At 43.8% G+C, this 144,179-nt stretch overlaps 3 protein-coding genes across 4 annotated transcripts; 1 reads left to right on the plus strand and 2 right to left on the minus strand.

Moving 5' to 3' along the window:
- Positions 1-3,114: 3,114 nt before the first annotated feature.
- On the minus strand, positions 3,115-3,913 carry CEBPA (CCAAT enhancer binding protein alpha). The gene is given in 2 exon segments (XM_015812075.2): positions 3,115-3,405; positions 3,407-3,913. Coding segments are annotated over 2 exon segments (798 nt in total).
- Positions 3,914-9,323: 5,410 nt separating this feature from the next.
- Positions 9,324-15,767, plus strand: CEBPG (CCAAT enhancer binding protein gamma). Of its 2 annotated transcripts, none has more exons than XM_015812083.1 (2): positions 9,324-9,389; positions 14,656-15,767. In XM_015812083.1, exon 2 carries the CDS (start codon positions 14,758-14,760, stop codon positions 15,208-15,210), a length of 453 nt encoding a protein of 150 aa, XP_015667569.1. In that variant the 5' UTR covers positions 9,324-9,389; positions 14,656-14,757; the 3' UTR covers positions 15,211-15,767. The 2 variants fall into 2 exon arrangements, with proteins under 2 accessions (XP_015667569.1, XP_015667570.1); XM_015812084.1 differs by lacking the exon at positions 9,324-9,389 and adding an exon at positions 12,234-12,325.
- Positions 15,768-19,153: 3,386 nt separating this feature from the next.
- Positions 19,154-91,244, minus strand: PEPD (peptidase D). The gene is made up of 15 exons (XM_015812085.1): positions 91,205-91,244; positions 87,727-87,910; positions 84,170-84,297; positions 78,489-78,552; positions 75,786-75,833; positions 74,850-74,911; positions 70,724-70,768; positions 67,550-67,625; positions 66,082-66,128; positions 39,989-40,057; positions 36,046-36,123; positions 28,901-29,049; positions 24,151-24,335; positions 23,504-23,695; positions 19,154-19,632 (listed from the first exon to the last, which is right to left on the minus strand). The coding sequence occupies exons 1-15, from the start codon at positions 91,219-91,221 to the stop codon at positions 19,492-19,494; spliced, it is 1,485 nt and encodes a 494-aa protein (XP_015667571.1). The 5' UTR covers positions 91,222-91,244; the 3' UTR covers positions 19,154-19,491.
- Positions 91,245-144,179: the final 52,935 nt, after the last annotated feature.

Genomic DNA, 144,179 nt, shown 5'->3' on the forward strand with positions numbered 1-144,179 from the left:
CACCCAAGGCTGCCTGCCTGAAATGGGAGTTTCCCGTCACTTAAAGGATTCCGGTGGGGGGGGGGCATGATAGCTGCTTTCCAGTGGTTGAGGGGCTGCCACAGAAAAGAGGGATCAACGTTTTCTCCAAAACACCCGAGGACAGGACACGAAGTAACGGATGGAAGCTCATTAAAGAGAACTCCAACCTAGGAGAAATTTTCTGACGGTGAGAACAATTAATCAATGGAACAACTTGCTTCCTGGAGTTGTGGATGCTCCATCCCTGGAGGTTTTCAAAAATAGGCTGGACGACCATTTGACCAAGATGCAATAAGGTCCCCTGCCCTGAGCAGGGGGTTGGACTAGAAGAGCTCTGTGGTCCCTCCCAGCCCATGATTCTATGTTCTAAAGGAGCAGCTCTTGTGAAGTGTATTGTGTGAATGGGCAACTTTTGGGGGGATGCAGAGGGTCAAGGAACTTGCGATGATGCACACTGGGCAGGGCTGCATGGATGTCTTGAAAACCTGGCAGCGTCTCAACCTGATATGTCTCTCTTGCACACACAAAAATTCAGGACTCGCTTCCTCAGCTTAAGGATGAAGGGACGACATCCACACCCGCGCTAAGCTTGGCTAAGAAGGTATTTTGTGGCTGCTACGTTATGCAATTACTGCACAGTCCACTGGCTTTGTGGTTCAGTACGTTGTATGAACCCAGCCAATGGGCCAATGCTTGAATCAGGATAGCTCTCTTGTACCTGTAATTAGGTTCGTATGTTGTGTGAACCAGACAAGGGGGTCAATTCCCACTTTCGTTCATCCCTGTTTGAATGGAGTTGTTGAATTTATTAGTGCTGTACAGCAACGTTTCTCAATCTCAGCAACTTTCAGGAGTGTGGGCTTCAGCTCCCAGAATTCCAAGGAAACTTGCTGGCTGGGGAATTCTAAGAATTGAAGTCCGAGCATCTTAAAAGTTGTTGAGGTTGAGAACAACCCCTGCAGAGCGTGTTAAAACGAAGTCACCAGCCTGGAAAAGGAAGCTTCACCTTGGACCCAGCCTTGCTCCCACTTTTATGGGGTGGGGGAGATGATCAGGAAATCTTAGCTTTGATACAGGAGAGGAAAGAAAGTAGAACCAAGTCAGCAAACATACAAAGCTTTAGCTGAAAAGCTGGAATGTGATTCTGGGAGAACACCAGGAAGGGAAGGACCCTGGATAAGCACAACAGCATAAAGAAGAGCAGAGTAGAGACAGGCCTAGATCCAATTTCTCATTCTACAGAAAGCAAAATGCACGGACCTCAGCAGGGAACATGCCAAAAAGTGTAGCATTAAATATAATGTGCAGTTTTTTAAAAGGTTTAAAAATTTGAAAAGACACAGAAGTTACAAGGGCAATGTTGTTTTCCAAAAATCCACCTGGAAAGGTCTTTTCCCCTCTCTTTTTGTGCCTCAAGCACAGCAATTTGTTGACTTCATCAGAAGCAAATTAAAATGTTTATCAAATCAAAATTGGGTCCTAAGCAGCAATTCAGCTGTTCTCTCTTCCGCACAGACACTTACAACCTCAAACTACTTATTTTATACATGCATCGGTATATGTACTCCTAAGCCAGCTTTCAAAGCAGAAAGCTAACTTAAGCTTATGAACTTTAAACAGCCACACTTGGCAAAACACAGAAAACAACTAGAGAAGAATAAGCAAAGCAAAGAGCAGTTAATACAATTTAAAATAAATTACAGAAGCCTACCAAAAATTGACTTTTGAACAGTAAAACTTAGCAAAAGGTCCCTTCGATGCTCTCTTGGGAGGGCCAGACTGGCACCCTCTGAAACAGTTAACAATGGGACACCTGTGAAGCCTCAATCCCAGGTCACGGAGGAAGAGATCCACACCCACATATCTTCCAAAATACAAGGCAGGACAAGGCAGTTTGCATAAGCGAACTAGCTATCCTATAAAACCCCTTTCTCAGCAACCAGTCCACAAATGCACATAAAACTTTATCCAGAACAAGTAAGGATAAATGTGAACACCCTGAATAATATAAACTGACTTCGCGGACCAGCTAAGTCCTACGGGGTTTACTTTAGGTTTAGACTGCAACAGAAGGCATTTGGGATTGCACATAAGCTCCTGCAAAACTTTAGGCTCACAGGGGAATCTGCAAACGACAGACAGGAAAAGAAAGGTTTATGACAGAATGTTTGCATTTTATTTCGGGATTTTAAACCAGAATTTCTAAAAACGGTCTTGCATCTTTGTTTAATCCCCCAAAATATACCTTACAAAGAGAGAGTTCTTACGAAGAGGGAGGCAATGTTGGCATCTGGTACAGTGAATATTAAAAAAATTGGCACTTAGGTGAAGATGTCCATCCGTTGCAGGAGCAACTTGAAAGTGCTGACTGGGAGGTGGAGTCCAAGACAGTGGCCAGGAACTGGGACCACCGAAAAGGAGCTCAGCATTCTCCCCAAAATGTGTGTGTGTGTGTGTGTGTGTGTGTGTGTGTGCACACACCTGCAAATGCACATGCGTGAAGCCCTTCAAGGGCCCATCCTACGCAGGTTAAGCTCAGTTCAAAGTTCTGCACCTGATTCCAAGCCAAGTCTCCAAAGTACAAAAAGAGGAAAAGGTGGCCAAGTTTTTCCCGTGGCTGGAGAGAGTCCTGGGGCACCATCAGCCCCCCCCCCCCGGCTGCTGAGATGGCAAGGCTCCGAGCAATAAAATACAAATAAAAATCACCGCCACGACGGCAACGAGGCGAGACGCCTTTCACAGTACAGGCCGGGCGGGCGGCGGAAGAGGAGGACCCGGCCGAAATCCCGAGCGGAGAAGCGGAGGGTTCAGTCCGGGCCGGCCGGCCCCCGGCTCTCCCTCCCGGCCAGGCTTCAAGGTCGCAGCCGCGCCGGGCTCCGCGCTTCCCGCGGCCCCAAACCTTCTGTCCGCGGCTGCCCGGAGGAGGAGGCGGCGGCGGAGCTCGGCGGGGAAGCCAGGCGGGGTGCCCGAAGAGCGGCGGCCGCTCCCGACGGCTGGGCCCCGGCGGGGTTGGCGGGGAGCCGGCCCTCCGCCCCGCGACGCCCGAGGGAGCGGGCAGGGCCGGGCAGGGCAGGCTCGGGCCCCTCCGGCCGCTCAGGGGCAGCTGCCCATGGCCTTGACCAGCGAGCTCTCGGGCAGCTGGCGGAAGATGCCGCGGAGGGTCTCCAGCTCGCGGCTCAGCTGCTCGACGCGCTTGCGGAGCCGCTCGTTGTCGTTGCTCAGCTCCAGCACCTTCTGCTGCGTCTCGGCGTTGCGCTGCTTGGCCTTGTCGCGGCTCTTGCGCACCGCGATGTTGTTGCGCTCGCGCCGCACCCGGTACTCGCTGCTGCCCTTGTCCAGCGCCTTCTTGCCCTTGCCCGACGGGGCGGCGGCGGCGGCGGGCGTCCCNCGGCGGCGGCGGCGGGTAGAGCGCGGCCAGGGCGGCCGCCTCCTCGTCCTCGTGCGGCTCCTGCTTGATGAGCAGCGGGCGCAGGCCGGGCAGCGGCGGGGGACCCGGGCCCAGCCGCTCCTCGGCGTAGCAGTAGAGCGCGCCCCCGCCCGGCGGGAACCCGCCGCCCGGCATGCCGGCCCCGGCGCACTCCAGCCCGGCCTTGGCGGCGGCGCGCTCCTGCTGCTGCTTGCTGTGCTGGAAGAGGTCGGCCAGGAACTCGTCGTTGAAGGCGCCCGGGTCGATGTAGGCGCTCAGGTCGATGGACGTCTCGTGCTCGCAGATCTCCGGCAGCTCCGCGGCGGCCAGGTAGCCGAAGGGGCCGGCCGGCGGGGGGAGGCCGAGCGCGGCGGAGGGCAGGTGCGCGGCGGCCACCGGCGGGCGCTGCTGCTGCGGCGGGTGCGCCTGGAGGGCGCTGAGCATCGGGGGGCGCGCGTCCGCCTCGTAGAAGTTGCCCGGCTCCATCGAATCGCTAAAGCGGGCCGCCGCGCATGGTCGGAGGCCGGCGGGGTCCGGGGGCGGCGGCGGCGGCGGCACTCGACGTCGGGCCGGGCGGCTCAGCTGGCTCTGGGCTGCCGGAGTCGGGCCGGGCCGGCTATTTATACCCGCCGGCCGAGCAGCGCCCCCTGGCGGCCGCTCCTCCCCGGCCCCGACGGTGCCTCCCCGCCCCACCTCCGGCGCCGCCTCCGGCCCGGCTGCCTGGACGGGCCCGTTGACAGCGCCGCGCGGGAGGGGCCGTCCCTGCCCGGCTTGCAGAGGCGCCGAGAAACGCCCCCCCGGCCCCGCGTGCAGTCCGTGGCTCGCCTCTCCGCCCAGATCTCCCTCCCCCCCCCCGCGCGCCGCTCGCCCCGACGGAGCCCCCCGGCCCGCCCTCCGAAAGCCCGGCGCCGCCACCGCGCCAAGACGGGGAAGGAGCGGCCCCCGCGGCTTCCGGACGGGACCCTCGGGGGGTGGTTCTCAAGCGGGCCTCGTCGAAGCTTCCTCTGCCGACCCCCAGCAGGGCCCTCCCCCCCTCCGTCCCCCCCAAGCGCTCCTGGGGCCAAGAGCCGGGCGGGGGCGGGGCGGGGGCGGGGCGGGGGGGCTGTTGGCACGGTCTGCCTTTCCCAGCGCCTTGGCGAGGGGCCAAAAGCACCTTTTCCCCTCCTGAACGCCCGGGCAGATCAGGGCCGTCCAAAAGGCTCAGACACCTGGAAGAAAGAGAAGGAGCCTGGCAAAGGGCTCCCGGAGGCCAAGGAACCTTTGAGCGGAGCCCGAGGGAGGCGCATGACTAGGCAGCCTTTAAAATATTCCCTCCTCCCCCCCCATTTCATTGCAAACTACAGGGAGTCCTCGACTTACCACAACAAGTGAGCCCAATGTTTCCCTTGCTAAGCGAGATAGTTGTTCAGTGAGCTTTGCCCTATTTTACGACCTTTCTTGCCGCGGTTGTTAGGCGAATCACTGCAGTTCTGTTGTTAAGTGAATCTGGCTTCCCCATTGACTTGCTTCTCAGAGGGTCGCGAAAGGGGATCACGTGCCCCGGGGAAACGCTGCAACCGTCATATGTATGAGTCAGTTGCCAAGCATCTGAATCTTGATCCCGTGACCATGGAGATGCTGGGATGGTCGCAAGTGTGACAAATGGTCATCAGCACTTTTTTCAGCAATGTTGTAACTTCAAATGGTCACTAAACGAACTTTTGTAAGTCGGGGACTACCTGTATCTTCATGGCCAACATCATCAGCAGCAAAGTAAATGTATAGAGTTAAAAACCACACAAAGATTAACAGGTGATCGGCTATTGAATAAATATATAAATCCCCAAGTATAATATAATCACCATTGTATAATTCCCAGATGATAATTTCCAGCTTTTAGTTATGACTAGTCCAATCCCACGAAGATGTTTCTCACAAATAGATCGCACGGTGTTCCATCGCCCTTCCGTCAAGGAGATGCACACCCCAGCTGGATTTTTTCTGGCCACCTGCACGTTGTGGGCTTCTGGACCAGCCGCCCTCAGTTGTCCAGGGCTGCCTGCGGAAGTGTCTCTTGTGGCTTCGCCCTCCCTTCCCGTTAGACTGGCAAGCTGGGAACTCAGAGAGCCAAGACACCGGTGCCGCTTCTGTATGGCATTTGTACCCCAAGTGTTTTTGGGAAACAGAAAGAGTGCCCTCTGTCAGTTGACGAGAAAACTCTCACATAAGAGCAAATATACTCTCTGGAGGCATTCAGTTCATCAGCAGCTGGAACAGAAAGTCTAACAGTGAAGTGAAAAAAGTTTGAGGTGGACATTTTTGATCGCTGGACATTTGTGGGCTGGACCTTGTCGCGTGCATTGAAAAACTTCCACACTGAATTTCAGACAATCTTAGGGGGCTTCAAAATCACGAGAAATGATAGCACCACTCCATACTGCACTGGTGAGGCTACACTTGGAATATTGCATACAGTCCTCGTCGCCACGATACAAAAAAGATGTTGAGACCCCAGAAAGAATGCAGAGAAGAGCAACAAAAATCAATCAGAACAGAGCTGGAAGGGACCTTGGAGGTCTTCTAATCCATCCCCCTGCTCCACCAGTTCAATATCTTCGTTGTTGAAGGTGGTATTTAGATTTCAGTAGTTCTTAGAGAATCGGAATGACAGGAGGTGTAACTACTTGTCCCGTGCAAACTGGGGTGGAAAGAAGCATCCCAAGGGAGGAGGCTATAGTGGTGGTGGACAAACTTATGAAAACAAATTGGTTAAGGCTTCCTCTTAAGCTCTTAAAATTATATATTTGCCACTGACTATGAAATGTTGCCTATTCCTGTGCCTTGTATGGTTTCTAAAAAAATAAAAAAGGAAAAATTTTGAATGATAAAAGCATTCTGAAAAGAAGCTTTTTGTATTGTTGAAAGGTTAAAACTACCTGCAGAATCTCAACCCTGGCATTTGGACTGTTTTCAAAGATCAGCCGTGAGAGCTTTTATCAGAAGCATCGGCTGCTCTTCTTACCGTTCCTATGGGATCTTTACTGATAACACCACTCAGCATGATTTTGTTCTGTCAAAAGTATAGATAACTATATAGGTCCAAAGTCACAACTGAACAGTATCTTTACGGTGGCCAAGCAAATGTCATAAAACCGGCTATTAAGCTTTTCAAAGACTTTGTCAGACTAGAAGCTGGGGGGAGAAGAAATTGAACAAGTACTTAAAAAATGGCTACATGTTATGGCTCTAAGGTTGCACCCTGGACCTCAGGTGGAGGCTACAGGTTTAATGAGGGTGCTACATCATTGGCAGCTGATTCACGTTTATGACGGTCGCAGTGTCCTGGGGTCACGTGATCCCCTTTTGCGACTTTCTGACAAGCAAAGTCAATGAGGAAGCCATATTCACTAACTTATCAACTGCTGTGGTTCCCTTAACAACTGTAGCAAGAAAGGTCATAAAATGGGGAAAAACTCAATGTCTTGCTTAGCAACAGAAATTTTGTTCAGTTGTGGTCATAGGTCGAGGACTACCTATAAAGACTTTTGTCAGACTTCAATAACGATATATTCCAGGCAGCGAGAAAATCAGCTTTTTATTTTTCTTCTGAAGAGAGAACGATTTTTCTTGTCAGCAGCATAGCAAATTGTGCCACTGTTTGCTTCACCAATAACATGATGGTTAGACAGAATTAAGAAACCAATTCTTATAAGGATCTCTATCTCCTTTTAACCTAGGTTTTAGACTTCAGATTAAATAAAAGGTAATTATTGTAATTGCAATAATAAATTCAGTAGAGAAACTAGACAACCAGTGGCTGTCTACAGTCACTTCAGTGGAGGACACAATAATGAATGTAAGTTATAGGAAAGCACATTTTCCCTGAAGATTAGAGAAAACTTCCTAACCGATCCAGTTATTCAACAGAGCAGCCAAGGGCCGAGTGGTATCACTTTTGCTGGATGCCTTCAAACAGGACTTGTTTATGTTAGAGTTGACTTAGTCACCCTGGTGGCAGATCTTAATGTTTGATGGTATTAAAAGTATCGTCTCAGGATGCAAGCTGTTCCGAGTAAAGCTGCTTTTTGCAATTGACTGATGGTGAATTTGTCAATGCCAATGTTCAAGGTGCTCCAGTTGTTTTGGGATTGCACCAAGGCACCTATTATTTCTGATTCTACCTTTGCTTTCTTTTTCCAGTTGTTCTATTTCTATTTTCTACTATGGTTCATCATACAGTCAGTCAGATGCTCAGACTGGGTTTGGCATTTTTGTCTGCCTAGAGTCCTTCCCAACGAGATGGGAAAGACAGATGTGGATTTTTTGATGGTATCACAGATATTGCCACAGGATGTAAGCTGTTCCAAATAAAGTTGCCTTTCCCATTGCTTGATAGTGAATTTGTCAGTGCTGATGATGTTCAAATGGGGCTCCAGATGTTTTGGGATTGCACCCAAACATGCATCACTATTGGTACTACTTTTGCTTTCCTTTGCCACAATCATTCTATTTCTAGGTCTTTGTATTTTGTGATTTTCCCCAGTTTTTTACTTATATTCTGCTGTCCAGACTTTTTTTTTCTTACTAACAATTGTCTCCCTGTCCTGTCTGGAGTATTACGTGGCAGGTGCTAGCCTGTTTGAATTCTAAAATCCCTGAACTTCTTCATTTCCTATTACTTTTTTTGTTTTGTGGTCCCACTAGTTTCTGCCTGCAGGCAAATGATAATTCTTGCAAATTCCAATACATTGTTGTTACTTCTTTGTCATAGTGTTATTTGTGCTAAGTTTGTACATTCTTCTTGCAGCAGCTAACTAGGTGGTCCACTGTTTCTTCAGCTTCTTTGCAGAGATGCCATTGCTATCTGTTGTAGTCTTCTGAATTCTGGTTTTGTATGCATTTTGTTCTTAAGGCTTGGTCTCGTGCAGCCATAATTAGTCCCTCTGTCTTTTTCTCCAATTTTTCTGCTCTTAGCCACTGCCTGGTCTTGTTATCTGTTTTGTTTGCTTTTTTTTTTTACATACTAACCTTACTATGTCTCTTTTCTATTCTTCCTTTGGTCTTTCTTGTAGGCCAGTTTGGTCTCTCCAGTATTCAGTAAGCCTTCCTGGTATTCGGTGCATATTTATTAACTGTTCTCCTTCAGTATTCTTCCAATGTCCCCTTTTCTTCTTCCGCTATCTGATGTAGTTGCAACATTCACTGCCCACTTGCTTTCCTTGGTAGGTAGACTCTGTCAACATTGCTGCGTGGCTGAAGGGCATGATTTGTTGTAATTATTTTCCTGGTCTTCCTATCCAAGGCTTTTCGTTCTTCTTGAGTCTAGTTCACTATTCCAGGGGGGTTAATTGCCTTGATGGTATTTCTACCACTGAATTTGGACTTTTAAGGTTTTCTTCATTTCTGATGTACTGTATTCTACCACCCTTCTTGATTTAATATTGTCAGCTTGGAGGATATCCAAGTATTTGAAGTGAGTGTTTTCATCCAGACTCTTGAGGTCACTTCCACAGGCCAGCTTGATTCCTTTCCTTTTCGCTATGGAGGCCTGTGGGAACCCAGTCTTGGTATGTTGCGTAAATTGGGCCATCACGTGACGACTGTATGGTCATAGGTATGACATGCGCGAACACAGATTCGGGGTTTGCTGACTCGCGTTACGCGGGTTGTGTAAACGCACCTCAGACAGCCCCCCCCCCGCTCGCCTCAGGAAGCACAAAGGACGCCCCGCCCCCCCCTCGCTCAGTCATCCCGCCTAATTCTGCGATTGGCGGTAAGGGAGGCGCATTCTTGGGCAGCTGATCTGCAATTGGGCCAGCCGCCTGCCAGTTGCAAGCGGGCAGGGAGATTGCATCAGCCCTGAGGTAATCCGGCTCGCGATTGGCTGTCGGACATTTCGCAACCTCTCGCTCCCGCCTCTCCGGAGAAAGGACGGCGGCGGCAAGCCGAGTCTGGTGGGGCTCGCGCCTTCCTCCCGGGCCAGGTAGGTGGCTCGCCGCGTCCTCTCCGCCGCTGGCAAAGGCTTCGGCGGGCGTCCGGCGGCACCCGGCCGAAGGATTTCGGGGGCGAGAACCCGGGCTGGGCCTACCCGTCCGTTCCCCCGCGCGTGGGAAGCCGGCCTAGGGCTCTGAGGCCAACTCCCCCTCCGGACCAATTGCCGCTGAGGTCCGGCTCCCCTCGGACTCCGCCTCCCCCCCCCGCGGCCTCCTCGCGCGCTCCCCTTTGGTGGGCGGCGGGGCTGTTGCCACGGCCGCGCCCCCTCCCCCCCTCGGCCGGAGGGGTCCCGGCGCGTCCCGACAGGTAGGGAAGCGCGAGTGCGCATGCGCGTGCGCCTGGCGGGATGATGCAACCTGGGAGCAACGCGGCCGGTCCCTGCCGGGATGAAGTCATGCTTGGCGGGCGGGGAAAGTCCCGGCCGGCGTCGCGGCCTCCCTGCGCCGGAAAGGGTGGGGGGGCTTTCTGCCTGCATCAGGCGGGCCTGGCCTGGAATCCCCGCCTCGGTTCCTCCGGGCCGGTCGTCGGAGGAGGTTTGGAGCGCGGCGTTGGTTAGATTTGGGGCTTGGAAGGGAAACGGTTCAGGAAGCGGTCCTTAAGGCTGGCCGCTTCCAGCGGGGAAAAAAGGGAAGAGCGTTCAGGATAGACCGCTGTGCTGCTAAGTTTACACACCACTGGCAGAGTTTGTAAGGTGTGGATCATTTCGTAAGTAAACATGAGTGATCAGCAGGGTTTTTTTTCTTTCTTTTTTTTGTGCCTGCAATACGCTCGTTGGAGGTTTTCAAGAATAGATTGGATAAACATTTCTCCAGGATGCAATAAGGACTTGGGCAAAGAGTTGGATTAAAAGACCTCCAAGATCCCTTCCGGCTCTACATTTCCATGCTTCAAATCAAATGTTGGGAGTCGTAAAATAACACAATCACTAAACCGTGGTAACAAAGGCAGTAATAAAACCGGCCCGTTCAAACGTTTACATATCATAGAAGGTTGGACTGATAATTCAGGTGCACACACAGTTTGAGATGTCAGGGAAGGGTGGGTCCCGTGCCTGTGCCTTGTTTGTAATTGGTGTCTGTGTGTAAATAGCCAGAGTTTCTTAGCTCTTCTGCATTTCACCCAGGGCTGCACTGACTTTGCTGGTTACTGAAGCATAGCAAAACTGAAAGAACCGTCAAAGGATCTGCGAGGAAGAGTAGTTCAACTTTGTAAATCAGGAGCAAGGAGATAAAAATATATCCAAATATTTGAAAATGCCAATAAGTACTGTTCAAATGCTGATCAGAAAGTGGAAAAGTAGGGTTCTATTAATACCAGGTCCTAGTCAGGTAGACAAGAAGGATGTCAGACACAATTGCCAGGAAAATGGTTTGGGATGCTAAGAAAAATCAAGCACATTCAGCATATTAGCATAAAGTTCAGGAGGAAAATTTGCATTCATCGGCCTTGGACCTGGGGGGCACTTGGGCTTTCCAACATGGTCAGAAACAAAAGGCCAAGTTGGTCCTTGGGTGGCTGCAATAGAACAAAGTGAAGGTTCTGGAGTGGCCATCACAATCTTCTGACTTCAGCATCACTGAGCCACTTTGGGAGATCTTACATCTGCAGGCCATGCCAGACAGCCAAAGAATCTATAGGACACGGAGGCTTTTTGCCAAGAAGTAGGGAAACTTTTTATCATGTGAGGGGAAAAAAGCCTTAGTCACCACTGTCATGAAAGATTGCAAGCCATCATTGATGCTAGAAGGGGCAATGCATAGTATTAAAAGCTAAGAGCATGGAAACCTTTAAATAGGATTATTTTATTTCCTTTATTGCGCTTTATCTGATTGCTCATGTTTATGTCTAAACTCTTACAAATTCTGCAAGGGATATGTATGTTAAGGAGTATAACTATATTGATGACTACTGAAGAAGTTCTAAAGAACTTCAGTGCTGTGGCTTGTATTGGAAATACCAGCAGTCAAAGTATTCAGAGTAAAGACACATTGGAATTTAAGCTGCTGCCTGTGTATTGCAATTCCTCAGTTTAAGCTTTGTGGTATGAACAGATTGTCTCAAAAAGCAGTAGCATGTGTTCCAAGAGACAGCTTCTATCTGGGATATTGTAATTTGGATTTCTGCACTAAAAAGATTAGCCTTAATGCCCTTTCCAACGGAAGCATTCTGGAAGCATTCTGTCTTAACATGTCTTACAGTAACTCAGGATGGTTACAATATTATGGTTTGTAAAATATTGCAAGCTCAGATGCTAAGCAAGGTCAGGCCTGCCCAGCGTTTGAATGGGAGGCCATGGGAATCCCGAGGTGGTAGACTAGACTGAGAAGTCAGCATCCCAGAAGGAAGGCAGTGATAACAAACCACTTCTGTGCTGTTGCCAAGGAAATGTGCTCATGAAGTCCCAGGAGTTGAGTTCAATTTGGAAACTTATTTTAAATGTTTTAATAGATTTTGGGAAAAAAATTCCAATTACCCTTTTAGATCTTAAGATCTAACCAATACTTTCAGAAACCGTTGTGGCAGACTGTGATGCAGTGTTTTAAATCTATTCCCTATGATTAAGTATTACCTGTTTTTCATTGTGTAATTTTAAAATTAGTAATTTAAAAAAACCTAGGGGAAGGGTATTGGTGTCACTGATTATAATGAAGGCTGTTGCCTTGTATATTCTCAGGGGTCAGACTATTCTCCAGGTAGTGGTCCTCAGCTGGAAATATGTGCAGACACAATAGCTACCTCTTTACCATAATAAGGTCTTTGCCATGTAAGGCAAAGATGGAAATGTAACCCCAATATTTTCTTACAATTTCCTCAGATTGTGCTGATGAAATTTAATAGCAAATCATAGAGATAAGATTTCCCACCTTTTTTCAGTGAAGGACAGAAAGGTGAAGTCTGTAAGCTGTTTGATAAGCTTCAAATGAGGTAAAAAACAAACTTTTTAAAATTAACTGCACAAATTGATGGCAACATTGCATCATCCTAAACCTTTTAATATGTTTTTAGGAGCTGAAAGGGAAATGATCTCATGTAGGATAAGACTTTGGGGGTATGATGTATCTTTGGATATTCGTGTGTTTTTGTGCTGTACGTTGTTTCTTTCAACAGGAAACAATGCAGATAGCTTTTATCACTGCTTGCTTTGTGTTTGGTAGGAACAGGAGGATAGCCTTGCATGTGGATTTCCATATGGACTTGGGGCACAACTCCCCAACTTCAGAACATTCCATTCCCTCACTAAAATATGTCATTCTAGGGACAATTTGGCAGTTTTAAGAAGTAAATCCTCCAAGCCAGAAGCAGTTTGGGGTATCTTACATATAGTGCTTGTCCCAAATCTGTTTGGGAAACATTGCATTTTAGTTTTGTTAAGTTGGCAAAGCTGATAGACACTGAATTAAAAGCTTCCCTACTTCTTGGCAAAAAGCCTCCGTGTCCTATAGATTCTTTGACTGTCTGGCACGGCCTGCAGGTGTAAGATCTCCCAAAGTGGCTCAATGATGCTGAAGTCAGAAGATTGTGATGGCCACTCCAGAACCTTCACTTTGTTCTATTGCAGCCACCCAAGGACCAACTTGGCCTTTTGTTTCTGACCACCCTCCAAGGGGTGTGTGTGCAAAATTCTTCACATTCAAATTTTAGATGGCCAAATAGCCTTGTTCTTGCTCCCCCCCCCCCCCGCCACACTGGTTCCAACAATACATTCCAGTTGGAAAGAATTTGGTAAAGATCTTCAAAATAGAGCAGAAGTTAAACAGTAAGCACAGTTGCCAAGGGAAGGTTGTGAAATTGGAAACAGTTCAGGCCCTGGCTAGACGTTTATCCACTAGGGATCCCTTTGTGATAGCTGAAAGCATCCTGCCCGGCACGTTGCTGAGAGGGAAGCAGGAATGCGATCAAGCAGCTAACACGACTGCTTGTAACTAGAGCATTTACATATTTCCTGGATATAAAATTGCAGTTTTCAATAGGAAAATCATATTCACTGTATAGCTGTCAAAATATAATGCCACTGAAAAAATGTAAGCAACCTAAGATAGAATGCAGAAAAAATGCTTTGCATATGGTTTTTGAATCTGCTTGCCTCTTGTGTGCATTCATAGACAAATATCACACTCAATACCAATTTGTTCACTTCAGAAACCTTGTTGTGAGTAAAGATGACCCTCTGAAGCTCTGTTGCTAACAGCTTATGTAATTCAAGCCAGATCTTAACATTTCTGAAGTTTGTCCATTTGGAGGGGATACAGTCTTTTTTTGAGCAATAGTGCAATAACAGTATTGGGACTTTTGATTGTGCATAATATTTTAAAAATGAATTCCAAACGGCATTGGCATAGGGGAGATAGATGAGATCTAAGAGCAGCATTCCTGGGCCCCTGCCGTATCTCTGTTTTAGTGTGGCACTCATTCCACTTGCATCCCATTTTGTAAGAAGGAAGAACCTGACAGAATAGGATTAAAAGCTTGTGTAATCTTTTTTTATGGTGTGGCAAATAAACATTGAATGTAATCTAGATCTGGAGGATCTGAGATGCCCCATCTCACAGAGGATCTAAAAACCTATTTCTAACTCACATTATCATTCTTATATCCAACAACTTTAATTATATCCAGTTTTTGTATAACATTTAGAAGCTAAGTAGTTTCTATCAAGAACAGAGAAAATTGGAATAATGCTTAAACAAAAGAAAACACTCAGGCCGAAAACTTGTTTGAATTGCCATAATTTTGCTAACCGTTAGAAGCAACAGAGCATGAAAATTTTCACCCGACATTTCATTTGCTGTGCTGCCATCTAATCCTGTGCAGTCAGTATTAACATAAAGCTTTGCCTTTAAATCTAAAGGTAGTAGCCTAGCATGAGTGGTAATAATTTTGTATTGGAATGGATGTTGGTATTTGTCTTATGTTGGTATTCAACCCATGATTGAGTCACAGTTTAAGCTAATGTTGATTTCACCAATATCACACGTATACTAACATAATGAATGGTAGGCCCTCATTTGGGCAAAATGTTCATCTTATATCTGACAGCATATAATTTAAGATATGGTTGGTACAACTGTGAATGAATTACAATCCAAATATGGTGGCTGGGAAATGTAAACAATATACCTGCTGCAAGAAACACCTGTGACATTTGCCTGGATAGGCATCCACTGTAGACGTTGATGAAAAACCATATTGAGGGGATGTCACTTTATACATTTTGAGAAAAAGAAAAACAAAACTGTATCTTTCTCTCTTTCTAGATTTAGCGTGAGAGTCTGTGGAAAGCCGCTCCAGGCATATCTTGAAATTCCAGAACTTCTTTTCTCATCCATCACGCTGGGTCTACAGAAGAGCTTGTCCAAATGAGCAAGACATCACAACAGAACTCAGCTGCAGAAACCAATGGAGTAAGTGTCATCTATACCCCAGCGCACACAAGTGGGTTGCAACAAGTTCCTCAGCTGGTACCTGTGAGTCCCGGAGGTGGGGGCAAAGCTACCCCTCCTAGTAAGCAGGGCAAAAAGAATTCCATTGTTGACAGAAGCAGTGATGAATACCGCCAGCGCAGGGAACGGAATAACATGGCAGTGAAAAAGAGCCGCTTGAAAAGTAAGCAGAAAGCCCAGGATACCCTCCAGAGGGTAAACCAGCTAAAAGAAGAAAATGAACGCTTGGAGGCCAAAATCAAGCTCCTTACGAAGGAGCTGAGTGTACTGAAAGATTTGTTTCTTGAGCACGCTCACAACTTCACAGACAGTGTGCAACCTCTGGGCACAGAAAACTCTGCAACACATTCAGATGGATCTGGACAGTAGATAAACTGCGAACTTTCCTCTACCCCTTGGATAATAGAATGGAAACGAATCTGCTTTAAACTTTGTATCATCTATCATTTTTGACATCGTTTTTCAGTAGACTTATCACTCTGTTTGATGCCAGGAAATTGAACATTTATGTTAAGTATTTGTTTTAACTTGTTAATGTATTTTCTTGTCGGTTTTTTTTTAATAAATGAAAGAAATAGGGAAACATCCTCAAATTACTGTCACTAAAATTAGGACTGCATCATTTATTAACATTTAAATCTTTTCTGGGCATGATGATTGGGCAATATATTTTTTTTTCAAAATATAAACTGTTTTAAGGTAAGAATTTACAGACATTCTTCTCAGTCTCCAGTTTATCTTGCCCAGGAAGAGATTCTGCAAGGCAAGCATGGATCAAAGAAAGTGTGAAGAATCCTCAGATATTCATGTGCAAATTTACATGCTTCAAATTATCTTTATAAAACGGTTGAAAGCCTTAAATTAGTTGTTCGGTTGACAGCTTTTTTTTTCAGCAGGGTAACAAATAAATATCCACATACTGATAATCGGTTGAAGAGTTGATTAAATAAGCTTTAAAAATTTTCCTTTTCCACTTATTTTTGGTAATGCATGACTTATTTAGGTTGGGATTTTCAAGTATGTAGCCCAAGTATTTGCTGTGTACAACTCCTGTAGTTGAGGTTTGCTCAGTAGCGGTGCCTAACAAATGGTTTAGTTAAGGGACAGGCAGGAAGGCTGGCTAACACACGAGGGTTGTGGTCTTGTTCAAGCCCTGCCTTGTCTGTGGTCTGAAAATGGGTCTGTTCTAGGCGGGAGCAACTTCCACCTTCACCCCTGCGGCCAAAAGGAATTGGGCAACAGTAGTGACTGTCTACAAATAGCTGCACTGTGTCTGCACAGGAATTTTGTTTCTTTGGGGGGGGGGCCAGAGGATTTTCCCAGCTACTGCTGCTGCTTCTCTAGCAATCTCTAAGTGAGTTGCCTAGAGTGTGGATGTAAACTGGTGCCTGCATGCAGGTTCAAGACTCTCACTGGATGGATTCATGCAGCGTCAATCAAGCTTGTTAGTTGACCATGCTACTGTAGCAGGGTTCCCACCAAGGCATAAATGAGCCTAACTCTATGGCTCTGTGTTTGGGTGTGTTTGTGATCTCTTGCTCCGAGATCCATTCTGCTTCAGGGTCACACGTTCAAAGCTCGCAACGGTTTGGGGACAGACACCATTCAAAATAATTGAGAGCTAGTTTGGCTTAATGGTGAAGCACCAGGCTCAGGAGGGTGTGAATTCCAGTCCCGCCTTAGACAGGAAAGGCAGCTTGGGTGACTTTGGGCCAGTCACTCTCATTCCGTCCTGGCATGAAAGTCCAGCTCAGTTAACAGGGTTGTTGTGAGGAAAAGAGGAGGAGGGAGGAGTATTAGGTATGCTCGCTGCTTTGTTTATAAAAATGATAAAAGGCAGGATGAAAAAAAAAAGGTAGTTAAGAGTCACCTAGAGTTGCTCTCGATAGTGAGATGGGTGGCATATAAATTTAATAAAACGAATGAATAAATAAATAAATAAAAGCCACAACAGAAGAACCACATCATGCCCTTCTCCCATCTTCAGCAAGGTCTTAATTTTGTAACAGTCCATGGCAGAACTGCTTTGCTTTTGAGATTCAAGTAAGAAGAAGATTCCTGACCAGAAGGAACTCCTTGTTTGAGAAGGGAAAACAATATATTAAAACCTTGTTATTTATTACCCAGGTTCAAATTTAATTCCACAGTGAACCAAAAATACACAATCATATTTCCAACAGAGTCCATAAAATTACATCTTTTGCTTTGTGGCAATCCTGTGGCCACAAACATCAGGCTTTTTGACACTTCAAATGCTGGTGGTTTATATATATATATATTATTTTAGTAGAACAAAACATATTTAATAGCAGGGAAGTTCATGAAACGTTAATTTATTTTCTTTCACAATCTCTCCATTCATAGTATGTTTGCATAGGACTGGACTAGTGAAAATGACTTTTATACCTCCTCTTTTTTGAAGTTATTGTGTTTGTACATGTATTTAGAAAAACTCGATTGTGGTAGAAAATATTAATAAAAAGCCTTATGACAATATGCTGACCTACATTTCTGTAAAGCTAATATTTTGTATTTGAAGCCTAATAGTTTCAGGCTAACAAGCTGCAGTTCCAATAATACTGAATTTGGAGAGATAGGAAGGGGAATGGAGTTTTGTGGTTAGAAGATCACCCTTGAGAGGTATAAAAATATACCTGAGTACATTATACAAGAACCATTGCACGCAGAATGGTTTAAAAAACCTACAGAATCCCTCTTTCATCCAATAAACTTCACGTTTTATATATAAAATTTCTTACTATAGAAGTCATTTGTATTTGTAGACCAAATGTGACATTTAAAAATGTAAAAATACAGGTAAGAGATTATTTTGCAATCCATATCCATTTGTGTGACCTGCTTCCATAATTTCCTTAAAAGTCAGTCATACCAAGTTTTCAAATACTTTTTCAATTTTTTTTTTTAAATGCTTGCAACATACTTGTTCCATTTTATTTGAAGCTTCAGTTGGGGTGGGATATCTACTTTCTTCTTTCATGCCAGGAGAAAAGTTCATCTAATTTGGGGATCCCAACTTAGCTCGTCTGCTCCCCTTCTGCAGTTCTGGCTTTCATTTAACTCTAAATGTATTTATGTGCTTGGTTTTTCATATTAACCATTCTTATTGCATTCTTAGCATCACTTTTAAGATTTATCCCTGATAAACATTTGTCTATTACATCATAGAAGCGAAAAAGCTATTTATATCTTTCCACCCTTTACAAATCTATTGCAACACAGTTGCTAAGCACGCTCACATTCTATTTGGTTCTTTTAATTAGTATTTTAATTCCTTGGCATTTTATTTTCCTACTCAAGTGTTCTGTAAATATTTTTGAAAATCTGGTACATACTTAAGTTGTTTGTGATTTATTCTCGTATCATTTTCTAGTTCTACAGGTTCCACACTTTCTTATCTCTCTGCTTTTTAAAGGGCCATTCTTCAGATTTTTGTTTGCAGGCTTCTCATTTAAAAGGTATAACAAAAGGGAATTCTGTTAAAGCATATAAGGCATTGAAACTGTTTTGAAGTAAAACATTACAGGAAGTCCTTGACTTATGAAATCCCTTAACCGTAGGTCAAAATTATGATGGGCCCAAAATGGGCACCTTAGGGCCCATTAAGCACTTCTGACCCGCCAGCCCTGCGGTCATGTGACCACATTTTGGGCGCTTGGTAACCAGTTCACCTTTGCAACCAGTTGCAGTGCCCTGTGGCCACAATTGGCAATATTTTTTTGCTAGTTTCCAGCCCCCCCAAAAAAACTATTCACAGAGCCGTGGAGATTCACTTACCAACCTCGTAAAAAAAATGTCTGGTGCCGTGACTTAGGACTATAATGGTTTATGACTGGAAATCTGGTCATAGGTCAAGGACTACCATACTATCCAAGCATATATGCAAATTGCAAACTATTAGGCAAAATGAATATGAATTTCAAGTGAGGTTTTGCCTCTCCGTTGCCAAGGATAGCTGGGCAGAACGTGAAGCTGAGGTTTCCACCCCTAATCGGGCGTGTTTTCTGAAGGAAATAAATGTTGGGAGTTGCACGCTTGAGAGGAACCCAACAGAGCCACTAGGCTGAGGGCAGCCCTTGTCTGGGAGTTGAGTGGCAAGACGTTGCCTGCTTCTCTTTCTCCTGGGCTCAAGGGAAGGGGGAGACTGGGGGGGGGTTGTGGGAAACTGGGCCAAAGCAGACAGGAGGGGCCTCTTTTCCACCTCTCACCTTTAAGGCGACTGAGACATAGTCAGACCTTTCAAAACCTGAACACTGAAAAGAGGACCTTGGAAAAAGATACGGAAGGCCAAAGTGATCTTCAAAGCAACGCTTTTTATTCATTTATTTCATTGGCAGAGCTTGTGCCCTTTATTGGCTATTAAGAAAAGGAGAAGATTCTATTGCACTGATTCTTGTATCTGCTTAATGGCAGCTGCACCCGTCACTCAGGGCCAAACTTGCAAAGAGCCAAGAGGGAGAATCAAGTCAAGCATAATCAGATTTGGTCGTTTGTGCCACCACCTTTCCCCCCGTATCTTTTCCCATAGAAAAAAAATTAAGTTTGATTTTGAAGGCTTATTCCCTTTACAAGTGGGCTTTTCTTGAGGCAGGCTGCAAGAAGCACCAAAGAGCAAGTGGGGAGTTGGCACACCTAGCTAGAGGCTGAAGCAAAAGATTTGGTGCTGCCCTGAGCCTCGGACAGGAAGGCTTCAACTTCCTCAACCGTACGAGGGACACAAGTCAGCAATTCCATTCCCCTGGCTGTCACCACCACGTCGTCCTCAATCCGTACCTGGGAAAAGGCAGACACACTCGATCAGAGGTAGTGACAGAGCAAAACGACGTGGCTCCATTTCAACCTGGCTCAGTTTAAGCCTTGGCAACTGTTTACTGAGATCAAAATAATTCTGTTGCTTATGTTTCCTCCCCGCCTCCTAGTGGAATGATATACTTCCACAAAGAAACAGCAGGAGATTTTCTCTAGATCAGAGGTCCCCAACCCCCGGTCCGTGGACCGGTATCGGGCTGTGGCATGCCAGCAACCAGTCCACACAAACAAGCAAAGCCCCATCCATGGGATGCAGGCAGCACATAAAACCACGCACCCCCTCCAGTCCGTGGAAAAACCTCTCTCCACGGAACCGGTAATCCCTGGTGCCCAAAAGGCTGGGGGCCTCTGCTCTAGGTTAAAAGAGAAAACCTGGGTTCTCAATACCCTTCGTTTTAGGGGGGGTGGAGACAGTTCTTTGCCACCAGTACAAGCACTCCTCAACTTACAACACATAGCGGCCATTCAAAGTTACAACGCCACTGAAAAAAGCAACGTACGACTGTTTTTTCACTCTTACAACCCTTGCAGCATTTCCACAATCACTTGATCAAAATTCAGACACTGGGCAACTGACTCACATTTATGACAGTCGCTGTGTCCCGGGGTCATGTGATCACCTTCTGACAAGCAAAGTCAGTGGGAAAACCAGATTCAGTTAACAACTTTGTTACTACGTTAACAACTGCAGTGGTTCAGTTACCGACTGTGGCAAGAAAGGTTTGTAAAATGGAGCCAAACTCACTTAGAAGTGTCTCACTTAGCAACAGAAATTTTGGGCTCAGCTGTGGTCGTAATGAGAGCAGGGATGAAAATAGCCGACCTGCACACTGGGTCTTCACGCACCCGTCGCTTTGGGGTCCTGCTCAGATAAGAGGAGCCACGTGTGGCACATTTGCATGAACCAGATTCCTGCCCAGCTCAAAGCAAGTAGTGCTACGTTGTTCTTTTATGAAGAAGCCCTGTTCCATTCTTAGACTGTATCACGTGCCTGTTGATCACTATTTTGTTACCCCCAAATTAATCTGATTACGCAGGGTTAGAGATACAAGGTATAAATATAACCAACAAAAATTATGTGCTGAGCACTGAAAATATGCTGCCTGCATAAAATGTTACCAGCTCCAGTTAGATCAACCGCCTCAAATAAAGATCCAGCCTAAGTACAACTTGGGGGGGGGGGGGTCACAACATTATCTGCTTGCTAAGCTCTATTCACCCCTTTGCATTTTAAAAAGGAGGCATTGCACGGGATGCCTTGTAGCTGATACTGTTACTAAGATCTTTGAGACCTTTCCTATTCTCAATGGGTGTGAATGAAAAGGCCACACCGTTCTGCCCCCAGTCTCCGGGCTCGGTCCTAATCTCTCCTGGTTAAATATGCCGACTCAGTCATTATCCCTTATCTTATCAGAAATGTGCTAGTAAGTCTCTAAGCTGCAATAAAAGCAATTTTATCCAAGTGTCAAAGCCAAAGGAACACAAACCCTGGTAATTCCCACTATACAGTGCCTCTAATTGTTTCTGACCTCCTAGCATTTTGATCTAAAAATAATGCTAGTTTAACATTTGTCCTGCTTGCAAAATAACCCATTTATTCAAACAAAGCCAGTCATTGAGTCTTATTAAAGTGCTCAGTGAGCTGACTGTCAAATTATCTTCATTATTTAAGATTAATTTAAGTGTTATTATGGACCAGAATTAAATAAACTTGGCAGAATGTGTTCAGCAGGCTGCTGACAGCTGTTCAGGCTAAATCTACAAGTTCTCTCTCTTCACTGCCCAGGAAACACAGCGGCTCTGCTTTTACCGACAAAAAGAAGCCGTCTACCTGGACAAAACGTCGGTCTCCACTTTCTCCCTTTATAGAACTCAAAAGGAGCCACTAGTAATACTTGCATTTCTACATTTCTCCCAACAATCAACCTGTAATTGTCAGGATTTTGGATCAGCTCCTTGAAAATCTTCGCAGAGTGCTACACAATGTCATCTCAACCACGTACTGTGGAGAGTTTGCGCAGCTTCTTGGGCAGGAGATACACAAATGCAAACCATCTCGAGCTTAATGCCGCTTTTCCTTTCTATGGGACCACATATCACAGCATTCCTGGCCAGCAAGGCCTTTGGCAGACCTGCAGAAGTTGGCGTCGGGTGAAGCCAACTGCACAACCGCACACTCAGATGGGTACCAAGCCGCCCTCTCAATCCCCCACTTGGTTACTGAAGAAGATTCCGATTCCAAATTACTTTTTGGGGAATGGCTTGAGAAAAGCCCTTTAAATGAATGTTCACCACACTGAGGGTGGACAACCGTTTGGGATGGTCTGAGGACCCCTACACCGGTCAGTGGGTTGGACCAGTGTCCTCTAAGGTCCATTTTAACCTATGATTCTATGAAGTTTCTGACTAGAAATCTGTCAGCATTCTTATTTTTCTCTTTAGAGAACCAATCTGGTGGCTATTGCTGCCTTGCGTTCTAAAAGAGATCAATTCTCCAGCCATTGCTTGAAGAAGGTGTTTGGAAGAGATCTGCCCCAGATACAGGGGGGCTTCAGAAGGACCACCTGTGGAGGCTGCCCCAGGACAGCTGTCTACTTGGGCAGCCTTCAGGGAGTTCCCTGCTCCTTGCTAAGAGGAGAGGAAATAAGATCAAGGCAGGGGCCGCTATGCTCCGGGCTGGTTGATGCAGCAAAATGTGCTGGAGCACGTAAGTAGCCCTGCAAGCGGGGAGCCCTCGGTCACACACACATTGTCAGCCCCAGAATCCTGCTTGGCTCAAACCCGCTGATAAAGAACCAGCCCCGAGCAGAGATAACCTTTCCAACCTAGGGAGAGAATTCAGCAGCAGAAGGTAAAGTCCCACCTGGCTTGATAAGACTGTATGCTCTGCACACACAGCTTTTGAGCCGTGGAGGTGAAGCCAAGACAGGATGACTCAGAGAACTGGCACGGAGGGATCCCGTCCTTGTGTAAAGCCTCCCAACCAGAGAGCCCGAATGCCACACTTTGACACAGTGATACTCCGGTGGAGATTTCTGACCAGGGGAACATTCAGTGAGCATTGCAGCAGCAGATCACACTTCCTCCCCTGACATTCTGTTCCCAGACAGCCCAGAGGCTGCATGCCTTCTGCCCCTTCTGGATAGTGTCTGGGATCCAATTGTAGGGCGATTCCACAAACTTGCCAATGTCTGCAAGGCTGGCCAGAGGCAGCTGCGAGAGCTCCGGGAGGAGAGGTTTCAAAGTAGTGGGGGAAACCCTGGCTTGTTCTTCTGCCCTCAGCTGGCCCTTTATGGCCTCCCCCACCTGATGTTTTCCAGCTCACTAGCAATGCTGCTGCCCTGATGCCTTCCTTGTTTGACTTTGCTCCTTCCCCCCCCCCCAACAGCTGACTGAAGACCCTGGAGTTGCACAAATGAATCAAAGATGCTGCTGTTACTTTTGGAACAAGAACCGGAGTTCTAAGCCCAGAGTTTCCCAAAATGGATCCACCATGTCCAGCTGCTACAAACGACTTCCATATTGCACTGATGTTGCTTAGGAGGCTGGCTGATGAAAAGAAAATGTTCCCTAAAGGCAGAGCATTTAAAAGTCACTTCCTAGAACTGCAAAGAGGCCAAGCTTTGTACTCACAAGTTCCAAATTTAAACTCCAGTCAGGCACGAACCCTCTGGGTATTTTTAGGCTGTTCCTTGTCTCGTCCCACCTAAACCTGTCTACTCCACAAGACTGTTGTGCACTTACATGGCATTCTGCATGCACTGTGTTTTGAAACACTTGCGCATCGATCCCACACTTTCCCAGTCCACCTTTGTGCCCTAACAAAGTTACTCACCCCACCGAAATTTCGGAAACGTGCCAGGACTTCATTGTTGATGAAACAGGCCTGAGCTGGATTAGCCAAGGCCTGGTCCAAGACATGGTCAATGAAATAGATGCCAGGCTCCACGGTCAGCACCATGCCTTCGAGAAGGGAGCGGGCGGTTCTCAAACTCCGGAGACCCGGCAAGTCAATGCGATCGACTCCCTGGGAAAGGAACGGGTGCATACATTCAGTGAGGAGCTTGTGGTATGTTTCAGCCCTGCACCCACAGAGGTCATGGAATAACATGGAAGTGCAGAAGGAAGGCCAGGGTAGCTGAAAGGACTAATGGATCGGGCCAGGGTGTTCCTTATTGCTCTGATTAAGCCTTCCAGATAAGCTATGTGCTCAAACGTTCCTGGGAGGAATACTGATCTATGTGGGTCCCCTGAAATATGCTAGAGGTTATGATGCCTGAATGGTTCCGATCCAGTCTGGTCTATGAAAGTCCTTTTGTGGTTTCATGGTTTGCCTGCAGCTCCCCCCACAAGGCCATTTGTTAGCAGACATAACCTAGAAGGTGCACGGGGGTGGCTCAACACACCTAATGAGTAGGCAAAATGCTTCAGCAATAAATCTGTATTGGGTTGGCTGCACAATGTGGAGAGTTCAGAACTGACCTCTGGGTAGCCGCCTACATCGTGAACGTCAATTCCAAGAAAGTGTCCCAGCCCGTGAGGCATAAATACGGCACCCAGATGGACCTTCACCATGTCATCGACACTGCCGTGGAGAATGCCAATTTTCTTAAGTTCTTCCAGATGGACTCGGTCTGCCAGACGGTGCATTTCAGGCCAGGCCACCCCTTAGGGGGGGAAAAAAGTCCCATTATTTAAGTGTTCTTATAAATAGACATTTTCTTACTGTGGATGTCCATTTTCTGAGTCCCCCCAGAGAGAATTCTCCACCCCACAATGGAGGGTCCGCCTGGAGATAGCAGGCAGGGCCCCATCTTGAATGCCTTGTCCCGGGAACGGAGCCGTTCGCTTGCCTTTCAAACTGAAGTTACTGAAAAGACACGGAGGTTTGCAAATTCGCTCTAACACAGTTGTGTCTGTGTTTTATCAGCAGAAGCTTCCTTAGAGTAAAGCAAACTCTGAAGGACTTTGAATACTGTATCAGCTTCCCATAATACTGTATCTTAGCTTCGGGGAAGGATTCCAGTTGAGGAGGAATGTGTGGGACCAGCAGGGGAATGTTGCCACTCCTTGGAATCCCCCAATATTAACGGTCTCAACACTTTCAGCAGGTCAGGAAACCAGCTTCAGTGAGGTCCAGAGAATGCTATTAAAATCACTGCCTTTCATTTTCTGCTTCACTTTAGGTGCTAAAGAAGGAGAGAAGCCTCAGAAAAGGATAAAGAATTGCTTCTGGCCACTTGGACCCCGAAAGCATTTACAGAATACAGAATAACAGAGTTGGGAGGGAGCTTAGAGGTCTTCTAGTCCAACCCCCTGCTCGGACATTTCTCCCTTTGCTTTGCATAGTGAACCTTGCAGAAGAACTATTCAAAAGCAAATCTACACTCAGACAAGCAATGGTGGAAAACTGATGATGTGATGGACAATTCTTTGACAAATTCCTGTGAGCCAATCGGCCACCAGGTTGGGGGTTTATGCGAGAAGGCCCACCTTAATTGCTTTCCTCTACCCACCGTGGTAATTTTCCAGGCTACGGGAGCTGCAGTAGTGTCCAAATGGGAAGGAAGATACTTCTTCTCTCAGTAGACACCATCCAAGGTGAGTCCCTGCTCACTACTTCTAGGAGGAAGCCTCCAGGAGACTCAAGGGATTGTATCTCAGTTCCCCCCTCCCCATGAAATTAATATCAATGGGAGAAGTAGGACCACTACTCTGGCTGAGTTTGCAAAGCAAAATCATGATTTCCACTTCCAGCCAGCAACTCATATCCATTATTAGACAGAATCCCGAGAATTGAGACATCCCCAGGAGTGCCAATAAACTATTATTTCAGACATCTGGGTGACCTGCAGCACATTGCTCTTTCCTCTTGGACACACTGGGGTTTCACTTGCACACCCAGGGCCTTGGACACATTTCGTCTTTTTCCATTGGATGAATCCTCCCCAGAGTCTGGTTGCTGAACCGAGACAAGGAGCCAAGAAGTGAGCTGTGCCTGGTTCAGGTTGGTGCAGAATCACCAACAGCAGTCAGCAATTTCTCAGCCATGGAGCTCCTGCACCTTTTCAACTTGCTTTGTGCCCCCTCAGTGAAGGAGGCAGCTTCTGGAGGTGGGGGAAGCTCCACCACCCCCACTTAAAAAAAGAATATACTGAAAGCTGAGGAGGCAGTGAAGCATTCTCCCATCGCTGGGCATCCACAGAAATTGAGCCGTGCCAGGAACAAGAGAGGCAGGCCTTGCACATCTATTACACGGGGGCATCTCGCCCAGCTAAGAACAACTCAAGGTGGTTTGCAAATCAGAGGAACCCGGGTGGTGCTAACAGCTCAGATGCCAAGGCCTGCATGGGCATAGCAACAGGCTGAAGAGACGCCATGCGTGCACCGTGCTCTGTGGGGGTCACGGCCAGAGCCAGAACCAGCCTCATGTGCAGCTGCCACATGACAAATCCTGGCGTGGCTCTCTTTGAGCAGATGGCCTTGGTGGGGCTCCGGGCACCCTTGTGGGAAGGTTTGTTGGAGTTTATAGACTGAAACTGGAGGAGTGAAGGGCTAATGTTTTTATTTAGGTGCTACATCAATGTGCTAAGGAGATGGCAGACTACCGACTGCTGGTCTGCAGGAGCACAAGAAAACAAGCCGAACCAGGGCTGGGAGTCCTCAGTGGGCCAAGAACCGTGGCGGTTGTGGTTCATCAAGTCAATTCTGGCTCCTGGTGACTGCAGGGACAAGACTCTATGAATTTGGGGGCAACATTTTCAGAAGTGGCTTTCTAGTTCTAGACTTGGCCCCAAACCCCCCAGCTGGCTTTATGCCCCTGGCTGAGCTGGACGTCCTGGTCTCTTAGCATCTCATTCAGCACCGTAACTACGAGTAGAGAGATTCTGGTTGGGGGCAGGGGAGGGGGGTGTTACTTGTATTGTTTATGATTCATTTTCCGCCATTCGCATCACCAGATTATATCAATACACTTGACCTGTTTCCCAATCAACTCTTCCATGCAACATTAGTAAACTTTCTCTACTAATAGCCCATGCAAGGTCTTACACATTCGCTAAAAGAGTTGTAAGCCCATCTTTTGGATAACTCTAGGTGTCCAAGATCAAAATCAGAAAGCATAATAAAACATATGAACATCAGCAATAATAATAAAAACAATAAGGAAGTCTCATTAAATAACGCCGTATACATAATGGCACCCATAAAGGTTTTATCGCTCTGGGAGACCAAGGTGAACAGATAAACTTTTAGGGCAAGAGCAGGTAAGCCTTGGGGTCACGTGGGACCTTTCTGGTACCCTCTGGGCACCCCTCCCTCCAAACCACAATCGCTGAAAACTGCCCACAAAGTTCTCACCAATTTGAGGTAGACATGAAAAACAAGGGCGCTGTAGGCTGTAAAGAGAACCGCCTCAAGATGATTCCCGAACCCAGAAAAAATCCTGGCCCTGCCCAGGTACGGGCATCATCCAGGCCACCCTGCATGGCTGAGCCAATCCTAGCTGCTCTGCTCTTTCAATGCATGGGAATTGTAGTCCAAGCTGCTACCCTGGCACGGTGGGCTTTAGCAGCTGGAGCAAAGCTGCTGCTGCTGCTGCTGCTGCTCCTCAGGGTTAGTTCTAAGGAGAGGATTGTTTTCTGGATGAAGGAAGGAAACCATATTTCAAGGAATAAAACCTCAGCGATAAATATCCTTTCTTAACAGTCTTGTAAGAAAATTGCACTGTCCCCCCTAGTCCTTCTTTTCTGTAGACTGGCCATACCCAGTTCCTGCAACCGTTTTACAATTATAATACTGCCTCTTCTCTGCAACTGCCAATGTGTTGGACAACAAAAGCCATCATGAACTATTTGGGCTGTGGAAGATGGCAACGGTGGTCCAAGAATTGCAGAAAGTGCCACGGTGAGGGAATTCACCATATAGAGATCCCACAAAAGGTAATGTGTGTTCGTTTATGGCATATCTCTCTCTCTCTCTCTCTCTCTCTCTCTCTCTCTCTCTCTCTCTCTCTCTCTCTCTCTCTCTCTCCCTCCCTCCCTCCCTCCCTCCCTCCCTCCCTCCCTCTCTCATCATACACACCCTTGATTTATTGATAGGGTTATTTATAGATCCATCTCCTCCACTCCCTGCCCCATCAAATCCTGGGCAATTAACCTTGGCCCCCTCGACTCTTGTTCAAAGCTGGCCAACAGTCAGCCAGGTTTGCACAGCCTAACTGGGCTACCTTTGGACTTTGCACCCTGTTGCTCGAGACATCTTTACTCCGCAAAATCTGCTGATGGGGCGTCTGCTTCTCAATTCCCTGCCGAGAGAGACGCAGGGCAGGGCAGGGCAGAGAACCAATGGGCGGCCTCCTTGCTGGAGCCAGAAACAGACTCCGTCTTGTTCCATTGGTGAGCTTTGGTGGCTCAGCATCTGCAGGAGCAGAGGTCCAGACCTGGCATGTTGCCAATGGCCTCTCTCTTTCTCGGTCACTTCACACATGTGGAGTCTTGGAGAAACTGAAACAAACCCTGCTCCCTGCATTAATGTTAGCTGCATTAATAAAACAAATAAAAGTGTGTGAACAAATTAGCAGAGAAATCCCAACGTTAAGAGGCTCAGTCGCAAACACAGCAGATTCCCCCAAATGTTAAAGACGGCGCTGGCATCACTCCTGCGTTCTTCCATCCAACACTTTCAAAAGTCTGCTCTGCCTCAGCTTCCCTCCAGCACCTGCCACCTTGTTCCCATACACAAGAAGAAATAAAAAGGAAGCAGAGACACTCCTTGAGGCCAAGAGTGCGATCCTGACCGGCTCAAGGTTGACTCAACCTTCCATCTTTTTTAGGTCGGTAAAATGAGGAGCCAGATTGTTGGGGGCAAGAGGCTGATTCTGTAAACCACTTCGATAGAGCTGCAAAGCACTGGAACCTTTTCTGGTATCAAGAAAGCAGAGCTGTTGTCTACTAGAGATCGTTGGCTGTCGCAGAAAGAATTGGATGAGAGGCAAAAAGCTATCAAAAGAGGTACGAGAAAAGAGGGCATTTGAGGCAGGACGACCACAGTGGGGCAACTGAAGTTCTTCCATCTTGATTTTTTTTATTACACCCTTGGACCCCCTGAGCTGAGAGACGGGTCAAGAATAGGCAGTGCCAGCCCCAGTCGGAGGGCACTGGGAAGGAGGGCTGGCATACTCCTCCTCTCCCCACATTTATGTTAGCAGATTTTTGTTGTTGTTGTGTCTTACCTGGCTTGAGGCTGCTGAACACTGCCCGGGATGACTTGTACACGGCCTCGTAGATAGCCTTCTGGTCAGGAGTGAATTTTCCGTTTGCTGGAAAGGTGCAGGTGATGTCTGAACCGTAGCAATAATACTCTCCCCCCATGTCAAAGAGGCTGCAGAAAAGGAAAAAAGAAAAAAAAACTGTGTGGGTCTGAATTTGAACTGCAGCATTATTACGAAGTTGTCTGTGCAGTGAGGCTGATTATAGATGTCATCAGAACAGACTCCATTGCGAAGATAAAGCTGGAAGAGTTGCCATTTCTCCTCCTTGAACAAATGAATGTCAGGATGGTCCTTTCCCAAGGCCATCTCGACATTCCTTCACAGCTGGAAAATCAATTAAATATGTGTGACAGGCGGCTGTTTCCTCCTTCAATCATTCAAAGATGGAGAACCTCCAACAGTCTGTATGTAGAGGTGTCACTGGCTGCGTTTTCACAACACATTTGGCCTGGTTACTGAATTAATCCGTTTTTTCTGGATATGGACCACACCTAGAGTTATAAAATATTCAATCAGGTTGGTTTACATAATATACTAATCTACTGTTTTGTGAATGCTATGCCTTTAATCTAGTTAAGAATGTTGCCAGTTGTCTATTCCTCTTCTCCATACTTTTAATAGCACAATTAGGAAATAAAACGTTACTTAGCAATAGAATTGCTGCAAAATTTAACTTAAGTCTTCCAAATCCAAGTTTTATCTCCAGCCTGATTAAGGAAATGAAAAACTGGTTCTCTGATCTGGTCACCTGGAGGCCATTTCACTTTGCCACCTGAATTTGGCCTGCAAGCTAAACATAACCCAAATAACCATCAAAAGCTCACTGTATTGTGTGAACCCAACATAAAGTATCTGTTGGTTCTATTCAACTCAGCCTGAAATACTGCTCTACTGATTCGGTTAGAAAATCAGTGGCGCCACTCAGGGGGCTGTTTCCATTGGTATTCAGGTGGGGGGGCTCGATCTGTTATCTTCAATGCCACAGGGCTGCCACCGCTGCAAATTCCAACTGGAATGGCAACCTGCCCATGAATTATGGCCATTTCAAGGCCAGCAGGAAAGGGCTGGTGGACGCCTTGGGCTCAGGCTGAATATTTCAGCAGCCAAGAGTGATCTGCATGCATCTGACCCCCACCACGGTTTGGTTACTTCCCACTTGCATTTATGCCCTGTGCACATGTGTGTGCGATGTGGAACGCCGGCTTATGAAACTCCCGCAGCCCTTCATCTGTCAGCCTTAGGTGACGGAGGAGATGCCACGAGGGTCTGCTGGTTATGCAAGCAACGTGGGCGTCCTGAGAGAATCCTCTGGGTAGCCAATGGAGAGTGATGCAAAAAATGAGATCTCTGTTGAAATGCTGCGTGATCAGAAAAGGCCGGAGGGAGCCAACCGGGGCCACTGTATCAACGGCTTTCATTCGTTCCAGGGACTTTCAGGAGCTGGCCTGGGAGTGGCAGCCAGTTTGGCCAATCTCTGCCCTGGACATCTGTGCTGGAGTCCCGGCACCCGGCTAGAACATTTTGCTCCCAGTGCACTGATCAAACAATTGGAGATTAAACTCCCAGGGCAAAAGTCATTCTTTTGATGATTGCTTTTTACTGTAAATAGCACCATGCCTACCCCATGTATGCAAAAGGTCATCGCTTCCATTTCTGCCATGAATGGGAGACACAGCACACAAAGCGTTGAATTCCATTCCTAGAACACCGAACGAGTTGTCTTTGGCACGGGACCAAGCTATGATGTGCTGTGGCTTAAGCAGGCCAGCTTCCAGAGGCAAAGGTGCTTGCCGGGCTCCTGAAACCAGAGCCTCTTTCCTCTGCCTTTGAGAGCAGGACCCAGACATCTGGTCCCCGGGGAAGGTGGGCTGCACAAGCCAACCTCTGGCCAACAGAGAGAGCAAGTCTGGATTTGCGAGACGATCTCAGACTACATCCAAGTTCTCCCTCCCCTCAGCTCCAGTGGCATTTGCTCCTAAACTGGAAGCTCCTTGCAAAATCCTTTGGGCTCAGCCCTATAAAGTCATCCAGTGTGGGATGTAAGCCCAAGTACGGGAACGGAGGAGGGGGAGGAGGCTGGCGCTGGAGTTTTTTTACGAGTCATTGCTTTGCCCATTCCGCCATTCAGTTAGACCAGAGGTATAGGGAAGGATGGCCCATTGATGTCTTGTGGATTTCAACTCCCAGAATTCCTGAGCCAACATGGCTGGCTCCGGAATTCTGGGAGTTGGAGTCCATAAGTCATAAAAGGCCATCTGTTCCCCACCCTTAAGGTAGATCATGCTGAGTTGCATCTATGTTGGCTGGAAGCAATACATTCATGTTCTCAACATATATATCAATGGGCTACCATGGAAACATGGGGGGGGGGAGAGGTAGTTTTTAAGAGGAAAAAAACCTCTTGTAATGCTCCCCAAATGGAGCATTTGGGGGTCTAACAGTAAAACGTAGAGGGTAGAGCCAGTTCTGTAATTGTTCTGTAAGGATAAAATTGCAAAGGGATGTGGGGAAAACTTGAATTCCACAGTGCAAATCCAAAGCTGGGGCTGCAGTTTCCCTGGGCACCCGGAACAGGGAGAAGATTTGTCATTTGACAAAGGGTGCCATGAAAGTGGGGTGTTGGGGGGGGGAAGAAGCCCAGTGAGGATTCCTGAGAAGTGTTCCCTCAGCTTAGGAAATCATTCTAGAGAGCAATGGATTTTTCCTTGAATTTAAACTTCCCAGATGAGAGGAAGTTGCAGGGTTTACTCCAAAACAACAACACCCTTTTTAATTTTTTTCCCAAAAGAAGAAAGAGAAGAATGTACTTAAAGCATCTATTACTAAGTAGTTGAAAAACAGAGTAAGAGTTTGGGCCTTGACATTATTGTAGGGGGTGGGGGGGGAGTTGCTTTGAAAGGAAAGCAGGGCACTTTTTAAAAGGAAAGGGAGTTATTTAAAACTCTCCACAAGATGGCAGAGGACACTAGGAAAGCACCTCAAACTTTTCTTAGCTACATCCAGAAATTATCCATTTTGCCCAGAGATGGAGACGGCATGCTGTTGGGTACAAAATGCCAGGGAGCCTCAGTCGAAGCCCTGCCTCTCTCTGTTTGTCACAGGGCTCTTCACACTTGGCCCAAGACAGAGACATTTACGTTTCTTAGCCATACCTGAATCTGATGAGTTGGCGTATGGACAAAAAGGAAATGTAATAATAATTTGATGATGATGATGATGGTGGAAGGGACCTTGGAGGTCATCTAGTCCAACCCCCTGCTCAGGCAGGAAACCCTATACCATTTCGGACAAATGGCTGTCCAGTCTCTTCTTAAAAACCTCCAGTGTTGGAGCATTCACCGCTTCTGGAGGCAGGTTGTTCCACTGGTTAATTGTTCTAACTGTCAGGAAGTTTCTCCTTAGTTCTAGATTGCTTCTCTCCTTGATTAGTTTCCACCCGTTGCTTCTTGTCCTGCCTTCAGGCGCTTTGGAAAATAGCTTGACTCCCTCTTCTTTGGGGCAGCCCCTGAGATACTGGAAGACTGCTATCATGTCCCCCCTCGTCCTTCTCTTCATTCAGTTTTCATTTTCCAAGGCAACAGTGCCCTCGTCCGGAGAAATAAATCATAGCACGGGACTACTCCAGGGCCACCTTGTGTGCAACGTGAGAATAAAGAAGGTGTGTGTGTGTGTGTGTGTGTGTGTGTGTGTGTATTGTTTCCAGAGATTTTTGGAGCTTCTTTGACAAAGGGAAAAAAAGCTGCATTGTTTTAATGAAAACATTTTGGAGTTTATAACTGGCCAATAAATTTCAACTGCAGAGGGATATCCTGTTTAGCCTTCAGCAGCAGCCTGCCTGCCGCTGAAGCATCCTCAGCCACAAATCCCCGATGCTCGTGGCACGCTACCCTTGCGAGGGAGAACGCGGAGAAGCAGAGCAGGATTCCCATCTGCCTTCTGAGGCTGCCATCCTGATCTCTGCCAGCCCAGCAGGAGGGAGGCACAGGCCTCCGATTCCTCTCTGCGTAGGCTGAGCCGTTGCCACGCGGGGTGCCTGCCATGGAGGGAACTGGCCCAAGGGGGAACTGGGGAGGCTCAACGCAGAACGATGGAAGGAAGCCCTCTTCTTGGATTAATGGGGCAAGTGTGTCGAGAGGTGTGCAGGTAACACCCAGCGTGTCCTTGTTTCAGGTACGCTGCACTCCTGGTGACTGGCAGGTCAGGAAGCCCTTAAGGATGCTGGTCCGCTTAGATCTGCAGCCCGGCTTCCCTGCTGCCATTAATACTTGAGTTTACAGTTAATAAATAGATCAAAACAGGTAACAGCAGGGGAGGAAAAATGCTCCTTTCTGGAGACAATGCCCTCTTCCTCTTCAAACCCCCAAGCAAAGGTGAGGGCGAGTGTGCCGTAGTCTACAGTATCGTGGATTAAATGCCACTTCATAACTGATAACCACTCTTGAGATGTGCAGGACCTGCTGAGAACCCCATACATTTCATCCCATAATACTATTAATGAGTAATACTGCTAATAAAAAGCTGCTGAGCGCCAAGACCTGAGGAGGCAAGGAACAATTCTTTAAAAGCCAAGCCTAAATAACATGGGGACGTGTTTTCCAAGCAACTCCGTACCCAGCAACATCAATATTCTGCGACAAAAGGAAACGCTTTTTGAACAACAGCAGCAAAAGATTATCGGCTTCAGGCCAGGAAACCTACCAAACCTAGCTAACACAATGTTGAATTTTCTCCTGGACGCATTGATCAAAAGCAAACAAAGGACAGGACTGCACAAAAAGGCAGGCTGTGCGTCTAAAAGGAGTCCCTCGTGTGCACTTCCAAAATGTGCTGCATTTCATCTCCCTCCATATTTCCAACAGCTCCGTGCAGAAGCAATCTTTTTATCCTGGGATTGGAGGAATCATTTGCTCCCTCTGGAGCACAGGAGGAGCTCTGTTGATTCATTTGGAAAGATTCAAACAAAGAACCGTCATCAACCCCAACCAACTAGCGTGAAATGCCCCAGTGTCAGACCTGCCATCCCACTGCACCGGGCCTGCTCACCTAGATAGATGCCAGGCTGTCAGGAGCAACGGGGAGAGGGAGCTGTGGGGTGATATGAAGGGGGGGGGTAGAGGAAAGGAAAGCAAAGGTCTTTGTGCCGTCCAAAGTCACCTAACGGAGTGCAACAGCCTGAGGCCCTGGGGACTGTTAGCAAAATAAGTAGTCTGAATAAGATTGGACACTTACTGATAACCATGGGGGGGGGATGGGACCCAGAAGGGAATGTTTACTGTGTGCTTTGGGCACAAAACACCAGATATCAGCTTTAGTAAAATATACTTTTGGTAGCCATGAGTCTGAGAGTCTTGCAAATAGCAGAGCCTCAGTTCTCTCTGGTATTGCAGAAAGTCTCCCTGAAAGAATCCAGCATTGGTGAGCCCTGGAAACGTGTCCTGGGAATTAAGTGGGAATCCATTTTGGTTCTAATTGTTTCATTTCAACTATTCTAGAATATAGAATATAGATCAGAGCTGGAAGGGACCTTGGAGGTCTTCTAGCAATCCCCTGCACAAGCAGGAGACCCTAAACCACTTCAGACAAGTGGCTGTCCAGTCTCTTCTTCAAAGCCTCCAGTGATGGAGCACCTGCATCTTCTGAAGGCAAAACTGTTCCTCTGGTTAATTGTTAATTTAATTTCATTCCTGCCCATCCCCAACCCTGCCCCCCTCCGTCTTTATGGACAATCACAGCCTGAATGCCGAGACTGAGAGAGAATTCGATTTGAGAGACTCCTCCAGCCAAATCAGAGCACAAGAGACACCAGCTATTCTCTTTTGTTAAAGTGGGGTGGGGAGAGCAGTGGAACAGGGAAGCCATGGGCTCTACAATTCGTATTTCGAAAGTGACAAGCTTTTGCTTTTGCAACTGAAAAAAACCACATCTCTTCCAGCGACCTAAGAAGTTTGATATTCATGAACAGAACAAGGAGAGCTGCAACAAAAGCGCACGGTGACACATGTTTGCGTTCCCCTGTTTGCTTTGGGAACCCCCTTCCCTAAACAGGCAACCCTGACACTGGTGGGAGGACTCTGTGACCCCAGCCGGTAGGCCAGAGGAGTGGAAATTGATGCGCAAGAGCAGAAAACATAGAATTAACCTTTCCTTTTTTGGCAGCAGGCCCTGCGTGCCCCCAATTTCTGTTCGGGAGCCAGTGGTTTGGCAAGTAGAAGAAGAGAGGGAAAGAGCCCCCTGTAGCAATTCTTCACAGAAGCAAGTTACAGCCAGACTTGCACACGGGAACGTTCACTAGGCAGGCTGGAAAATGAGCGCACATTTATTTCACGGGAGAAAAGTCCGACCTCAGCTGAGAATGACCGCAGCAGGCAGGCAAAAAAGCAGAGGGATCAGAAGCAACTTCCTCCGACTTCCTGTCGGCTTCCCCAGTGACTTCGCTTGTGGGAAGCTGGCAGGGAGGGGGTCGAGGGCAACTAGCCACGGCCAACTCGCCATGGCCATCACACCACAGCCAACTTACTGCGGTCAACTCGCCGCTGGACAAGAGTTACACTAATCTCGAAGAAATCGTCCAATAAAGAAAAGATGCCAAAGGAGGGACAAAATAAAATGTGAATGACAACAATTAACATTATTTTTAAAATTATTCTAAATAATTGAATTGTTGAGTTGTCCCACAGCGAGTTGTCCCATTCCGGGCAGGGAGTGTGGGAAATCAGGTTCACGTGGCCATGGCTGACTGTGGTGGCTCCACAGTCTGAAGAGCCTTCAAATTTCAATCCCATAAGAGATCCTGAATTTTGGACGCATTCTTTAAGTACGCCCATTTGAGGTCTCTGGATTCAAAAATGGCTGCAAAAATACACTTGGTCACGTACAGGCCTAATAGCTGCAAAAACATTAAGAACTGAACAAGATTTTCTGCAGGAAGACCAGGGAAGGAAGACGGTTGATAAATTAGAGAATATAAACTAAAAATTATGAAGAGTTAAAATCTATACAGCTCATTGAATAGCTTTGGTGTTGTTGCTGCTGCCACACTTGCATTCCTTGTAAGATTTTCTTCTAAATATGGATTGAAAGGTTAGGACAAAAGGCCTTTCACTCACCAGAGATCTCCATCTTCAATGGTTTTATCATTTGGAGCCCCAGCGTGGCCGTAGTGCAAAATGGAACTGTTATCTCCACTGAAAGAACAATACACATTATCAATGTGATGTGCATGACCAATGCAGAATGAAAAGGCTATTACACACTAAAATTCTGTACAAAATATTACATATTGCAAAAAAGCAAACATACAGTTTATGCCTTTTTCTAGTGCTTGGTGAAATTATTAGCCCTGAATAGTATAATTAAGGGCCACGTTTTCCAGATTGCTTTGATTCTGGACAGAGAGGTTCTAAAACAAAGGGCTTACAGAAAAGTGGTTAAGGAGGTTTTGCAAATTACTAGTTTACAGCCTGCAAATTAACTTTCCAAGGAAAGTGGGAGAACTTGTGGGCTCCATAAGAGAAGCTCCAAAGGTTTAATTGCTCCCCAAGATCCACATTTCCTGAACAAACAAGCAAAACATCTCTGCCATTGTTTTGCTCATGCATTTTTCATCCAGGATCCACTGAGAAATATTATTTTGCTGCTTTGACTAGTTGGCTTAAAAATATCATTTAGACTGTCTCCCTAAAGCAAACATATGTGAGGCTGTCTGCAAGCACACTGTAAATGCCAACGCAATTTAGCACAGCAGCCCCCAACCTTTTGGGCACCAGGGACCGGTTCCATGGAGAAAGGTTTTCCCACGGACCAGAGGGGCTGTCATTTTACGTGCTGCCTGCATCCTGTGGATGGGGCTTCGCTTGTTTGTGTGGACCAGTTGCTGGCATGCTGGGGGTTGGATTTAGCAGACAAGGAGTATTATAGGGGTATGCTAATGAAGAAAAAAAGGCCCATCAATTTTAGAGAGGTCATAAACTTTGGAGAATCTGAGCTACGCAACCTGGCATAAGATAAATTCCCATTACAGAGCTAGAATGATCAAAATGTTTAGAAAATAATTCGATACATTAATATGCCAATAAAGTATGAGAGTCTGTGAGGTGGAGAATTTGGAAGTCAGCTGCAGGATCAATCAGAATAGAACTGGAAAGGACCTTGGAGGTCTTCTGGTCCAACCCCTTGCTCAAGCAGGAGACCATAAACCATTTCAGATAGGTGGTTGTCCAGTCTTTTCTTAAAAACCTCCAGTGATGGAGCACCCACAACCTCTGAAGGCCAACTGTTTCATTGATTAATTGTCCTCATAGTTAGAAAAATTATCCTTAATTCCAGGTTGCTTCTCTCCTTGATTTGTTTCCATCCATTCTTTCTTGTCCAGCTTTCTAGTGGTTTGGAAATAAGTTGACCCCCCTCTTCTTTGTGGCAGCCCCTCAAATAATCCTGGAAGACTGCTATCATGTCCCTCCTAGTCCTTCTTTTCTCTAGACTGACCATACCCAAATCCTGCAGCCGTTCTTCATATGTTTTAGTCTCCAGGCCTTTAATCGTCTTAGTTGCTCTTCTTTGCACTTTTTCCAAGGTATCAATATCTTTTTTGTAATGTGGTGATCAAAACTGGATGCAGTTTTTCAGGTGTGGCCTTACTAAGGCTTTATAAAGCGGTAGAAATGATTTTGACTCTATGCCTCTGTTTATACAACCAAGATTTGTATTAGCTCACAAGAGGATTTTTCTTTCCTAAGGAGCATCTACTGTCCACAAGTATAACACAATTCTTTCATTAATATGCCCGATTTGATCTTCTGAATATTGTGGCCTTTTGATTCACAACACCCTTCTATTTATCCACATTTTTAATTTGCAATGAGCCAACACGCTCAAAATTCTGAGCGAGTTGGAGTTATTAAAGAATGAGAGATCGCGCTCCTTGCTTGGTAGCAGGACCTTTTGCAAATTAAAGCATGGCGGGAGGAGGAAATTGAGAAGGAAAAACCCTCCTTCGTGAAACAGTGAGAAATGGAGGCTTTGCCATTTACCTGGGAGACGCATGAAATTTTTAAAAGGGGAGTCTGAACAAAACCATATTTAGCCTGACTCGTAAGGTAGCACAAGCAAGGTTAAAGTGAAAAGAAAATGTATTTCACCAAGCGTCTTTGAAATAGGAAGGGAAAGCAATGTACTTAAAAAAAAAAATCCACCTGGATCAGATTTAATTCACGAATAAGAGAGGATCCCGAGTGCCTAAAATATTCCTGTCATGAAACTTCCTAACCTCCTCCAACGGTCTCTTGACCTTCAAATGGGTTGGACTTCCTTTCCCTGGTTTGCCAGCCTGTGTCAAATGCCCGGTTGGGAAAGGGTGAGTAAGTGAGGGAAGATTTAAACTGGACTCCAAAGTCCATCCAAAGCTGCCTCTCTCCAGACTCATCCACGAGGCAGCCATACCTGAGCATCCATCCGATCTCTTCTAAAGCCTTTGTCGGAGGGGCTGCTATAGCCACCACGGGATCTTGCATCAGGAGCCTGGGGTCTGAGGGGCTGCGGTGTACAATATCGTACTCACAGTAGTATTCTGGCTAGTGCCACCACGGCTCTTTCCAAATCCCATGATGGCTTCAATATCATTTTTTTAATTGATAGGATAAATCAAAGGCTCTTCTTAATTCCATCTGTGCTGGTGGACTTTTGCAACCACCAATTGAGACAGCCATTTCTATTCCATCAAACGGCACACCAGTGCTGAAATAACGGAGGGTAAAGGTTTGGGGCGCCTCCGCCTTCCAGCCTCTCTCTTCCACCCCACTGAGCGGGTCCTTCGGGTGGCAGGGCCAATCCTCAGCAAACAAGGGCTTTTTGCTGCCCCATCTTCACACTGTTGCAGCAACCCCGCCAGGAGAGTTGGGGGTACAATTCTCCAATTCTTTTAACGCGTTGGGGGAGAGGTAGGCGAGGGAAAGCTGAGTGCAGAGGAGCCCTAGGGAAGCCTGTTGCTGCCCCAGGAGCTCGGGGGAGGGAGGGCAGGTGGGCACACTCTTCCCTCTCTCTGCTTCCCCCTGGAAAGAAGGGCAAGGGAAACGGCTTCTCCTCCCTCCCTCCCTTGGCAGCTGTTTCCAGAAGGAGCTTGGAAGCGCCTCGGGTAGGAAGCCAAGCTGTTTCCCATCATTTGAGGGAAAGTGCAGCTTCTGGCCTGGCCAATCCAGTGCAGGCAGGCCAAGCAAGCCCGCCCACTTCCCATTTGCACGAACAGGATGTTTTATACAGAATTCGGCTAATCAATTAACCCCAGATTAAATATGCATGAAAGGATTTCAGCACTTGATGGCTACTCAGCCATCTCTGCACTTCCCCTAATTTTGCCAGCGTGACTTCTTGTATTTTTAATGAAGACTCTTTAAGTCCCATTTCCTTCTTGCTGGAAATATTGATCAGCGCGATGTTATTTTTATTGTGCCAACTTAGCAGCTTTATGACGGCACAAGTTAGTTCGGCTCAGCCCTCTGCCGGGAACCACGGCAACAATTAAAAAGGGGCCCCACAGAAGCTGCTCAGTGGATTGATAGCCTTCTGTTGTGCCGTACGGCAGGTTACGGCTGAATCCCCCCCCCCCACATATTTTAGAAAAATAATCCCCCTTCCCCAAAGAACAGCTAATTATGCTTTCCAGATTGAACATACCAGAGGAAAAACTCCAGTTAGAGCTGCGCAGGCAAGTGGAACCATCCCCTCTTCTCCCCCCCCCCCACCCTCGGCGGTCTGCAAAACTGGAAAGTTTGGGGAACTCCGCCTTACAATCAAGAGTGTCAGCAGCTCTCGAATATGCAAGCCACCCTCCCAACTCTCTGCATGGCTGTGCCAGATTCAGCCACTCCAAGGCCTTCCATTTTTATGGGCCTCACTCGATAAACGTTCCCTTGTTTTCGTTTTTCACTGAAGTATTCGATCTAGGCATGCTAAATAACCTGCACTTAATTTAAAAGCCTCCCTATTGCTATGTACAAGCTCCGTATTAATCCCACTCTTTGGGAAATCAATGTTCCCTCCCCCCCAATTCTTTACCTGCCACAGATGCAGGTGTAGGAAGTGTGCCGCATGCCTCCTTGCTTGTAGCAGTAGTGCTCGAACAGGCTGAAAACCAAGAAAGCAGAGAATTAATTGTTTGTCCAGAATAGGATGGAGAAATTCAAAAATCTAAAACTGAGCCACTAAAAACGACAGAAGATTTTAAATTAATTCCGCCTCTGTAATCAACCACAAACTGATTACTTGGCTGATACCATTACAAATGCAAGAGCTTTATTGGATCCCAAAGCCAATATTCTAAAGCAAACAAATATATGCTTCCCCTCCTGGAAATCACACCAATTAGTGCTTTCCTTTAATGCATCAATAGAGAATGGGAGGACAGTGAGATACATGTCATGTTGCAGTAATTGTCAGACCTGGCCTAGCTTGGTCTGGTCTCTTAGGAAAGAAACAGTCTGGACTCCTTTTGTAGGGAAAACGTTACTTTTACTAAAAGCCAAGTGGCAGATCTAAGAGTTTGCACGCAAAGATTCCTAGTTTTTCCGTTCCATCCCCGTTATCTCCCCATCGTCACATTTGAAGATGTTTTGATGACTGTCCCGGCATTCGGTGGACTAGATGGCGAGCGGTCGCATCCCATTCCCAGGTCCGCGGCCTTGGGATGTCTCGGGACTGCACCCAGATCATGTTCAGTTTTCCCCTCATCTTCCCACAGCTCCCTTCCCCCAAGGCTTATTGCAGACTGGCATCTAGCAAAGCATCTGTGAGCGAAGGAGGGCAGCCCTGGCAATAATCCCCGCTCAGCAGCTACCAATACTCCTGAAATACAATGTTTAGGGTGTCCTTCCAGCAAGGTCTACAGCTGTGGTGGTTAGGGAAAGATGGGAACTATAGTCCAATATACCTGGAGGGCACCCTGTTGGGGATGGTGTTCCATTTCCTAGGTCAAGGGTAGGCAACCTCGGCTCTTTTATGACTCATGGACTTCAACTCCCAGAATTCCTGAGTCAGTCATGCTGACTCAGGAATTCTTGCAGTTGAAGTCCATGAGTCATAAAAGAGCTGAGGTTGCCTACTCCTGACCTAGGTTCTAACAACATTTTGACTTATGCTCTGGCACCCTATTAGTGCAAGTTCTAATGCTCCTTCCTCTTGCCGAGTGGTCCAAACGGAAGACCATTCAAGAGACAGTCAAGTCCATGTGCCCCTTCAGATGCAGCAAGAATTCCTTGATCATTCTTCCTGACATAAATGCTTCTCTTCCTAAATCTTCAGGACTTTCTTTACCAGAGCTAGACAGAGAAGATAGCGTGGGCCAAACAGGCCACAAAGGGTTCAAATTCTCAAAACAGAGCTTCTGTCTTCCCTTAAGGTTTTAAAACAAGGAAAAGCACGGAAAAGCATCCTTACGCTTTGAAAAGCTGGCTAGAAAGATAATTGTGGGGCTGGGGGTGAGGAAGTGAAGAGGGTTTGAAGAGGGACTTCAGGGGAGGTTGGCGTCCACATCCCCCTCCGTTTCGGGTAGGGTTCCAAAACTTGGAGGAACTCATTGACCAGAAGAGAAAGTACAAGTAGTCCTTGACTTACGACAGTTCGTTTAGTGATCGTTCAAAGTTACAACAGCACTGAGAAAGTGACTTATGACCGTTTTCCACACTTACAACCCTTGCAGCATCCCTGTGGTCATGTGATCAAAATTCAGATGCTCGGCAACTGATTCATATTTACGACGGTCGCAGTGTCCCGGGAGGGTCACATGATCCCCCTTTTGCGACCTTCCAATAAGCAAAGTCAATGGAGAAGCCAGATCCACTCAACAACCGTGTTACTAACTTAACACCTGCAGTGATTTGTTTAACAACTGTGGCAAGAAAAGTCGTAAAATGGAGCAAGGCCACTTAACAAATGTCTCACTTAGCAACAGAAATATGGGGCTCAATTGCGGTCGTAGGGCGAGGACTGCCTGCATAAGGGAAACATATTAGCCTGCCTTCCACGATTTTTCCTTCGATCCAACCTTAATCTCGGCTGGCGCCAGAGACGTCCTGCAGGGGGAGCTCTTCCGCCTTCAGAGACGCTCGGGCGTTCCATCCGACAAGGACAGATGGATCCCAACTACAATTAATATAGGATTAACTGCTTTAAGAGTCAAGCACATATTAGAGCTCCTTTCCATCTTTGTGAAATATGCTCTAATAACAATTCAATTCCCTTTAATATGGAAAGGATTGTGGGGGGACCTCATTTATTGTAATATTAAAATCGTTTCATTAACACAGGAGTGGCAATGGAACCCATTCAGCTTTTTCGCAGATATTTGCTACTGTCCTTCGGCAGCAGCTAGGAAAGCTATTGGGAGTTTACGATGCCAAGCCTGCTGCACATAACACTAGATATAGCCAACCCTTTCCAGTCCTGAGATAGAAAAACATGGTGTGGGGGTTACAGAATTAATAATAACAATAATAAAGTTGGAAGGGACCTTGGAGGTCATCTAGTCCAACCCCCTGCTCAGGCAGGAAACCCTACTCTATCCATGGCAGGATGAAGGCCTTTTCCACGTGTTTCCAACCCTGCGGTCCTGAGCTTTCTTTTGCCAATTGGACCTGCAATACTTACTGAAGTCGTCGCTCCATCGCAAATGTTGTGAATTGGTGCAAATGGCACAAATCACCACAATGCATCCTTCTGCATCTAATGGACATTTGTCAATAACGGACTCACAATGAATCTGTTGCAATGAATCTTCATTTCCCATTTGAGCTTGCAAACGAGATAGTTTGTCAATCCTACCTTCCTCCCACAATAGTTAGCACTGTTCCCAAAAGAGGAGAAGAGGAGGAAAGAAGATGCCAGGCTGCTGTTCCCTGCCTTAAAACACATTTAGGAGATCAGTGATATTATATCTCTGCAGGCCAAATGTTGGGGAATTATCCCTGAACATATATATACATCCAGCCTATTACAAATTAAACCATTTTCTTTCTTTTCTAAGACTCGCACAGCTGCAGTGATAGATGCTAACAAAGCTTAATTAGGAAATCGGCAGATGCCCTCCAAAAAAAAAACCCTATAAAAGGCAGCTCATGGTTCATAAATTAAAAGGAAAATAAAACACATCCAACAACATCCATCACTGGTGATTTACAGGGAAGAAAAACAACAGATCGTTTCAGGTTAAAGAGCAGAGAGAGCTGGCTAAACCATAATTGGCATTTTAATTGTATACCAGAGAATTACAAATCTTTTGGCTGATCTTAGCTGCAAATAAAGTCCCATCAGATAACATATAGTTGATCTGGTGAAGCCTGCTTCTGGTTCCCTTCAGGTATATTGCATTGCGGGTTCCACCACCATGAGCCAATATGGGAAGAGTGCATTTTCTGTGCATCACCCGGTTAGCAAAGCAAGTGGGATAATTGCTTTTTAAAAAAGTGTTTATAAATATTTTTTTTCTGCAGAAACACTTACGATTTTCTGGCCATATTTAATGAGCAATTAAAACAAAATAAGGAATGGGATAAAAACAGAACAAAATTTTAAAACTCCTAACGTATCATAAAACAAGCCAAAATATGAACAGTTTTGATTGCTATTCTAATTTTTCAGGGAGGAAGGAACCTATCTTTCCTACTCTGGAGAGTATCCAACCAGTAGATGTGGGATGGAGAAGAAAAGATCCTAGCATTTAAGAATCAATCGGTGTGTTTCTCAATCTTATCTACTTTAAGATGTGAGAATTTCCATTCCTCTTGCTGGCTGGGGATTTCTGAGATTTGAAGTCCACACATCTCCACATTGCCAAGTTTGAGAAACACAGGAGTAAATTAATGATGGGTATCTGAACTTGCAAGAAAAAAATGGTGGTGCTGGTGGTGGGGAATCCCTCCAATCTAAATGAACAATGGTGCATCAAGAGGCAAAATGAATAACTCAGAGCAGGTTTATCAGAGGTGAACCCACAGTTTTTCTGTAGTCGGGAGCCATTCTTTCAACAGATGAGGGGACGTAAACTGGACGGTACTGACCAGGGGAAAGATGGCTTCAAGCAGCCTGTTTGGGACCAAAGGTCACACCTGGCCTTTGCTGCAAGGTTGTCCTCCCCCAAAGGACAGGACTGATTCAAAGTCACATTAAATCACACTTTGATAGCAACATTTGGGAAGTTCCAGGGGCCAAAGCCAAGTCTTTCTGGGGGGTCCACATATGACCTTGTAAGACTCCTGGAGGGTGTTGGAATTAATCAAGAATTAATTAATTAATCAACTGGTTAAGGGAACTTCAGCAGCCTTCTTGGATGTTCAAGCAAGTGTCCTCAAGAGCAGCTCTGCCTCTCCCCTCCGCCTCTGAAAGGTTCTCTCCTGGGTTTCCTCTTGTAGGTATTGGCAGTGACAAAAAACTCAGAGGATTAGCACGGCATCACAATTTCACGCTCAATTTAATACTGAATAAAAGAGAGCCGGCACCCAGTCTGAAGACCCATTATTCTCCTGATTATATTAAAATTCCGGATCTCAAACAGCACTTTTTTTGTTTATGACTATTTATTAACATCTAATTAATGAGGGCTAAATCCTTCAGTGACACAATGATTAAGTGGTATTTTAAGTAATCCTCCTTTTTAATTATGATTCTGTCAGAAGGGAGCCCAGCTTTCAAGGCATGAATAGGAGACATTTACAAGCACCCAATCTTTAAATATGCATTCACGTAAAACCAATAATTTTTTTTTTTTTAAAAAAATCAAAAATGTAATTATACTTTAATGGCTAGCACACATTAAAAGGCTTTAATGCGTGTATACCAGTACACACTTTTTATAAATTATTACTGAGTTGTGGGACGAAAGTTAAATTAAGGCCCTGCTACACACCCACTCAAAAGTCAAGTCACCCTTGAGAGGAGCTGAGGACGGCAGTGTGGTGGCTGCCAGGGCCCTATGCTGGGATGCTTCCCAACCTTCCCAACCTTTCCTACACCCCTGGTCTTCTTGCAAGGATCCCCATAAAAATGTCATTTTACCTAGCTACCTGGTTTTGGCCTGGGTTACTTAGGGGTTGATACCTAACACACACAAAGACGCATGCTCCTTCTTCCTTTTGGGGGGGGGGGCATTTTCAGGTCTTCCTGCCTGCAGAGAAAATTCGCTACATAATATCTAACATCAAGGAATAAAATGGAGCCAAAGCAGGCCATGTCGTGCCATGTAGGGCCTTCCTGGGAAGTTCCAGGGGTGGACCTTCAACGATGCCTCATTCGCCAGCTTCCTAGACTTGTTTCCTAGACCAGCCTGAAATGTTTTCCCTGTAATTTTTTTTCTTTTATAGAACCAAAAGCAGGAAATGGCGTGTTCATAGAATCATATGGCCAGATGGGACTTTGGAGGTCTTCTAGTCTAACCCTCTGCCCAAGGCAGGAGTCCTTCTATCATTCCGGACAAATCATTGTCCAATCTTTTCTTGAAAAGCTCCAGCGATGAAGCACCCACAATTCTGGGAGGGAAGCTATTCCACTGATTAATCACTCTGTCAGGAAATTCACAGTGATCACAATAAGCACAATATACCACCTACTTTATGAAATGATAAGCAATGACTCTCCAGTCGTTCATCAACATCCCTTCTCAGTTCTATCTGAAGATGTCAAAAATTCCTTTTCTCTTACAAATCAGTCCATGGTCCACCATTTTCTAAGAGTACTGATAATTTCCTGGCTTAGAGTAACCCATAGAATATTGAAATAGACAAAGACTGCGTGTCTAACCAATTTTATTATGCTGTAAGCTTTTCTGAGCAGAAGCTTCCTTCATTTCCAGAACTTCATTTCTTTAGCACCTTCTTCCATTTCAGCTCCCCAGTCATTTTTTCTCTACCTCTACCTTAAATGGTCACAAACATCATGGGAGGTCTGCTTGGGTTTATTAAAATACAGTAATTTAAAATTTAAATGGTTCCTTGGGCTATATATTCTCCAGTTTAGAAATAGCTATTCTCCACTGTGTGCAGGCTAGGCTATTAGAAAATATCTTTAAGATCTTTTTAGTATCCATCTGTAAATATACATATATGCCAAAAGGTATATGTGTGTTCATCTGGATGAGTCGCCCTCAGGAAATTGTTAAAATTATAGGATAGACTGCAAAGTTTAAAAATAGGAAAAGGAAACAGCAATGCGCTTCCATATTATTGTTGCCAAGAAAAGTGTTCACGTATAATAATAAGCAGGAAGTCTTTACCATGAGAGAAAATGTGAAAACCCAGACAGTTGAGGTGGATCACCTCCTGGAGATTATGGGAAAGGATCAGCCCACAACAAATATGTAATTCAAAATTAGTTTGCAGAATCCAGAGGATATAACGCTAATTCATTAGCAGGATATCCTGGAGAAATACCAGCTATGTGGTCACTAAGAATCACCATCATCTCAATGGCACATAATCAGATCAGAAGCATCTGCCTGAAAGAAGATCCTTGAGCTTTTGAAATGATGAAAGTGTGATCTAGTTATGCAGGAACAGAAACGGGTCTCTTGGCCTGAGAGGATCATGCAATCAAGAGTGATCCAAGAGGCATTCCTTTTTAAGGTTCCCTCAGCCGTTAGGAATCCTGAAGGTTCTTGAAAAAAGGTATAGGACAGGGGTATAAGCAAAAGGTTGTTCCTCAACCATGGCAACAAGATCTGTGGACTTCAATTCCCAGAATTCCCACAATTCATGCCGACTGGGGAATTCTGGGAGCTGAAGTCCACAGATCTTAAAGTTGCCGAGGTTGAGAAATATTGCTTTAGACTGTTCTTCACTTCTGAATATTATTAATGTTAGAATGAGTGACAGACGTATTTAGTTTCCAAAACAGAAGTTTTCCTAATCAGAACAATAACCAGAATGGATGACTTTGAGATTCTTTCCTTCCATCCCCTGAGTAATAAAGTTCATTTTAACCTTGATGAGAAAAGTAACTAATTTATGAAGTAATTTAGGTAATAACTATACATTAATTTTATATCTCCTTTTCTGCTGGATGGACCTCTTGAAATTATGTAAAGTTACACAATAGGCTGCTAGGGATTTCCAGTGAATAATGCGCTGTATTTAAAATCTTTCAGTCAAATTAATAATACGCAGAGCTACGCGGTGTGTAATTGCTTCTAATATATTCAGATTTAGAAGTCAGCATTAATAGACTGTATAGATGATATTTTTCCTTTAGGAAATTATGCTGGTTTAATTTCACATTCCAACTATAAATTTCCAGCCAGAATGGCCTCTCAGCTATCTGTGGGTCACAATCAGAAATCAACGTTTCATGAGCAAAGTCTTCATAATAATTTTATAATGTCATTCTTCACAGAAGGAAGACACCTGGGCTACTGAAATTATGAGGGCAGAAAGAATTAAGCAGGAACAGAAAAAAGTCTCTTGGACTGATGGAGTCACACAATCAAGGTGAATCCGAGACATCTTGTGGCAGGGGCTGAAGGACGAGATGCCATCTGCCTGGAGGATGATAGAAAGAAACTTCTAGAAGTGGAACAATACTCTCTTGGTCAATAACTTGCTAAGGAGAGCTCTCTCCACATAGGTGTCTATTCCCCCCCCCTTTGCAAGAAGACTTGGACTTACTTCACTTCACTTAATTTAAAAGCTGATTTGAAGAGACAAAGGTTCAGATTCAATCCTACAATTTGCAATTAGCACAAATTTCCTGGGACTGCCATATTTTCCCAAGCGCAGAGGCACGTGCGGTTGATACGTCAGGAAGCACAGTCTACAACTCATGTCTTCACTTATTTGAGAATTTCCTTTTATTTATTTTGTTACTCTACCATCCTTCCTTTCTTCAAGACTGGGAAACCAATGCCAACATTAATATTTTCTAAAGAATCCCGATTGAAGTTCTCGATTTGGATTTCCTAGTCCTTCCCACCTTCCTGTCTTCCTTTCTCCGTAGGAACAAAACCTTGAAGACGTGATGAGACTCAATGGAGGCGTCTCAGATTTAACCACTCGCTTTTACATTCTTCACCTGGGGCTCCGCTGCACATCATTTATTGGAAGGAGGAAAAACATAAAAGACAAATTGCCAATTGTCTCAGATTTCACAGACGTTCAATTGTTCCCCTTTTACATCAAAAGTCAGGGAGCTCCAGTGTATTCAGGCACCATCAAACATATGGCAAACGGCAACTTACATCTGGTGAACAGATGGAAAGAGGGCACTCCAATCAGAACACATTCCAGGGGAGCATCCACAGGCCGCTTACGAAGCCATTCATCGGGGAGGACAATCACTAGAGAACCTTGATACAACTAGCCCAAATATCAGGAGGCTGGAATCAGAGTGACGCCAGAGTACAAACTTACTACTTAACAGGTGCAGAATTTACCTCATCCTGCAGTAAATTCCTATTAAAATAAAGAACTCCAGTGCTCCATGGTGGCGCAGTGGTGAGAATGCAGCATTGCAGGCTAATTCTGCCCACTGCCAGCTCAAGGTTGGCTCAAGGTTGACTCGGCCTTCCATCCTTCCGAGGTCAGTAAAAGGCGGACCCAAATTGTTGGGGGGCAGGCGACAGACTTAAGAGAGGGCGGTAAAAACACTGTGAAGTCAGGGGTCTTCAAACTTGGCTCTTTTATGACTTGTGGGCTTCAACTCCCAGAATTCCTCAGCCAGGCACGCGTGCCTGGCTGAGGAATTCTGGGAGTTGAAGTCAAGTTATAAAAGGGCCAAGTTTGAAGACCCCTGGTCTAAGTGCTATTGCTATTGCTCCCCTCTTTACCATCATCAAGATTATTGCAAAGATGTGATGGGAAGAACTAGACTCTGTTCCATTTTTCCATTAGGTTATATGTATTGTTTACTGGGAGTTTTCATACATAATCAAATATTATGGAATATTTTGATTAAAAAAACTCCACAAGAAAATTCAAGGAAATGTGATGAGTAACCAAGTGAGATCCAATATCAGTCCAGAAGGTATGAATACAGTCAGTTGAGATCAGGATTTACAAGCCAGCTTTGCTCCAGAAGTTGCTGAGCTGTAAAAAGCCCCTGAAATTCTGCATCCACAACAGCTATATTGGCACAGCACCAGGGTGGATCATAATTGATGATTTTAGGTGTTTTTTTTACTTAAATTGGATTTTTTTTATTTTTATCAAATTTATTTTAATAAAATGCTTTTGGAGTAAAAATCTATCTAAATATAGTTTTTCTATTTAAGATACATTAATAATTTAGTTTCTTCAGCATGAAATGGAGCTTAGTTATGTAGCATGAGGCTGTATGTTCTGCAATATTTACATTTTTGGTAAATTCATTTAATGAATCCAAGCTCTGCAAGCTGAGATAACATGCAGTGCGTTGATGCATTCACACAATTTCACAGTAACCATGAGATAAATCATAAAACAAAGTTCAGGAATATTCATTTATCCCATTGTTTTTGCAAACCTATATACACTACAAACGGTATGATTGTTTGAAGAGAAATCCATCTGTACCAGGCTCTAAGTGTTTTAGTTAAACAAAAGAATTTGAGTAGTTCTCCAACTGTGTGTGGTTAACCTATTAACCTAAAATCGGTTCTGATATCGCTGTTTTACTAACCTGGCAGCTTGTTATTCTAAATAGGAAACCTTCATTTGGTTTGCAAATAATAATATTGGAGATTCTAACCACCAGCAAGAATGAGTCCTTACGTTTAAAGAGCACCTGTCATTTCAGATCCATCTTGGCAGTGCCTGTTAGCGGGCATCCACTCACCTGCTGCCCGCCATGTCCCTCACCTTGTTGTACCACTGTCGCATCACCAGCCACCCCATTACAGGGAGTGGGACTGTCGGTGAGTCAAGAGGAGGAGTGGCTGCGGGACAGAGATGACAGCTGCTCTTTAAAAATTATGATTTAAATCGACTTGATTTAAATCAAGCCTTTTTACTAATGATTTAAATCATGATTTAAATTGTGCTTTAAATCGACTTGATTTAAATCAAGTCCACCCTACACAGCACACACTAACTTCTAGTTACTTTCCTGCGCCATCCACTCGACAAGCTTACAATACCTAACTCAGTGTGACACGGTGGCCATAATTACACTGAGCATGCAAATTCTGGGCCATTTATCTACTCCGATGCACTGAACCAGGAAACCAGCCCCGCACAGACCTGTTCTTCTACAATTCATCTTTGTAAAAGCAAACACTACTATTATGGGCATTTTAGCTTCCTGAGACAGTTTGATAAACTTGATAAATTGTGGTTATTAAACGTGTTGCCAAATGCTGCCTTCTACAGCACGATTAGTTCTCTGCACGGCATTTCCCATGCTGAGACATTCCGCGATTGCAGACCTGGCAAGATGGAGCCGGAATCGGCATGGCTGCGGCACAGCACCATTATGAGCCATCTTTTGCAATGCATTTGACAAAGCGTCAGAAGAGATACTGGTACTTTGCAATATGATCCTTCATTTGCTTCATGCCATATGGGGAAAGAAGTGAGCAAGTCTGTTCTTCTGGTGTGAACAGAGAAAATTCTTCAGAAATCTCCCCAGAATGTATATGGGTCAATATAGAAGAGAGAAAAAGTGACATTGCCATAGGTGTATATTATAGGCCACCCAACCAAGAAGAAATAGATAAACTCTTTGCCAACCAGTTAACAAATGTATGTAGGAAGCATACCACAGTAGTAATGGGAGACTTCAACTATCCAGATATCAACTGGGAGACAAACTCTGCAGTGAGCGGGACATCAAACAGATTCCTAACCAACCTAGCCGACAACTTTGTCATCCAAAAGCTGGAGGAGGGAACTAGACACAAAGCTATACTGGACCTAATCCTTACTAATTGAGAAGAAGTGATAGAGGGAGTTGAAGTTGCTGGAACCCTGGGTGAAAGTGACCACGTCATACTGGAATTTAATATAATGCAAACACTAGCAACAGAAAACAACCCAACCAGGGTCTTGAACTTCAAAAGAGCTGACTTTCTCTCTGCAGAGTCAGACCCAAGATTGCAGAGTCAGAAGCTGAACCAGGGAACCCACAACTATTAAGCAGCTCACAGGCCGTGGAGTTTTTTCACAGTCCTTGAAAAATAGGCATATGAAATGAAAGCAGGACGAAATGTCATCTTCTAGAGGATCCTAACAATGGTGACTGGAAGAAAACACCTGGAGGAAAACCAACCAAATTCAAAATTCTGATAAGAAGTATCAGTACAACTCAGAAAACTAGCAAACTTCTGCATTGTGTAACAATTCTCATTCTACATTTTTTTCCAAACTGGAAACATTTCTGATACATTTTATTTACAACTGAAGACGCACAGTTGGAAAGCCAATTTCTACTTCTGGGATGTAATTGATAAAAAGGATAAATCTTTGAGCAACTTGGCTTTTAAAATGTTTGAATTCTCTAACAAAGTCTCTTAACAAAAGGAACACCGAAGCACCAAACATTAACAAGAACTTGCTATTTGTAAATCTATCACAATTCTGAAAATGCAAAGAAAGGGCTTAAGAAGATTTCCAACTTATTTCCATATAAGTTCCATGTGTAGTCCTAATTGCTAAAGATGCATTTCCACAGTTTCACTTATTGCTCAAGTGAGCGTAACACAATTAACCTTTCCATAGAGACAAGCAGAAGAATTCCAGTCCAGAGCTGGCTCAGAGGAATTTAATAAATCAGAGTCCCATTGACATAACCAAACAATTAAAGGCTTAAAATTTAATTAATCTTTTATTTCTTTTCATAACTGTTAAAGTAACAGAGAACTGTAGAGGTTTAGGATAACCAGTAGAAACTGAGAAAAATATGTTTTTAAGGAGATATCCTTGGTTCCTTCTCCATGGACCTCATATGCCATCTTTTTGTACATTAGATGAAACTTGTTTGAATTCTAAAGAATTAAAGGCAACAATGCCTTTAATCATTGAAGAATAATTTGGTATGATTGTCAGGTTTTATATTTGCTTATTGTTTGCATTTAATCTCTTTTGATTTCTCCTTTTGTATGCCACCCATAGTCACAACTATGAGACTTCATACATCTTTTAAATAAATAATGATGAACACTCATATTAACGTGCATATGTAATAGACCCATATTTACGTCTGTCAACTTAGAAAATCCACCTATTTATATTACATGTTATTATTTCATCAGACTAGTACACTTGGTGTTCAGGAAAAAAAAGTCTCATAATTACGATTTTAAAATAAGCATAACATCAACTCTGTTTTAGGTAAACAGTAATTATTGTATTTGCCAATTAAGTTTTCTGTGCTCAAGCTCAAGCAGTAATTTGTTTAAAATAAATTACAGAAACGGGTTCAAGAAATCAGACATTTAGAAGAGGGGTAAACAGTAAGAATAAATTAGCTTACTTCCTAACTGTCTATGGAGATTCTCAGCCATCCAGGTCCTGGCTGTCCCAAAGGTGCTTTTTCACGAGGCAACTGGACTTTTTTTTTCTCTCTTTGAAGACATTTTGTTTCTCTGAGAGATGAAGGAGCTTCTTGGATAAGAAGCGAAACGTCTTCAAGGAGAAAAAAGAAAGTCCAGTTGCTTTGTGAAAAAGCGCCTTTGGGTTCTTAATTTTTTTGCATTTTGAACTGTGCCAGTTAGGGCCACAGCCTGGGGGTTGGGGACCCCTGCCTTAAGTGATCCTAACTAAACCAAGACTTATTTACCAAAGGTAATGATGAGGGTTTGTAAACTTTTATTTATGGTCAATGACCAACACAGAGATGAGGGCTTATAAGTGGACTGGCTCTGTCCTGATATCCGTTTAGAGCGCGGCAATGGTTTCTGCATTGGCTACACAGAAAATGCAGCAATGGAAAAGGGATTCCTTGATTAGGTCTAGCTTAAGACTTACAAGAAAGACTTCTCTGAGCATAAGTCATGGCAAAATCCAGTCTAAAGCAAATTTCCTTTTGCTTTCAGTCAGTTGGACAAAGTCATAAGACCGCTATGACCTTTCTGGCTAGATACATTATATAGGTAGATATAGATCTGTCCAATGACTAAAGCCAAAAGACCAAGACTGCTGCTTACAAAACAGTCAATAGAAAGAGTCCCTGAAAAGGAGTGATTAGAATAATCAGAAAATCTCTGGTAACCATAGGAGCTACAGAGACAGATGTACCAATGCAACTGGAGGGGACCATTGGGGGGGGGGGAGAAATGAGTCAAAGAAAGGAGATAAACTCTGTAAACCCTAACCTTGAGAAGCCCGTAGGATAAAATCTTAATAAAATGGAATAAAGCAAAAGAATAAAAAGAAATGCATAGACATTCTATTACCCAAGTTGCAAGATATTATCTGACCTCCATAGGACTCACAGTTAATCTTAAAACGCTTTCTTGATTAAAAAGAGAATATGAAGTGGAGCGTGTCTCATCTGAGTAAGACTTCAATCTTGTTTCTACAAATCCAAAGTCTTCACTCTCAGCTACCCAACTAGTTTAGTATTCCTTCCACGATTGCTTCTCAATGACATTCACAAAGACAGCAAGGAAAGAGGCCATCTGATCTCTAGTCTCTTGTCGATATTTACTTAGGCAAATCTGATTAACAGCCTTGTGACTTTGACAAAACTACCTTGCTTCAGAGCACCCAAGACTACCGCTAGGTCCCAATATAAATTATCTTCTTTCCCTCTGCAGGACAACTCATCAAACACCTTGACGTGTGATTCTGATGCGCTTCCACCTTGTTCCTATCTCATAGCTACAGGAGGACGGACACATGAATTAGTGCTATTGTAAAGCAAAGTGGGACTTTTTGAGAACTGGAGCTCTGGGGAGCTGTGGCCGTTCCTGGAAGAAAGGTTCAACTGAGACCGTGAAGCAGTTTAGACACCAAAATGCCCTTGGTGGATGATTCTTGCCATGGGGTCTTGGAGATTTCCAGAGGACTTGATATTCTGCAACAGGAGGATCGGGGAATTCTACAGGAACTTCTATAACTTGTGCATCAGGGCCCTTCGGTGGCCCATATTATCTTCAGTTGACATGAAACTCCCAAAGCCGGTCATTCTGAGAGTCAGTTTGGAGTACTAGTTAAAGCAATAGGCTAGAAACTAAGAGATCATGACTGCTAGTCCTACCATAGGCACAAAGACATGGGCCAATCCCTCCTCTTAGTCCTAGATAAAAGAAGGCAAGGGCAAACTACATCTCCAAAGGTTGCAAGAGAACTGGGGGGGAGGACTTACCCAGATATTCACCAAGTCAAGAAAGTCAGTTTGGTGTAACGGTGAAAGCACCAGGGTGGAAACTGGGAGACTGTGAGTTCTAATCCTACCTGAGGCACAAGGACAGCTAGGTGACCTTGTGCCAGTCATTCTCTCTCAGCCCTAGGAAGGGGGCAATGGCAAACCTTGCCAAAAAGCTTTACCGACTTTCTCAGGTAATTGCAGGAATCTAAGCTGATTCGAAGGCATACCCACACACCAGGCAGGTTGTTCAAAATGCAGTCCATGCCAGTATGTTGATGGTATACAGAACTTTCTCTTTCCTTACATTTTATTTATTGACTGTATTTATATCCTGCCGCAATCAAAAATGACTCTCAACTACATGGTATGTGGAAGGGGTACGTGGAAGAGACACACTCATCCATGCCTCTTTGTCAAAAGAGACATGTTTGGACCCAAGAACCTGAAGGTGTCTGTTATGGGTTAATCCCAAAATAATATCTGGGTAAACTAAGATTCTTTAAAAAGATGGTTCCATATAAATATGCCATACGTACATACTTTTCAAACATTAAAAAAAACAAAGCGGAACTAGGAGATATTACAAGTGAAAATTAGTAACGCTGATTTAAGTTACTTGGAAACCTATTCACTACAGATTATTACTAATATATTTCAACCTGAAAAATTGTGCAAAGGACACCCAGCCCTGGACCAGGCAGGAAGAACACGTTTGGTTGATCCTCACTTTCTGGGTAGAAAACACACAAATGCACAGACACACACATGCATGCACACACGCAGGGAAACCTGCAGTCACTTGTTTCTCCCATCTAAATATCCTTCAAACTGAAGATTTTATTTTATTGATTTATTAAACAAATTTACATGCCACCCAACGTATACATTGGTGAGTCCGGGGAGGTTGCAATATTTAAACACCTACCACATAAACCCCCACCCTTTACGCTTTAGAGATGTGTTTAGTTTTGCACAAAATCAATATCAATACTGGACGCTTCCAGACTTTATTGCAAGAGTGAAATAACATGCAGTGTTGGGAAATTACATTTTATTTGGACATTGCTGACATGCAGAAAAACAAAAAGCAAGTCAGAGCAGGAAATGGGAAAACCTCAGCCACAAACAACCACGGGCAGCAGAAACTCCCGCAGGAGCGGACGTTTGCTGAAATAAAGATGCAGGAGGCTGATCCTCTCTTCAGCATTCATGGAATTCAGTGCAAGTGCAAATAACCCACCCGGCTCCCTTTGTTGCTAAGAGCAAAATCAGTCTTATTCAAAGCAAATTCATTATTGTAATGCACAGCTGCTAAAAACATACTGAAAAAAATGCTCAGGGCACTAAAAGCATTTCACCCAGGCTAAAAAATAAGACTGCAACCCATGTGCACCTGTGTCTACCGAGACTCTCAGTCATCCAGGTCATGGTCCAGGTGCTTTTTCACGAGGGAACTGGACTCTCTTTGAAGTCGTTTCGCTTCTCCTCCAAGAAGCTTCTGCAGCTCTGACCGGATGCTGGGGAAATGGAAGGATTTATATTCCTTGCAGATGGCTGGTCATTTGCCTTCGTTTAGCGAGTCGTTAAGACAACCTGGAGGTATATCTGTGTCATCGGGGTCACCTGAGTGATGCAAATGGGTGTGACTCTTGTCCCGATGGGTTTGTTCTCCTATGTTGTGTCATGTGTTTATGAAGTGGTTGTTTTGTTTCCCCAATGTACAGATAATGACTCTCTAACAGAAGGCAAATGACCAGCAGTCTGCAAGGAGTATAAATCCTTCCATTTCCCCACCATCCAGTCAGAGCTGAAGAAGCTTCTTGGATGAGAAGCGAAACGTCTTCAAAGGAAAAACCAGAAACTCCAGTTGCCTCTTGAAAAAGCACCTTTGGGATGTCCACCTGTGCAAGCTCATACATTCAGCCATGAAGGACCCCAAAGCTCTGCAGAGACGGGGAGCTGCAGGAAGCTGGGGAGAAGTACACTGCTAATTTAATTGTAGGGTAATTTCATCGCTGAAGAATTTGATTTAAATGTTAATCATGGTAAAATAAGATTAGGAGTAGTTGAAAAGAGTTGAGTCCACTTGCCAAGCTGGCTGGGAGATGCCCCGATTGCTTGATTGGCAATATACAGATTGAGATAATAAAAATGTATCTTAAGACCACAAGGAGACAACGAATACAAAATTAGCTTTGACTTCCAGTTCAGGATGTGCTTTCAAGGTTGCTTTGGAGACTGAACAGTGTAGGATCTACTTAAAGACTGCAATTAAAAACAGTAAGATGACGTTGGTGGGATATATGTATTTAGTTCACATGACATCTCTCTCAAAGAGGAAAGGAAAAGTAATTTCTCTCTTGCTCTGTTCTTCCAAACTCCTCTCCCTGCTCCCTAAATGAAACTTTCTATGAAAGAAACTGGCCCAGTTCCAGCTCTAGCACTTCTGGTTGAAAAGACCTGAAATATTTTTTTCTCAAAAAATTAAGAACACTAAGCATGGAAAAGAGTTCATTGAACAGCCTTCATTGAATTAGACAAAACCAACCATGACAAAGTAGTTTCTCCCAGGAACCTGTCAAATGCAAAAGAGATTCCTTGATGGTTCCCGCAGGCAAAAAGGTCAATGCAAAGCGATCACTTTTTCCTTTCTTTGCCGACAGGGAGGAGAAGAAAGAGTCAGAAAAACATCACAGATGTTTCAAAATGCAGAAGTGGAAGAATGGTTGGAGGCATTTGCCCTTGGGGTTGCCAGAGAACCCTCAAAGATTTAACCAATCTTTATTTACTTTGTGGGGGGGGAAAGGAAATGCATTGCCATTACTGTCATCTCAAGGAAAATGCAGCCGCTGCTGGCGGAAAAGAACCCCCTGTGATGTTTCAATCTGAAGTCACACTGGGCACAAAACAACTCACCTCTCACCCTTTCATCACTAGCCACTGATACGTGTGTTTTGTAGCTTTAATGAATATAATTTTGCGTTTAATTCACCTTCACCCTTTGCCTCCACAGTTGTCTGCTTCCCTCCAATCCTTTCCCTTCAGTTTTTCTTAAAAGCCGCACGCACTGTTTTGCTGATCCTAATCCAAAAGTGGTACTTGCAATTTTATGAACAGCTTTTCTTTATTTTATTTCAAAATTTCCATTACATTTATGTTTTATTCTTTTGTAAAGACTGGTAGATCATATACATAAATACCAAGTTTCCCCGAAAATAAGACCGGGTCTTATATTAATTTTTGCTCCAAAAGATGCATTAGGGCTTATTTTCTGATAAGGGCTTATATTCGGGGAAATATGGTACTAAATGCATCTGTCTGGCTGAGGATCTTAACTGGGGCTTAATTTTGGGGTGGGGCTTATATTACGAGCATCCTGAAAAATCATGCTAGGGCTTATTTTCCGGTTGGGTCTTATTCCAGGGAAACACGGTACTAGTCAACCATACTTACTCTTGACAGACTTGAACATTGGGCTCTATCTAAAAAAATGAAATTCAATGGTGAAAAAGTAAGGTTCTACATTTAGGCAAGAAAAACTAAATGCACAGGTATAGGATAGGTGGTACCTGGCTCAACAGTAGTAATTGTGAGAGGGATCTTGGAGTCCTAGTGGACAATCACTTAAATAGGAGCCAGTCGTATGCTGCAGCTGCCAAAACAGCCAACATAGTTCTAGGCTGCCATTAACAGAGGGATAGAATCAGGATCACATGAAGTGTTAACCCCACTCTATAATGCCTTGATAAGACCACACTTGGAATATTGCATCCAGTTTTGGTCACCACAATATAAAAAAGATGTTGAGTCTTTGGAAAGAGTGCAGAAAAGAGCAACAAAGATGATCAGGCGATGGGAGGCAAAAACATATACAGAACGGTTGCTGGAATTGGGTATGTCTAGTTTAATGAAAAGAAGGACTAGCAGTGTTCCAATATCTCAGGGGTTGCCACAAAGAAGAGGGAGTCAACCTATCCTCCAAAGCCCCTGAGGGCAAAACAAGAAGCAACGGATGGAAACTAATCAAGGAGAGAAGCAACCTAGAACTAAGGAGAAACTTCCTGACAGTTAGAACAATTAATCAGTGGAACAGCTTGCCTTCCAAAGTTGTGAGTTGTGAGTGCTCCATCACTGGAGGTTTTTAAGAGACTGGACAGCCACTTGTCTGAAATAGTATAGGGTCTCCTGCTTGAGCAGGGGTTTGGATTAGAAGATCCCTTCCAACTCTGTCACTCTGTTACTCAAATTGTGAAGGAAAAAGATTTGATAGGAGAAAATATTTGTAATCGAAAGTATGTGAGACTAAAACACTGGAAACTTGCAGAAGGCAACACAGTCAACAGTGCTTTGCTATTTACCATCTTGTTGAGTTACCAGAATGAATGAAGGAATTGGAGTGGAGCCCCCTCATTGTTGCACACAAAAAATATCTTCAAAGGGCTACCCTTATGAGCTTCGATCGCACTAAATGTGGCTGCCATCTTGACTTTTTCACCATACTCTGTGGGCGATGCTGGTTGCAGTAAAGTTTTAAAAAGCTTTCAGGCTTGTCAGCCAAAACAAACTGACTGTGACTCTCCAAATGCACAACTCTCCAAGCCACAAGTCAACAGGAAGGTTGTCCAGCAAGCTCCGCCAGGACACAACTTTTCCTATTCAAGCCCACAAGGCAAGTTGGGCAGCAAGGCAATTGTTCCTGCTACCTCAAATGGATTTTCTCCTGGAGGACCTCTGGCTGGTCAAAGCAGGGACCGCTCTACTTGTGTATGACTCAGAAAAAAGCATTAATTGTGCCAGCAGCCATGGAAATGCTCTTTGGAAGAGACCAGGGTTGAAACACGCTCCTGACATTTATACTTCCTGGGGCTAAAAACATGTTAGAATAATTCTGAAAGGAATAATTGGTCCCAGAGGGACCAATCCACAGGTCATGGGGTTAAGGGAACGGGAGGGGCGTGGCACGTGAAGGGAGAAAAAATAGAACTTAAGGTTGTAGCATAATCAAGGTTTAGCCTAGTTCCCAAAGTTGAAAGGGGAAAATATAAAACAAACCTTATATCAGGAGCTTGGAACAGATGGGAGAAGTTTTGCTATTCAGAAAATATCATAATAAATAGAGTGAAAATAAATGGCTTTTTAATTTAACCATTTTTAATAAGACAGATTAATTTTCATGTTTCTCATGTTTCATTAGGAGACACCGAAGGGGAGAGTTTTGCCCCTAAGAAATAATTAATTACTGGAAATTTCATTAGTTATGCTTATGAGTACATGCAGAATTTTAAGCTCATAATGCACACATACATTTAAACTACACTATCAACAAAAACAGTGCAACCAGGCAAAGTTCTTCAAGCTAAATTATACAACTTAAACCAGGCGCTCCTCTAGACATTTTTCACAAACTGTCCATGCAAATCCTATTGAAATTAGCAGGAAAATGGTTCAGGAATGATCTTTTGCCTTTCTTTGTTACAGATTTCAAGAGACAGGATGATGGAGATAAGGGAAACCCTATACCACTTCAGACAAATGATTGTCCAATCTCTTCTTAAAAACTTACAGTGTTGGAGCATTCACAAGTTCTGGAGGCAGATTGTTCCACTGGTTAATTGTTCTAACTGTCAGGAAGTTTCTCCTTAGTTTTAGGTTGCTTTTCTCTTTGGTTAGTTTCCATCCGTTGCTTCTTGTCCTGCCTTCAGGCGTTTTGGAGAATAGCTTGACTCCTTCTTCTTTGTGGCAGCCCCTGAGATACTGGAACAGTGCTATCATGTCCCCCCTCGTCCTTCTCTTCATTAAACTAGACATACCCAATTCCAGCAACCGTTCCTTGTATGTTTTAGCCTCCAGTCCCCTAGTCATCTTTGTTGCTCTTCTCTGCACTCCTTCTAGAGTCTCCACATCTTTTTTACATCGTGGTGACCAAAAATTTGTCACAATGGTTATGCTGGAAGAGGCTGCTTTTACTTTGCAGCATGCCAGTGTTCCCATTTTATTATCATCTAATTAAAACTATATTTAAAACTGAACAGGCAAGCCTGATGTGCTACAGGGGTGATCTCTGCATCTGCTGTCGCAGCTCTGCCTTCCTTGATTCCAAACTGTGGGATGCTTGAAGAGCAGCCATGTGACTCTTCAGCACACTGCACTGTCTGCAAATTTTCTTGCTCACAGCTAAAGCAGGCTTGACAAAAAATGTCAGCATCCTCAAGTAAACCCCACACAAGCTTTTCCTCTGTGGTGAGGTGAAGGTTGGATGAAAAGCACAAGATCTCCCTCAGCCACACATCTCCGTGGTTGACTTTAGTGGCACTGTTGGGACAATATGGAGTCCAACCACATGTGATCCTCTTTGCTAGCATAAAATGGCTGCAATTCTGCTCTCCAAGCTTTGCAGGCTAACAGCCTGACATTAGCAATGGGGGGAGGGAAGATAGGATTGGAATATAGGGAGGAAATAGGGGAGTAATGGAAGCTAAGCTGTGCGAGGCCAAGATGTGAGAAGCTCCAGCCCAGGAAAGCCGGGGGAAAAGGGAAAATTAATTGCACTGCTTGAGCTCAAAAACCCCAGGATCAGCTTTGCTACTTCTGTTAACCATTTAAGCTTCAGCGAAATATACTCTTGGCAAAAACAAGGCACCTGGAGTCTTTCTTTGCTAGATGGCTGAGTGGGATGGTTGACATAACCATTTCTTGTCTATTTTTGAAAAATCATTTAAGTCTAATTTTGGAAGATTTGCTTTCTTTTTCTATATATTTTTTATTAAAATTTACAAAGAACAAAAGAACTAACACGAACTAATTAAAAGAAAAAGGAAGGAGGGGAAAGAAAAGAAGAGAAATGGAAAGGAGCAGCTTCCAATTTCCTTTAGAGCAAATACAAGTATAATTACAAAGTTATCGCTTCCTCTCTGGTTACAGAAAAAAAGCTCTTTCTTTTCTATAATCCACTTTTTTTAATCATCAAAACCACAAATCTTAGGTGCATTTTTTTTTACCATTTTATGCAAAAGGTCTATTAAGGGGTTTCCAGCCAGCCATAAATGTAGATATTGTTTCCTCTCTAAGCAAAGAAGTTAATTTAGCCATCTCTGCAAGTTCCATCATCTTCACCATCCGTTCCTCCATTTGTGGATATTAGCAAGATTTGCTTTCTCGTAAAACCGGCAGGACAGAAACTCAGCTTGCGCCCTTTTCTAGGCAGCTGGTGATGCCCCCCAGTGACTTCCTAAAAGTGAAATTCCGTTTTGCTGCCTCTTTGGAAAATCCTGAGAAACAGGGAAGTTACGCCACCCACAGAAGTGGAGAGGGGGGAAGCACTGCACAAGTGAAATGCTTTAGCAAAGTGGTGCAGTTCCATTCTGCTAAGAACTGTTTAGTGGCTGTGAGTGGCGTTTTAAAGCTTGCAATATCCGCTTCATCCTGCTTGGTTCTGAAGGCTTTGCCATCTGAGAGTGACATTTCCGAGAGTAAATGTTCGATATTCCATTAAAACCGAGAAAATGACACTAACAGAACTATAGCATTGGAAACCAGCACACACCGGGCACTCAATGACGGATCTAAACCAGTTCTCAGTAATTGTGATCAAATCCAATCCTTATAAAAACCCATCATCTGGTTCATTGTTACAGCTCACTGACATGATCTGTGATGAGAGTATTTTCCACAGAGGTTCTGAGTAGTTGGAACTCATGAGGGTGTTTAGACTTGCATTTGCCGCACAGGCCCAACAGCCACGCCGAAAAGAGATTCCGGGGAGCCTGGGAAAGGCACGGAAGGGAGAAGAGGCGTAATCTGGCCAAAGATGGAAGGCAAGTCTGCTGGCAGCTGATTTCGTAACCAGCAACTCAGTCCAGATGGGGAAAAAATCTGGGAAGAAGCATTTCCAAGAAACACGGCCTTACTGAGGTCTTAAGGAAACGCTGGCCTTTAAATCCTTAAGAGTTGAATTACTAACATTAATGGCACCTTATTGAATTCTGTGTAGTTTTTGAGTCCCAATTTTGCCCAGGTTTGGGGGAAAGGGGGGGGAGGGGTTTTGAATGGCAGATTCTATGAAGACAGAAATTCATTTTCATTTAAGTTTACCTTAGTTGGGGGTTTAATTATTTGCCATTGTTTTTACTCTATTTTAATTCTGTTTGCTGTCCAGGTCACTCACTGAGATGAGCGGCCATAAATTGGATGAGGGATGGATGGATGGATGGATGAAGTTGGCATTATTTGGTACTATTTGCGTTTAATACTGTCCCCGCTCACATCATATTTTATGAAAATTTGACCTTCATGCACCCTTAGTCAACAGCTTCACCTTCAGATTGTACATCAAGGTGCCAAACTGATTTGGGGGGGTCTTAGTGTAGCTCTGTTTCCTTAAATGCCATAGCGACTTTGATTTAAACTGTCGGTCATCCTTGAAATGTTTGTCCACAGAATTATATAACACACAAGAGAGGTGATAGCAGGTGTGGAATAATCTCAGATTCACAAAAGCAAAGGGGAGAAATCCAAAGCAAGGGATTATGTCAAAACATTTGAGAACTGGAGGGGACAATTTGAAAAAAAACAGAGGGGTCTTGGAATGGTATTGGAAGTCAAGAAAATTGAGCCTGTAGATCCTCTTTTGTAGAGGATCCAGATTTTAGTCTGGAGTTTAAAGGATCGAATCTTTTCCATATACATAGATTCTGCAATTCTAACCCCTGTCCCTGAATAAATCTTGCAAATCCACAAAAGCTGCAGGGTCAATGGATGGAAAAGCAGATGCCGGACTTACTGACAACCAGACTAGATTCTCTGGAATAAGAACCTCCTAGACCTTCAGAATCCTTCAGAAGTGGCAGCAACCATTGGACTACACAATCATCATCATCAGTCAGAAGTTGGAATCAACATCTGTGACATCCTAATCTTATTTAACAGTGAAACGCTGATCCAGCTTGGCTTCTCTGGGTTCCTTCTCTACTTGCTCTGAAGCTGGCTGAACCCCAGCTGGCTAGCTCCGTTCCTCTCCCCCTCCCCCCCAAGTCTGCAAGATGGGGCAGACCCTTTGCAATCTCCTAGCATTTCCAACGTGGCCTCATTCCGTGATCCTCCTGAAAAGGAGAAGCATATTCCCCACCTCCTCCACTCCACTCCTGCACACAAACAGGTTATTTCTAATTTCGACTTGGATTTACAACACTTCAAATGAATAGGCTATCTCAAACATGAAAATGTTTGCCCTCAAGCTGAATGAAACCACGAACTTAAATATCTCAATAAGCCAAAAAGCAGTGTCTCTGGAAAGATGAGAAATCACCGCCTCAGATAAACAGCCAGAGACAGGAAAACAACGCACGCTTTGGATGGCTGCAATCTTCATTTTCTCTTTGCGCCCTTGAAATAAATGGAACAAATGAAAGATGCGAGTCACAATCCACCAGAGAGCTGCAGAGATACAAGGCAACGTCATGCCAGACGATCTTTGATGGCCTGATCGCCCGAGGCCCATTTGGGGAATCAGGATGGCAATGAGCAGAATAGGCTGACCTCTCAAACTGTCAAGATGCTGTGTGGGCGGCAGCAGAAGGGAAGGTACACAATCAATATCCAGAGCGAAAGAAGAACAATAGACAAGCAAGGCTGTGCGTTAACATCACTACTGTTCTACACAAGCCACCAAGGAGCCCTCACCGTCTCTGGCTTCCTGCCTCTATTGATTTTCAGGAGGCGGGGATGCATTTTTGACCTGGAACCTGAAAAGGGAGACGGCAGGACAACGGGAAGGAAACATTCAGGCTGGTGACATCAACGCTTATCTCTCTTGCCTTATCTGGAAAGGGGGAGGGGAGTCTTGCCCCCGGAAGGTGGGAGAGAAGCCAGGTTAGATGGTGATGCTGCACCCAATGCCAGGATTTCAGCGCTGCCTCTTTGAAGAGCTACCTGGACAGAGGGATGCTTCTTCGACTCCTCATTTGCCAAGGTGCCTCTTATTAATTTCCAAGGTGTGATTCAAAGCACAAGATAAAAGCTGAAATGGCTAAGCTGCTCATCTTCATCCATCATTCTGATTCCTAGCTACCGTTGGGTAGTCACTCCAAGGACAACTCAAATATACGAGAGGCAGAAGAATGCAAATCGCTAAACCGGTGGTTCCCCACCTGAGGCCATCCAATTACATTTGGACTGCAACTCTCAGAATTCCTAAGTAACTGGCTGAGAATTCTGGGAGTTGCAATCCTGAGACAGAGTGCCTGGTGGGCGCAGGCTGCCTTAAAACAGCTCGGGAGTAGCCTCAAATCCTGCTGCAGCATTTGCTCTCCGGTGAATCCATCTGGTCTGCAACAAGAGCTGGAGATGATTCACTCCCTTCTGCCTTCAGCTCAGAGTAATATCCACAGTAAGGGGGGGGGCTTTCAGTAGCTGCTCCCTTTCTGTGCAATTTCTTACTACCCAAGACCTCCAGCTCCAATTTTCTCTCTTTTCAAATGCAAAGTGACTACTTAGTGTCCCTTCTCCCTAGTCTTATCTAGCCGATTTCCCAACTCCTGTCTCCTTCCCGGGTGGGTGATTTAAAACTGTAGGTAAAAAAAGTAAGGCTGCACAACCAGTTACTTTAAAAAAAAAAAAAGGACTTGGCTAGTGTGTGTGTGTGTGTGTGTAGAAAAGGCCTTAAGGAAAAAGCTACAGGTGCAGCTTTGCAGTATGGCTCCTTCAAAAGGAATGCATCAAGCAAGAATATTGTTCCTGCAAAACTAAAGGGTGTGTGTTTGTGCACATTGATTCTTTTGTGTAAGCCTCTGGCAAGGAGAGGCATCTGGTAGGTGTTTCATCATCTGTGTAATCACACTCATATTTGGCACGCCAGCACACTTTTTTCTCTTGCTGGCTCAAGCTGGGAAGAACTGTTCAAAATCATGCAGCAGTTCGGTCTCTTAAAAGAGCTATTAGGATGTCTCCTTCCTTCCTTCCTTTCTTCCTTCCTTCCTCCCCTCCCTTCCCTTCCCTTCCCCTTCCTTTCACTCTCTCTCTCTCTCATACACATACACACACACACATATTTTCCACTACCTAACACAAATGCTTTATTCATAAGCAGATACATACAAATGTCATGGACAAATTAATGGATGGATGAATGCATTATGCTAAGGCAATAACATGGCTTGCTTGTGGTTTAAAATAATGCTGGCTAAGGATTAGCACAATGCATGAAAAAGGCATGGTATTAATAAAAACACATGGTATTAATAACCTATTAATAAGTGGTGTTTAACTGCTTAAAAGGTACTATTCCATTGCCATATGGGAAAGGGAACAATTCAACCATGCACTGGGTATCAAAGCTGCATCAGCGTGCCTGCACACATACTTGTCCCATTAAGTAAAGCAGAGTGGTTCAAGACAAGGTAAGTGATCCTCAATTTCATTAGGAAAACTAAAACTGTAGATTGGAATAGAAATACATCAGCAGAACCAGCAACTTTTGCTCCAGTTGTAAAAGAGATTGAAACAAAAAGCTCCAGACTATTTTATGGTGGCTATAAATACTTGTGTAATGTAACAGGAATAACCATGATATTCTCACCTATAAAAGATGGTTTACTGAACACCATCAAACACTAATAACAGCTATTAGGAACTGTTTCTGTAAATTACATAACACTCAGCAAAGAGAATTATACAGCTTTTAAGACGTAGCTAAAAGCAATTGTCATCTAATAAAATGAAAGGAATTGATGGAATTCCTTTTCTGTATAACAGAGTAATACACCAAGCACAACCTCAAAATAGTTCCTATAATTGTCGTTAAATCAATGTCATTTGCCCTTATCTGCAGTATTTCTTGTTAACCTAGAAATGCTTTTCCATTGTTTTGCCATAAATGTCAAAAATGCACTTACCTCTCCAACTCATATTCTTTCATTCCAGGTTTTACGGCCTTCATTACCTATAATCACAAAAGTAGATATATTGTAAGAAATTTGGCCATTCTTTAGAAGTAGGACAGCTCTGCAGTAGCCACAGCCCTTCCGCCCTAGAATAATGTTTGCTACAAAGCCTGGAGTAAACAGGACTATATATGAGTACCGGTGAAGATATTCATCAGCTACAGTAAAAAAATACAGCCATATCAGCAGCAGAAAAAGAACAAGAACTCTGGTTTGCATCTCAAGAGCTAAGTGATTAAGTTCCAGAGATCCCAACAGAGACCTGAATAAGAAGAAACTTTCAAGACAGCTCATTTCTTGACATTCCGAATCAACTGTTTGTACATCTTCAATGTCTAATCCCAAAATCTGACTTATAGGTCAAACAAAAGATCAGAGAGATCTAAATCTACCATCGAGACTGTATTAAAGAAGCTGCTTGGAAAGAAGCCCCCGTGGGCCACATTATAGGCAATGCTAGTCTTCTCGCTGCTTTTGCCATTCTGTGAAGAGGTCATATGCTGGCCCAGGAGATAAGAAAACCAATGTTATTTGCACAGTACTGCATTATATCAGGCCAATCCTGTGCCGCTCCACCTCACAACATTTGCAACCTTTGTCATCTTCCCATCCCATACAGATTGTATTCACTTCATGCTTCCCCGCTGAAGCGAACCCGATTTGCAAATGATGGGAAGATGGCCAAGATTGGGATGAGAACTGGGGAGAAAAAAATTAAAGTTTCCCAACTATCCTATTCACAAACTGGTGCTGGTTCCTGTGAAGCCCCCTGAAATTATTGTGGAATAAGAAAAAAAAACTGCAGACGTCAGTGCGATTCCGTGAAAACCTTAAAAGCAGAATCTTCCCCTCTGCAGATGACCAGAGTTACAAACATGGAGATGATTTAACGGACTGTGTTGCATCCAGGGAGACCTAGAAGGAGTTAAAACCGGGAGATTCCTCCTGGCTTCTCCTCATTATATTGCAATTCTCCTTCCAGCACTCTCTCTTAAACATCAAGAAAACTGCAGGTCTAAATGTCTATGTATCACCTATCTGGCTCAGAAAGCTCTACAGGTGATCAAAGCACACGGTTAAAAACGATCAGAGAGAACTGCAGCAGAAGAAAGAGGCCGTGGAGCGGTGTTCATTGGCCTCCTGGAACAGCTCGGAAAAGTCAATCTTCTCTCGCTTTCTCCAAACGGTCTGATTTCATAAGTGGAGCCATTTTGTTCTCCACACGTCAACTGTGAGTTCAAGGGCAATGCAAGATGTATTGTGTGGCTCTATTAGGATGAACATTATCTTCCAAGTTTTATCCTAGCTCTTCATTGCTCCATTACTAAGCAATTCAAGTAGCTGAGAACATTTTCTGGAAAAAAAAAAGGGGGCTGTTACACGAAGAAGCCAAAACTTATTACTGTAAGAGATCCATTACCTCTTTATGAGCTTCACTGGAAATTTTATTGGTGTATCGGAGGACTTCCAACTCCATGTCCGTCTTAATCACACGGCTTCAAAAGGAAAGGGAAAATCAGGTTAACAATTTCCCCTACAGCTCACAAGTAATTAACTTGAAAGTATGAAGAACAGCCAGGCAACTGAACTTGCAAACGAATAAAACTACTATATGAGACTTCAGCAAATAAAAGATAATAAGAAACAGAATGTTGACCAGGCATTAATTTACCCAGTAAATGTACTGAGAAGTGTTTGCAGCTCTGTTATAACAGACCACACTAATTCTAGCAGACTGAAAAAATGAAAGAAAGAAGTCAAAATCACCACAAAGGACAGGATCGGCCAACTCACCACGGCCAACTCGTTGCAGGACAATTCAACAATTCAATTTAATTATTTCAACTAATTTAAAAAAATTAATTTTTGTCATTCGTATTTCATTTTGTCCATTCTTTGGCATCCTTTCTTTAATGATTATATTTCACTATTTCTTCAATATTAGTATAACTCTTGTCCCGTGGCAAGTTGGCCACGAGGAGTTGGCAGTGACGAGTTGTCATAGACCCCACAAAGGAAGAAAGGCAAAGCCACAAAAAACCCACAACTGAATAGCCTTGTTCAGTTCATCAGCCTCCTTGACCAAATAAGCAGCCAATTTAACCAAGTCACCGATCTAGTCTGGAAAGTCTGGAAAGTGAGTACAATTAGTCCAACAACCTCAAGCAGAAATTGCTGGCAGAACACAACAAAGCCAGACCACAGAGATGAAACAGTGGACAGTCATGGCTTGTTTCTCTTTTGCTGCCTGTGAACTCTAGGCTGTATTTTGCTTCTCCTTCATCTGTTCTACATCGTCAACCTGTGTACTACAAGGGAGGGAGTGGGGAACAGAGGTTCAAAAATGCCCACAATGATTATCCTGCACCAACTGATGTGACAACAGACTTAGATCGTCTTTTGTTTGTCACTTCAAGTATCCTCCCTTGAGCCACACAAAACTGACCAGTTTGAACAAAAAGGGCCTTTATTTTGCAACAGCAGAAGGCAGTTTAATAAGGTAAGTCTTTTAACAAAGAATTAAAAATTAAGCAATATCACCGCTGTGCCACTCTTTAGGACTCTTGATTCTTCTAGGTGGCATCTGCTAATGTCAGACACCACTGACATTCAAGTGTAATTAAAGAGAACATCTATAAATTTGCCAGCAGAATGCATCAGAATTAATGCCTTTAAAATGAATCCCCGAAGAAAGCAATAATAGGCTGACATTTATATAACATTGCCCATTCTGCCAGACATTCAATTAATACTTCCTTGGGTAGTCAGTGAAGGAACATTAATTATAATGAATCTATTTGTATTTGTACCTACACAACAGCTAACACTAATGAATTTTACAGCAAATTAACAAGAATCGTTAAGTAGTATTTCATTTTTCTTCCTGTGCTACTATATAATGACCGCTGTCATGAGCCGGGCAACCGAAATACTTCCTTGTAGGCAACAGGAGCACCAGAAGACGGTCAGAGCACCTGTGGAAAAACAAGCTCTCTGCTCAAAGAGCTGCTTCAGTAGAAGCTGCTTTCCAAAATTCCTTGGCCTTTGATAATCCAGCCGTTCTATTCTCTCCTTTTTTTTCCATTTAATGGCAACTGTAATTGGATGCTGCCTTTCAGAACAGTATTTATCAATTGCAATGGGATAAAATTTAAAAAAAAAATCAATTTCAAAACTGAAAGCAGCAATTCAATGTACAATACAATGTGTAAGCAATTTTGGTTATTTATTTATGGTCCCAGACTAAAACTATTAGACACAGACTCTCTGGAAAGCTCCATTGTTACATACAAATTTGAAATATTAACGTATTAATGAATTGAAGCCTCGGATGGCAATACATCTTTGCCAGGTGTCTCACGTGGACGGGTCCTCAAAGGCAACCAGCCCTGGACATGAAGGGGGGGGAGTGGAGGCTGCCATCGCAAGCAGGGGAAGAGCATCTGACATTTTGTGGGGCTCAATGAATTGCTTTCCTGCCTGATGAAATCCATGGCAGAAATCACACCTATAACATATCTCTATCAAAAGGTCAAGAATATTTTTAAACTGGACATTTCTAGGATATTTCAGACATAAAGAACTGGAATTTCTGATAAAACCACAGCAATGGCTTCAGGTCCTTGAAAATGTGAAAATGGCATCTACAGATTGGCGATGACGGATGATTTATCAAAAATTTATATTTAGAATGTGTTTGACTGCTCAGAAAATGTGAACATCAGATGCTGAGGGTTAAGAAATTTGAGGGATCCCTGATCCACAGGATATGGCCAATGTCTTTTGGGGATTGAAGTAGATTAGTATATTTATGGGAAATCTTTAAATCTTAAAGTTGTTAATGTAATGATGAATTATATACCAAAATGTTGGGATTTGACTGTTTTATCAGGCAAAAGGAAATTGGAAAAATTATATTATTTCAGGTATTAAGGAAGGGTTGTCAGAAATGTGTCGTNTCCACAGGATATGGCCAATGTCTTTTGGGGATTGAAGTAGATTAGTATATTTATGGGAAATCTTTAAATCTTAAAGTTGTTAATGTAATGATGAATTATATACCAAAATGTTGGGATTTGACTGTTTTATCAGGCAAAAGGAAATTGGAAAAATTATATTATTTCAGGTATTAAGGAAGGGTTGTCAGAAATGTGTCGTGCTGTTGGAAAAAAACCATTTTTAACTAATCAATGGATGTAGTAATGTGTGTTATTATGGCAAGGATTCTGTCATAGTTTACAATAACGTCTTGCATTGTTCATACTATAGTAATGAATTCATTGCTAAACCAGTAACTATTGATGAATATAAAATATTAGCTGTTTTTTCTTTTCCTCCTTAGTCTGTCTTTTTAGTTTGTACCTTTAATTTTTTTAGAGTTATTCTCTTTTTAAGATTAAACATTGCTTTGTTACAAAAATAAAGAGAGAGTGGGGAGGCTGATTCTCCACTCCTGTCCCAGGTGCATCTCGACATCCCACGCCCTCCACCCCTCAGGACCCGTCTCCCGTGAAAATAAAGGCACAGCAGTTCTCTGCTCAAACCCAGAGATGTCAAGGCAACAACTGGAACACAGATGTGAGGAATGACTTACCATTCTGCAATCTCAGGATGGAGAATTGTATTGTTTACCGTAAACCTACAGGATAAATAAAAATTAACTCTATCAGTGGTTCATCTGGAATTTATTTCTGATCAGGAATTCATACAAGACTTGTACTAAAATATAACTCTGGTTTCAACATATGCAGAGTAACTGCCATGGATAGATTTCCATTTAATGAAAACAAGGACTAAGGGTGACATGATAGCAGTGGAACAGCTGGCCTTCAGAAGTTGTGGGTGTTTCATCACTGGAGGTTTTTAAGAAGAGACTGGACAGCCACTTGTCTCAAATTGTATAGGGTGTGCTGCTTGATCAGGGAGTTGGACTAGAAGACCTCCAAGGTCCCTTCCAGCTCCATTCTGATTGACTGGATGAGGAACAATGAAGACATCTGCTTGGAAGAATTATGTGTCTTTCTTAGTGTTTGGAGCCTGACAGGAAGGTTGAACAATAATAAAGAGTAATCCATAGGTGATTATTATTATTATTATTATTATTATTATTAATTGCATTTATATCCCGCCCTTCTCCTTTCGGACTCAGGGCGGCTGACAGATGATAAAAAGCTAACATAAATACATATTACACCTAATTAAAATTTAATTAAAACGAAATATTTGAAAGTGTCCAATTAAAAGTAATTAAAACCCCCTTTAAAATCCCTCAGGCCAGTCCCGCTAGTTGGAACAGCCACGTCTTGAGGGCGCGGCGGAAGGAAGGGAGATCAGGGATCACCCTGATCTCTGGGGGCAGTTCGTTCCAGAGGGTGGGAGCTCCCACAGAGAAGGCCCTCCCCCTTGGGGTCGCCAGCCGGCACTGCCTGGCCGACGGTACCCTGAGGAGACCCACTCTGTGGGAGCGTACAGGTCGGTGGGGGGTAGTCTGTGGCAGGAGGCGGTCTCGAAGGTAACCAGGTCCGGTGGCGGTGATGTCTCTTTCTCAACAGAAATGCAAGGGAATTCCTGTAAAGTCGGAAAAGCTCAATAGCTTCAAGAATGCCAGCTAAGAAATTAACTACTTCTGGTAGCATTCAACATTTGAGACTTTTTTCTGCCAACCAGACTGCAGAAATATATTTGATTACTATGATCTCTGCTCCGTGCCTAGGCTACAGTCCTACAAGTTTTGAAGACATGCCTCCAAAGCTTAAGAGGCGACATTCAATTTCAAGAAGAGAGCCAGATCTGCCCAGCCCTGCTCTCAACACGCCTGTGGAAGTTGAGTAAAATTGAGTAATTTCAGCCAATAATCACTTGAGCTCCTCAAGGCCATGCAATTCTGGCACTCTGCAGAAAAGAGTCACCGTGGGGGTGACAAAAAGAAGTAGAAGTAATGAGATTTGCCTTCTCTGAACATCAAGGAATCCTTTTTTGCGAGGGCTTAAGGCCATTATATCCCTGGCAAACAAAAAGGTACAGTTTAGCACAAAGGCAAAAAATGAAAATGCAAAAAAGAATTAAACATAAAGGCAGGCAGCCACGCAGCTCACTGATGAGAGAACGGGTACATCGAACAATACTGAGCAAAAAGGTGGATCTTTGTTTTCACTCCAAGCATCTCACTTCGTTCCTCACAAGCGGAGAGGAAGGTGTGCAATGAAGGCCAGCAGGCTGCATCAGGAAGATCAGAAAATAATTGTGGAATTGAGACCAATAGGGAGAACAGAACATTTAAAGAGTGTGTTGGGAGAACAGCCTGTCTGGGAGCAAGAACGAGGGAAAACAGCCTTGGCCCCTCCGCCAGCAGGCTGTCTTGTTGAGGAAAAAGCCGGGAAGCTTTCTACAAAATTAGTGTAACTATTCTATTCTCTATTCTCTATTCTCTATTCTCTATTCTCTTTTCTATTCTCTACTCTCTGTTCTATTCTATTCTATTCTATTCTATTCTATTCTATTCTATTCTATTCTATTCTATTCTATTCTATTCTATTCTATTCTATTATTGACATTTATTCTTGGGGCATTTTTCCCTAACTATTAGCTTTTTATAAAAATCACAGAAGTCCCCAAACTGTAACATTTAGAAATCTATAAATATTGAAGCTCGTGTATCTTAGTTTGCATAGCAGTTTGGGAAATGCAAACTAAGTCATTAAAAATGTAAAAGAACCCTCCCACCACAATATTACCCATCTTTAGTGACCAGAATAGTGATAACACTGCCATCAAATTCCTCCAAAGAGGAGGAAGAGTCGTGGTTTTCTTTTTCAAAAATGCACAGCAGCCTTTGTTATCTTTTTTTAAGTATAGATCTGTGAGAAGCTGTTTGCATGCAGATTAGTCCTAAGATTCTTACAGATGCAGAAACTGACTGGGAAGGTTTGTCCCTTATAGCCCAATTAGGTATCAAAGTCCCCCCCCCTCTCCCCTCCCCAGCGTGGACAGAGAATCGGGAGACTGGCCATCAGCCAAGAACACAGTGCCAAGAGGTTGGAAGGAGCCTGGCAAAGGAAGGATTGAGGATGTGAGTCTTGACATGTGAGAAGCTGTAAGCTGTTCTGCACCACATCAAGGGGGCCCTTTGACTGACAGGAGGCACAGATGATCCACAGCTGTCAAAAGGCAACAGGAAGATCAGTCAATGCCCCATGGTTAAAATGCAAGGAAGCCTCTGCTAACCCAGATAGACAAAACTGCCAGAAAAACTGGAAATCTCTTTGCAAGAAATGAGCAAGGCACAAGAACCCCTACACACACACACACACACACACACACAGGTAGTCCTTGACTTACAATGGTTCGTTCAGTGACTGTTCAAAGTTACAACGGCACTGAAAAAAGTGACTGATGACCATTTTTCACACTTATGACCATTGCAACATCCTCACGGTCACGTGATCAAAATTCAGAGACTTGGCAACTGACTCACATTTACGACGGTCGCAGTGTCCCAGGGTCAGGCAATCACCTTTTGCAACCTTTTGGTAAGCCAAGTCAAGATTCACTTAACAACCATGTTACTAACTTAAGAACTGCAGTGATTCGCTACAACTGTGGCTGGAAAGGTCATAAAATGGGACACAACTCACTTAATCATGAAAATTGGGGGCTCCATTGTGGCGGTAAGTCGAGGACTACCTGTATTAGGGAAATAATTCTCTGTGTTTATGACATCTGAGGGATGGCCTCTCCTCAACTGCATCAACCCACCCCATGAGAACTGGCGGAGAAGGCAGGTCACAAGGACCCTCTGCCAGGGACCGACATTCGGTTGGTCCCAGAAACTGCACCTTCTCTACCATGGTGCCCACCTTATGGAATATCCCCACCCCCCAAGTCAGGTTAGCTCTAATCCTGTCGTCATTCTGGAAGTTCTTCAAGACCTGGTTATGTCTTGGGATCATGGGTTCCCAAGGCCCCATGGGTGATGGGATCCCAGGGTGCTAGAGGCATCCTTAGATGGCTTCATTGTAGCTGATCTTTTACTCTCTTCATATGGTTTGTATATTTTAATTTTTATAGTGTTTCTTATTTTAATGTGACTTTTTATATTTTTATAATGATTGTTTCTATACATTTGTTGTTCTACGTATTGTTGTGCAGTGCCAGAATCACTGGGTGGCACATAAATGTGACTGATAGATGAATAAAGCCACAGGGTTCCAAGCAAGTTGGGCAGGGCAAGGGGGAAAGCAGTTGTCACACAAAAATGGGGGCAACAAAGCAGACACACACACACACCCATCACAGCTAGAGTAGCATCGTACACAGAAATAGAAAAGCCAGGGAGCACTTATCACCCTGGACTCAGGGCTAATTAATAAGTTTTCCACTGGCATGTTGTTCTTTGCACCGCAATCTAACTCATTCATCTTACAAAGGATTCTCCTCTGGAACGCTTAGATGTGCTTCAAATATACTGTAATCCATCATCAAATGCTAAAATGCTCCATTCTTTTGGAATAAAGGGATTTGATTCACAAATTTTCCCCATGGGTTTATACACAGAATCAGGCTTCTTCTTCTTCTGTTTTCTGCTACCATGAGAAAAATACAATCGAAGTGAGATCATCTGAACTGGGAATGGCAGGCTTCTATTTTTGTTTATTAGATATTTCAAATAATTAGTCAATTGGGGATTCATCTGAACATTGCAAACCCAGAAGATAACTTACTGGCTGATTTTGTCAAAAGAGGCTTCCCTGGTCACGCTTCCACTGTCGGTGTTAACTCCTCGCTGGAAAAAGAGAACAAAAATATAAGTTCTAGAGCATTTGCTCAGTCTAGAAGCAGCAGACCACAAGCCCCTCCCCCCAACCAGTCCCCCTCCCCCCAGCTGAATTTCCACTCTGATCATTCCCCCACCTTCTTCTTAGTGCCAGGTTGGAAAGATGGATATATATGCAATAGCTACTGAGCTAAAAGGAAGACAGCCACGCATTTTAGACAACCCACTGCCTCTCTAGGAAACTTCAACAGAAAAATGTCTAATTAAGAGCATCCTCCATTTATCATATTTTTAATGAACCTACAATGAGATTGCTATTTTAAAGTGAATTATTTGGGAGGAAAAGCCACTCTCCTTTTCAGACAAAGGCGTATCCTATGGCTTTCTCTGTAGGCTCCAGATGGAGCAGCCACCTCTCCTAAAGGGCTGATGAAAGGACCAAGGAGTTCCCAGATATGTCACTTCCATCTGGACGGAAGAAGGTATGATGAAGCACGCACCAAGTGAGCTAAACAAAATACAGGCTGCACGTATGTTACACTATTGCAGTCTAACTCTGCTGACTGCCAGGGGTTCGATCCTCACCGGCTCAAGGTTGACTCATCTTTCCCTCCTTCCAAAATGAGGAGGACCCAGATTGTTGGGGGAAAGAAGCTGACTCTCTTCTAAACTACTTAGAGAGGGCTGTAAAGCACTAGGTATATATGTCTAAGTGCTAATTGCTGTTACTTGCAAGGGATCTAGAAACTGAGTGGAAGACTTCACTTACTAATTTATTGTAGAAATAAAATAAAAGAAAGGACTATAGCATTTAGTAAAATGCACTGGAGAGGCATACCTCTAAGTCATATATCAGCACCAGGGAATGCATCTTAGCACTTACCAGAGTAAGAAGAACGGGAGGGTTTTTCGAAGCCAAAACACTGGCAATCTGACAAAACAAATGAAAAGAAAATCATCTTCACTCTGTTCCATCAGCTTGCAATAGCCCTGGGATCCAGGTTCCACCGACTCTGAACTATTTCCCTGCTCATTCTCAAACACTCTCTATTTAAAGATTCCATTTGACATTAATAAGGACAACCCTGTTTCCGTTTCCTTTGCCCTCAGTGGCCAACTCTTTGGCCCCAATTTGTGTTCTGCTTTTTCCCTGGGGGGGGGGGGGTTGTATGATATTATTATATGAGTGTATAGTAGTAAAGCAGCATGTTTGGTTACAATTCATGTTTTTCTCTTCTGCCTGGGCGTCCCACCATCCACCAAAAATTATAACTAGTTCATAAGATCCACCCGTTTTATTTTTATGAAGGTCTAACTGGCTTGTTAACCCTGATGATGCTGGGAGCTCCCAGCGAAAGCTTGGTTTTAAATTAAAGTTTTAAACTTTTTATTCTCCTGGTGATCATGAGTTTTTATCTATTTTGTACTATGAATTTACCCAGGAGTCACATCTTCAAGGATATTATTGAATATATATATATTTGGCTACATGTTATTTCTCTCTAATGAACTCACTACCTGTATGATGGAAATTGTGAAGTTTTCTACTCACAGGAAGACACTGAAAAATTGCTTTAAAAGTTTATACTATATTTTAATTTCACTCCAATCAGAATAAAGCTTTAGGTTGAAAAAAAGGTTCCCCAATTAAAAAAAATATTGTCTACCTGAGTTAACCAAGTATTATTAATAAAACTATTTGGTGCCATAAATGGACTCCCAAATGGAGCTATGGAGCTACAGAATCTGAAAAGTATCTATTGATCTGCCATCATTTATATACAACTGCAAGGTTAAAAAAAAATCAATCAGTTGAAACTCAGACAAAGTATTGACTAAAATTTTGCTAATCTGGCTGCAATCCTATTTATAACTTGTCTATCAATGTAAAATTTTCAAGCCAGGGACAGGGGGTGGTGGAGGAAGAGGCAATTTAATATAGCAGTCAATTCAGCAAAGGGAATAGTAAGCAAAAAAAGAACCCAAAGTCTCCAATTAAACAAGAAGAAATCAATTAGGTGCATTACATGCAAAACGTCTGTCTGAAGAGACAGCTGTTTAGAGCTGCTTTTAAGAAGAGGTGAAATATAGACAACCCAAGAGAGATGGGCCTGAAATTCTGTCCTATTTCTGTGCAATGGATTGGTGTTTCTATTTAACAATATTTGAACTCAGGACATGGACATGGATTTGCCCATGAGGGCTGTGAAAAGCAATGGAAGAAGTGACAAGATGGACAACGTCTCACCTATGAATTGCTTCTCTGTGCCTGTCCACAATCCATGAAAATCTGGTGGCAGGGTATGGCTGTGAAGTCCCAATGCTCTAAAAGGGCATCAGGTTGGGGAAAGAAAGGTGGTTTCCGTATTTCCACATGTTAGAGGAAAAATACCTGCCTTACATTTTCCACTGTACTTGTAGACAGCACTCCTGACAATTTGCCAGTGGTTGTGATATGAAGCACAAATTGTCTCCACTCTTGCAGATAAGCAATCCTTTAACTAGCATTTTGGTATCTGACACCTGAAATCAGATAAGGATTTGACTCTTGATTCCAGTCCAGATAGGCTGCCAGCCACCTTTGCAGGCAGCCCAGGGGGTGATCAGTTTAGAAAGAGACTATTTCACAGGCATATTTGTTTCAAGGATCAAACTCCATTGGGTATGTCAGCTGGAGAGTGGAAATTTTCAGACAGATAGTCAAAGTGGGGGCTCCGAGAGGTAAAAATAATTGTTTAAGAAATATCTTTATTTATAAATGCCCAGTGACCAAACCTGGGGAATTCAGACCTATTAAGGAAAAATTATATGCTACAAAAAGGGACAGGAGGGCTTAACTATTAAAAGCCGGGCAGAAAACACTCATCCGTATCCTTTTCCGGGAGGGAGGGAGGAAACTTCTCCCATCGAAATTTAGACTGAGCATTTGAACTGAGCAAATGAATCAATACTTTGCTCTTAAGGCAAGAAAATACGATTTTAAATTATTTCAATATCTGGGGGTTTTCTACATTCCCGTGTTTATTTGGCCATTAAGTTCAAGCAACATAGAAAAAGCAATATTGCCATTGGAGGGATAGTATAAAAAATGAAAAAGAACTAAACAAACCCTTTAAAAAAGAAAAAGAGCTGCCAAGAGCAGTGGGATATGCTTGGCACACATTAGATTATTTAAGGAGAGGTAACCCTACTGATACAGAATTGTAATTCCTTACATCCCAAAGCCATACTAAACAGGGCAGAATTATCCAGAGTAATAATAAAAAAACCCTGTTAAATCCCAAGCTCTATAGCAGCGTTTTCCAACCTTGGTAACTTTAAGATGCACGGACTTCCATAATTCCCCAGCCAGCATGGCGAAGTTCACTCCCTGTCTGAGGAATTCTGGGAGTTGGGGGTTCATACATCTTAAAAGTTACCGAGATTGGAAAACACCCCTGCACGGGAACTAGGTTCCTCTGCTAATTCTAGGCAAAAGTCTGTATTTCAGAGCAAGCCTTGCAAAGTCAGTTATCGACCTGAAAATTACTTATCTTCCACCCATCTCCAATTACTGTTTCAACTTGGCAAAATGTAGGAAACTCACCTCATCTGTATAGTGTACTTCATTAACACTATATTTCTCCTTGTAGTACTCAGGAGGGTGGATCCTTTAAGACAAAGCAAGCAAACATGCATTGGTTATTTTGCAAACAGGAGCAGTTTTATGCACCGTGCTCTCTCCTTTATTAATTCTCTTTTTATGCAGGAATAAACTTGCCTGTTTCGTACCAAGATGGCCCTACAGTTGACCTGCCTGTCATCTAAGGAGCTAAGCATATTTCTAACACAGAGAAGGTGGGCTCTGACTTGGCCCACTATTTCAGAAGGCATCTCTACGTCTCCCTACCCCAATTTCACACAGTACCTTTTAAATTTCAACTTACGGCCCCTTAAAAATAAAGGAGGAAGCATGGTGTACAGACTGTAAAGAACAGCAAAGCCATAAAAGTCAGAGCTGCTGCTGGCAGGGCCTCTAAAGCCCCACAAATCATCCATTTCACACCACTGCTTACATGTTGCGGCAAAAGTTCCATGCTCAGCAGGAAGGAATTGTCCACTATTTCATTGCAAGCTTGCCCCCCCCCGCCCCTCTTTCTCACAGCTCAGGTAAACCTGAGGTAAATTTATCTCACAGTCTGAATTCATCCTTATTTCCCCGTGCACACAATAGCTGAGGAGCTTTCTCTTCAGCATGCATAGGCAGGGAGTGGGTTTTCTCTGCCTTTGCTTGGCCCCTCTCTTATCCTTCTGCTGGAGACTGGACTGTCTCTGGAGAGAAGGCGAGTGTCAGAATCCAAATATACTCCATCTGTAGTTATCAATTATGAAACCCCGCATTTCTGTCTACTCTGGATTCTGTCATACGATGAAGGGAAGGGGGTGAACAAAGGGGCTTTATGGCCCTCACTTCCTTCGGCCTACTTCAAAGGGACTGGATGTGGAATCACCAAAAGGACTAACAATAACAATAGGGGGTCATTAGCTTTCATGTGATCTTTCCTGAAGTTTCCTCTCGGTAGTGAGGAAAGGGGTGAGGATGAAATGCCTGAGACTGTCTCTGGGAGAAGGGGGTGATGGGGCTGGCTAAAGGGGGGACCCCTTTAAAATCTTGAGTTGGAAAGCTTTCACCCCAAGTCCTGTTTAGAACGCCTGCAACCATCTTCTCTTAATAAAGATGCCTATTGGAAGAAATATTCCAAGAGTTCTGTCTTCTTAAGATGCAAAGTGGGGTAGGTCCTTACAGCGAGTCAGGCTGGCAACTTCTTCGGAGAGCCTCCATTCAAATTTGTGCCTTGAGAGTAATTCAAGTCAATTCAATTCAGTTTTGATGAAAGGGCAAGAAAACAAGATGGGAAGCCACGAAGAAAGCATGAACAATTCGAGGGAGGCGGAGAGGGACATCTAGGGGCCATGGCAGGCCTGCCAATCCACCCACTCCTCCTTATTCTCACATCAAATGCACAGATGGCAGAGTGTTAACTAAACAAGAGGGTGTCAAGACCAGCTAGGAGAACAACACCGGAGATTTTAGGAGGCACTAACAGATGTTTCTGACAGAGCCAACGTTGTGGGTATTTTTTAAAATAAACTCTTCTATGTGCAGCCAAGGCAGCTTTTCAAATTTGCCAAGAACAAGAGAGCGAAGAATACTGCAGAACAAAAAAGGAGCCCAGGGCCAATTTCCACCTAGAAATACTCAATACCCACCATAAACAAACAAACACACATATACACACAAAGGAATACTCAATGCACACCTTACATAAACAAATGCACAAAAGAGGAGATAAGCAGTAGCCTGCTGCATGCTTAATCTGCCAGAAGCCAAAGGACAAAAATGAGTGTGATTGCACCTTATTCATAGTTTACAATGATGGACACAGAAGTGCTCAGGGTCTCTGGGGGAGGGTGTTCCACAATAGCAAAATGTGCTATCTCAAATTTTTCATGTGAAAAAAAAAAAAAGCAGCACAACCATGCCCAGATGGTGCGCGTGGACCCAGGAATTCTCCAAGGAGGAATGCAAGTCTCTGTGACACAGCTGAAATATGAAATTCATTTTACCAGATCATGTAACATCAGGAAAGCAGTAGCCAAGCATTGCTAAAGATGGCATTCTTGGCATCCCAAATTCCCTCACATCAAATTCTGTAGCTGGTATTTTTTTTCTGCTCTCCAGTTGTGCTTAAATCAATTGAATGCTTTTTAAAAGCCAGAAAGAAAACAAATGCCAAGAAACAATGTTGAAGTTTTTACTTCTGTCTGAACTTGGCTTGTGCCCGTAGAATCTCAATTCTTTCCTCCATAGCATCTGTCTGTCTATGAAGGACAGGTGTCTCTTGCAGGGCTTTGCAAGGTCAAATATGCAACACTCTTGACTTACGCAGCATCACTTAAGTTCAAAACGGGTCAGTGGCTGAGAAGGTGGCCTGGAGGTTCTGGTGTCTGCCACGTAATTGCCGTAAGAGATCTGAAGATCTGCTTGCGATATTTGGTTTCCTTCTCAGGGTCTGAGAGCTGTAGAGGAGCGAAAATCTAAATGATGATGAAATGCTGTGCTTACACAACTGACAGGTCTCGCTATTCACTTCCCTGTTTGCCCCACCGGAAGCCACCAAACACACCTACATTCTGCCAACTGAATTTCGGTAGCATCCACAGCGGACACCCCCTCCTGCTTTTCAAGGTCTCAGGATAGGAATCGTTTAATAATGAGACATTGCAGAATTTTACTGGGATACGATACAAGAATGTAACACAATCCATTTACTCTGGGCAACTTTTCCGATGAAAGGAGAAACGCCAAGCTTCTCTCCACTCTGATGCTGAATCGAATATTCTGGGCAAAATGCACACGAGGGAGGGGAGGCCGTGGGTTATAATACAAGAAGCATGTCTTGCTGTGTTCAGGCTAGAAAATTCAGCACTTGCCACACTTTCAATTTCTTACTTCAATGTTCCTCAAAAGGATAATTTGACTGCACTCTAGAACCATCTTTTGAAAAGCAGGTTCTGGAAAAACTAGAGACGACAATGGCCAGACAGCCTGTACTTTAAAAATATGCAAATCTGGACGCAGATATTCACCAGCTCCAGGACATTGCAGGCCAAAGATAATTCCCTGCAAGCAATTACATTGTTTTGCCATATGTGGTACACAGACCAGCTGTTGTACATTATGTTTTGATTCAGAAAATAACTTTAATCAATACACTGACTCGTTCTGTCAGTTATAATTAAATTGAGGTAAGCTGCAGGTGCAGCATTAATTAGCAAAATAGAAGTCTGCAATATAATATGCAGGTATGTGGTCTTAAGCCCTAAATTGTGCAATTACATTTACTGTCCCCCTAATCCCAAAAGATTGGCAGCAGGCAGAGAAGGAAAGAGAACAGATTCCAAGGCTGGTGATCTGCTCCAAGGGTAGACACAGCTTCTCGTGGATTTCCAACAGAGGAACTTTGCTATTTGGACCCAACATTCAATTGCATTTCAACATTCAATTGTGTTTCTTAATAAACTTTGGGTACCTACCCAGCCCACCAGGCATGATAGCAAACCGAGATTAAAAGTTTAGAAAATATGATGAGGATGTTTATATTCAATTGTATATGTATTAATAGCAGCAAGAATTGTATTTGCATAGTGTTGGGAAAATGAAAACAATCTGGGAAGAAAGGAGGATCAGGGAAAAAATACTGGATTGTGCAGTATTGAACAGATTTATATTGAAGAAGTTAATGTTAAATATGTGAACCCAGACAACATGTTGTTTACTAAGCAATAAAGATTGTAATTGTTAAAAATCAATATTTTTTTTAAAGTTTATGTTTCCATTTTTAACAGACTACAGTTCATCTTTTTTTTTTCCAAAACCTGAGCAGATTAGCCCTAGCTGTATGTAGATCCTGGGTGGGCAACTTCAAGGGTCAGTTTTTACATTCTCTGTTTCCAAGGTCCCACTGACCAAGAAACGGAGCAATAAGGGAGGCGAGGTAACCCATATTTTCTTGGGTAGGTTGGGGAAAAAGAGAAAAATTGCACCCACGTTGTTTGTGCTTCAGGAAGAGAATTTGAAACAGACCCCTAAAAGAAAACCCCAAAGGAGATAAGTCATGAATTGCCAGGTTTTAGAAAACATTTATTAAAATACTCCCTAAGAACAGATGATATACAGAGGGGTATCCACACTGCACATAAAAAAAATACAGGTGCAGCTTTAACTGCACAATAGTTGGTGTCGTCTTATATTTTGATCCCACCTTGAAGATACTCCTGGATATACAAGAACATTTTCCAAGGGATTCTGAATGGAAAACGGTAAGGATGTTGATGGGAAGAGGCTTACTACTATTGTATGCTCATTTTCATCTTGAAAATATTTTTATTTACTAGCTGTCATTACATATTAATATCTGGTTTAGAATTCATTATGACATGCTGTGCTCTGATCTCACCAAGGGGCCATTCCACCTTTTTGATGACAAAAATTCTTTAGAAGGTTTTAGATAATTTTCTTCACTGGATATTTGCTCCCAAAATAAACTGCTTCCCCAAAACTTGAAGAAATTGCATATTGGATGTGACAAGCTCTGAAAATTTAATCATTCACAAAAAGTTCTTGTTTTCTAACCAAGACAAAGCAATCCTGCTAAACTTCTCCCAGTTGTTCTGCCAATGTACTTTTTCATTCAGGAGCTGTTCAAAAGTGTACTTTTGTCTAGATTGGCCTTTAAAAAACCACTTGGATTATCTGTATATGCGGCAAGCGCTGAACTTTCGACGAGATAGAACCTATATCCCATTTTCAATTGTCAGCCCATATGATATGCATTCCTTTTACAGGTACTATTAACATTATTATTTTGACTGTTATTTTTTATAGCGTTCATCTCGCAAAGACTAACTCATCTGGAGATAAAATGATGCCCAAAATGAAATGCAATACAGCTGGTAAGAGAAAGATAATTGCAATACCCGTAATAAAATCTGCAATCTAACTCTGATGCATCCGTCAGTAGCCAAGTTCTATTTTAATATAGTTAACTGCCTTTCAGAAGCGGTATAGGGCACAGTGGGGGGAACCAAAACTCAACACCCGTTGCTGGCTATGAAGCAACAATAGAATAAACAGCTTCCTTTGCATAAAATTCCACATGTGAGCTTTTATTGCTTCTGTTCTGATAGATTAAAGAACAGCACATATGTTCAATTGTGAAGAAAACGTTAAACAACTGGGAAGAACGTTTTAAATTGACTAAGAATGAACTAGATCTCTATAAGTAAATGTCAACATTCAGTTACTGATGGGAGCAACTTAAAGAATTTTTTTTTGCCAAGATGTTAATTGGCGAGCTGTGCTCAAAACCAACTTTTTCTGTTATATACAGAATCGTGGGGTTTGGAGGGACCAAGGCAGGAGACATCATACCATCTTGGATAAATGGTCATCCGTTCTTTTCTTAAAGACCTATGCCCAATGGATGCCCAATTCACCATCCCTCATGTATGAAGCCGGCAGAAGCGAAACAGAAGTATAGCTGAGATTCCAGCTAGCAAACATGGATTTTTTAAAAAAACCAAACAAGATAAACAATATTGTTCCAAAAAGGAAATACTGGGGATTTCCCAAGATTATAGAACACTTGTTTTCTAAACTATTCAGGCTATTACAGAAACATTTTCTAAAAGCTTCAGTTTTGGAGAAAAAGACAAGCCTCTTACTTTCCCATCCAAACGGCGTAGCTCTCTGGAAGCCTCGGGATGAAGAGGATGGTGTTTCCATTGTTGACCTCAATGGCTCCATAGCAGTCGGCCTCTGTTACCCCAAAGGTCCAATGAAAATAGGATTCCTAGAAAACCAGAAGGAAAGAACCACATCACTGATCCAAATCGCCATTTTCTGACATGCTGGCACAACGATTCATTAATTCTAAAGAAATTAGAAGAAGTGAAACACCTATAACATTATCGTAGCATGGCTTTGAACAAACAATTTAAATATAAATGTGTGCCGGATAGTAAAAAATATCTTGATAGGATTATAACGTCCAAAACCAGAATCTGAAAGTTAATCAAGTGGAGAGTATTTTTGCCAACTGCAACCATTCCTGGAAGAGGAGGCTTTCTTGATAGCCACACGTGCTCTAACCACCTCATGTCTAGACTGCTGCAATGTGTTCTGTATGGGGCCGTCCTTGAAGACCATTCAGAAGATGCAGATAGTTCAGTGTAGGGCAGCCCTGGGAATTATGGGTATGCTAAGGCTTGACCATGTGACACCTCAGCAGCAGGAACTGGCTGCCAGTTAGCTTCCAGGTATGCTTCAAGATGGCAGATGTCACTTACAACAGAGGCCCCTAACCTCTGCAGCTTGGCAGCCCAGTTGGGAGAGGCGGAGAAAGGAGAACCGGGCCACGCGAACGGTGGACCGGCGCACATGTGCACTTTCATCTTAACTTTTACTTGCAGGTGTGCATGCGCACGCAGCTGGACTTGTACAAGCTGAGTAATGAGCTTGCGCAAGTCTAGCTGTGTGCGCGCCAGCCCACTGCTCACAAATAGGCCACAGCCTGGCAGCGGGTCGTGGCCCAACAGTTGGGGACCCCTGACTTAGAAAGCATAAAGTGGCTCACGGTCCAGGCGTTTTAAAGACTTTCCGGTCAAAGTGGAAATTGTTGAGATCACTGATGTTAAAGTTACTGCCACAAAGAGGAATGTCATCTTCACGGACCTTGATGCCAAGTCTTCTCGGTGATGAAACAGCTTCAAGGTATAAGAACTGCTCCTTTCAATTAAGTATCCAGAGTTCTGAAGACCTGGTTCTTTTGGAAGTCTTTGGAGATGGGGTGGAATCACCCACCAAGGGGATAGACACATGGACTGCTTTGGTTTTGGCATTGGGTGTTGCTTTTATGCTTTGATCAAAGATGTAAACTGCTCAGAATCATCTGATTGAAGCAGTACAGAAGTCCAAATAAAATATTAAAAAAACAGTGCTACAGAAATTTCCTACTCCATGATCTATACTTCAGTTTCCCCCCCAAATTTCCCCTTTCCCCTTAAAAATGAATCAAGAGTTTCTCCGTCTGGTTTCAAAATAACACCTCTACACTGGTGGACCCAACCCCTGACCTCTGTTGAACCCTAGTTCACGTAATGAAGTCCTGACTTACATCCCTAAAATAAGCCACTTATTGTACCACTTAACTCATCTCTTGGTCAGACGCCTCTATACACTGGGCCACGTCCTCCTGCTCTAAAGGAGGAAAGGGTGGCGAAATGGCTGGAAGAACATGCAAAACCTCTCTTTCCCAGAAAAGTCTTTTGGTTTGGCCCAGGTAGGGGGGAAAGAGAAAGGAAGTAGCCGCACATCCGTCCCCTGGAAGAGCAGCAGAAATCCAGGCTGTGGATTTTTCTAAGGGAAAGGAAGGAGGAAGGGCAGCAGTCCCTTCCCATGTCTAAGAACCAGATGGGAAGACTCAGAGGTCCTGCATTACTGAACTTTGAATACTATCAATTGATACCGTACAAGGACAAGTAAGTGAAATTACAGGAGAGCAGGAGACCTTGGACTGATGAAAGCTCAGCATATCAGCTGAAAAGAACAAAGAGCAAAGGCAGAAAGGAGATGAAAGTCCATGAGGACATCTCAGCCATGGCTCTTTCTTAATCCTGTCAGGAGATACCAGGAGCTGAATCCGCATACAAACCCAGGCCTGAGTTACTGCTATAGTCACAGGAGAAATCCATATAAATCAGTTTACAGTCTGATCTATAAAACATGTCAGGGCAAAATAGCAATAGCACGTAGACTTATATACCACTTCACGGTGCTTTACAGCCCTCTCTCAGTGGTTTAACTTTAGAGAGTCAGCCTTTTGCCCCCAACAATCTGGGTCCTCATTTTACCGACCTCGGAAGGGTGGAAGGCTGAGTCAACCTTGAGCCGGTCAGGATCGAACTCCTGAAGTGAGCAGTGAGATAGCCTGCAGTACTGCATTCTCACCACTGCGCCACCAACGGCTCTTATTTCTCTCTAAAGCTGCACCAAAGAGCCTCTGGTCCTTAGTATTCGTCTGACGTCCCCCACACAGCTATTGCTCTACAGTCTACTGTGCCTGTACATTCTGTCCATTTATCCTGGCACAGGATAAGAGGCAAAATGGCAACTTTTTTCCTGGAAGCTACGTTGAAACTCACCTCCTGCAAAGGTAACTAGAAGATGCCCATGTGGATGGTTTTAGCAATAGATCCAGTATATCCCCATCACACAATAGCCATATGCAGATTCAGAACAATGGTCTCCAAGCAAGCAAAGTTGTAGGCTCAATGGCCAATTATCACAGAAGTCTTGTATTAGCAGATGTGCATTGCTGGCTGGTCTCAAGACAAGCTGCTATAGTTCAGCCAATGGGTTCATAAAACATGCTTATCCTGGTCTCTACATTAGCTAATTTTTAGGCTTTGCACAATATCTTCCACCATAAAACTAGCTCCCCTGGCTTGTTTCACGTAAGGCACTAAGCTACAAAAACTAACCAAGGTTAAAAATAAAACAAGCTTTCTCTGGTATGGAAATTTACCTGCTTCATTTTGAATGGACCTTTTTTCAAGTGTTACAACTGCTACAAACCTGTTCACTATGAGCCTGCATGAAGTCTGACAAAGTGCTGCAGAAACAGGATGTTTGGGAATAGGGAGGTCAGAGCCTGACAAAACCAAAATCACTCAGGGTTGGCCTTTGAACATTCTCAGTTACATTTGAACACTGGAAAAATGTCACTTCTTTTTCAATGTTCAGTACAGCCATATTTGTACTATATGTTTTAAGTTTTTATATTATTTAGAGTGGCAAGATGGCAGCTATATAAACTGAAATAAATAAATGCTAATAAGCAAATATTTCCTTAAGCATCTACACTACACTCACTTCCAATCCTCTTGAGAAGTTTCCAAACTTCCACGTTAAGGGAAAAAGCTAAAGATTTCATTAATTTGCATACAGACAAAACTAACATATTCAAATAGACTTTGGTGATGGCAGAAAGATTTTATTAATGGCAAGAAAAATTGGTTTGATGCATTTTATGCACATCCTTCAAGACACGCGTTTTTAGGACGCATCAGTGCTTTCAAGCATAAACAAGGACTGGAAAGTCACTAACAACCAAGAGAGAGAGAGAGAAATCTACCCAGAATTTCAACAAATGCTGTTAGGAAATCCAGAGAGAAGAGCTGCAAGAACAGAAACAAAAGAGAAGCTTGCCGCAAAAGCTCACCTGGCGAAAAACGATGCCCGTATCGGTACAGTAGCGGTTGGCCTGCTCTCCGCCCTGCAAGACGACAATGGCCCCCTTGGGAACAGCCTCGTTGGCTCTCAGCCGATCACACAGGCGGGTTCTGTTCAAGGCAAAAAGTGCTGCCGAGACTCTCAGGGTGTCATTCCCCAGCCAAAAGGTTGCCCTGGAAAGAGGAAGCAAAGTTAACATCTGGGTGCCTGACAACAGGCATGGACTAAACAGCAGAACAGAACGGGACAACTCGCCCTGGCCAACTTGCTGCAGCCAACTCACCGTGGGAGAGCTTGCCTTGGGACAAGGCAATTATTTAACAATTTAATTATTTAAAATGAAGCAACAGTTCTGAAGTTATGGCAGGTGCCCCCCCACACACACACACATACCCACCCTACAGTCATATGATGGAATTTTGGACATTTGGCAATCATTCCGCATATAGCTGTTTGCAGTGTCCAATGACCATGATTTGTGACACCATATAGAGGACAAGGGTTTCCTGAAGCACATTTTATCCACTAAAACACACTATGTCAAAACTACCTTCTGGAGGAAACAACAGTTGCATTCTTAAGTTTTCTGTTGAGAAAACTTAAGAGACAATAAAAATCAAACCCCATTAATCTGAGCACGAATACTCCCCGATGTATTAATTATTATACAGTTTTCTTGGAATACAATCCCGCAGATAACCTTTGCTTTACAGCAGCAATAAGGAAGCTTCAGCTTCTGAAGTCCAAAATGCACATTTTAAGTTCTGTATCAGACAACGCATTAAAAAGGAACTGTTAATCCTGCTGAGTTTGCAAAGCATGCCAAGGCAAAGGCTGGGTTTTAAACAAATCCAGCCGGTGCTAACCTACATTGTTGCATGAATTATACAACTAATTCAATGAACTATGATGAATCGTGGCTTACTCTTTTGTATACCTGCAGATTCACACAGTGTACTAAAAAGGGTCTGTTGGGCTTCAACTTAGCATGCAGTGTTACTTTATTCATAATGGTTTGGTAAACCATCATTTATAGTTTAGCATACTATGAAAATTCATACCATGGCTTATTAAAGAAACCACAGTTAAAATAAGTCATGACTTCACAGGGCGCCAGTCCCCAACCTCCCAGAATTCCTCAGCTAGGCACACTGGCTGAGGAATTCTGGGAGTTGAAGTCCACAAGTCATAAAAGGGCCAAGTTTGAAGACCCCTGTCCTATAGGAACAGGCTGGGTAGAGCAAACTGGGCAAAACTGCAAAGTTATGAACATGCAATGAACACATGACACAGTCAAGATTTTCCTATCTTTCCCCTTAGGGTTTTGTTTTTAAGCTGTTTCCTGGGCATTTTAGGGCTCACATACTGTTTTCATAAATATCCAGCCTCAAAACGGCAGGAAAGCACACTGCAGCATGACTGTAACCCATAAGGAGTTTTGCAGGCTGCCCATCAAGATGGCAGAGAAGCCAGAGAAGCACTTCCAGAAGCCTGAGACACCCAGCACAATTTTGCAAATGTCTTGAGTAAAGCATGGAAGGAGGAGAGCAGGAAAAGCAAGATCCCCAGAATTGTGCTGGCTGAGCTGCTCCTTCTGCAGGATCTTGCCATGGTCCTGATCAGAGGAGAAGTCAAAAGTTCTCAGTACCAGTAAGAGAATCAAAGAGACAAGCGCTTTGCAGGTAGCCAAGTGTAATTGTGCACGTATACATCAGCTGTCAGGTTGTACAAAAAAAGAGCACAAAGGGTAATGGGTGTGCTACCCTGAAGGATAAGCGTAAATGGCAGAGATTTATCCCTTACTTGCAATCAATAGTGCACAGAGCGTGCACATACACAGCCTATCACTCACAAGTGGAAACACAACAATTTCTCATCCCACAGACCTCTGGCTCAGCTTTCTTTGCTTTTCAAGGGGCCAAAAGGGTCTACTACCTACTCATTAATGCAGGGGTTCCCAACTGGGGGTGTAGCATCACCCTTAGCTCAAAACGCATTCAACAATATTGATATGAATTCTGAAGCACCCCAGCCTAGCAAGGAAGCACCCCAGCCTTTGCAGTCAAGGCTACATGTCCACCCTTCTCCTTGCATAATTATCTCTCTAGAAAAAAAGGGCTGAACCCTGAATCACTCCAATACAAAACTTGTTCATCAACATTTTATAAAAGACACGCCCAAATTTCCCATGGAAGCAAGGCTAGGATAGTTAGGGGGGTCTCTAAAAACCTTTAAGTGGATTTAAGGTAAGAAAATTAAAGTCTTAATTATACACAACAAGAGGCCCTTTCTGAATCCATAGAACAGTTTTCCTAAAGTGTGTTCAGAGGACCTGGGGAGGGGTCACCCAAGTCCCTCACAGGGGTGTGCAAAATCAAAATTATTTGCCAAATATTAATGACATTTGTAAAAAAAATTAAAGCAATGCCACTTATTTTTTTGTTAAAAGTACAGGGTTTTTCAAGAAAAAAATATGTTATTTACATTAATACGTAGTGTACTTAATACGGTATTTTTACATAACTCAATAAACATTCTATGAATGTGTCCATTTTAGTTTTTAATATGGTAAATGTCGATAAATATACTCCATACAAATAAAAGGTTCTTTAGGGGTTCAGCCCAAAGTTTTAAAAGTGCCAAGAAGTCCTGAGAGCAAAACGTTTAAGAAATACTACCTTAGAAAATAGTTTATATGGTATTTATTAAATTTATATGATGCCCAGTTTGCTATCCAAAATTAACTCCGGGGCAGTTTACAATGCAATAAAAATATTAATATGAAAATTATGATAGCAATTAAAATTAACAATTAAATAACAATTAAAGCGGTGAGAGTTGCACCACACACTGAATCCTAAACTCATCCCACCAGACAGACTGGGCTTGCCTGGTTAAGGACAGGCAGGTCCAGTGTGAAAGTTGCCAATAAGACACAAACAAAGAGATTTCACTCTTGTACCAGGCAGTCCTCGGCTTACAACACTTCATTTTGTTACTGTTCTAGGTTACGTCACTGAAAAAAGTGACTTATGACCACTTTGCACAGTTATGACAGTTGCAGCGTCCTAAAATGGGGGCAAAACTCATTTATCAAATGTCTCACTTGGCAACATAAATTTGGGGCTCAATTGTGGCCGTAAGTCGAGGACTACCGGCAGGAAGGCGACCACCTCAGAAAGGAAAACCCCGCCGAGGGAGGCGGGCAGCGGCCTTCCGGGGGGGGCGGCCAAAGGGCCCCCGAGCCCAGGTCGGTGGGCCGGCTGGGCAAGCGAGCTCCCCGCCAGCGGAGCTGCCAATCGCCCGGGGGGGCCTCGGGGCTGCCGGGCACGGCGTGGCCAAACCTCGCCAGGGGCCGCCGCAGCCCAGCGACCCGGAGGCGCTCGGCTTTGCCCGTCAACCCCAGCCCGCGACCAGGCGGCTTGGCAGCCCCGCTTCTCCCTGCCGGCAAGTCCGGCTCGCCTTACCGCTGGGACGCAGCCATGATGCACCGAACAGGAGGAGGAGAAGGAGAAGGAGGAGGAGGAGGAGGCCCGCGCTCAGCTGAGGCCGCGCCGCCTCGGCGCCGCGTAGAAAAGGGGCGGCCCCGCCCGGAGGCGCGGCCGGCCTGCGTGCGCAAAGGGGCTCCGCTGTCCCGGGAAGCGGGGCGGAGAAGGCGGGCCGCGCCGGAGACTCCAGCTCCCAGGACTCGCCCACCAGATTGCTGCGAGCTGAAGTCCGGACGTCTGAACCGTGGCTGGGGGGCCGAAAGACCCCCTCAAGCCTTGGGGTCTCCTTGGGACACCTCGCCCAAATCAGGCTCCGGGCAGGGGCAGCGTCCCTGCCATCCTTCCCTAGCAGGAATTCATTCATTCATTCATTCATTCATTCATTCATTCATTCATTCAAACTTTAATAATAATAATAATAATAATAATAATAATAATAATAATAATAGTAAAGTTGGAAGCGGCTTGTTACAGCCGCTCCCCCCCATTCCAGTGGACTCCTTTCCACTTTAAATACAGATGTTTACAATATTATAAAATTATAATATGAAGTATTTAAAATTGCAGTCCTACACTGAAGTGTTAGTATTTTATGTACCACCTTTGTGCCTATTTTAAAGGTAGTCCTTGAGTTGCGACCGTTCGGCAATTTTTCAGTTACAGCAGTGCTGTATGTCGGAACGTATGACTGGTTCCCAGAGTTACACCCGTTTTATCTGTCCACCTGACTAGATTCAACAGAATGGGCCTGTTACGGGATTCCGTTGTCTAAGGAGCTACATTTGGTGGACCCTGAGTGGGGGTCTTTTTCTGCTCTGGCACCTGCATTGTAGAATTTTCTCCCTCCAGAGATGAGATCAGCCTCCTATCAATTCTGAGCTTTCAAAGGTCCCTCAAGACCTGGTTATGCCAGCAGCTCCCTTGTTATTAACTCCCCTCTGTCTACTATTTTCTCTTCTTCTTTAGTTCTGGTTTTATATTTTTAACATTCTAATAATTATTATATATGGGTTTAAGTAGTGATTGTTTTACATTTATTGTTTTATTGGATTGCTGTACTCTGCCTAGAGCAGTGGTGGCGAACCTATGGCACGGGTGCCAGAGGCGGCACTCAGAGCCCTCTCTGTGGGCACCTGCGCCGTCGCCCCAGTCCTAGGCCTTCAGCTGGGTTTTATAAAACCTTTTCGCTTTAGGCCTCCACCGACGTGTGCAAAAAAAAAAAAAGGTTCAATCAGTCAATTTCAACTTCTCGCGGGGAAAAAAAAGATCTTGCAAAGTTGGAATTGATTGATTGAACTTTTTAGTCCCACCCAGTCTGCCGTTACCACCGCAGCCACGCCCACCCAATGGGCCACACCCACCCAATGGGCCACACCCACCTGGTACCTGACGATGCATAAGTGGGTTTTGGGCTGCAGTTTGGGCACTCGGTCTCTAAAAGGTTCGCCATCACTGGCCTAGAGTCACTTTCCATTAGATAGACAGCCATATAAATTTGATTAGTAACAGATAAAATAAATATTTGTCTTCACAGAAATGCTAATGATTTTAGTGATGCTTCACCGTGTAGAGTTAGTGATTGAAACCATGAAAGCTTTCCTTCCTTCCACAGAAAAATGTCCTGCATGTCTGGATTTGATAAATAATTATGGTTGGTTTTTTGGGTTTTGTCTCAAGGCCCAGGAATGAGTTGGCAAGTCTCTTATTTGGCAAGAATCCCCAGTGACTGACATAAAAGAAGTCTTCGGTCAAGACAGATGCTTCCCCTGAATAATCCAGGGGTAACGAGAGGCAGCACCTTCACAATTAAAGTGCAAAGAGATCCAGCACAGGCTGTATAGAGATTAAACTGTTATTCATGCTTTGTCAGTTTTGAGGCTGTTTGGCAATCAACTGAGGGAAATTAATTCCAGGAACTCTGTATAAATCAAAGGAAATAGAACATTCAAGCGATAATAATGCAACATGGTATATTTATACACTGCTGTTTTTCCTAAGCTTGCACAGCATGCCATATATAAATTGGAGTAGTAATTCTTACCACGGTCACTCTCTGGCTGGTGCAGAGGACACATGTTTGCCACCTGGGAGCTGCTGGTGTGCTCTGGCAGGTGAGTAAATTCATCAAGAGAAATTCCAGGGTTGCCTACCTGCAAAGGAAAGAACAAGGAGTGGATCCTATCTCCGTAAGTTATAGCTCTGCCAAGTTTCTGCTCCTGATGCAATTAATTCAGGGAAGGCACGGCTGTCTCAAAGGAGGCAGAGACTTCTGTGACGCTGCATGAAGTACTACACTGTTACAAGCTCACTTTGTTCCATGCATCATCTGAGTCCTGTTTGCATCCCCTAGTTCCATGTTTCCCAGCCTAGTCAGCTTTCCAATGTGCAGAGCTGAGCTCCTCAGATTCCTCAGCCAATGTGGCCCTTGCTAAGAACTCTGGGAGTAGAAGGCTAGATGTCTGTCAGTCCTGCGAAGTAGTCCAGACAAGAAGAACGCCCAGCAGGAGTAGCACTATCTTTATTGGAAGGTTACATTGAAAGAATCTTGCAAGTCAGAAAGTGCTTCTCTGCTCCCTCACATTTACAGTCCAAGAAACCAGGGAGGGTCCCTTCTGAGTTGTTTGTCCAGCTTCCCCCCCCCCCGCCCATTCTTGCTGCAGACTCAGCTGACCCCGTAATGGCATGTGGGAATGATCTTGAGAAACTGGGTGAAGGGACCCTGTCTAGGGATAGGTCAGATAAGAGAGAGCAGAGCCTGCAGTTGCATGATTGGCAGAGCAAGAGGCTTCGGGGCGGGGCGGGGAGGGGGGGAGGGACCCTCCTTAAGTTCTTACACTGTACAGGAGATGACGGGAGATTGTACTTTCAGACTTGCAAAATTCTGTTAATGTGGCTTTACAGTAAAGCAGAATTAGCTCATCTGCTGTGCTTCCTGCCCAGTTGGTAAGGCTCATAAGGCTGACAGACCATTGTCCTGTCTCCCAAGGTCATTTGCACATATCATTTTAACATTTTAAAGTTGGCCAGGCTGCCCTAAATAGAATCCCAAACTGTCTAGAAATCTTTATCCAATTGCCATATCATAATAGGGCCAAAGGGGGGATTCATTCAACAGAAATTACTGGAGAGGAATCATACGACTTATAGCTAAAAGTCAATTTAATGAAATCATGTGGGGTTTTTTCCTGGCCCTTTTCACAGGTTTTGGGAGTGCAGCCTGCAGCATGTGACTTAAAGGCAAGTGAGACCTTTAGTCTGGAAGAGATGTGTGTCTCTGTTGGAAAAAGGAGGGGTGAAAATTCAGCCTCAGGTCTCCTCCAGTGGACCAGCACTGCTGTGGCCACATGGATCCCTGAAGGAGCATTCTTTGAGGCCCTTTTATGCTCAGTCATCAGCTTGAGCCACAGTTGAAAATGCATCCCTAGGCAGAGGCTTCTTTGATGAGGACAGCCATATACAGAGGTGTCTACAGATATGATAAGAAAGTCAAGATGGCACTGTAGGGCATTGCACGCCAAAACAACTAGACACAAGGACAGTTTTTTGTCCATGCCATCGTTCTGCTAAACAACCAATTCCCACAACACTGTCAAACTACCTAGTAGGGCTGTATCCTTCTCATCTTTTCTATTACCTATTCCTTATCTTCTTATGGCTAATTTGTTGCTTGTATCTTATGATTTATATTGTTTGTTTAGTATCCTAGTATGATTTGTGTTGATTGCTTATTTAGTATCCTCGGACTATCACTGTTGTATCTTATGATTTATGATGAATGTATTTTATTATTATAATCATGATTTATCACTTGTTGCTTGTATGTACACTGGGAGCTTATGCACCGGAGACAAAGTCCAATCACACTTGGCCAATGAAGAATTCTATTCTATTCTATATTCTATATTCTATTCTATTTTCTTCCTATCCTATCCTATTTTCTGTCCTATCCTATCCTATCCTATCCTAGCCGAGATCAAAACAGATTAGCTAGGGAAACTGCCCCTCTGACTGCAAGTATGTTACAAGGACAGGACTTTGAAATGGAATTCAAAAAGTTTCTTCATTCAAACTGATTGAATAAAAGCACTTGCCCTTGGCCTTTTAATCTTGAAGCAGGCTTACATAAAATGTATTCTCTTAAATTGATGTTTAGGGGAACACAGTCATGCTTCCTTCAATGCCTAGATGATAATAAATGGAGAGAGAAAATAGCATTTGTGTTGTCTTATTCACCAGGTTGAGCTTGACATAGATTCAGAAATTGAACTGTTTCTCCTCCAGAAGAGCAACTAAGATTATTAAAGGCCTGGAGACAAAAACTTATAAAGAACGGTTGCAGGATTTGGGTTTGGCTGGTCTAGTGAAAAGAGGGACTAGAGGTGACATGATAGAAGTATTCCAGTATTTGAGGGGCTGCCGCAAAGAAGAAGGGGTCAACTCATTTTCCAAAGCACCAGAGGGCAGGACAAGAAATGTTGGATGGAAACTATTCAAGGAGAGAAGCAACCTGGAATTAAGGAGAAATTTCCTGACAGAACAATTAACCAGTGGAATGGCTTGCCTTCAGAAGTTGTGGGTGCTCCATCACTGGAGGTTTTTAAGAAAAGTTTTTGTCCAAAAAGTTTTTTTTGGCTGCTGCTGCACACTGCTAGCTCATGTTTAAGAGATCATCCACTAGGACTCCAAGGTCCTCTCACATCCTTGGATTCACCAGGCAGCATCCCATTTAAGAATTCACCAGGACCGATCCTGCTCAGCTTCCAAGCCTAGACGTTACCTCAACCGAGATTTGTCTTGGAAAGAAGCCATTAACCGCCAGCCCAGGAGCTGAGTCCTTGCTCTGCACCAGGGGTTGGAGTACGGAGTGACAGCCGGTTGCCATGGATCCTTGATTGCTAGGACACGTGGCTGCCTCTAATGCATCTGCGCCTCGCCAAAAGCCACAAGTGTTCCGAGCTGCGAGGAATACAAGGGCTGGTTTCTCTGCTCCTACTGTCACGTATTAGAACACAACTTCTCATTAATGGGACCTGAACACCTAATCCCTTTTTCATCTGATGGAAAATTTCAGCCCAGCTGCCTCCTGGCTTCAATTTAGAAACAAAGTGGCTAGGAACTGCCTCTAAGATGGTCTAATAATATTTTATCTTTTTCTGACTGGATCTCATTCTACTTTGGTCCAAAACAATTATGTTCTCCCATATCTCTCTGCAACCGTCCCTTGAGACAGAGCATAATGCTGGAAGGGAGGAGGAGGAGGAGGAGGAGGAGGAGGAGGAGGAGGACAGCATAAAGCATCTAGTGCAAGGTGTGGTGATTCTGGGTCAGAAAGTCTTTTCCTTTGTAAATTTTCTTGGATAAGGCAACATGCATGGAACTAAATCTCAGGGGGGGGAAAGGCAGCCAAACATTTCTGAGATACAGTTTCACAGCAGGCACACAAATTTACTTAGTTTGTCAAGTTTTTAAAAACGTACTCGTTGTCATTTGATTCCAGGTCACATTACATTTTAGTCATAAACAGGCCAATTCTGTTCACTTTGGAACCCTTCCCGAGACGTTCAGAGCCCGGGCAGTGAGAGACCGGGGAGCGGAGAGGTGTAGTGGCTGACACGTATTGTATTTAAAACACTTGGTTGAGTTTCTACACTCTTGCCTTGAGACTGAATTCTCATTTCCCACTAAGTCATAATGTAATTGGTTTGGTTCTGGCTTAGCCTTTCGTGTGAACCCATCAGGGTGATTTGCAAATCATGAGCAATGTTATTTATTCTTTAGATTTATAGCTTGCGTTCCCTCCAAGAGCTTATATTGGCTCCCATTCTCCCTCAGTTTATCTACACAACGACAACCTTGTGTGGCAGACTGGTCTGAGAAAGAGTGATTGGCCAAGCTCACCCAGTGAACTGCCACAAATGAAGTCTGTGAGTGCTCAAGTTTTTTCCAGTCCATGGCAATGCCAACCCACTTTGTCACTGCTTTGGGAACCTGGTAAAGGCGGGAAAACACTAACTCTAAAGTCCCAAGGCATCAAACTATAGCATATATACAGTAACAATGACTCCCAGCCAAACAGGCCCAGATGTCCACATAACTCATGTAAACAAGTCCTCTTTGTTAGGGGAACCGTCTGCTCTCTTCTTCACACCTGCTAGAATGTCCTTGAAAGGTTTCCATACTGCCGACTCTCAGCAAGCTTGCATGGAATTGGAGAGGCTTCATTTCTCTAACTAACCCATTCAAAAGCAACACCTCCCCCCACCCTTCTTACTCTAATGGCAAGATGAAAACAAAGAGGTATGTAGCTGCCAAATTTTTCACTCTTGACAGAGTGAGTAGCTGCTGCTGGTTGGGTTTAGACTTGCAGTGAGGCACAGTTGGGGAGCCCCAAGATCAACCCCCATTTGATCCATAGAGCCCTCAGGAAGACCTGGGCCTGTTTTCTCCCAGCCCAACTAATCTGACAGGGTGGGGGTAGGAGTAGTAGGAACAGTTGGAAAGGTTGCTTGGGGTTCCTGCACTTGCACACTCCCGGGGGAAAAAACAAATAGAAGTGTAAATTACAGTAAACTTTGAAAAAAACGATTTAGCATATGTGAACTCAGCCCCAGAGTGAGGGCTCAAAGGGGTGCATCCAGTTTGTTGACATACCTGCAGCCCTTTCGTCTGTAGGGACTCTACTGCAAAAGAGTTTTTGTCCCTTTTATTCCACTCACCTTCATTTGCTAGATTAGGGTAACTGCATAAGAAATATTCTACCGGTAATTTCAGTCAATGGCTCCCCAATGAAATAACTGATATTCCTTAAAACGTTCATATCAAATATGCAACATCTGTTCAGTTTAAGTAAATTAAACGCAATGTGCGTTTGAATTACCGTGAACAGAAGCGAAGCAAAGTCTTGGTGCATATTACAAGACTGGCTTGTTTTAGGCCAGAGACTCCTTAAATGTGCTGCAATTAGAAAAAAAATGTGTTATGCTTGCTTTTTGCATTTGTGGGCCATTTGTATCAAAACCTGAATAATATTTGTAGACTGAGGCTATTGGAGCTGGGACCTTTTTCAAGCTCTAAAAGAAAAATGCTTCTGTAAGGTGAATATCAGACACACCATATTCCTTTAAACGTATTTTCTGATACTTCAGGCACTGCAGGGGACCCCCATTCTTTTAACAAATGGTGTCAGGGGAGAGAGCAAAAGAAGGCCATGGCAGAACAAAGTGGAACATCAGAGTTGGAAGGGACCTTGGAGATCTTCTAGTCCAACCGCCTGCTCTAAGCAGGAAGCCCTAGACCACTTCAGGCAAATGGTTGTCCAATCTTTTTTTAAAAACTTCCAGTGTTGGAGGATTCACAACTTCTGGAGGCAAGCCGTTCCATTGATTAATTGTTCACACTGTCAGGAAACCGGCAAACCATTGCTATAGTTTTGCCAAGAAAGCCACCCAGAGGCAACTTTACCTACAGTTCTGTGAAGCAATAGCTGCTTTGCATTTCTGTATTTCCTGCATTTTTGCATATTTTTGCCACTAAATGTTACCGGAACATTATGGAGATCTTAGAGATGGTAGAGTTCGAGGGAAGAAATAATGCATGTTTGGTACTTGTTGTATTTATTTCATAAACAAAGTCATCCAATCTGCAATATACTGGTGAAAAAGTAATTACCCAACCCCATTCAATCAATTCAGTTACAGTGAGCATTTTAATTGGACAATCCCAGTTGATTTGGGCCAAGACTGTTCTATATAGGTTTCACAAACAGTGGCTGCACTGATCTCCATGAGGTTCTCACTCAAAAGATGTTTCTGAAGATATCAATGAAAAGTCATACATAGGTTTGAAAAAGGCCATATACAAGTCTATAGGTTTGAAAAAGACTACAAAATCATTTCTAAAACTCTGGAGCTCAGTCTGTTCAGTGCAAAAGACTGTATTTTTCTTCAGAGATGAATCACACATACACATACGTACACATGCAAATACACAGACCCCCCCATGCATTGTCTGTGGCATCTCTCTAAAAGGATACAAGCTGTAGTTGTGAAAGCTTCATTTCCAAAGGGGCAGGTGCATCTTTCCACATCAAGGAAATGAAGCTTTGGCAACTGCAGAGAAATGAAGCCGTAACCATCTCTGAGCTAGGAGCAACGGGAGGAATAGCCATTATATGGAACGCCACAACAGTCTCTTTTCTGAGAAGATGAATGGGGATCTCAGTGGAGATGTTGTGCCTGCTTTGCCTGTGTGCATTCAAAAATGAAAAATGCAAACAAGATCATGTTGCTGGAGATATGGTAAATAAGGATAAAGGCAGCTGCAATTTCACCAGAGGCAGAAAGATTGTTTATGTCTTCTGAATATGGGGATTTTGTTTTCTCTTCATTGTAAAGCTGAGTGCGGAGAAGGGAGGACACCGAGAGAAATGATCTTTTGGTTAAAATATGATCTTGTTGGAAAAGAAGCATGAGGGTTTTTTCTTCTGATAAAAAAACATAGCCGGCACCTTTATGCACCTGTCAGAAGAGGATTCCATTCAGTTCCATCAAGGTCATTTCTAATGTAAGGCATTTGTTTTTAATAGTGAAGTACGGGAAACGACAACACAAGAGAGTTATACAGTGAGGGTAAACAACAATTGTACACATTATTGTAATGGAATGTAGTCCCAATTCTCAGGTGGGAGGGAACTGCACTCCAAAGGAGCAAGAGACAAGTCAGCTTTATCTCAGTTTGTGTGAGAGAAAGAGGGTGAAGACGGCTCCTCCCTGATAATTCCCAGAGTGTATATGCTTTAGTTTGGCAAGATTCTGTCTATGGGTGGGGAACAATGAAGAAATCTGCTTGGAAGAATCACAATGATATACAAGATATAAAATCTAAAGCCTGGTTCACCTCCACCACACCGAGGAATGGAATGGACAACTCACCAAGGCCAAATCATCACTGGAAAATTTGCTGCAGGACAATTCAACAGTTCAGTTTAATTATTTAAAATAATGTTAAAAATATTTTAATTTTGGTCATTCACATTTTATTTTGTCCTTCCTTTGGCATCCTTTCTTTAATGATTATATTTGACTATTTCTTCACTATTAGTGTAACTCTTGTCCAGCGGCAAGTTGGCCACAGCAATTTGGCTGCTATGAGTTGGCCGTGGCAAGTTGGCCGTGGCGAGTTGTTTTAGACCCCTAAGAAACCCTTATGCCTTTCTTCATATTGCTACAAAGAGTGGTGTTGGCAGTCCTGGTGGAGTTCTGTGTGTGTTTCAGATATTTAAATTTTTACTTATTCCTAACTATACTTTTGAATAGGTTGAAGTACCCATGACAACAACATACTGCAGATGCAAGATCGCGGAGAGAATAGTTGTTGAAAGCAGCTGGGGGGAAAACAGTGGCATAGAATACCCACACAATGGAAAGACCTTTCAAATGCCAGACAACAAAGCATCTGCCTTTAGATGCATAAAGAATAACCTTGCCATTCCACTCTGCATAGTGACTCTCCTCCACTAAAGTGCCTTCCTATTCTCCTATAAATAAATCACTGAAACGCACTGAAACTCACTAGGTTCTCATCCTTTTGTAAATGGGATCTATGATGAGGCAATCAAGATGATCAGTTAGAAAAGAAGCTTTATATATACAGTATATATATATATATGTCGTTGATAATTATACACAATATTTTATTGATTTTCTCATTTTACAATTGGATATTTAAAAAGCAACGTGATGACTGGATTAATCAATAGTTCAATAGTGTACATAAATCTTTAGTATAAATTTCATGTTACAACATCAGATATTTCCTCCCTTTTTCCATTAATATCTGTTATCTCATATTAGGCTAGTACAATTCTTACTGTTATCAACTAAATAAAAACATCTTTGTTACAGTTATCAATAATTTTTAGCTTATAGATATCTTAATTGCGTTTGCACTTTAATCCTTGTATACAATCCATGTCCTCTTATTGCTTTGTTTCCCCAGGCTTTAATTTCCCATCAATATTCAAAGTAACACTATTATTTATGATTTCCATGTATTTTATGTTTAGGTGACCAAACGTTTCCCTTATCTCAACTTCTCCCTTTTTCCCTTTTCATACTAAAGTCTAATATTCTGGTTACACATCTTATCTATTTGATTGTAATATTGCTCTGTTTTCTAAAAGTTATCTATTTTCCACCATGTTCAATCATCTAATTGATAGTACAGTATCCCCTAATAATAAATCAAAATCATTATAGGTGTTGTCTGAGTAATATAATATCCCCTCTAATAAGTCAACACCATTATTTTCTTCAGCCTTACTCTGGCTTTCTTCCTTTGCCAGCTAACCTTCCATGTCAGTGCCTTTGAATCATCAAATAGTTCTCCCTCTATTTTTATATGTATTATTTGGAATAAGAAAGACCATTTGGTTGCAGGTTTTTTTTTTGGAAGAACAAGCTCACTGGTATTCATTAAATTTCTGAGAAAAGATCTATCTAAAATGAAACCTTACCACATTTCAGCTAAGCCAAACCTGCCCAATGTGCGGGCTGAATGCAGCCTGCCAGCCAAACACTGAAGCCTTAGAGCATGACTGTACAAGAGAAGTCTACCAGTTCATCAGTTGCTGTTGGTGTCTTAGCATAAGCATTCTCAGATTTGAACCACAAAAATAGAATGCAACTTATCAGTTCTTGGTAGCCCATCAGGTATCTGTCCATCCCACGTTTCTTGCTACTGTAGATTGACTGCAAAGAGAGTCATTACCCCTGGGGGGAGAGGATACTTAGAAAGTCATGTCAGAAAGGCCTGAACTAGGACACTAAGTGACCCATGCGTTTCCTCAAAGAAGCTGAAAAGGAAATGCAAGAATTGCCCTGATTATTTAAAGTATTCTGACTAGGGGTTCTGAGATCTGTAATCCAAGTTATCTCAGGAGCATCAGGCTGGTAAAGTCTTAAGTCAACACAATATTCCTATGTCAGTGAAATGCTTCTTCAAGCTCATAAAATCCACATTTTATCCATGCACAAATGGGGCTATATGTGCGCACTCGCAGAGCAGAATTTATATTTATAAAACAGGAAGCAGAAACACTCAGGATTGAGTGACGTTTATTCTTCGCTGAGTGATTAAACACTGCACTTTAAATACAATATCATAAAAACTGCTAGCAGCTGATGAAACAATGAACTGTATCAAAAGCCGATGTGTGTTTATTGAAGAGTAAATTCCACTTCATTCAGTGCGGTTTATTTCCAAGTAATATTTAGGAAAAATAAAGGAATTCCTGAGTCACTAATTCAGGATAAAACAACTTTAGGGTGGCCAGAAAGCATACTTTATTTAAAAAGAAAAAGTTGACAAAAGTCACAATGAACAGGACATGAAAGCATCACAGTAGCTACCTCCACATCACTTAACTGCCTGATTTCTACATATTTTTATGATTTGGTTTATGATACAAACCCAGTTTGCTTGGTAGTTTGTGTTTCGGCATATTGTGCAACTCCAGGAAGTTGATGAATTTGATCAACAAGTAAAAATACAGTGAGTTCGGTGGCTGAGATTTCTCTGTGTGTCTGCAAAACCGTCCTAGAATTATAGAGTTGGATGGGACCTCAAGGAACATGTAGCCCAACCCCCTGCCCTGAGCAGGAGAGCCCCAATCTCACCAGTTTCAAGTAAAGAAATAATAATTTCAAATGGCTTTGATATAAGGACTTTTCGGACGCAGCCCAGAATTGTGTTAGCCCTTCTGGCAACTCTCTCAATTCAAATTCAGCTTATAGTTAATGACCACCCCAAGGCCTTTTCCAGTGTGGTCTTTCCAAGCTATGATTCCTTTGTCATGTATGCACGTCCTACAGTTTTTCTCCCCAAATGTAATTCCTTCTATTTTTTCCTGCCGAAGAACATTTTGTACATCTCAACCTGTCCAAATTAAGCTGAGATCTTTTCTGCCATCCTCGTTGTGTCATACGCAAATGTGCTAAGCAGCCCATCAGTCCCAGCATTCAGAACATGGATGAGTATGCTGAATAATATTGGTCCCCAAACCTTTTTTAGGTATGTTAAGTCCATTAAAAAAGCTAACCCTCCTTTTCCTCTTCTGCTTTTATTTGAAAATCCATGAAAAATTGGCCCTGTATATGATACATAGATTGCTTCTTGATTCCACAACTTTTGACTCTCCCACCCTTACCTGAAAGGGGAATACTGTGTGGTACCCTGACCTCAAACCAAGACATTCTCACTTCCCCCAAAATTGCTTTCCTTCAGATGTGAAGCCATGCTAACTGATGATAAGGCTAAGAAAGAAAATAGCAATTTTGTTTTAAAATGGAGAGGACTCCCATTCCTCAAAACAATCAGAAATGCAAAATAACTAAGTGGTTTCTGAAAAGTAATTTTCATTAATATTGCGCTACTTGTTCATCAGCCCTCTTGTTTACACTGTCTAGCTAATAAATAAGACAAAAGGGTGTGCGTGCATCTGCATCAACATTTGGTTTTCTATTTTGAAGCAAATTCTGTTTTTCAAAGATCTGTCATGAGTATGCATTAAACCAGAGACTTTAGGAATAAAATGTAATACAAATGACATGTATCTTGTTGAAGGATGGCGAAAACAGTAGATCAAACTGATATATTTTAATGCAAACGTAGCTAAACAATTTACAGCGTTGAAGCTGAAATCGTAAGTGATCACAAAATGTTTTTTTGCATCAGAGAGAGCAGAATGGAATTTCATAACCTGCATGCTCTTGAGAAATTATGCAGCCGCACAATCCCATCTTCTAAAAGTTGGACAATTCTGTAAATATGGATAGTTTATTTTTCCACATTCCAAATTGTCCTCATGAAATATGTGGTCCCTTGGCCTTCCTTCCCTGCCTGCTTTGCCTAAGTAAAATAGTTCACTCTTAAAAACGGCAAGGCCACACCACCTCTTTCTTATGATATTTATTTTCTGAAACATACAACCTTGTTCCCCATTCTTTTCCCATATCTTTCTGGGTGCATGGTCAGCTGCAGCTGTAATTGGGTAAACAACCCACAAGGAGTCTGTAAGTTAAGTCATAGCAACTGAACATTTCTTTTTTGGATTTGAAATGTTTCGCTTCTTATCCAAGTAGTTAAGCATCAAAACATTAAGAAAGAAAGAAAGAAAGAAAGAAAGAAAGAAAGAAAGAAAGAAAGAAAGAAAGAAAGAAAGAAAGAAAGATCAGTTGCCATGACTCAACTACTAGACAACTCTAGCTGGATGACTGAGAATCTTTATTGATCTCATCAAAGGAGGTGAAATCATACATCTCAGGGAAAAAAAAAAACCTTTGCAAGGTAGATGATCCCATTTTGCTTTTTCTCCCCCAACCCTGCAAATCCAATCATATTAACCCCCTTCTCTCCTCCTCTGGGCAGCCTCTGAGAATGAACCATACGGGATTGTTTGATGTTACTGAATTTCTTCATGACTGTAAAGTTAAATGCTGACTGCTAAATATTTCTAAGATTCTTGCTTTATGTGTCCAATCATCTCAGTTTCTATCATCAGCTCCCATTTATTGAAGCTATCCATTTAATAGCTGGGAATAATTTCCTCTCTTGGTTGCTATCACATTTAATAGGTTATGAGCTGTCAGAATAGCAGCAGCATAAATTCCTAGTTGAATTCCAGAATGGGAGCACACGTCCTCCTGAGTTCTTCTGCCCTTCTTCAAATTTGAATCCAACCTTTTTACAAACCATCTGCTTTCCTGCTGCATCTGACCTCAGGACCAAAATGGGAGAAAGGTAGATAATTGCAGTTGTTAAGCGAGTAACACGGTTGTTAAGTGAATCTGTCTTCCTCATTGACTTTTCTTGTCAGAAGGTCGCCAAAGGGGATCACATGATCCTGGGACACTGCGACCGTCATAAATGTGAGACAGTTGTCAAGCATCTGAATGTAAATTACTTGATCAACGCTGCAACAGTCATAAGTGTAAAAAATGGTCATAAGTTACTTTTTCAGTGCCAACGTAACTTCAAACGTCACTAAGTGAACTGTTGTACATCAAGGACTACCTGTACATTTGTATCACCTGAACTTTCTGGATAAACTTCAAGGGCAGCCCCAAGCAGAACAAATCGCAGTAAATGAAGATTCAGCACACTTGAAAAACACTTTGCAAGTATTATAGATAACTAGTCAGCATGGTTTTGCCTTACAGATCGGGCACTCCACATGGGGTTGGCCCCTCATTTTGCATGGATTTGTCTGTACCATTTTTGTAACAGCTATTTTGTGTATGTGTTTGTTGATTTTTTGGGTCAGGAAACAAGTCCGTCTAATCCAAACATTTGGTCCTGCAACTCCCAGCTAGATGCTGCTGTGCTTGGAAGGCGCACAAGCTGAGTAGAATTCTAAAGCAAAGCACAGTTAAGCACAGTACACAGTTCTTAGTTGTGGCTGGGTTGAGTTGTACCTACAATATGTTATTTTGATCTACATATTCAACGTTTACGGAGCCTCGCATAATCCTAATTTATGTTTTACCCATTTACGTAGCAGTACATCTCAGTAATTGGTTACAAACTTATAATATATAAACTGCTGCTGTTGCAGTCACTTCTCAGTCAGTTGCCTCTATTTCCACGTACCTAGAGAGCATCAGAGCCTGGGACATGACTGAAGAATTGCAGGAATTGCAAGAGCCATGCAAGAGCAGAAGAGACTGTGCACAAGTCAGGAAATTAGAGCTTGCTGTTTAAATTTCAAGAAGACAAGCTGTGATTTTCTCATGGAAGGGAGGATTGGTGGTCATTCATCTGCCATGCCTTAATTGTTAGGAGGATAAATGACTTACATTCGCTTTGGGAAAGGAAATGGGTAGACAGTTCATGAATCATGTCCAGCTATTGAAGGAAACCACAATTATCTAGACACACGCATCATGCAATGGTAAAACTAAACAAGCAGTATTCTGGTGAACACAAAGTGTGAACTCAGGCAAATTAATGCCACGGATCATCTCCTTCAGCAAAGAAGCTATTAGTGGGAAGAGAGAAGAGATTTTAACAACTAAGGCATCTGGAAAGCATTGAGATGAAGGCTGTCATCTAATTGGATCAAAACAGCCTTCTGTGACTGATGTGTTTTGCTCCATTCTGAATCAGCCGACACATCTTCTCCAGCTTGTGTAGAGCTGGCAGGTGGGGGAAGACCTTGGGCCAAGCCCCCATCCACAGTGGGTGATCAGAAAAGCATATTTTGCAGGTAGTCCTAGACTTACAAGAGTTCATTTAGTGACTGTTCAGAGTTACAACAGCACTGAAAAAGTGACTTCTGACTATTTTTCACACCTACAACCATCGCAACATCCCCATGGTCCCGTGATCAAAATTTGGATGCTTGGCAACTGGCTCATATTTATGACAGTCGCAGTGTCCCTGGGTCACGTGATCTCCTTTTGCAACCTTCTGATGAATAAAGTCAATGGGGAAGGCAGGTTCACTTAACAACCTTTGTTACTAACTTATGACCATCTTGCTGTGGCAAGATGGTCATAAAATGGGGCAAAATTCACTTAACAAATGTTTCATTTAGCAACAGTAATGTTGGACTCAATCGTGGTCATAAATTAAGGACTACTTGTACTAAGAACGCTTTATCCATTGCCAGGAAGAATGTCAGAAACTCAACCAGAACTACTGTCCTTGTTTTGGGTACATTAAGGTAGGACCTCTCTAAGTTGTTTGAATTTCTTTCTCATAGATCCTTCATAGATCTCCATGGATTGAGACTTTACTTGAGTTATATGAAGCTGTTCCTCATTTGACATGTTTGGAGCGTGCATGTTTCCCTCTCACATTCAGAGAAGATCCTTACATCTTGTTAATCAGAGTAAAACCAAACCTTGCTACATCCCGTGCCAGGTCTTTTTCAGGGTGCCCCTCCAGGCTAAAAGCTGGCAAGGACTAAAGGGGGGGGGTGTTGCTATTGTTTACATCAGTTGCCCTGCTCCAAGTTGTAACCACGCATTCTGCTCTCTCCCTTTCCACAATTGATTTTAAAGAATGGAACATGTGGAAATCCTATTGTACTTGCACATCAACCCTGCAACAGTTAATAGGAAAGAATTGTCCTGCTTTACACAACATGCTAGATCTTAAACTTGGTTTAACAAAAGGCAATTTCTATTTTCACAGGCAAACAATGTCCTAACTGATCTATAATCATGGTTTAATGTTTCTGCCTTGTTCACATAAGATGAGAAGACAATGGCTGGGTTTTTCTGTACATTCTAAACCAAGAGACCTTCCAGACTTTTTGATGACAATATCTCAATAGCCCCACTTTCCACAGCCAATGCCTTTTCCTAATGAGTTTCTTCTCCAAGTGTTAACTCAGGCAAACATGGTTGCCATAGGGAAAGGTCCTTGGACATTATAACCAAGGAATCAGTCACTGGTTATGTATGTGGGAGAGAGGCATCTGATCCTAAAGGCACAACCTCTAAATTCTTCAGAAGTTCCCAATCCTTTCCCCCCCTCTGGCCACATTCTTCCCATGACAGGGAGAACATGAGACATAGATGAATAATGTATGGACTGGTATAATAGGTTTGGGTTTGCCTCAGTAAAATTCTGCTACATCTTTTTTCTCCCTGCTGAAGGAAAGAGACAATGACATGGCATCTTCACTGGCTATTTCAAAAAGGAGGAGAAAAAATCAGGGTGTGTTGTGAATATGCAGAAGCCATTTCCTGTCTCTTCTCAGTAGCCGATGGAAGCAACAGAAGGGATTTCTTTGAGGGTGCTGTCCCGCTCGCACGCAGATTTGTTTGAAAATTTTCCTTCTACATTTTTCAGTTTTCAGTTCTTCCCTGCTTCCTGTCCAATAACCCAAAGTAGTGCGTACGTTTTTCATTTATTATTTTCACCATGGAGACACATCACATAGGTGACCTTTCCGTTTCTAATAAAAGTAGATTTTCTTCATGTGCATCTCTTGTCATCGACTCTGCCTGCAATAAGAACTGAGGGCCCAGAGTTTAATTTTGTTCATGCATTTAGAAGAACACACCTGTGCAGTGTGGAAAACTGTGGCAAAACAAGGGAGCTGGGCTTGTAATTGTTTACATCAGGCCAGAGTTGAAAAGTGAGCCACATTTACACAGGGAAGGAAATGGGAGCGAAAAAGGGCCGTTTCATTCCGAATCCCTGATTAAATCTGTGTGGGGCCACAACGTGTTTGCTGAGAGGGTGGGGCTATGCTTGCCCAAGTCCCTCTTCTATTGTCTAATTGCCCCCCCTGCACACGTGGAGGAGAAATGTACACTTACGACCACATCTGAGCCCCCAAAATTATGTTATTAAGTGAGACATTTGCTAAGGGAGTTTTGCCTCATTTTACAATCTTTCTTGCCACGTTAAGTGAATCACTGCAGCTGATAAGTTATTAAACGAGTTATGAATATGAATAAATAAATGAATAAATATGAACCAGTTGCCAAGTGCCTGAATTTTGATCACATGATCATGGGGCTGCTACAAAGGTCATAAGTGTGAAAAAGGGTCATAAGTCATTTTTCCCCGTGCCATTGTAACTTTGAATGGTTACTAAATGAACTGTTGTAAGTTGAGGACTGCCTGTACTGGAGGGGGAAGGGGGGCCCTCCGTGCAGGGGACCTAATGCTGCTCAGAAAAGCATTCTAGCACACATTGGCAACAGGTGGGCAAAATAATTCTGTTTTAGTAACTTCAGTTCAGGGTGAAGCGAATTTGTATGAACCGATCCCACAGGCGATTGCCACAAATGTATGTTTCTGTATCTGATTTTGCCCTTTTTTATTTCCTTTCCCAATACACCCACATACACAGCTTCACCACCTGGTTATAATCTAGGCCAGCAATGGAAGGAGCTCCGCTTTGCAACCATTTTCACTTTGATCAAGTACCAACCCAGACTGGCCATTGAAAAGCAGGAGCCTCACTACAGTGAAAACAACAATTATAACCCCGATCTCATTTTTTCCTTACATTTTTTTTCTTACTGCATTTATATCATACCTCTTCTCCACAGGTGCAAGTTAGTCTCCAGGGGATTCTGTAGCCAGGTCTCCCCACTGCAAGTCCCACCCTTAAGCTTTATGCAACCTTGATTCCAATGCTAAGTAGAACGATTTCCCCCACTATAACTGGAAATAGTAACAGGGAGACCTTACAAGAGCTAAGAGAGAGCCTATTTTTGCAGGCAGCTTTTTAATCATGCTGAAATGCTCAGAGATTGATCCTTGCTTTAAGATGCGGCTTTGGCAGCTTGTCAAAAGAGAGAGAGAGAGAGCGGGGCGTCCTCCATAATTGAAAATGTTATGAGTTTCTCAGGACTTTGCAGCATAATGAGAAGGAAACTGAACCTGCGAGAGACCCCAAATCACGGATAGTGTTGCATCCAAAAGTCTTAGATGAAGAAGCCCCTGATGTAAAATAGAAGGTGCTTCAGGTTTGGCTAAATTCCAAACAATGTCACAATGCAAGCAGCGTGATTCCCCCCCATAGGGTTAGGGGTAAAAATGGGGGCTTAGGACCACATAGGACCCATTGTTGTTCTTCCTGCCATGTTTATGGTCTCAGAGATGATCCCATTCCTCTCAGCATCTTCAGGATGCCCCTGAAGAAGCTCCATTTTACAAAAGACACAGCCGCAAGGAAGTCTCCTATGTGCTTCAGGGGGGTTTCCTCTTAGAAACTGCCAACTGCAAAATCAGAGAATCAGGGGGGAAACTTATCATTTGCTCTGTCCGGGCTGGCCACTGTTTCCTCTTGAGCCAAAAGGATTCTCTTTTCCCTCCAAGCCGCATGTAAGCCACCCCAGTACAAGCTTGATCGCAAAGAAGTCAATCAGTGGGATGCACATAGTCCATCAGCCCGTTTTTGCAACCATCACACCTGAGATGTGGCCTAAAAATGGTCTTGAGTTTTTATTTTTGTTTTTATGTCTTTGAGGGAGGATTTTAAGGGGAAAACAGGTGCTCTCTACCTTGGGGAACCCAAGGCATTGACTTCACCCCTTTACACAACATCCACATTGGACCCACTTGGAATTCTGGCCCTGCCCCGTTTTGCGGATGGGGGGTATGTCTCCCCAGCCACATTTAGGATTGCATTTGACAGGACCTAGGAAGTGGCCTGCCCCCCCCCCCCATGCTCCTGGGACAGCATTCTCCTCAACTGTGGGGCACCTACTCAAGTATCTTTTAAAAGTATTTGAAAAGTTTAGGGTTAGGGTTTTCTCCTCCCTTGTGCCTTAAGGTCCAGAAGAAAACCCCAAATATTTCCAACTACCTGAGCATCATTCTCCCTCTGCTTAAGAATGTGAAATTTTGAGTTCCACATTCAAATAACATTTTTCCCTCTTGTGTTTTAAAAAGGAGAGTTCTGGACCTGCAGGCATATCTTGTTTGTTTTGCCAACCATCAAACATTTCCAGCCGTTTTAAACTCTGCCTAGCAATTCAGGTATAAATAGAGTTCACATATAACAAGTATGAAATCAGAAAAAAAAGCATCAACTCTCAAAGGTTCAGAATCATCCATTTCAACTGTGACTTATTTGTGAAATCCAAATATCACTCTAATATTACTAAATGTAGGCAAGTACTGCTTTTCACTATATGCCAGCCATAAAAGGAAAGTTTGCCTAGACCATTTTAATGGCCTGAGGTCAAGCTTTTAAGCTCTTTAGTCTAATTACCATTGATCTGGATGCCTCTGACACTGGTCCAGGGCTGTTAGACTGGGGAAGACTGCAGTGTAGAACAGGAGCTCCAGCCTTCCATGGTTAGGTTGAATGTCAATTGCAGGGACGCCCAGTTGGAAGCAATTAGGAGAAGGGTGTCAGATGTCCACCTAGAGAATCCAAGAAAGTAACTCTTGGGACATTGTTCTTCCCCAAAGTAATACTTTTATTGAATACACTACATTGGCACAAAAGAAGTAAAACCAGCTCTGAATTTCCCGCTCAAAGGTCCGTATAATTAAACAAGAATTCCCCCTTTGTCTGTTCCCCTTAGTCCGTTGCATTGTCCAGTCGATTACATTCTTTTTGTTATGGGAACTGTCTGGATCATTCACCTGCGCAGCGTGTCCTTGAAGGGGGGAGCAGGGTCTCACAATCTGCAGGTGGAGTCTTGACGTTCCATTCCCACCCCCGTGCAATTTAACCACACACATCCCGATTGTTGTTGTTGAGAGCAGAGCAGAAACTAAGTGAAAAACGAATCGCTCTCAACAAGGAGGTTCCTTGGTGGTGGCCCCAAGCTTATGGAGTGCCCTCCTCTAAAGTTCAGGAGAATGTCCTATCTGACTTGTTTTAAGAAAAGGCTAAAACTCTTTATTTTACCCCAACTTTCCTCCTCAAGGAAGTTGTTATTGATGCTTTTATGGATTTATTGTTTTCTGAGATAACTGGACTTCATTGATGATGGTTTATATCTTGTTAAACACCTAAAGGGTCATTTGAATGAGAGCATATAGTTTCAGAGAGAGAGAGAGGGAGGGAGGGAGCCTCACTTTAGTTTTGAGATCTTCTCACCTTGGAAATAATGTGGGTAGATCATACAGACTTCTCCTACAGGAGGTTCCTGATTCAATCCTGGGGAATCTCCTGGCAGATGTGGAAAAGATACCCGTCTGAAAGTAGTAGAGCAGGACAATTATTTAGACACGGTAAAAAGTAACTTCCTAACTGTCCAGGGCTGCTAAAGTACCACATCTCAAAATAAAGCATCATGGATAAATGAGTGAAAATTTAGAGGCCTCCTGAAAAAAAGTGACAGATTGACAGGAAAGTTGGTTAAGGAAAATTTGAGCAGATTAGTTTCTTTTCTGCTCTCAAGGGATGTATTCTAGTGGTTTTAAATCAATCTTTTGCACTCTGCAAGCATATTCATTACCCTGCCCCCAACTCACACACAACCATACATACTTACTGCTATCTGTTTATTACCTAGAGATCAGAATTTGACGTACGTTAAACATTCTGTCTAGTTAACGGTTCTCTCTGGCAAAATCGGATTCAAAAGCAGAAGGAATAAAGCAGGGCTTTGAGAGATGCCACTCAAACATTGAGTTGGCAGGTTGGCAAAGCTTCCTGGTGCCAGCTAGGTGCAAGCAGAAAGGAGCAGAGACCCAATTTCCAGGCATCTGCTCTCGTTTAATCAATCATTAGAAAGAGCACAATGGCCTGGATTTGAAAAGATTGGTTTTGATTGAAGATGGTTGAACAAAAATGGGATGAGCCACATCTGAAAGGGCAGCTTGAGAAGCAAATGAAAAAGCACAGAAAGAGGTGGAAAGATGGATTCTAACAGGGATAGATGTATGTGTGTTATTGTGGCATTGCAATCAGACAATGATGCCCACCAGCAGAGTCGGTTCTGATGAGGATTGAGTTTGATGTTTAGAAGTCTCCCCCTTTGGTCCAGAGATCCTTTTCTTCTTCACCTCCAAAGCATATTTTTGGATGTGGATTGATCATGACACATGACAAACATATTAGCCAATATTTCTAGTTTGATCTGAGTAACTCACCAAGTGAGAAAAGTGAGGCAGGCAGGCAGCCTCAAAAATGGGAACTTGGCTATTTCATGGCTCGTGGAGTCGGACATCTTCATTAACTCTTCAATAGAAAAGTGGCATCGGAAATGGCCGGGAGAGAGCAGTATTCCAGGTGTGGTCTTATTAGGGCTTTGTAAAGCCAACACCCCAGGAGACAAACTCAGGATCCAAAAATATCTTGACAAACTTGAACAATGGGCCCTTTCCAGCAAAATGAGTTTCAAGAGTTTCAATGTGGAGAAAAGCAAAGTCTTACATTTAGGCAGGAAAAACCAAAAGCACAAATACAAATTGGGTGAGACTTGACTTAAAAACAGTAACTGTGAGAGGGACCTTGCAGTCCTAGTGGACTATCATTTGGCTATGAGCCAGCAGTGTGCAGCAGCAACCAAAAAAGCTAATACAGTTCTCGGTTGTATAAACAGAGGCATAGAATCAAGATCACGCAAAGTACTAGTACTGCTTTATAAAGCCCTAGTAAGACCACACCTGGAATACTGCTGCCAATTTTGGTCACCATATCACAAAAAAGATGTTGAGAGTTTGGAAAAAATTCAAAGAAGAGCAACTAAGATGATCAGGGGCCTGGAGACTAAAACATACGAAGAACGGCTGCGGGATTTGGGTCTGGCTAGTCTAAGGAAAAGAAGAAATAGGGGAGACATGATAGCAGTGTTCCAATATCTGAGGGGCTGCCACAAGGCAGAGGGGCCAGGTTGTTCACCAAAGCACCAGATGGAAGGACGAGAAACAATGGATGGAAACTGATCAAAGAGAGAAGAAACCTGGAGCTAAGGAGAAACTTCCTGACAGTGAGGACAATCAACCAGTGGAACAGCTTGCCTCCAGAAATCGTGGGCGCTCCATCACTGGAGATTTTTAAGAAAAGACTAGACAGTCACCTGTCTGAGACGATATAGGTTCTCCCGCTTGAGCAGGGGGCTGGACTAGAAGACCTCCAAGGTCCCTTCCAGCTCTATTCTATTCTATTCTATTCTATTCTATTCTATTCTATTCTATTCTATTCTAATAAAACTCTGTCATCTAAATACCATAAGACCCTGAAATAGGTCTTGTGCTCCTGTAAGTTCCATCTATGGATGAAATAATTAGCAGTGATTAATAATTAACAGCATATAAATTTGACTTAATATTTTAATGGAACAGTTTTCCAAATTGGGAGGCATTAGTGTATCTCCATGCAAAAGTGCTAAGAACTTTTGGATACATTACAAGAGTCTGTTAAATATAGAATTAGTTGGCCAGGATTCAACCAGCTACTTTGGGCCTGTCCTGAGGGAGCCCCAACCTTTTGGGGGGAGGAGATAAACAGTTTCTGGAGCCAGCCTGTCTTGGAAATCCCTCCATTGCCAAGAAACCACTGAGACTTGGAAGAAAAATACCTTGCTTGGAGATATGCAGATCTCCGCCATCTTACCGTCATTAGCCCTACACACCTAAGGTACCTTCCTAAACATACATAGAAGCCCTGTTACATCCATCTTTCTGAGGAGACATGACTAGGATTAGACGGCTGCTTTGGGTCTTGTCATCACTCTCAAAATGGCTATGTTGGCTGAGGATTCTGGGAGCTGGAATCCCATCTGGATAAAATTGGCTTAGGTTTTATGACTGCAATGCCTACATGGCAAATACTTGGGTTCTGCTCTAGTGATCATCCTTGTTATCTTTGCCTCTCCTGTTTCTGCTAGCCAATTCATTTCTATAAACCTCTCCAGTTAAGAGTTTATCTTTGTAAGAGGGCAGGCAAGTTTGTAATGAAAGAAAGATAAAGTTAATTATTCAGGGGTGTAAAATCCCCGGCTGTAAGTTTCATGGTTGCAAACCAGAAGAAACAAAGCAGGAAAGCCATTGTTCCTGGACTGTGTATGCATTAAACATTTCCCCTACCACTTTTAAGTCACTTCCTGGTTCAGACTTTGGTTTACAAGATTGTTTTCTGTAGAGAAGTAATCTGTATTTTTCTTCCTCCTCTGGCAGCTTTCTTTTTTTGGAAGTTGTTCCGATGTGGTGGGATTTTCTATTTCATTAGGAGTTTCTTTCGGAAATAAGGGCTCACGGGCTGCTTCTGCTCCCTCCCCCTCCCCTCTGTCATCAGACAATGACAGGAATCTTGAGGAGGGGATAAAGGGATCTTCTTTGCTCTTCTCCAATGTGTCAACAGGAAATGCTCGGGCAGCCTGCAGTGTAATGGAAGACAATCTCAGCTGAAATTGCACATATCAACAAGACATCAACAGCAGCAGCAAAGGTGATAGAAACGCCTGTCTTGGGTTAAGCAGGATTGATGAGAAATGTTAACCAAAGGAAATAAAAAAAGAAAGACCTCTATAACAGCTTAAGGGGGGGGGGGAAAGGTATAAAGGCCCACACCCGTCAAAATAGTCCAAAATACTTAGAACTTGCTGAGGTTCTAAGTTGCTCTCAGAAGGATGGAGCTCGGAATGGGGATGAGGACACCATCCAAAGTCCCTTGACTGTGAGATGGCTATATAAATATCAATCAATCAATCAGAATAGAGCTGGAAGGGACCTTGGAGGTCTTCTAGTAGTTCAACCCCCTACTCAAGCAGGAGTCCCTATACCATTTCAGACAATTGGCTGTCCAGTCTATTCTTAAAAATCTTGAGTGATGAAGTACCCACAATGTCTGAAGGCAAGCTGTTTCACTGGTTAATATGGTTGATAGATAGATAGATAGATGAATAAATACATAAACACGGTAGATGAATAAAGTTTCTGCCTTCATTGGAAAAGCTTAACCCTCACTGAGACGGGCATTCTACACCGGATACCAGATGAAATGTGACTCTCTTAAATTCAAGGGGACGTGGGATCCAAAGGAAAGTCTCTGAGATGATCAGCCAACTCATGGAGAGGTCAAGGCTTCCTCCTCCTCTGCACTTCCCTGGTTCCATGCCTCCTTCCTAAATGTTGGCCTAAGAAGGTCCTACAATCAGATCGTGTAGCATAGGGGTCCCCAACCCCCGGTCCGTGGACTAATACCGGGCCATGGCATGCCAGCAACCTGTCCGCACAAACAAGCAAAGCCTCATCCATGGGATGCAGGCAGCACACAAAACCACGCCCTCTTCGCTCCGTGGAAAAACCTCTCTCCATGGAACCGGTCCCCGGTGCCCAAAAGGTTGGGGACCTCTGCTCTAGCAGTTGCCAAGAAACCTCTCGGTTCTTCCAGAGAAGCAAGAGCCACTTGCTGAGGACTGAAGAAGTGACACATCCAACAGGAGGGATCTACAGAATCTCTTTCACCAGACAGAGGACAATTCATTCAGATTTATCAAAGTCACTTAAAGGGACATGACAAACTCATTTCGTTATGAGGGAGGATGGCTGCCATCTGGATTCTTGAGGTTTACAGATAGACACCTGCTTTATATTTATGCAGTCTTTCGTATGACTAAATTATGGGGGAAGGGAGTTTATTCCCTGTTGACTGAGATTAATTAAAATGTAACCTTTATTGTGACTCTCCCCCAACAATCTGTTCCTTTCTCTTGTATTTTTCCCCATTCAGCCGAATTGCACGCTAATGAATTGAACTTTTTTAGGAGGGGAGAAATTCCGCAATACCGAAAATATTTTTTTTTATAAATTTTACTAAAAGTTTTATAGAGGACATAAAAAAAACTAACACATGCTAATGCAGAAGGAAAGAAGAAAATACAAAAGAAAGAAAAATAGAAAAGTGCAGTAATAAAGAACAAAAAAAATAAAAGCTTCTGATATTCTTTGTAGTGAAAATATGTATCATTAGAAAATTATCTCTAAGATTACAGAAAAAGCTCACTTTATTCTATTATCCATTTTTTCTAAATAATTTTTCTAACAACCAAAACCACAAATCATGTGCATTTTTTGCTTCATGGACAAATTCTGTTCGGGAATTGTAAGTCGAGGAGTACCTTAACTCCATAGCCAGGAGGCCATGCTCCTGGAGTCCTTGAGGTGCTGGTTTCCTGACCTGGTCTTCCTCAAAGGGTTGACACACTCATGCTCCAGGGACTGGCTGGAGGGTGCGAGGTGCAAACTCTAAATTAGACATTTCCCAACAGCAGCTTTTCGACCAACTGCAGCTCCCAAACACTCTTCAAAGTACAGGCTACGCTGCCGTACTCTATATATGAAAGATGACCTGGACATGAATCAAAGTTGTGATTTGCAGCTGTGGTGCTAAATTGTGGTCAACATTAGATTCACACCTTTCATTTTCCCTGTTTCTCAGCACAGAGGAAATAAGAACTTTTTCATACAACATGCAAGCAATATACCGTACACTATTTTGTCTGTGCTTTGTGGAGTTTGCAATCAAAGTTTATTTGATTTTGATTTGCTGGTAGGGTTTGAAGAAACCACAGTTAGGTGTTTGCTAGAACAGAGAAGGAGAAGTTTCTGCCCCATTTCCACTTGTGTGAAAATGGGGAGGATGGGGGAGAGAGACGGAAATCTTCCTCCCGGGGCCCAATAATTTAATCTCACCATGACAAATTGTTGCTATAGTATTGGTGTTTTTTGAACAAAAACATTTATTTATTTCTTGGTTCATCTTAGCCAACTGTATCTTCTCGTCACATGGAGAAATATTCATAAAAGACTCCAGAGATAGCTGGAGGTGATAAAATTCAGCAGAGTTTTGAAAGTAATCTTGGAGACAGGCCTGTTTTCACACCCAGATGTGATTCAGAAAGCTGCCCTCACTGTACCCTCAAGCACAGAGAGATGGTTGGAAATAGCTTCCATCTGCTCTTCTTTTGGGGTGGGGGGGGGAAATGTTCTGCTTTAAAATAACCACAATTACCTATTGGCTGTCCAGCCCAAGCAAAATAAATTTTATTCCATTTTGGATTGTGTTATATGGCAATACATAACCATACAGAAGAAAAATGCATGCAACATTAGTATCTCAACTATGGGAACGAGGGAGGGAGGGAGGGAGGGAGGGAGGGAGGGAGGGAGGAAGGAAGGAAGGAAGGAAGGAAGGAAGGAAGGAAGGAAGGAAGGAAGGAAGGTGCTCAATATAATAAGAAAATAATGGGAGATGAACTGGAAATAAGTAAATCTGTTAATTTTGTTTTTTTGTATTTCTCATTTTTGCAACTGTACCATGTTCAAATTGATATTTTTAAAACAGTTTGCATTAAATTTGTATATTTTGTGCACATTTCTGCATAGGTCTTACTGCTTATCATATTGTTTAATTTAGTTTTTGCTTTACAGTTTTCCACTATCTAATAATGCTAAAAATTGATATCATGAAAATGTCCACCTGTTTATATTTTTCTTCCCAAGCTCAGAGAAAAGTACCCTTCTCCACCACCATCTCTAAAGTTTGAACTCTGGGAAACCCCAGTACATACTGGCTTTTTAAATGGGGTAAATATTTAAACATTAACATCTTCAAAGACAATAATAAAAGGTTTTGGCATTAAAAAGATACCAAGTGAGGTCTCAGATAAGAACAAACAGGGAAAGTTCTTCTTTCAGATGTGCTCTATACTGGGCTTTCCAGGTTAACATAAATAAAATTCCATTATATTGATGATATAAATAATATAATGCACATAAAATTCTCCTGAATTTTTAATCATTTAAATCTGATTAAATAATTCACATCTGAAATTGCAAAGGAGAAGAAGATTTTTGAAGAATTCCTCTCAGCAGCACGTGGAATTCTTTAGTGCAGTGTTTCTCAGCCCTGAGGAGGTTGAGGTTAAGAGCACAAGTGGTGGGTTTTTTGCCCCAGTAGGATAACGAGACAGTGAGGCTGTTAAGTGAATGTCTTCTTCCTCAATTTAAATGAGGCTAAATCAGAGAATCCAGAGTTCCATACATACTGTGTGTGTGTGTGCAGGGGGTGTCCATACTGTATATGGAACAGCTGGACAGCTGGACAGCTAATGGTATTCAGCTCCTCAAAGTCTGTTGGCCTGCCTTAGTGAGGAACTCTTCATATAGAAGGAGTTCAAGGTTGCACCTAGCAATATTTCAAGTTTGCTTAGTGGCGTCAAAGGAGCCCAAGATTTTGTGTTGCAGTTTCGCATTTTGAGATGTTGGATATTCTGTTTTGACAGTTGAGACTATTTCCATGTGTTTCCAGGTACCAAAATATTTTATTAAGGGCTCCATCAGACAGATGGGTACTTTAATATTTATTAATTTTTTGAAAAACTAACTGGTTTCCTTCTTTTCCACCCCTTTCTTCTTTGGAATAAAGATTCCTACTCCTTTCCTATTGGTAGAGTGCCAACTGGATATTTATGATGAGAGGGAAAGGCAGCAGATGTTCTGGCTCTCTTTTTTCTTTTCACACTGTGTTTTAGAGGTGAACAAAGACACAAATAAGACAAATGGCTTTGTCATTCATTAAAAATGTCCTCAGCTTTATGCAAATCATATGGGAAGAGAAAAACACAAAAGTATTGATTTACCACCGAATACATTTTCATGATCTTTATGAGCCAAGATTTAAAAAAAATGGATTGGGTACCCATGCTTTTAAAATGTCAACATCTTGCTAGGCTAGGATGATATGTATCACTCAATACGTTTATTGTCGTGACCACAGGTCACGACAACATTACACAGAATAAAAAAATAAAGAATGCAGTGAGTCATAAAAAGGAAAAAGGGGACAACAGAAACGAAGAGAAGGCAAGCAAGAGAATTAAGGTGGAACCAATACTAAAATTGAGAGCTGAAAAATTTCTAAAAGAAAGCATGGCAAAGGTAGCAACTTGGCTGCCAACAGCTGGAATCACACCTGGAAGAAAACAGTTCAGTCATTCAGCAGCTGATTTCATGGTAGGGGATGGGGTGGGGATAGTATATCCAAACTCATTGGCTCAGCTAGTTTACAGTTCACCCCCTGCACACACACACACAAGTTTTGGAGAATGTGGTTGTGAATCCGTATTGTGTGTGCCTGGAAGCATCTGGTTCCTCTCTCAAGGTCTGCCCTGGATTATGGGCAAAACCCTTATGTGGTGTCCATTTTGCTAACTAGAAGGTTCTTCCAGGCTTGCTCCAGAAAACCCCTCCCCTTATGCCCATCCCACATCCCACTGCTGCCGAGGGAAAACTAACTGTACTTGAGATCTCCTTCTTCTTTTGCAAACATGACGCTGTCCTTGAGAAAAGATTTTCTCCAAAGTGTGTCATTATTTAAACCCAAGGCGCCCCATCGATTTTAATGGGATTATGCTAGAGACGAAAAGGATCCCCCAGTGCGACCAGGGACAGACCGTCGTGTGCCGAGAAGACTTTTGTTCCGCTTCCTCCTCTGCCCTTCTGCAGGCTGCTCCACCCGGCTTCCCCTTTGGAAGCAAATGCAGACCCAGCAGAGGTGGAGATGGGGAAGTCAACAGGAAGCAAATTAGGGTTCGATCGAGAATTCAATCAACTGTGGAGGAGGCAAGACTGAAGTGGCAAAATGGGCCTTTGCAGAGGAAACATAATAAGAGGGATAACAGAATAATAGAATAACAAAAGTTGGAAGAGACCTTGGAGGTCTTCTGGTCCAACCCCCTGCTCAAGCAGAAGACCCTATACCGTTTCAGACAAGTGGCTGTCCAGTCTCTTCTTAAAAACCTCCAGTGATGGAGCACCCACAACTTCTGGAAGCAAGGAGTTCCACTGGTTAATTGTTCTATCAGGAAATTTCTCCTTAGGATCAGCAATGGGGACAGCAAATGTTATGCTGGTAGAGTTTGGGATGGCCCCGATCTTTTCAGATCGCTATACAAACTATGTTGAGCCCATTTACTGGGAAGATAGTTGCTTTTGTCAATTTTTTGCTCCATTGCACATAGTGTTTTAAAAAGGCTTTAAACTGTCGGTGTGATTGTTTTATTGTTTAACTGCCCAGAATTGTGTGTTAATTGGGTAGCCACGTCAATCCAATCAACAAATGAACAGTGTTGTTATAATAGACTTTGTACAATTTTATTCTGGTTTTAGTTAGATCTTGAGTACTCTTCAGAAAAAGAAAAAGAAATAATAAGCTGGCTTTTCTTTTCTTTTTTTCTGTGGATGTTTTAATTTTTGTTAGATTTTGGATATATAAAATCTAGTGTGTCATTCCAATCTCATTTTTGTGAACTATGCGGAGAGCTCCTGCTTTTCAGAAGTATGGAAATCCAATTGCATCTCAACATAGCGGGAAAAGAATTAATATAATCACCATGTTATAGATTATTAATAGGTTGCATACTGTACTGCATGCTAATTGCCCATGTTCCCACCTGCATTTGCCATTAACATTTAATGAGAGAATTTGCGGAGATTTTTGGAGGCAGCTTTATTTTTCCCACTCCCTGGGGGCCAATAATTATCTCCGGCTTGTGCCACAAAAGGCAAAATCCCTCTGCTTTGCAGGAGGCCAAAGAAGCTGCACACACACACACACACACACCCAGACAGTTTCTGCCCAGCTGCCCTTCCAGAAAGGGGAGCTGATAGCTGTCCCACATGAGCAGATGCTGGGTATGCTGCGATGTTGGTTTTGGGGTTGCCTCAATGTGGAGATTTAACACATCAGTCAGGAAGAGCTGAAGAGGAAGCAGCTCTCCATAAGAAGAAGAATCAAAGAAAGGAACACACTCAGGAGACAAGGGTGACCACTAGATGCAGGAGCTGTGCAATTTAGTCCACACTGCCGGAACTGAGAAACAGGCTCTGAGCTTTCAGGGGAAGAAAATAAGAGACTTATGGGCTATATTGACTGTATTGACCAACACAAAACTTCACAAAACAGGACAAGATGTTGAGTTCCCAAGGAGCTTAGAGGTCAATCTTATGAAGAACAGCTGAGGGAACTCGAATGAATGCGGCCTTATAAAGAAGATGTCCCAATGTAATATCAAAGCCATTATGTATGCCTACCAGGCTTTAAGTTCTAAGCCTACTCTTTCCATCTTTTTGGATCAACGGATACTTGTTTGGTTGTTATAAATGTTGATTTGATAAACCATAGTTCCAGAGATGAATGAACAGATAAGCTGTTTCAGGAATGGAGTACATGACTTACCAAAAGTCTTTGGAAAACCTACCGGTATTTCAAATATTCCAAAATAGCTGGCTGGTTGGTTGAAGTTCTTGATCTTAAGGGAAACCAATGTTATCTTAGAATTAAACAAAGTGGATGTAGTGGAGATGACCAGGCTGAGCCCAAAAGAGGGGTCAAATGCATCATAAGTCATGAGTCCCTGCCTGCCCGCAAGAGATCTAAGTCCAGCCCACCATGAATGCCTTCTTAATTCCCACTCATTTCCCTTGACCATTAGTAGCACTCTGCTCCCAAAGGGTTTGACTCCCCTTTAGCAAATGCCCTGGTTGGTTGTGTGAACTGACCTCCAGTGTTATCTGCAAAATGCATAGAAGGAGCAAGACCATCCATTTATTTGAATAATCAACCCACTTGCTCCTGGCTGAATTGATCCTATAAGGCATATTTCATCCACCGAGGCCTTGTATTAAGGATCAGACATGAATCAAAGTCTTCTTTAAACAAACACATTTACTTTATGGCATGTTTTCCTAAACCAGCTTCAGCCATAAAATGAATAGGCCTCTTCGTGCCCCCTTCCCCCACGCTATCTTGTTTATCAAGACTGCTGCAGGGGAGGGTGGGGTGGCGAAGGGTAAAAAGAAAACAGCCTCAGGGAATGCAAACAATTCAAACTCTCTTGTCAGATGCCTATGGAGATTCTCAGACTTGCCCATCTAGGATGTCAAGCAGGCTGGCTGGGGCGCAGAAATCCAGCCTAGTTAGCCACTGCTATGGGGAGGGGGGCAACAAATCAGAATGGCGGCTTTGAGCATAGGATCTTGGCACCATATTGATTCCCCCCCCCCAATTTCTCAACAATTTCTTTTGAAAAATGCTTGGTATGTTCACAATTGCTAGTGCCATCCTGGACATTGTTTCTTTTGTCCAAGCCTCAGTGAGAGGTTTTTGTGATGTTTTGTCCAGCTGTTCTGTGCTGCCTTGCAGCTTCGATGGCCACAGGGCCACTGGAAGAGGCTTCTGCAGCTGGAGAGGGGCCAGGACAGGTTTTTAACCTGTGCAAAGCAGCAATTCCCCTTTATCTGTACAGGCATTAGAGTAGGAGCTGTGGTTAAATTGCAGGCTGGCTCTCCTCACTGCCAGGAGTTTGATCCTGACTGGCTCAAGGTTGACTCAGCCTTCCGTCCTTCCGAGGTCGGTAAAATGAGGACCCAGATGGTTGGGGGCAAAAGGCTGACTCTGTAAACCACTCAGAGAGGGCTGCAAAGCACTACGAAGCGATATATAAGTCTAAGTGCTATTGCTATTGCCCTTCCATCCATCCATGATGCACAGTGGTTAGAATGTAGTATGGCAGGCTAACTCTGCCTGCTACCAGCAGTTCAATCCTGATCAGCTCAAGGCAGAAGCTAGGCAATTGGTTCATACTTATGACCGTTGCTGTATCACGTGATTGCTTTCTGCAACCTTCTGACAAGCAAAATCAAGCCAGATTAACTTTACAACCATGCTACTAACTTATAAACTGCTGTGATTTACTTAGCAATGGAGGCAAGAAAAATTGTAAAATGGGGCAAAACTCACTCGAAATTTTGGGCTCAATTGTGGCTGTAAGTCGAGGACTATCTGTATCACATCCCACTGCAATTCTCTTCTCAGAAGGCAGTTTTTGTCTCCAGAAATCCTGGCTGCCTTTCTCTGCCACCTGCTTCCGTTCTCTGAATCTTTCTTAAAATTCCACGCTTGGAACCGGCAGTCGAGTCTCACCAAAGCAGGACACAGTGGAGCTATTGCTTTATGGGCTTTGAAAACTATACTTTTAATCACATTCTCCAACATGCTACACGATGCTACACGGCTGACCCACATTCAATTTGTGGTCAGCTACAAATCCAGAATATTCCCTACTACTTTTACCAAGTCAGGAATCACTTCTCTCTTTGCATTTGATTTCTGTTTCTTGGCGAAGTGCTGCCTATTCATGTTCCTAGATTTCATTTTGCTATTTCAGATTAATTCTTCACCTGTTTATCTTCCCAGCCTATGATCTTCCCAAGGCCAGATACCCCTCCCCGGTGAGGCAGGCTGGACGATTGCAGGAAACGGGATCCTTCTGGCGATGCTCTCCAATTTGCAGAACCCCATTGGGGGAACATTTTGGTCCTTTCAGCTTTAGCTGAACCCCTTTTTATTCCACCAAGCATTCTTTTAAAAAAAGGAAAGAAAGGGAAAACATTCAGAATGCTTTTTCAGCTTCTTGCCATTTTATTACCTGCTTTATTGAGTTTTTATGTGCTGTATTTATTGATACTCTTATTGCTTCTGATTGCATCTTGATGACCATCCTGTTTTCTGTCTTGATTCTGAGCCGCTGTACTTTGTATCATATATTTTTATTATCCAGCTGAGGTTATTTGGCAATTTAAAGCCTAACAAACAAGCAGATCAATAAAGGAGCCTGCTGATCCAGGGAGTCGATGGGGAGTTTTGAAGATGCGGTTTTTTTGGAGAGGACACTAAGCGGAGAGTCGCAATCCAATTCCCATGATCTCTTGGCCTCTCCTTACAGATCTGCTCAACCGTTTTGGGAAAAGTTTCAACAAGTCCCCAGAAAAGAATGAAACTGTCAAGTGTCTTGCATAGCACCAGAAGGCTGGACAAAAAACAAAAGATGGAAACTAACCAAGGAGAGGAGCAACCTGGAACTAAGGAGAAATTTCCTGACAGTGAGAATAATTAACCAGTGGAACAAATTGCCTTCGGAGATTGTGGGTTCCCCAACACTGGAGTCTTCAAGAAGAGATTGGACAGCCACTTGTCTGAAATGGTATAGGATCTCCTGCTTGAGCAGGGGGTTGGACTAGAAGTCCTCCAAGGTCCCTTCCAGCTCTATTCTGATTGATTCCAATCGAATCTCATGATCAAGTTTAAGATGGGTGGATTTCACTCTCCAAATTCCACAGCCAGCATGTGTAGAAGCCTTTTCTGACAACAGATCCTTCCTGATCACAAATCCTGGCTTGTCAATCAGTGTGTGTGTGTGTGTCCATATGTGCAAAACATGCAACATGGCACACACTTCTGCTCTAGGAGGTGATGGTTCAATTCATGCAGGAATAATTAAGGGGGGAGCAAGGCCCCCTCCAAGGCTTTCAGCAGGTATATCTCCTATTGGCACCAGTGTGTTGACTGCACTCTCCCCACGTCCTGAAAAAGCTTGTCTTCCCTCCAGAAGGAAAAACGTGGTCAGCATCTCTGCTCATGGGGTTCCCTAGATTCTGGGCAAAGCCCCCCCTTCTCTTCCAGCCCCAGGCACCTCCCTTCAGCCAGCTTCCTCTGCATTTATCCTTCCAGCCATTCCTCACAATAACACCCTCTGGGGGATGGATCTTGGGTTAGTCAGTTGCAAAATGATAAATCAAAATTTAGTTAACTGTTAAAGTGGGAGATGGTATGAAAAGAGAGTTATGTCTGGAATAAAGTACAACCAGTTTGATGAGGTTTTCTGCTTCCAGCTAAGATGTATTTTTCTGCCCAGGTAACTAAAAACAAACTGCAATTCCACCTGGGAATTTCTGGCTTGGGGTTTGAAAAGCGTTCCTTGGTCTGGACTCTTTTATCCTGAAGCCGAATGAAAGCAAAAACACCATTATGGGTTTGTTGTTTTTGTTTTTAAAAAAAGTATAAATGACACCCCCTCCCCTAGAAATTAATTTCCTCTCTAGGTGATGAATAATTCAGCAGTTTGTTATGTGGACTATGTCCTGTGGGGAGGAAATGCTACATTAAAAAAGATCCCCTTGATCTAAATGCATCTCTTTGGCACAGGCTGCATGTAGCGGTTCAAGCAGGACAGAAGTGCATCTTTCTGGCTCCTGAGCAAATCCCTCTGAGTGGGATGCCTAATGGTGAGAGCGCCTCGGTGCTAACCTCACAGCTCAAACAGGGGCAAAGCAGAGAGATGGGGCAAAGGGTCAGGCGTGTCCATGGGGTGTTGTAAAACAGTCAAGCTGGCAGCTGAGACTACAATCAAAACTCCACCTCTTTTTGATACTAGCTTGATTAAGATGCATATAAAAGGGGTGGAGCCTGAATCTCACATTTGTCTCTTCAGTGCCATCTTTTGCTCAGCTCAATTTCTGCAGGCAGGTAACTCCTCAGTTCAGATTTCCTCTGTCTGTCCATTAAACCGAGGTGTTGCTGCCAACGATTTACAATCTCAATGATGACATTATGCAAATGACTTAAATTGACAGTAGACGCTTACAAACAAACAAACAAACATCACCCCCAACGCTCCCTGGATTTTGGCCTTCGTCTTTCTCCCACCCAGTCCTTAAAAGGAGCTGGAAGCGGACTGCCCGGGGCGTCTCCGCCTCTGGCCCCTGCGGAAGCTGCCCGGGTGGGGCCCTTCGTTCCCCACGAACCCTTCTGGGGCCTCCAGCCCGGGCTGCTCCGCCAAGGTGCCGGGCCGGCTGCTGAGAGAAAAACCCCGAACCCCGCCTGCTTCGCCCCGCCGGAACGGCGGCCTGGCCCTCCGCGGCTTGCCTAGTCGACGGGGCGGACGGAGGAGGCGGGCCCCAGGGGCGCCATCGGGTCGTCATGCCAACCCGGCCCCGGCGTCCTTTCGTCGTGAGGCGAGGGCGCATCGTTTGAGTGAGGGGGGCCCCGCGCGGGCCCCCAAGCCGTCGCCTCGCCGCCCGCGAGCTCCTTGGGCTAGAGCCGCCCCCTGGAGCAGACGGGGCGCCCGGCGAGCTCTCCGCTGCGGAGGGAGAAGCGGGGCGCCGGGCGGCGCGGGCGGAGCCGGTGGGCTGGGCCGCTGCCCCCTCCGCCGCGCTCCTGCTCCGGACTGCCGAGCGCGCGCCGAAGTTTCCGCGTCCCGCAGTTGGCGGCGGCCGCCCCTTCGCGGCACTTGCGACTTCTGGCAACTTTGAGGGGAGCCGCCTGGCGCTGAGGGGCGGGAAGGCCCGGCAGGTGCCGCCCGAGGAGGGGAGGGGCCCGCCACACCTGCGCCCCTCCGGCGCCCGCGCGCCCCCGCTCTCGCGCGCCCAGCGCAGCTGACCGGAAGGAGGGCGCCGGGGCGGAGGGCGCCGCTTCAGCCACCCGCGTCGGCCTGGCGGGGGGTGGGCGGCTTTCCTGCGGGTTGCTATGGCGGAGGGAGGCGGAGGGAGGAGGAGGCGGAGGAGGCGGAGGAGGCGGAGGCGGCGGCCTCCTCGGTCTGCCTGCGGCGCGGAGAGCCGCTCTTCGCCGGCAGCTTCCAAGAAGGCGGCGGCAAGCAAAGGCAGCCCCGCCCCGCCCCGCCCGCCCATCCAGCCAGCCATCCAGCCGCTGCCGGCCCCGGCTCCCCTCGCGCCCGGCTCTTCCGCGCAGGGTCCTCCTCGCTCGCGGCTCGTCCGGCAGGCACGGGAGCCGGGCGGCCGCTGGCCATCGACGGCGCCGGCGGAGGAGGCAGACCGGGCACCGGCAGGATGCGCGGCGCCTGAGCGCTCGGCTGGGAGCAGCGCGGACGACGGTGCGCCCTACCCAGGTCAGTGGCGGCTCCGTTGCCGGGTCCGGGCCGGCCGGCTGCGCTCGCTGCCCTGTCCCGGCCGGGACGCGTTCGGCGGAGGGGCCAGAGGGCTGTCCGCGGGGCCTGCGGAACTCCGCGCGACCGCTCGCCACGCCTGGCCCCGGGGCTGGGGAGTCTCCGGTGCGACGGCAGCCCTCGAAGCCAGCCACGGGCGTTTGGGCGGCAGGTTCGCGCCTGAGGGGGGACCGGGGGGCCTCGAAGGCGGGGCGGGGAAGGCGGGGGGAGGCTTCGGAAGAAAGTTTTTAGCCTCAGCCAGGAGGGGGGGGCGGGCGCCCCGGGAGCTCCCCGACGACTCGGACCTGAAATCTCCGGTCAGAGGCGCCCAGCCTCCCGTTTCGCGGGCCGGCCTGCTGGGCGAGGGCGTGGCGGGTCTTCCTCGGCTCCCAGTCCGGACCCGGGAGCTGACGGACCCTTGTTTGGACCAGCTCGGGGTGGGCTCGGCGCGGACCGTCGGAAAACTCTCGGGCGGCCGGCCGCGTCGGACCGTCTTGCCTCGCAGCCTCTGGGTCGGAGTCGGGCGTTGCGGGTCCAATTCGGGGACGGGGCGGGGCGGCCGGGATTCCCTAAGGCCAGCAAGGCGCCCTTAAGCATCCGCGCTTGGGGCTGGAGAAGGCTTCGGAGACACCGGTCTCACCTTGGCGCCGCTGTCCCCGTCTGGCGGCCGGTCGATTGCAGGACGCGTGTCCCGCAGATGAAGGTCCGGGATGTAGATGCCTTCGCTCTGGACACTTAGCTGAGTTTGCCCGGTGAAGATCTGTCAGATGCTACCTGCTTAAGGGTTGAATGTGGTTGCGTTATTTTTCCAGTTTAGCATATTGTGTGAACCCAGGCTGGTTGGCCGCTATGTAACTCAGTATATTGCACAAACTTAGAAAATGGGTTGACAGGATAACTGGATAAGGCTTGTCTGAATGCAGCCAATTAATCATTGATTTAAATTAAGTGTGGGAAGAATTGACTTAGAAGCCCCTGTTTCCTTTGCTGCGAGGCTAGAGAGGAATGGGATGGCCACCAGTTGATATTAGGAGTTTGTTGATAAGTCAGTTCTGGTCTCCTCCGTTGGCCTTACTCCTGAGGAAGCCTGCTGCATTGCTTCAGAAATCCAGGTATGATTAGGCACAGACTTACTGAGGTCTGTACAGTTTCCATGATTTAATTTTTCATTCAGCCTTCTGAATCAGAAGCTGCCTCTCAAGGCTCAACTTGTTGAAGGCAATGGGTGCAGTGTTTTAATCGGCCTCTGTTTTTCTGCAGTGCACTTTATGAAAAGTGCATTCCGAATGCCAGGACTAGTGCCCAGCTGGGCATGTGACAGTGGGAAGTGCTCCTTTGCCAACTTTGTGAAACTGATTAGGAGCAAGGTGGATATTTTTAAGTGCCACTCAGTGCTTCCCTGCTTTCTTCCATTTGACTTTATGCTGAGAGGCCTTTTGCAGAAATGCAACCTAATTGTTGCACTCTCGTCACATCTCATTTTAACCTTTTCTGTTGTGTACATCCAGCCCATATTTAATGTCACTCAACTTTTCATGTAAGTCCCAGAAAACGGGGCCATTTGATTAAACGGTGATTCAGTTGACTCAAGGCTTCCCAATCTCAGATGTGTGGATTTCAACTCCGAGAATGCTGGCTGGGGAATTCTGGGAGTTGAAGTTCACACATCTTAAATTTTCTGAGGTTGAGAATCACTGAGTTAACCAAAAGCAGCTCGGGTTTATCTACCCAATAATCGTTTTTATAACCCTATGCAATGTTCTAACTGGCCACTTCCTGGTCCCCCTAAAAAAGTGTACCAGGAGGCAGGAATAGAATTTCCCCATGTTTGGTAGAAATCTGTGTGAGGGTTTGGAGGCAGCCCAAGTGGAAAGAATCTAAAGGGTAAGAAAAAAGCTAAGGCGGCCTATTCCTTTGATGTTTCTCTATAAATCTTTGCATGATCTGATAGTGAATCAATGCTCACTGGCTAATCCAATTAGTGATTAATGGGTTGAGTGAAGGAGGTTTACTCACCACTAGAAGTTCAAAGGTGCTCAACAGGGTCCTTTGGGGAAAGTGTAAGGATGTGTACATGATCCAAATGTGTTTATCACAGGCTGCAGATCCTTGCAAGATTTATACTCATCAGGTCATAACAATGAAGTCATTGTTTGAACCAGAAAGACTCTAGATATTTATCTGTCTGGAAGAGAGGTCGGGTGCCTCTCCATAATCGCCAGCAGACACACTGGCTAGTGACCATAATTTTAAACAACTTGCTACACCGTCCATGGTCTGTCTTACTCTCTCCTCCTATGTTGTCCTCAAAGCTGACTGTTACAGTATTGCATCATAGATAGCATGTCATTGTTGGGAAGGGGTATTGGCTGAAATACTATCTCTGAACTCTTAACAGGCCAAACTCAAATACTCTCCTTAAAAATTGCATATCAATATGCACTTTCATAAGATTAAAAATTATATTTGTATCTGATGCATTATGGCACCCTTTGCAAATCCAAAGAATTATGTTGCATTAAAAAATCCCTGCCCTGTTAAGGCATTTGCGTTCTTGAAAGGTATCAGTGAGACTTTCGTTAGCATGTCAGAAGTCCATAATGATGGCAACACAATGAATGGAACCGAAGGATGGAACCATGGTCTTCAGATAATCATGGGTATAATTTCATTCTGAAGCAGACAATTTCTGCAATTTGGCAATCTTCAAGAAAATTGCTAAGTCTGTTTTTGTTTACAAATGGTATATTCTGAATGCACAGTGCATATATTAAACCTATTTAAATTTAGTATTCTCGTGATTACAGAACTAAAATGGAACACGCTTCTGTTGTCCTTAGTATAAATGAATTTATTAGGGAATGAATACCATTTTTCTGAGGACAAAAAGGTTTAAAGTAAAAAGAATACAATATAATCCATAACTGTTGGAAGCCTATTTCATCAACCCTGATTCTAAAATATTTTTTAAAAAGAGGCAGCAGAGCAGTTCCTGCAACCCTTGAAGGTCAGTCAGTCCCCATCCTCTGGCACACTTTGAACTGTAATTTTTGGTGTCTCAAATCATGGATGCTTGGATGTCCATCCAAGGTCCATTAGCACTACATGGATCCTGAAGAACCATGATCCTTTTTTGTTTCTAGGGACCTTAATGGGAAGATACGTTGTAGCTGACTTTTGAGATAAACAAAGAGTTTCCCACGTAGATTTGACTCAGAACTCTTTTCCCTTTGAGAGGTGCCTTTTCATGAGTGAGGTGATTCCTCTGATCTTGGTGTCCAAATGGGATTTGGACATGTCAGCTTGCAATTAGACTCAGCTGCATCCTGCTCTCCACCCCTGTGCCAAAAGGTGTCGGCTAGAAGGTACATTTGACCTCACTGGTCTTTATGCACAGTATTTGTTCATAAAATGTGCCGAAATGTGTGGACCGACTCTCAGAATTCTTATGCAGTTTATTTTGGCAGCTATGTCATAACAGGTGTAGCCCAGATTATGACCAGCCATATACTTCAGGAGAGGCAGCTTTTCTTTGGGGATATTTGCTTCTGTTTAATCTCAACCAGCTGGAACCAGTTTCCTGGAGTGGTGCAGGATCGATTTCCTCCAAAAGTGAACCCCACTTACCTATTCTGGCTAGGGCGGCCATTTTGCTCTTCTTCTGCCTTTGGTTCAAAGCTTTGTCTAAATCGTGTTTTTGCAAGGTTTGCTCTTCCCGGATCCTTCCCTCTGGTTCCTCAGTGACCACTTTGGACCTGTTCCAGCTGCTATTCCCCACTGGATTCTGATTGACTCTGATTCCGTAGCACCTGACCTGATGCAAGGCAAGCAGAGATAAATCTGGAAGATGCGCAATTTGCATTGATGCTTGATTTGTAATATAATCCATAATTCTTTATTTGATTTCTTTCTGTCCATTTATTACCAGTTAGTCTTCTCAGCCAGCCGCCTCCTGCTGTTGCCCTCATCGAAGTTGTCGAAAGTGGAAGCTTTTTGGCAGCTTCTCAGAAATCTTCCACCTGCAGACCCTACTGATTTCTTTATATGTGAATTTATAATATAGAGCTAATGTAACTGAGTGTGGTCTGAAATTCTGCTGAAAAGTGGAGTCCCGGTGTACAAGCAGAGTTTGCTTTCAGGCTTTGCCCAGATGTGCCTTACGGTTTCTCAGGTGCGTTCGCCCTTCATGAAGAAGGTTTCTGCTTTTCTGCCTCTTTCTCTTTTAAAGTTCTTTTAAAGGGCTTGGAAAGAGTTCCTGGAACTGTGCAACCCAGGACGGCCCAGGGCTACAATCTGACGCCCTTCCCACTTTCTTTCCATCCCGTGTCTTTTTCCCAGGAGGAGAAAATGCAGCTATTTGCAGGGTGGCGGCGTTGCTGCCATGTAATTACGCAGGTCTCTAAAATTTGTGACTTGTAGCTGCCGGATACCGACATATAGACTGAGCCGGCTAAGTGAGAATCTCCTCCTAAACACAAATGTATTTTGACATTTAATTTGAGAGAGACTGGTGGAGTTATTCTGGCATATATTGGCCCCCAGTTAACTGGAATATCTGAGGCAATTTTTTTATGGTGTTCGGGGTCAGGCTCCGACTGTGCAGAAACCTCCAGCAACTGTTCTATTTGACAGTTTGGCTTGGTACATTTTTTCGCTTTTTTAAAAATATGCCTCAGAACAGCAGGCACTTTGGGTCAGGGAGGGAAAAAATACATCTGAAGCGAGAGTTGACCAGACTCTGAAGAGCAGGGGAAGAAGGTCCCAGTCAAATGAAGGATGTTTCATCGTTGCTAGCAAGAAATGGGTTCTGGCACAACAATTGCACTTTCTTGTTCTCAGAGAAGCTCTCCTGTTTCCCAATGAGTGCTGAGCATCGCCCTGGATGCAGGGAGTCTAAGCCCAATGTGGGCTCATGTAGGCACTCCATGGAGGGCATCCCTTGGAGATGGACCATTCTCACAGCCTCTACAGCAGGAGGATGACTGTGGGGAAGGTGCAGCAAAGTTATGCTCCACCCTGAAGTATGCTGGAAAAGAGAGGCTGTGGGAATATCTTGCTCTGTATGTGGGGATCAGAGCACTGGATTCCGTCCTTTATCCCACTCACAGAGTACTGTTTTGCACTACCCTGGCAGGCCCTGCATGCAGCTGGAGGAACCACTGACCACTAAGACGTTTTCCTAGGTTGGAACAACCCTGGCCAAATCCTTCCTCTCTTGGTTCGTTTCTGCCTCATCAATTCCCTTCGCCTCTGGAGATTTGCTCTTCGTTCTAGGAAAGAGGTGGGGGACAATGGCCCCTTTATGACTTGTGGACTTCAACTCCCAGAATTCCTGAGCCAGCCATTCTGGGAGTTGAAGTCCACAAGTCACAAAGGGGCCATTTTCCCCACCCCTGTCCTAGGCGGAGACCTTGAAAAGTTTCTCCATATTGGAGAACAAACTCTTCCGAACGCATGGCTTTCCCAGTTAACTGGGCCAAGGCTTGAACATATATGTGGATCAGGAAAGGGGGAAGAGTCTGCAGTGGGGCTCATGAGTGGGGCTTTTCCCACATCAAGAAGTGCATCCTATATATATATATATGCAAACATGTGTGGGTCTTCCAATATTCTAGCCATGATCCTGTGAAAGTTTGATTCCTTCATAACCAACCACAGTCTTTAGTGAGGGAGGAAGGTATACCTTGGATAATTAACCCTCCAGGATGCCTAATCAATACCAGGCTAATAATGCTGAATAAAAACAAACTTATGACAAATATATAAAAGAATATTATCACGCCCTGTTTTGTCCTCTCTTTCTGGCATCTGAAAATTTATTGTACGCTTGTTCCCAGGGTGAAAAATTTAGACAGCTCCATAATGGAAGGTCAGAGATTAATTATTTATGGAGGGACATCAATCAGCCTGTGGAGATGATTTATTTATAAATTCCAGAGCTGTAAGTGAAATGTGAATTCTGATTTTGCCTTAGCTTCTTTCTTTCCTTTTATTGATTGTTGAAGAAAGTATGTAAAATATGTATTGGCTGCTATAAGTTCTTTGGAAATTAATAAGAATTCCATATTGAGCTGAATTGGGATAACCCGAAAGACAATGATTTATGCTTATCTTTTCAGTTCTAGCGAGAACACTGAATATTTGCTGGATAATTTGCTAAGGAGGATTTTTTTTAATTTTTAAATACCTTCCCCTGTCTTCCTCTTCCTTCTTTTTGTTATCTTCATCGTCAACTTGTAACATTTCTTTAACACTGAGCATAGGCAGAAGAGACAGGATTGTGTTTGATGATAGACATAGCATAAAAAGAAAAGGCTTGAAGAGGGAAGAAGGAAAATATATGTTTATGTTTTTTAATTGTGATGCTCAGCTTGAAGTTTAAACAGAGAAGAGCTGTTTAGTCTGTAGTAGGTAATCAGGAGGGGTCTGTAGCACTTGTTCTGACTAGCATATTCTATTAAAAGGCACAAATCTGCACAAAAGCCTTTCAAGAAATTCTATTAGTCACAAAAGGTGCTAGCAGATTCCTGATTTTAGAGTGGAGCTCCGTGTTAGCTGCTCTTCGGCCAAGCTGATAAAATACAGTTCTACCCTCCACCTCGCCCACTACCCTGGTTGGTATCTTTAGAGAAATCTTTGTTATTCTGGATTTTAAAAATGGCTGGGTCTATGCTTCCCATCCCTGGTACCCTCTGGGCATCCTTGGACTTCAGTCTGTCTCCCCTCCCTCCCTCCCTCCCTCCCTCCCCTGAAGTCAAGCCTGCATCAAATGGTGCAGGGACTCCACCTCCATCATTATGCAGAAGAGTTTGTCAAGAGGAGCACAGCTGGGCTGGGGAGATCCAGGAAGACCCGTGGGTGTGTTGCCAGGGTCTGAGCCGGATTCGAGTGTCCAGCCTGAGGGCAGCCTCTGAGCCTGCATCTTTGACCAAGTTTGAACAAGAAGCTCTGCAGAGTATGGCCTGATTGGCACATGGGTGGGCAGGCTACTGAAGCACCCCAGAAGAAGGCAGGACAAGCCATGCCCACCCTGCTGTCAAGGAAACCAAGAGGAGCTGCTGAGGTTGTTCGCAGACCCTGAACTTGATTTGAAAATGCTGCCTGCCTCTTCTCTGCCAAATGTCACGAATGGATGAAGCTGCACCAGAAGGGAGAAATCCAAGAGAGATTCACATTATTTACCTCTCTCCCTCTCCCTCCCCTCCCCCAACTTGCTTTGAGGAGGAAACATGATATGCGCACAGAGCCAGACCTTTTCACTTCCCAATTAAGAGCCACCTTATCTTTTATGTCCCTGCATGTGTCTAAAAAGCATTTACAGTGAGCTAATGGAGGAAGCCTTGCTGTATAAACAGGGTTCCGGTTTAGTGGTTTCTGGACAAAAGGGAGCGTGGCTCTGTGCGAAGGAAGGGAGCCACTCCTGAAGCAATTGAAGTCCGGGGGAACTTGTGGATTGCTTGGTGGAGCTTCAGAAATAGTGATTTCGATGGGGTAAAAATTCCCCCGGAAGAATACAGTAAAAGGAAAGATGCAGATTTCAGTGCTTTTCATAATTGCTTCTTTTGTTCCCGTTGCTTGGCTCAGCCACATCCATCCTGCTACTCAGTGGCCAGCCAACTTTGGCTTTGTCATTAAGGGCAAATAAATGCAATTAAGGAAAAGAAGGCGTGAGTGTAAGCAATGCAAAGGGTGTGTGTGTGTGTTTGTATGCTTTGCATGCTACAAATCTGGGAGGAGTCTGACCTTCCAGAGTATTAGGAAGCCAAGAGGGGAAGATATATAAAACCACTTCACTTCCCCTGGAAAGTTTTTCATTTAGGATGTTATATCAGCCAAGGATTCACCCAATCATCCTCAGTCATGGTGAAATGTGAACGGCATCTTATTTGTTTTCTTCAGTTCTGGAAATGTCAGGATTAAATTAGCTGTGGAAATGTGAAGAAAGCAGGAGGAAAGAGAGAAGAAGAGATACCAAGAAGGAGGAAGAATCGGCCAGGAAGATGGCTCTGAGGCACCCGGCCTCGCCATTTTCACCGTCCTTTGGTATTATTCGTGCCAAGGTTAGTCATTCTTTGTATCTGTCTTTATGCAAAAGGAAAAAATAGTTCAACCTATCAAAAGCAGTACAATGAAAGATAGAACAGGACAAAATAGGCAGGAAAATGGTATGAGATATCTATCCAATCTGGATGAGTTCAAATTGCTGGGACCAGATGGATTGCATCCCAGGGTTCTGAACAAGCTGGCAGATGTGATCTTGGAACCAGTGAACAAAATCTTTCAGAGCTCCTGGAGCACGGGGGAACTGCCAGAGGACTGGAAAAAAGTTGATGTGGCACCAGTCTTCAGAAAGGGAGAATCCAGGAAACTATAGACCAATCAACCTGACATCAATACCTGGGGAAATCCTGGGGAAAATAATCAAGCACCAGATTTGAGAGCACCTAGAAACAGGCAAATCAATAATTCAAAGCCAATATGGGTTTGTTAAAAATATCAGAATACTGGAAGATAAACTCAAGATTCAGAAGGATCTTGCAGATTTGAGCATTGGGCCTTATCCAACAAGATGCAGTTAAGTGGTGAGAAAACTAAAGTCCTAAATCTAGGCAGGAAAAATCAAATGCACGGGTATAGAATAGATGGTACTTGGCCCAATGATAGTACGTCTGAGAGGGATCTAGGTGTCCTATAGTGCCCCCCCCCCCAAAAAAAACCCTATGCAGTCCTAGGATACATGAACAGAGGGATAGCATCAAGATTGCAAGAAGAAGTGATAATACTGGCTCCATGATAGCATCTTGGGTGCCTGGCAACTGACCTGCATTTATGCATCTACTGCACCCCACGGTCACATCACTGCGATTTATGCATGCAAGTTCTCCTCCTGGGTTGTATGAAATTGAGGGGGGGTTTCTGCATTTTGTCTGATCTTGCTGCTGACAAGCAGCCCAGGGCTCATGATGGTGTGCTTCAGAGATTAGTCATGACCAAAGCGGAGGTTTTCACACCTCCTGCCAATCTTGACAGTGAGGCATGAAACACGGATGCCTGATTAGTGCAGTTCTAATTGAGTGAAATAATAAATGTGTGAAAATTAGTCATCAGCTGGTAGTTGGTGCATCTCCTTATCTTCAGATGAATCAGGCTCATGCCAGGGAAGATCCCCCCCCCCCAATATTAAGCTTTGGATGAAACAAAGTGCAGTGTGTTGCAGTCTCCAGTTGGAGAGTTTGGGAATTTCCCTCCAAAAAACCTGGTCCATGTGCAGAGATGGAGGTACTTCCAAAGTCCACAGTCGCAGGAGTGAAAGCTGTCCATGGGGGAGATGAAAAGCTGGAAGCATCTGAGATAGAAAGCAATTATGTTATAGAGCAGGGGTGGGGAACTATGGTCCTTTTATGATTTGTGGACTTCAATTCCCAGAAGTCCTGAGCCAGCCACAAGTCATAAAAGGGCCATGGTTCCCCACCTCTGTTATAGAGCATTAAAACAGGAGAGAGTTGGAAAGTTGGCAGCAGAAATCCCTCCTCATTTCCCTTAGAACAGCAAAAGGGACCTAAAAACTTCCCAGCTGAAATAACTTTTCTTTTTAAAGCAGCTTCCTTGAAAGATGGAGCCTTGGCTGGCTGCTTTCAAACAGGCACGGCAACATTCAGTAAAGCTCAGTGCCGCTTTGGCCCCTTCAGGTTGGAAGGCACATTTGACTCTGGATGCAGTAAAAGGTCAGATTCAGATATTTTGGGGAACTTTCAGCAAATTAACTTCTCCAACTCCCTATGGCGTAATTTTTCCAACTCCCTATGGCATAATTTTTCCAACTCCCTATGGCGTAATTTTTAAAATGTAGTTTTTGGGGGGTTTTTTGCATATTGCATTGGCTCTCTTGTGAACCATTTGGACAGAATGTGATCCATTTCAGATGTTAAAGAAAGATTTGCTATATTGCAGCAAATACTTTTCAAAAGATGAGTGCCTTGTTCCCCCAAAGAGCCACCTGGGAAGAGCTGCCTTTATTGGAATTCTGGGAGACGTGCGCTCCCACGTCTCAGAAAGAAACGGGCTGGGCACATCTCTGGGTGGACGTCTGGATCTTCATAGGAAACAATCTCAGGAACGGGTTGCCTCGTGTTGTGTACGTTACACGGCATTTGATTGATTTCGCAAATAACATCTTCACTTGAAGATGGATTTTGGAATTCAGCCCTGTGGGATTTCTTTTATCAGTTCTTACCCAGTTCTCCCTCCACCTCTCACTTACCCACAGAAAGAGCAGGAAGCAAAGAGCTAGGGACTAGTTCAGGGGCACACAACGGCTCCAGTTTGCTCAGCACACAAGGCTTGGCCAAAGCAGGGTTGAGTGCTCGTAAAGTAGGAGCTGTTCTCAGGCTTGAAGACCAGAGTATGCTTTTAGATCTGACTGTTAATAGAACAAGGATCAGATCAAAGTTATCCCTTCTCCCCCAAAGAGCTTTGCGTAGAGTGGGTGGAAACAAGAGGCACAAAACTTTGAGCATTGATTGCAGGCATAAATATCATTTGTATTGGGCACATAGTATAGTCACTGTAGAATTCTTTCATAATGGCTTTGTAGATTTTCTACAATAATTAAAACGTTCTTGTAGCCGTGTGTGTCTGTACCGGTCCAGTTTGGAGAGACGAGCCACTACAAGCCGGCTTTCAGGTTATTTATTAGAGGAGTCTTGATAAGGACTTTGCACGTTTCTAGAAGTAGATTACCCCATTAAGCCTTAATAAGATTTATCTATTTGGACATAGCATGCTGTATGAACACAGTAATTGTGTTTTGTTAACCCGCATCTAGGCCTAATTATGCTTTGTGAACCCAGCTGTTGCATTCCAGGACTGAGCAGGAAGAAAAGCCCAGATCTCAGACTCTGAATGGAGTCCTTGGTGGGGAAACACACAGGCTGCAGGTGCCCTTTTCGCGCTCCAGAACTCTTCAGGTTTAGGCTGCCAGAACTGAATGGCAAACTTCCCAAACTCAGCATCTTGTCTTTAAAGCAAAATAATGCAAAGTGCGGTGGTAAGCTTTCAATAGAAAAAATATACTTATTTAAATTAAAACCTTGGCAAATGTCCCCAAACTGAAATGAGGCCAAAATGTTTACTGCCACCCCATTCAATCATGTGACACACATACATACCCCCCCCACACACACACACCGTAACTGGGAAGAAAAGAGGCCACTTCCTGGTTGGAGGAAAGGTGGTTCTGCCCCCCCCCAGGCCAGAGAGGGCTCAGCGGCGGACTGAAGGATCTCCCTGGGTGCTTCGGCCTGGGGCCCTCACAAAGCTCCGTCTGTATTTATTTCCTTTGGTTGGAAACACAAAGCCATTTCTGAAGGATTTGCTATTTCTCAGGAGTTATGAAATAATTAATTTAGGGCAAGGTAATAACTCAGTAGAATAGAAGGGGGAAATGGGAAGGTAGAATTCAGGCAAATGAAACGAACAAGCCTTGAGGCTCACAAGGCTTGGATGTCACCACTCTTTGGGCTGGGATTTAGAAGGGTAATTGTATTTTTCATTTGGCCTGGTATTGGGAAAGAAAACAAAACACTTGTTCACAAGCCACATCTTAAAGCTGCCAAGGTTGAGAAACACAGGATTAGATGAAAACAAGGCATTGATTCCCTCTTTCTTTAATTTCATCTCCATCCCATTACTGAGATTTCCTCTAATCAAAAAGAAAGAAAGAAAGCCCTCCCAATCCATTCTTTGGTTCTGTCTTTTCCATGAAGAAGAAGGGATGTGCTTCACTGGGCAGGTTTGAAAAGCAGTTGGAAGGCACAAGATGGCAGCTTCTGCTTGATGGGGCATCATTGGGGATTCCCTCTGAAGCATTAAATGAGTTTTAATCTTCAGAATCAGACAAATTGTTTCTCAGGCTACTAAACCTTTGTTTGTTATCTTTGAGAAATCCTAGTGTGCCTGGCGCAGGAGGGGACTTCAAAAGAGGGAGGGGAATATAGAAATCCATGCAGCTGTAGATCAGTTAATTTGATATTGACAGCTTGCCTTCAAAAGTTGTGGGAGCTTCATTACTGGAGACTTTCAAGAACAGACTGGACTCCCATCTGTCAGAAATGGTGTGGGGTCTCCTGCTTGGGTGGGGGGTTGGAATAGATCAGAAGTCGCCAACCTTTTGGGCACCAGGGACCACTTACATGAAGAGAGGTTTTTCCGTGGACCGGAGGGGGCGTGGTTTTGTGTGCTGCCTGCATCCCATGGATGGGGCTTTGCTTGTTTGTGCAGACCGGTTGCTGGCATGCCACGGCCCGGTACGGGTCCACGGACCAGGGGTTGGGGACCCCTGGTCTAGATGACTTTCAAGATCTATTCTATTCTATTCTATTCTATTCTATTCTATTCTATTCTATTCCATTCTATAGTTGAAGTCCGAACATCTTAAAATTTTGTACCAAATCAAAAAAAGACTCTCTAAGAATTTTTGAAATAAACCCATTAAAAGGAAACAGAAGTAAAGATAGTTCTCGATTTACAACAGTTCATTTAATGACTGTTTGAAGAGACAACGGCACTGAAAAATGTGACTTATGACCGTTTTTCATATGGTCATGTGATCAAAATTCAGACATGTGGCAGCTGATTCATATTTATGATGGTCGCAGATGGAGTCATGTGATCATATCTAGGCTGCAACCTCATCGCAGTTCTTGTCTAGCCTTCGGGAGTATTTGTTCTGTTGTGATAAAAATTTCAGCAAGGCTTCCTTCTTGCTCGCCCAGCCTCAGCAGCTAAATGATACAGTATTCCCCATCACAAACTGAGAAAGCTTTTTTGTCCACCCTTCTTTGTGCCTAATGTTGGGTAATAAAATAACAAAGCATGATGGTTAAGTGACAAAAAATTATCAGCTCACTTTGAGTTATGGAGTGCTTCTGTAAAATAGCATTTAAATTATAACAGGCAGAGGCATTTCTTACTGAGATTGCCACAATGGAGTTATAATTGCAACTTCCCTTCAGCTGCTGAGGTGAAATTTGCCAGACATGAATCAACTGGATTGAGAAAAAATGGTCTGGACAACTGGAATTTAGCTGATCCCCATTTTCCTTGTGGACTGAATGGTAATGTCAAGCAGGCACTTTCTGCCACAGACTTCCCTGGCTCGGTGGGTACGTTGCAAATACAGATTAAAGCTACCACCAGACCTGGCAACCAGGTGGAAAGCCTGGGAACTGGAATCCAAAGGCAATTTTAAAAAGTACTAAACCCCTCCCCTAAACAGCTTACACTTGTTCCGATGAATGGAAAATCAATCGCCTTCATTCACAAGTAGCTTCTTTACATATATATATATATATATATATAGATCCTTTTTTTCTTTTGCATGTTTTTCTTCCTTTCCCCTTCTCCCCTTTTCCTCTTTCTACTTTTTTTTGTATTTTTCTTAGTATTTTTTATATTTCTACATTTAACCTTCATTAAAACTTATTATGAAAAAAGGAACCGTAATCCAAGGGCCTCTAGAAGGTACCAGATTGGAAAAGTCTCTTCCATAACCACCCGGCATCAGAGCCCCCAGGCTGCCTGCCCAGTTTCCTCAGCTCAGAAGCCAACATTTGCCAGAGATTTCATGTGAGAAAAGAAAGGATGGAAAATGTTGGGGGAAACTGGCTTCCTGTGCCCTGCGTTGTCTCTGCTTTGTGTACAATTTGATGAAAGGGGGTGTGCCTCCAGAGTCCAGAAGGCATTTCATAGAAAAGGGGAATTTCTGAAATTTTCTTCTGAATGAATGTGATAATTGGTCCCCTCCTAACTAAAAAGGATAAGGGACCCTCTCTGAGGGAGACGGGTGATTCAGAAATGTGATATATATATCACAATACACACACACACATATACACGAGAGAGAGAGAGAGAGAGAGAGAGAGAGAGAGAGAGAGAGAGAGAGAGAGAGAGAGAGAGAGAGAGAAGTAATGCATGACGGCCAGTCTTTCCTTGTGCAATAATTTTATGCAGCTGTCTAGTTGTTTAAGTAGCCAAGTTAAGCATGTTCTGGAAACCCAAGTAATAAGTAACACACTGATGAGAAAAGTGAGGTTTTCGAGGAAGACTAATATCAGGATCCACCCAGCAGAAAAGGAGCATCTCGTGGTAGCTGTAGATCGTGGCCCAAGAGCATCGCCACAAAACATTAAGGATTTTGCACCAGCCAGGAAGACCAGAGCCACATTCTTCTCCTTGCCCAGAGGCCACCTGCCTTCCTCCTACAATGGTGAGAGGCTTAAGGAACTTGGATTCCAGGATCTATTTGGATGCAAATCCCTGCCGCCTGTGCCTTCTTCCCCCAAGCCCCAGAACAAACAGGCCTCCACACAAGAGCCTCTGCTGCCTTTAGAACTGGAGTGGAAGGCAGCCAGTTTCGGGGCACAACCTGCCTGCCTGCCTGCAGCTGCACAGGAAGCTTGGGCACTCTGCCAGGCTTGGCAACAGCGAAGAGCCGCCGATTGCCAGGACTCCGCAGGAGACCCGGCTGGCCTCATGTTCGCCATAACTCAGGAGATCCCACTGCTACCTGTGTAGACTCTCCCAGGGTGAAACTGAAGTCAGCCATGGCTGGGATCCACCGAAATCCTCTATGGGACCCTTGGATAGGTCCTCACGGCTCTCGTGTGTTGGAGTAGGAGTTTAAAGGTTAATCAAGTGACATGCATGGGGCTCCAGACCACCCCACTGCGGTGCTAGGCCCCTAGGTTGCTTGCTCATCGGTTGTGTCCCTCGCAGCGGGTAACCTTGGAGGTGGCTTGTTGCTGCAAAGAGAGGCCACCTTCAAATTGATGGCCTCCCCTTGTATATCATCCGAGAGACCCATATGCCACACGCTGGGCTCCTAGCCATCCTGTAACAGTAATTATGCTAAGCAAACAGACACTCATCTCATTTCAAAGCAAGCCTCTGCCAGAATTCTTAGCTTCTGTTTCCAGCAAATGGAAAAGCGAAAACATTTGTGGTTGATTCATGGAGGCTGACACTATAAATCGTAGGTGGTGAAAAGAAAAAAGAAGGGGAAGGAATCCAACCTTGGCAAGCAAATTGGATCGACTTTATGATCCCACTTTAATGCTCCTGTTAACACTGGATTGATTATTGATTAAGGAGCCCCTTCTGCGCTGATTTTGGTTTTTCACAGCACACAATTCCAGCTACTTCACATTTTGGGGAACAAAACCCTGGACACAAAATCTTTTCCAGATTATTATTATTCTAACAGATTTTCCGGCAGGGTAGATTGCATTTAAGAGATAATGTGTGTAGGTCTTTTGGATAGAGCATCACTGTGGTGTAGTGGTTAGAGTGGGGCAGTTTCTTTGGGTAGATAAATCCATTTTGGATGCTTGAGAACAAATTGCAGACTTTCCTATAAAACTGTTGTGGGGAAAATTATTTATTTGACTAGCTTTTATGCCACTCCAGTTGTTGACAGATTCAGAGCAGCTCACAGCTCTACCATTTGTAAAGAGGAAAACCAGATAACAAATGCTTGCTGCATAATTTTAACACAACAATAATGCAATGCTGCCATGCCAAGGAACTATAAAAATCCATGCAGTCATATACTCAGATGCAGGAGGAATCTCTTTCAACTCCTATCCCTCTCAAAGCTTTCTGAAACAATAAAACCTTTATTGCTTTCCTAAATCCCAATAAAGTTTGGGCAAATTGAATATCCAGAAGTAGTAGAGAAGGAGGCCTGTTTGCAAAACTACAGATTTTGGATGCGACTTTGTTTTGGTCTTAAAACATGAATTATAGGAGCAGGAAGCAAATCACTCTTGTTCCATCCTTAATCATTCTAAAGTTCCCCCAGAGCCAAAACCAAGCTGGAGGAATCAGTTGTTTTGCTACTGAATTTCAGAAGCGCAATTTGGGATGTTTATATGGGGAATGGAAAAGTGCACTATTTTGAACATGGAACGGCAAACAACTGCATCTGGGAGGCATCCTGGTTTGATTTCCATGCCTTAAAATCTACCCAAATTGCCTGTCTCCCTCAGTGGAATCTCATTGAACGGTGGATCTGGCGCATTTTGGCCCTTCTGTGGAGAAAGTGATGACCCATCCCTGCTCAGGGAGGAATGCAGATGGAAGCTTCCAGACCAAAAGGCTGGCCACCACCCATTTGAACGTGACCAGCAAAGGGGAGGACCCCGTGTCTCTTCAGGCCAAGGATGTGAAATGAATTTGAGATGCAAACTTCAAAGCTGTTCTGCACAGACACACGCAATATGGTTAGATTCCTCCTTGGTGGGGTAAGCTGTAACGCCCTGGGATTTGCCCTAGAGGAAGCTGGGCCAGTCTTTGCTCTCTTCTCACGTCCCGATGGATGCTAAAGGCTTTTCTGTTCTTCTCTGGCTGCTTCGCTGCTTCGGAAGGCGATTCCCTCCCCCACCCAGTTCAAAACCAAGCTCAAATTTTCTGCTTTTGGCGGCAGGGTGCAAATTAAGGGATACCTTCTCAAATTGTTCCTTCAGCCGATTCTGCACTCCTTTCTTTCCCTGCGTGCTTTTCCCCCAATTGAAATCATTAAATGTGCGGTAGGAATTAAGGGTTCCTCTACCTGTGTAATTGGCAGCTGAGCAAGCTCCACTGGAGCTGCCTCCCCCCCCTCCTCCCCCTCCACCAAAGTTTAAAGGTGAGCGAGAATATTTTTCTATAATCCGACAGGCACACGAGGTATATGGTGACTCATT

The sequence above is a fragment of the Protobothrops mucrosquamatus genome, unplaced genomic scaffold, assembly GCF_001527695.2.
Source record: "Protobothrops mucrosquamatus isolate PMUCROS unplaced genomic scaffold, P.Mucros_1.0 scaffold67, whole genome shotgun sequence".
Taxonomy (NCBI): Eukaryota; Metazoa; Chordata; class Lepidosauria; order Squamata; family Viperidae; genus Protobothrops; species Protobothrops mucrosquamatus.

What these genes read in the sequence shown, in the direction of transcription:
- CEBPG (XM_015812083.1), top strand. Translation starts at nt 14,758, where the DNA reads ATGAGCAAGACATCACAACAGAACTCAGCTGCAGAAACCAATGGAGTA.
- PEPD (XM_015812085.1), bottom strand. An exon ending in ATTGAAGATGGAGATCTCTG is followed by an intron (nt 29,050 to 36,045) that starts GTGAGTGAAAGG and finishes CCTTTTCTGCAG; the next exon opens with CCTCTTTGACATGGGGGGAG. An exon ending in GTTTCCGAAATTTCGGTGGG is followed by an intron (nt 19,633 to 23,503) that starts GTGAGTAACTTT and finishes GCCTTTTCCCAG; the next exon opens with GTACGGATTGAGGACGACGT.